The 119,016-nt window shown below is 46.7% G+C and overlaps 2 protein-coding genes across 3 annotated transcripts; one reads left to right on the forward strand and one right to left on the reverse strand.

The window, feature by feature from the left end:
* Positions 1–5,868: 5,868 nt before the first annotated feature.
* Positions 5,869–64,345, reverse strand: Impbeta11 (importin beta11). The gene is made up of 26 exons (XM_077700753.1): positions 64,072–64,345; positions 58,255–58,355; positions 58,062–58,134; positions 56,909–57,112; positions 56,041–56,170; positions 55,162–55,269; positions 51,524–51,597; positions 51,302–51,401; positions 50,118–50,210; positions 49,015–49,170; positions 48,548–48,588; positions 47,893–48,031; positions 45,783–45,888; positions 44,828–44,991; positions 41,462–41,502; positions 40,265–40,330; positions 37,539–37,694; positions 35,599–35,800; positions 24,254–24,333; positions 24,064–24,144; positions 23,380–23,475; positions 17,768–17,881; positions 17,517–17,638; positions 16,262–16,354; positions 15,505–15,580; positions 5,869–7,614 (listed from the first exon to the last, which is right to left on the reverse strand). Exons 1-26 carry the CDS (start codon positions 64,204–64,206, stop codon positions 7,363–7,365), a joined length of 3,003 nt encoding a protein of 1,000 aa, XP_077556879.1. The 5' UTR covers positions 64,207–64,345; the 3' UTR covers positions 5,869–7,362.
* Positions 64,346–64,347: 2 nt separating this feature from the next.
* Positions 64,348–91,375, forward strand: LOC144170766 (proton-coupled zinc antiporter SLC30A5-like). 2 transcript variants are annotated; one of them, XM_077700755.1, is made up of 17 exons: positions 64,348–64,488; positions 64,658–64,754; positions 64,831–64,910; positions 64,986–65,108; positions 67,220–67,286; positions 68,822–68,992; positions 71,471–71,558; positions 72,696–72,772; positions 72,896–73,069; positions 75,291–75,573; positions 77,968–78,179; positions 79,209–79,366; positions 79,892–80,021; positions 81,067–81,232; positions 86,325–86,560; positions 87,988–88,116; positions 91,078–91,375. In XM_077700755.1, exons 3-17 carry the CDS (start codon positions 64,861–64,863, stop codon positions 91,261–91,263), a joined length of 2,250 nt encoding a protein of 749 aa, XP_077556881.1. In that variant the 5' UTR covers positions 64,348–64,488; positions 64,658–64,754; positions 64,831–64,860; the 3' UTR covers positions 91,264–91,375. The 2 variants fall into 2 exon arrangements, with proteins under 2 accessions (XP_077556881.1, XP_077556880.1); XM_077700754.1 differs by lacking the exon at positions 64,658–64,754 and having other exon boundaries at positions 64,355–64,488.
* The last annotated feature ends 27,641 nt before the right edge of the window (positions 91,376–119,016 follow it).

A 119,016-nucleotide genomic window follows, 5' to 3' on the forward strand; every position in this document is an offset into this window, starting at 1 on the left:
GCGGATGCAGCAGTGACAAGCTTTCCAAGCTGGGCTATTCTACAATAGTGCTGTTCAAAAACATATTGTGGTCTTGGCAGGTCGGCGAATTACCGGGAATGAGGGTCTTGTTTTCATTTACCTGAATGCTTGTTTTGTAGGCATCTCAAGCAGTTAAACGAATGATAATCGGTTCGCGCTTCATGAGCAGCGCTTTTTAAAATTTTTTCTCGACTGTTGTTTGTGTTTGCTTTCATGTTTGTGTTCGTATTCTTGCCACTGTTAAGCGAGGTTTCTCGTATATTTGATGTGCATAATAAAAAAGCTACACAGAGAGACCCGGTGTGTTGTGTTGCTCCATTGTTTTTGGCAAGTCAAGTATGTATAATTGCTTCGCAAAGTTCATGCAGTTTGCTTATTGTGCCTCGCGGTCCCATTTCTGTTTTATACATGCCATTGTACAGGAAATTATTTAACGAGTGCGCATTAAATAAATAATGCGCACCCGTTTAATAATTTCCTGTATACTGGCATGTATAAAGCAGAAATCGGGCCGCGAGGCAACTCGTAAAATAGGCATTGGTCATAAGGACTGGCCACAAAGCCAAAAATGTGCATGAAAATAGCGTGGGGTCCACCCACTGGCATTATCATGGCAAGGTACTTTGCCAAGCGTTGTCCAATATTGGCCTTCCAGGGCTTGGCCAATTGTTGGCTTGTCACCTTTCCCAAACACCAGCCAATATTGGCGGCCGAGGTATTGCCAAGCTCGGCCACATTGGCCACTGATGTTTTGCCATGCTTGGGCTTGGCAATTTCTGCTGCTTGGGGGGCCCTTGATGGGGAAACCCCCTGCTACCGCTAAGCCTTGCGCGATGCTTTTATCTGGCCATGCCGACACTTTGAGGCCTGTACGTGGGCGGTAAACAATCTTGTATTCGTCCTCCGGTAGCTTCGGTAAGACGTATTTTCTCGGACGTTGAGCGGGGTACTTGCCAGGGTTAATCGGCGAGGGATGGGACGTGTGGGCGGCCCGGGCGCCTGTAGATTCTTCTGAGGCTTGAGAATGGGTGGTTGAAGTACCAATCGAATGCTGGTGAGTGGAAGCGATGTTGGCGGCGTGCTGTTGATTCTCCTTTGCATTTCTTCGTTCTCTGAGCACTTGCACCCAGGGGCCAGGACTGTTTATCGTGCGCCTGCTGTTTTCAACGAAGTCCATGGTGGCGATGTGTTGATACTCACTGCTGGAAGTCGGGTTCTCCGGTAGCATGGGCCCGTCTTGGGTGGTGCGCATGCGATTTCAGTAGTAGGGCGAGGCCAGAGGTCCATGCCCGGGGAAGAGGTGCGCCGCGAGCCCGAGGAGGTCGGCGCTTGTGGCACGTGGCGCTCGTCGCTCATGGCAGCCGTTCCAAATTTGCTTGGTTAGGCTTCGCGAGAGCGCTCAGCGTGGCCGGTGTTCAGTCGAGCGATAGCGGTTCAAAAGTCCACTCACCGGCGAGTAGTTGGGTATGTCTCGAATCGGCTCGTCCCAAGGATTACGAGGGAAGTATACTTGTGAAGATCCTCTGGGGTTCTAGCCGCAGTTTCTGACGAAAACGCGGGAGCCCATGCATGCCCGATTGCTCAAGAGATGAAATGCAGATCAATGAGTGCTCCTTCGAATGACGCTACACCAGAGGTTTATCCAGAATTTCTATTTTGGAGGAGTGTTAGGGGGGGGGGGGGGGGGGAGGGGGGCTAAATCCCTGCGCCACACGGAGCCTCTAGAACACCACAGCTCATCCTAGGTGAACATACTGAAAGCAGGGGTGAGACAGCTGAACCAGATCTGGGAGCAGTTTTTGGAGCAGCGAAATCTCGATTTTGGAGCAGAAGAACCTTGATTTGGAGCAGAAGAATGACATTTATTTGTCACCTTAGGAGCACGAAAAATCAAATTTTTGGCAAAAGCAGCAGGGGGGGGGGGGGGGGGGAGTGCACTTTTCAATCGGTTTAAACGTACATAACACTGAAAAAGCCTTTCAATAAAGTTTTTCTACCATAGTATCACAAGGTGCAAACTGCACTACATTTTTACCAACCATTTTTAAATTCTTAGGCTCTATGCATATATAGCGCGGAGCGCCTTTGAGACCATCGAATTGGAAAACTAAGCAATTTAAAGGCATCTTTATTATCACGTGAATGCCTAAATTATTACTTTTGTAATCACAGACTGGGCTTAAATTTACGCACAATTGTAGAGCCGCGGCAAAAGTTGCGCAAAGCGAGGTGAGAGTCTAAGAGAGTTCTACAAGTTTCATATGTGCGGATTATGCGGCGATGGTCTGTGAACCGCAGATCTACGTATCGGCAGCAGCTTTGAAACATGGCGGCCGGCGCCACAGTACCGGCACAGCCGTTCCAATGCCTTCGCATTCACTACATCGTGCGGAGTGCTTACGGGTAGTAGAATTTTTGTTGAATTTAACCCCCGGCAGATTGAAATTAAAATACATAGTTTACCAAGCAAGTGGTGCGCGTTGCGTCAGTGCTCTGACAGGTGGTGGGAGATTACGTCTATCGGTGCGTCGCGTCATCCTAGTACTGGTAAGGCGAAGGTTGCGCATGTCGCGTCCTAAGCAAGTCGAGGAGGACACAGCGCGATTTGGCGAGCGAGGCGACAAGCGAACTCAGTGGGTGCAGTCTATAGTGTACTACACCTAGTATGGGGGGCAGCTATGGAGGCGGCCAGCGCATTGTACATTAGACAGTTTTAGAGCTTTCACGGATGACAAGTGCGCATGCGCAGAATGCAAACGGTCGCCATGCTGTGGCCTTTACATTGCTCCTGTACGTGGAGGTGACCAACATGGCGGCGCCCTGCCCTCCCGCTTCGCAGCGATAACAGCTTCGTGATAATTCCCAAGTGCGATATCGTGTTCTAAGCTGTTGATTTCGCCTTCAATTTGCCCATTCTTACCCTTACACGAAGTTTCAATCTGAAAACAGCTTTTCAGCTGTTACGCCGGACGAAGTGGCGTTTGTCGTCGTCATAGCAACGGGCTCGAAAGATCACGAGTGGCTACAGCAGCTTGTGGGTCTGTTAGTAGATGGCGCTAGGAATAACGCGCGGAAAAGTATGGAAGAGATGGGTACGTAGGGGGAGTAATCAAACGGATGAGAATTTAACCCAGCGGGGGTAGGCAAAAAGGGGGGAGGGGGCAATGGGAGTGTAAAACAAGGGTGAAGAGGAGGTGGGGGGAGGCACATCTATTAGGTTAGCTAAGAGTTGGGCAAGTAAGTGAAATAAAACAGGCAAGTCGGTTGCTCACAACCGACGCCCATTCAAAGGGAGAGCCACTAATCATCATCATCATCGGCTACGGGTGGAAAGTACGTGAAGTCAGGCGCCCTACACACGGAGTCACGTACGTATAACGTATAAGTGTTTCAAACTACATGCACGTATACTTTTCACGTTTGCATGCGTGAAATTTGTACGCACGTAAAACTAAACTAAGTCCTAAATCATCATAAGTCACTGTCCTGTTGCCCCCACACCACAAGGATACAGCACCCATTGACCCACGCTTGTCCCGTTGGTAGCAAAAATTGCTCCTCCATGTGGTTACCCCTTGAGAGACGGGCTTTCAGCGAGCATACCCAGTAGGCGAATTTCCCGTTCCTGAGAATAAAGAGCAATAGTAATCACAGTTGAATAAAACGACGTGTGCCTTTATGAAACCACAAACATATGGTTCAAGCGAGGTAAAGTGTTGCAAAGTACAAACACTTCACACATGCAAGTTGCTACGTACACTTTTTAGGGGTGGAGCACTTTAGGGGCTTGGCTTGTTATCTCGTAGCTCGTACGGGTCACGGTATATAGCCGGCGTAGTCACGGTGTCAGGCACCCAGAGGCTTCGAAAACAAAACCACTGCCCCTGGTCAGGATCGAACCTGGGTCCCTTGCATTACGAAGCCGATGTCTATATCATATGCAAAGTGTTGGGGGTGATCTTTGCGCTGCGTCGTTGCCACGGAGGCTGCCGTTGTTAGGCCGCAAATAAGCACACAATAATATAAAACATCATGAATTAACACAATAATTACCCAAAATCAATCAGAACCCAATCCAGTCTCTTTATAGGCCTTGTTGACTACTTTCTGTATCAATGCCAGACTGATACTGAAACTAGTCAAGAGGGCACCACAGCCACTCTGCCAAATCGCTGCTCCGTAATTCTGCAGCTTTCACCTTGAGTGGAACTGCTTTAATGTTTTTGAACATGTAAATAAATTTTCATTTTGACTGTTACCACTTTTTTTATTGTCACATTTGTTCACCCTCTTTTTTTTATCAGAGTCCACATTCTCCCCTTCTCCTAGCCAAGAAATGAAATTTTTTTGTACAGCACCACACAGGTGATCTAAATTATTCACTACGGTGTTCCTCGGAAGTGCTTTGGCGTGAAAAATCCTTTGATTCTACTACATTTTCCAAGTTTGTCAGCGATAAATATGGCATTTCACGTGGCCCGAATGAATTGAGCGCTCCTTTGAAGAATCAGATGCCAACACAATGTCAGGATTTGTTTAGGCAGACTCAGGTGGGTTCCTTCTGCTTTGATGCATTTCTTCAGAACTCCTACCCATGTAAAGTATACCCCAAGCAACGAACTGAAACTGGCAACGACAGCAAAAACAAATTGTAATTCAGAACCAAACTTTTTGCCACATTAGTGCCACCATCACCGCTACCGTTTTCCTAAAATTACTCCTGCCAGGTACCCGTAAGTGGTGGTTTTTCAGCATTTCGCAATTTTGGCAAAACTATTCAATATTTGGTAGGCTGAGAACTCCGTTTGAATTTAAGCAGTCCAGTGCCCTCACTCGAGTGCAATCTGGTATGGCTGAAGCAAGCAATGCATTGATCAGCTGAATGAACGTTTCACATTTTCTAAATGCGCTGCGCGCCCTACCAAGGGAAAAAAAAAAGGCTGCCAGCAATCATTCATGCTTTTTGAATCAGTCCTTCCAACCCCATGGGGAAGCACAGTTAAGAAGCAATAGAAAGTCAGTTACACCAACTCTATGGAACACCCACTGCTCGATGAGATGTTTGGATGCACGCAGCTTCAACTTGCAAAGGAGCTCCAGAAGCCTACACAATTCCTTTCGCAAAGTAGCATGCATGTCTCATGAAAAGTAGCATAACAGCTTAAAAAATAGATAAGCGTAGACGAACACAATAGCAACTAAGACCACAACAGGCCCAACAAAAAGTGCCGGCATCGAAGCAGAGCAGTTTAACACGGCCGACACTCTCAGGTCACCAGAAGTGCATGAATGAAGCTACTAGCAGGTTTCTCTGCTTCCCCACGTGTAAAGGTGGCAGTGACACATAAATACAGCCCCAAGGACAGCGGGGATTCAAAATAAGGCGCAGGAAAAAGGTGGGAAAAGCTTTGCCGCCCCATTGTGAGCATTCTGCCATTTGTGCAAAAGCTATATTTGACTCGCATATGCTTGAGCACACAACTTCACGTTTGCGATTGTTTATTGACCTTGTTTAGAGAGTGATTCAGAATACGTACCTTTGTCACTGATGGACAATTTTTTAAGACTGCTGAAACACCTTGTTGGGGCAAAATGGGGAGATGAGCTAGTTGGTGAACATCCATGAGTGAAACTTAAGCGCAAACTGATACAGGGACGGGAAAGCGCCGGTGTTGTTTCCCTTTCTCGTCCCTGTGTCAAATTGCGCTTCAGTTTCACTCATGGACCCCGTTGAGACATTTTGTATGAAATACCGCAGCTTTGTTCACAGATTCCACTTGTTTGGACAGCTTTATCTAGAGGCACTAACCCATATTTGTGTGAAATGTGCTAAAAGGAGACAGAGAATCTTGGTGCGGGTAACATTTATTAACAGGCTCTGCTTTTATATAACAAAAACAAGCTTTTCTTTTACTGACAGTGCAAACAAAAGTGCAAATAAAAAGTGTCTGACTTTCACTCGTACTGAAACCCCGTGAATGATTTGGCAAACAAACTACAGCGAGGTACAATTCCCTGCATGGAAAAAGCAAGTGGAACACCAATCGAAAATATCTTCTAGCTGGAAGAATTTTGAAAGAGCAACAAAAAGCATTGTGCATCGGCATCACGCACCATTAATTGGCTTGCCTCAAGCTCTTTGCACAAATGTTGCTGCCAAATTTGCTAACGACACACTTACAGAGAAAAAAAAGAAATGCGGCACGAGATGTTTTATTTTTGTGGCCATGTGCTATCTTTAGCTTTACATTGACACGTTTGTTTCATTAGCACGTAATGCAAAACAAGACTGCTGTTTTTTCTAGACAGTACAAAAACGTTAATAAAATGTTAAAATGAGCCGCTCAATGGCACCTACCTGGGACAATTAGTTCCTCATTAAATGAAATTACGAATCAGGAGCATTGTGCCCCCTTTTTAGGTGAACTTCCCTAAAATAACATTAGTACAATGAACTAATTTCTTAAAATACTCCAGAACAATACTGTAAAATCCATACCACACAAATCTGCTATTTTGTTCTCAAAGTAAAAAAAAAAAAAAAAAAAAAGCAGTGTTCAGCAATCACTTTCAAAAGCCCAAAGCCTTAGAAGTTGTAGTGTTCTCTTTTTATATATATATATGATCTGTGACGGTACCCAGAGCAATAAGGCCATGTCAAAAGAAAAAAAAAAAAAGGAAAAGAAAAGAAAACGGAGAAAGAAAGAGAAAAAGAAACAAAGAGAAAGCTGTCCAGACGCTTGGAAACAAAAGTGGCCCAAACATCGCTAAGTTCTAGAGGTAGCTGCTTTCCAAGCTGCATCACCATACATAGCGATTTTCCAGCCATCAGTGTTAAGTAATCTTGCATCAGCCACTTATTAAAGGTCACTCACTGAACGTGCGAAACCTAAGTTACTTGCTATAGGCTGCATTTCCAAGCTTTTGCGACGAAGCCCCCCACATAAGCATTCACGGGTAATTTAAAAGGAAGAACAGTGCCTTCTATATAGAAACCTTCAAGTAGAGAACTGAAACACACACATCAGCCTATTCAAAGCCAATCCTTATAATGTCCAAATATCAGTGGCACTCCAATGTCTCGCACAAATTGAGCACATCAGTTACGTAGCACTACCCAGCACACTTTCACAACGCAGGATAAGAAAACGAACAGAATCACTCAAGGGGTGGCCCTTCCATGTGCGCTAGAACACCAAACATACACCAAGCAAAACACGGCCCCGGTTGGTCAGTCCAGTGCAACGCTGACACAAGCGTTCTTGCTCTTCCTCTCTTCAACATTACAGGGGAAGAAAAAAAAACCAAAAAATTGGCGGCTGGGACAGAGGCGGGCGTTCATCAGGTTGGGTTGGCGTTGCTGGGGGTGTGCAGAGTGGGCCTCCCAGGGTCCGCCAAAAATTGTCCGCCTCCGTTGAGTTGTTGGCTGTTGCCGCCGTCGAGGTACGTCTTGAGCTGCTGCATGGTCTCAACGTCCACCTGCCCCATGAGCTCCTCAAAGCTGTGCTCGCCGAGTGACTCACGCAGGCTGCGCATCTGTGAGCACAGGTAGTCTCGTAGGCCCACTGTGTGCACGGGGTCCTGCCTTGACAGCTGTGGGAAGAGAACTGGTCAAGCATGGACACTCCGCCATCTGAACCCAGCCCTCCCTCTGTTAGTGTATGTATATATGTCAGTGTGTCGAATCGAAAAAAATACCGGTTCGGTTCTGGTTCTGGCAAAATCATTTAGTTCCGGTTCAGTTCCGGTTCGACGAAATAACATACCAAACCAATTCGCGAACCGGTTTGATGAGTTGAATTATCACTGAAATTAGAAAAAAAAATACATTTAGTAGTTTAAAACGACAGTCAAATGAAAATACAAACAAAAATTCAAAATGCCGCTGTTCCCCAAGGGCAGTGGCGCAACTGCAAAGCAAACTTTAAACAATTACGAGATATTAGAAAAACAGATGAAGTGGCGACGATTTACCACCTACTTTCTCGCCCAGACTTTACGTTCTCCTAGCGACTATTCATAAAACCACCGCCAACAGATATGACGGAGGGATATATTTTCTGCCCTTTCTTTTTCTGTTGAAATCGCAATCATCGCTATGGAATCGTCCATCACGCTAACCTTGAAGCCTTACATTTAGGCCTGCGTACTGGCACGTTCAAATACCAGCGCTTAATACCAATGGCGCACGTTTTTGATATTTGCAACAAAACAGAAAAATCCTACAACAGGCACATAAATACTACCAATGAATTAGATTATTTGGTCACCCTTAATAATTTTTTAGCTGTCACCTTATCGAACGTGTCAGCCACACTTTTGTTAAAAATAAGCTTTAGTTAACGCTGTCACTACGTTATTGCTCTTACCACAGCAATTCCTTCTGCAATAGCTATGCCCAGGGTTCGTACAGGCTTCAAAAGCAAAAATTCAAGGGTTTTCGAGGACTTCCAAGGACCACAAAACACATTTTCAAGGCCCCCGTCTAATGTTTTATCTGGGATTATTTATAACTTTTCCAACACAATGCAAAAGTTTTTTATTGCACAATATCTAAGCACATTAGTGCACATTTAGATAGGTGCTAACGGGTTCGTAAATGCTCCCCCAGCTTCATTTTTTTTATTTCATGGCTGGTATTTAGAGGTTTTTCTTTTTTCTTGGTGTTTTGCTGAGACTGATTGATTTCAAAACTTAGTTAATGCTGCGTGCATCTCCTGCTTTGTCAGCAAGAGTATCAGCTGAAATTAAATCGAGCAAGTGTTGCTTCAAGGCAAGATGAACTATGTACACGTCCACCATTTTCACGTAAAAGCAAACGTCGATGGAGCGTATGAGGAACAGCAAACATGCAATGAGCAAGCGTCCATAGACTAGATGGAAGATGCAAGATAGAGAACAGAAGCTGGCTTTCACTGGATTGTATCGTGATATAGATTGGATTGACAAGTGCCTGCTCCTAATGTTGCTTCGTAATAATGAAAATCTACCAAACTTGTAATTTCATGCAATACACTGAAACTTGATTGTTACAATGTTTTTTTTACATTTGTTAACACCTAAAACCCACGACAAACACTTTAAATTCTTGTCAAAAGACAGGGCCATTGATTCTCTCAGGAAAAATCGTTGCATCATCCGCAACTTATTTCGGTTTTTAAACTTTTGACTGGGAATGCCATGTACACACAAAATACATTTAAATATGCACACACAAATAACCATATTTCCATTTATCCCTTCATATCCTTACCATATGAGGACAAGCACACTAGGAGCACCAGCGGTGGTTGCATCATCCTCAACTTATTTCGGTTTTTAAACTTTTGACTGGGAATGCCATGTACACACAAAATACATTTAAATATGCACACACAAATAACCATATTATACTTTTTAAAGAGAAGGGCGTGGCCTACGAGCATTCGTTTTCTAATGTTAGAGAGAGAGAGAGAGAATAGTCTTTAAAGGAGCCATGAAGACATAATACAAGTTTGTTTTATTCGAAAGATTTCGCGTTTTATTGTGCCCACAGTGCTTGTCCGGCAGCAAATGCTGCCGCATTCACTGAGAATTTTTTCAAGGACCATTTAAAAATTCCAGGACTTTCCAGGCCTTGAAATTGACACTTTTAAATTCAAGGGTTTTCAAGGACCTGTGCGAACCCTGTATACCGGATGTGTGCATTACAATCAGTATGTCATCGTACCACCTGACCCCCGGCCATCGTTCCGTGTGCTACATTGTGGAATCTTATAACGGATTATGCTATTACAAAATGAAAGGGAAATTTGACGCGGCGAGCATGAGGTGGGACTTTTTTGGGTAGACGCTCTTTAATTCGTCCACAGCAGTACTCCCCTCCGGAACGAGCAGCAGTAGAAGTAATCTAGCGAGTTGGGCAGTCAGTGTAAGTTCACCTTCGAAATAAAGCAGATCTGAAAGGGAGAAAACTGCAGAACAAGCAGAAAAGATGATCGCTGGGCGAATGGGGCAGTTTGAGGGACCGGCCCTCCTTTCTGCACGCGTCATCTGCTTTGTTACTATTTCTTCTTCCAAGACAAGGTCTAGGGCTGCAGTTTCTTGCCAAGAGATTAAGTGCGCACCTTAATTACAGTTTTCCCTGACATATCTGTTGTTATTTGCATCTGTAAAAAACGGAACTTATCCACTGTACTGTCCTCGAAAACTGACCACGGAACTCACTTCCTTTGCATTGATGACACATTTGGTTGTGAAACGCAGGGCAAAGAAAAGTATAGAGCAATATCCACATTTTGGTGCTTTTTCTTACTTATATTTGGTTTTACTTACTTTTTGCGTAATATTTTAAAACGTGATTCGCCTTTTCTTTTTTGTTGTTTTCCGTGTAGACACATTAAAAAAAAATCTGGCGCATTTGATGTCCCGCGCTATATCTCTGCTCCGAGGCGCAGCCTATGTTACAGGCCGGCAGACTTATTTTAACAAGCTGGTGATATTAAACGTGGATCAAAATCTCGATACACGGACATTCTCGATTTCCATTTACTTCAGAAAAACGGTCATGGGGAAGGGAGATCGAGGCCACTTGTGGTCAGCAGCAAACGGCTTAGCCACTGGGCAGCTCCTGCGGTCACACTTGTCAAGTATTAACAATTTGCAGGTGTCGGTCTTTTTAAACAAATTATGAAATGCAAAAAAGTTTGCACACATCGGGTGTGGGCTTTCGCTGTTGCACAATGAAGCACTCCTGCAGCCTCATTGCTCCAATGAAGTCAGCTAGGGAAGGGCAAAGTCGTTTTATATCCCCTGCAAGCTGCCGAGAATGACATTTTGTTTGGTCAGCTTCCACAACGCTCGTGCTTCCAGCAGCACTAGATGACTGCTACATTAGTGCTCATTCATTTCCCCTGTTCAATAATGTTCAATTATCTGGAGGGGAAAGTGCGCGAGCGAGTATGAAGTTGATGGTACGTGAAAGAAAAAAAGGCCTGAATTGCATTGACTGTGCAATATCAACAACGGACTGTTGAACCGTTTCGGCATGAACCGGTAACCGTTATTTCTTTTTTCGGTTCAGTTCCGGTTCGGGTTCAGCGTGCTCAAAAAATAACGATTCGGGTTCAGTTCTGGCAAAAATACTGGTACAGTTCCAGCTTTCGGTGTGGTTTGGTTCCGGTTCGACACCCTATATATATATATATATATATATATATATATATATATATATATATATATATATATATATATATATATATATATATATATATGGTTCGAATTCAGTTCCGGCAAAAATACCGGTTCAGTTCCGGTTTTTGGTTCGGTTCTGTTCTGGTTCGACACCCTGATATATACCTATACGTATCAAGGTTGCAGTCGTCATTAGTGCTATTCGGCTTTTTCCAAAATATATTATAGGGCCGAATGACGTGTGTTTGTTACGTTTCTTTGATACATTGATAAATAAGCGAAAAAAAAAAAAAAAAAAAAAATATATATATATATATATATATATATATATATATATATATACACACACACATATACATATATATATCCCCAGACAATTGAACACCATCATGCTCTATGTAGCAACAGGGGAAATGAATGAGCACCAATGTAGCAACGGTCTGTTGCTGCTGGAAGCACGAGCGTAGTGCAAGCTGACCAAACGAAATGTCATTTTCGGCAGCTCGCAGGGGATATAAAACGACTTTGCCCTTCAATAGATGTGACTTTATTGGAGCAATCAGGCTGCAGGAGTGCTCCACTGCGCAACAGTAAAAGCCGACACCCAATGTGTGCAAACTTTTTGCATTTCGTAATTTGTTTAAAATGTCCGTCACCTGCAAATTGTTAATACTTGACAAGTGTGACCGCAGGAGCTGCACACTGGCTAAGCCATTTGCGACGTGCAAACTTTTTGCATTTCGTAATTTGTTTAAAAGGTCCGTCACCTGCAAATTCTTAATACTTGACAAGTGTGACCGCAGGAGCTACACACTGGCTAAGCCGTTTGCTACCGATGCAGTTTTGTCTCTTTCAGATCTGCTTTTTTTCGAAGGGGCACTTACACTGACTGCCCAACTCGCTACATTACTTCTACTGCTACTCGTTCCGGAGGGGAGTACTGCTGTGGACAAATTAAAAAGCGTCAACCCAAAAAAGTCCTATCTCATGCTCCACGCGTCATATTTCCCTTTCATTTTGTAACAGCATAATCTGTTATAAGATTCCGCAATGTAGCACACGAAAGGATGGCCGGGGGTCAGGTTACGGTACGATGACATACTGATTGTAATGCATATATCCGGTATAGCTATCGCAAAAAGAATTGCAGTGGTCAGAGCAATAATGCAGTGACTGAGCATTAACTAAAGCTTACTTTTAACAAAAGTGTGGCCAACACATTCGATAAGGTGACAGGTAACAAATTATTCAGGGTGACCAAATAATCAAATTCATTGGTAGAATTCATGTGCCGGTTGTAGGATTTTTCTGTTTTGTTACAAATATAAAAAATGTGCGCCATTGGTATTAAGCGCTGGTATTTCAACGCGCCAGTACGCAGGCCTAAATTTAAAGGAGCCATGAAGAGAAAATGCAAGTTGGTTTTATTCGAAAGATTTCGTGTTTTATAGGGCCCCCAGCGCTTGTCCGGATACAAACGGTGCTTTATTCACTGAGAAATTAAACAATTTAGGTTAAAATTTTGATTTTCCCGCTCAATCGTGCGTTTTCGTGGTCCCAAGTGACATCACGGGAACCGACCGCTCTGCAGCCTAGAGTGCCTTCATTCACGCATCCGCCGTACAGGGTAGAGACACGTAACGCTGGCGCCGCCATGTTCGGTTGCTCGCTCGCCGCCGAAGCAAGTCATTGTGTCAAAACCGCGCTAAAATTATCGCCGCAACGCGGTTTACTGAAGAAGTTTGAATCATATTGTCTGTTTCGCGTTGCTAGGTCTCGTGGGAAACGAAAAGAATAACGCGCTGAGCCCGTTGGCCCAATTGCGGCGGCACGGGACCGTTCGAAGGTTGTCTCCACCCTGTAGCGGTGTTGGTTTGTTCCCGCGTTTCTTTACGTTCCGTAACCTAGATGGCGCCACCATACCGTGGCAAGCGTTTGGTTTGTTTTTGCCCGCATTTAAACCTGGCTTGTTTTTTTTCTGGGAGAAAATATTCGTTCCCTGAAACAGTGCTCGCTCGACAAATGGGGTCACGTAAGACACCGTTGCTTGCGTCAATCGGCCAGTGTCGTCTGAGACAACCCCAAGCCCCATAGTGCTGTGCAGCTAAACCAAAGCATGCTGTGCGCAGTACGAACAGCAGAACGCATCAGTACTTCTGTGTTTACATGTGCTTTCGTAACTTCCACTGTTTGTCCCATCATTCCTATTGCTTTGTAAAGAATGTGCCCTAAATTTAAGCGCAAATCGCTCGTTCGTCTAGTTTGTCTGCTTCTGCCAGCCTCCGCCAATCGCAGAGCTTAGCCCATGTGACATCACAGGTTCTGTTGCGGGAAATGAGCTGGTGGGTCGCATGACCATTCCCGTTTTTCCTAATTATGTAGCTTATTTGAGCGAAGTTTACGTTAAAAGTGGTGTCAGTATGATTCTAACGAGACAATCTTTTGAATGAACCAAACTTGTGTTTTCTCTTCATGGCTCCTTTAAGGCTTCAAGGTTAGCGTGATGGGCGATTCCATAGCGATGATTGCGATTTCAACAAAAAAAGAAAGGGCAGAAAATATATCCAACCGTCATATCTGTTGGCGGTGGTTTTATGAATAGTCGCTACAACATGAAGTCTGGGCGAGAAAGTAGGTGGTAAATCGTCGCCACTTCATCTGGTTTTTCTAATACCTCGTAATTGTTTAATTTAAAGTTTGCTTTGTAATTGCACCACTGCCCTTGGGGAAAAGCAGCATTTTTAATTTTCATTTGTATTTTGATTTGACTGTCGTTTTAAACTACTAAATGTATTTTTTTTCTAATTTCAGTGATAATTCAACTCATCGAACCGGTTTGCGAACCGGTATTTTTTTCGGTTCGACACACTGATATATATATAAGTAAACATCGAACAAGGTAGAAACCACAATTGTTGCCAACGTTTCAGCGAAGACTTGCCTTCATCAGGACCCTGACGAAGGCAAGTCTCTTTGCTGAAACGTTGGCAACAATCGTGGTTTCTACCTTGTTCGAAGTTTTCTTTTCTTGTGTTCTCTACTATCTTCCAAGTTTTATTGCTCCCTCTCTCTCTCTCTCTCTCTCTCTCTCTCTCTCTCTCTCTCTCTATATATATATATATATATATATATATATATATATATATATATATATATATATATATATATATATATATATAGCGAATCAGAATAGGAAATGAGGGGCTCGTTGAAAATAACACAGAAATAAGAGTTGGCAGTCAAGAAAACCGCAGAAAGCAAAGGGGAGGATGGGGTAGCTCATTGAAACAGATAAAGAATTTGGAAAGAAATATAGTGGAGAAAAAATTCCCGCCAGGTGGGATCCGAACCCACGACCTCCAAAATACTGGTCTGGTGCGAGATATATATATATATATATATAAGGGAGCGAGAGAGTGGGGAAAACATTTACTACCAGAATATGGTGGCTTAAAGATGAGGTTGGCATCTCAAATGATGCAAGAGGTGTACCGTAAAAAACAAAAAAATACCACAGCTAACCCAAATGCTACAAAAAAGCTCTCCTTTAAAGCACCACGAAGACAAAAGGTTCATTAAAGGGACTACTTTGTCCCAATAACAATCATACCAATATTATCGCAAACTTCAAAAAAATAATGGATTAAAGAAAACATGAAGAAGTGGCGTCCCCTTAGCCACTTTCTGGCAACTTTTCCATGACGTCACAGAATCTCTTTTGCGTGATTGGTGGCCGCCGAACTAATGCATCGCTAATACACATACCTGGAAGATTGCAGTAGGGCCTCTAGTTCTGCTTAATCACATCACTTGAATGCTAACGTGCAGCTGACACACTGAAAATGATGTTTTTATGACGTCACTCCTGCCCATAACCCGTCACTGTAGCATGAAATTCGAAAGCTTTCCAATACTTCCATTTTCATGGTTAAAAAACGTCTTTCATGGCTGCAATGGACAACCGAGGAAACAAAATTAAACAAAGTTGTATTTTGTCTTAATGGAACCATCAAGCGGTGTGGCCTGGTTGGGCTTGTACTGGTTAGGCGATGGAAATTGCTTTGATAGTGTAGAGCAGCTGAATTAACCTTCATACACATAATTTTAACAAGAAAGGGATTGAGAGACCATAACTTCTGCTGTCCTTGGCTCAGGGCACTACAAGCTAGAATGGCAAAACATGGCAGCTGGACACACGCACAGTGCTGTGTGTGTGTGTGTCCCCGCTCGCTCTGCCCCATTACCCTGAGCCGTTCCTGCTCTGCGAACATGCACCAAGCAGTCCACTTCAACAACGTGACCAAGGGTTACCTCAATTTTGCGGCGGTCATGTTCACTCTCTTCCTCACTGGGGGGTACTGGTTCGTTGTCCACCATAACAAGGGAGCTGTGCAGAGATAAACAAATGACATGAACAACAAGTCAACACATTCACAGCAAACCATTGTAACCTGCTCATTGGCCACAGTTTAAATGAAGACAATGCAAGCCCTCACCAAAGCTACCTACCGTAAAGTTCCAAAATAATGCCCACCCAAAGTACAGTGATACCAAGTGAGAAACACGGGGTGGGCGAACTTTCGGGCCAGGTGCGAAAAATAACAAAAAATATGTGGCCGCACCGCCAACCAAAACTGCGGATATAGTATTAAGAAAAAATACGAGATGGACAAACTTTCGCGTGAAGTGCGGAAAGGACAAGTTAATGACCCCATCAACACATGAATAGATGATTCACGTTTATTTTGTTCACTAATTGGCGCTAAAGCCATTGATTTGAGGGGGTGGGCTGGGCTATCTTTGGAGTCTTTTAGCAAATAGAATATTTCAACCCTAAGGGTGGGGTGGACAATGTTTCAAGGGAGGGCATTCCCTCAGAACTTTATGGTACACCCAACGCTTACACTAAACTATGATTATCTGGCATGTGTGCACTCTCCTCCCTACTGTATCGGGGTTCCATTGTAACATCGGGGTTCCACTATAATAAGATTTTTCATCCGATCTGTGCTTCCCCTCAGTACAATTGCAACTCCCCTGAAAGAAAGACAAACACGTGAACACTCACTCTACTTGGGCACCCAAGTTGTCACACTTGGTGACATCATTCAGGACCTCGACAATGGCCAGCAGTATTCCGCAGATGCGCTCATACACAGCACTGGGGAGAGAGATGGGGAAAAATAGGGGGCAAAAAAGAAGTGTAGGGCATGGGCAACAAACAGACTGAGGCAATACTGCATGCCCTCACTTTTTCCTAGAGCTAACCTGTAATAACGGAAGCAATAATTTTGGCAACAAGTGACACAAGAAATAGTATGCTGCCATAAATTTATTCCAGCTTGCTGTAGTATAGAACTGCCTCAAAACAAACATCTGCATTGAGATTATCTTTTAAAAACATACCACGCAATGGCACTGTTTCCACTAATTATGTCAAATGGGTTAACACAAAGCTTTTGCTACCAGACAAGCATACGAAGGCTACACCGATTGCGTCATCAAGCTGTGTCGGCAGTGTAATACGAGGACAGTTTTTTGCATTTTAGACGAGATACACAACTCTGAAGTTTTGCACTTGCACAGAAGAACGCTCCACTAAAGCCATCAACTCATACATTAAGAATTCACGAAACTTTGCGACCATGAAATGAAGCCTTTCCTTAGTTCATAAAAAATTGTGACTACCACCCCATTCGAATGCCCCTCATGGGCCACACATTCCTCCTGGAGTCCGGTGCGATGTGGGAAGAAAAACGCTCCCACTCTATGCAAAGTAAAATAATTTTTCCACTGCATCCTTTTTTTGTCTTGTTACATTGCTTTTCCCTTGAAGCTGCTAGCTGCAAAAGGAGGCTAAGTATGCGGCGAGCACACAGGATTACATGTTGTCAATACAACTAAGTACCACTGCTGCAGTGGAAAGTTGGGAGAACAGGCTCGAGGAAAGTGACGGCATAAAAGAATACACACAGAACCAGAAGGGAACAAAGACACAATGGATAAATATGCGGTAGCAAAGATCAATGGCAATAGCGCATCCCATTATACACCCTACACTCGTGCATAGCTGTTCACAGCTGCTGGCGCTAGCTGCCATCATATGATTTGTTTTTAATGCACTGTTTCTACAGCAAGCCTCTCAAGACAGCACTAATCGGTCATAAAATCAATGATGTCATGTAAATGACGCGCAGGTTCACTCAACTTCGAAAACTTCTGTCCCTAAATCTGGAAAGCAGAGGCCGTTCACGAATTATCTGATCTTTTGAATATTCCCACAACTAACTAAAAGCGGAAAGGAAGAAGCCGCATGCCCTCACGTAGAGTTGGACGTCAGTATGGATGTGAGTGTAAGGGCCAGAAGCTTCTCTCTCTCGACTGGGTTTACGAGTGGCATCTTCTCAATCCACTTGTCCAGCAAGTTCCCGAAGACATCTTCAGCCTGTGCATACAGCGTGGGGGGGGAGCAAGTGTAGGAGGGTAGGGGGGAGGGGCAAGCAATCAGAAGCTAGGCCACAAAGTGCGCACGACTGAGAAACAAACGTGAGCGGTGGCGTCACTAACGACTCACATCGCATCCTTTGCCCTGTGCTTCTTCCTGGAGGAGCTTGGTAAAGCAGGACTTGCAGTGCAGGATGACACGAGAAATGATGGACAGGCACACGGAGGTCAGCATGGAAGCTTTCTGGGGGAGAGAGAAAAACCAAGGCACCCAAGACCACCAGTAACTCTTAAAAACAGCAAAGCAGAGAAATGAAGCTTGAAGAATGTGGGAAAAATTTCCACGCACACATAATCACCGAAAAGGGTAACCTTGCCCTCATCGTCAATCGAGCACAATATGCCCTAGTTATAACTTTTTGTAACGACTGGACATTGGGGAATTTCAAGTCGCCCATGCGACAAAACCCACTACTGAAAGGAGATATAAAAGCACTTTCAGAGTAAGTCTTTCCCTTACTCTATTTTACCACTGGAAAGTGTTGCATTGCCCTCATCTTCAAGTGAATGCAACATGCTGTGGTTTACCTCTCTCATACAAACCCTCTCATCCAGAAACAAACGGAGAATGGATGTGAATTAAAGAAGTAAAATTCTTCAAGCACCGTATGCTCCTAATACCGTACCAGTACAGACAAAAGATGAGCAAATACTTACGTAGTAGAACACAAACAGCTGGAAGAATAGAATCAAGAAAGAGAAACAGTGCATCCTGCATTGCGTGTCCAAAGCACAAGTGACAATAAGGTGGACCAAGTGTACGCTATTGCTCTGGGCTTAGTGCGTTGCATTCCCAAACATGACTGAGTAGTCGCTTTGTGAGCATTTCTTGCTGAGATTCTGTCTGGGTCAGAGATCGGCAATATACAAGGAACCAGACTTTGCTATGTGAAAGGCTTTGACAATCTCATGAGTTTGCTGCCGAGTATGTTTGAACAGGACCATGTTTTTTTTTTTTTAAAGAGGAGTGCTCCCGTAGGCAATGCAGTGTGCTGACAGGTGGGAGTGTTTAAAAGCAGTTGAGCTGTTTCTATGCTTTTTTTTTATGGACCGTCAGAAGGTGAACAGATACGCTTGCAAAAAGTATGAATTCTGTGAACGACACCAGCTGAACATGCAATACTTCATTCTAAATTAAACTAGGCATCCATTTTTTTTTTCTTCTCTTTGGTGCTACTTTAATTATTCACTTTGTCTAACCAACTGGACTAACTGCCTTCCCTAGTGCTTGAAGATGGTTTGCAGGACTTAAAGCCCGAGCTCTGCGATCTAGTTTTGATAAATTCCTCAGTTGATCAAACCCCTTCCATTTCTGCAAATATATACCGTATTTACTCGTGTAATGATCGCACTTAAAAAAAAAAAAAAATCGATGGAAATTTAGGGGTGTGTTCATTACACGGGGTAAATTTTTCGCGCAACATGTCTGAGCACAGAAAATGCAAGCAAGTTCTGGGTCAAAATTTTTATGATAGGTCTCATGAACATAAAAAAAAAGATTCACAAAAACATAATAAAAACTCCGGACACCGCCGCCAGTCGCTTTGCAAAGTGACACAAAATGCAATGTTGTCACGAATTATGGAACGTGCCGGAACGAGTTTGCTGCGAGGTGACAACAGTTCGACCAACAAATGGCTGCTACTGTAAGTACGGGGCATCAAGACAGACATGCCTGCCGATGCAGCAACCTGAGTGCGTTTTTTTTTCCTTGTCTTGTGAGTACATTATGCGCATTTAGTGACAGTTTCTTTGTCATCAATATTGAAGGCATGCTTGCCAATATCGCTAATATCGGCACAACTGCCACAATATTAGTCATATCCTGTTTGAAAGGGAAGGAGAGAGGTATGCACGACCATCATCAGCTAGACTTGGCACAGATACGACATATTGGTGCGGCTAGTTCAGGGTGTGTTCATTGCGCGGGAAATTTTAAAAATCGAACTTTGACGGCAAACTGCAGGGGTGTGATCATTATGCGAGTAAATACGGTGTATTCCAGCCTCACAGTACACTGTTCGATGGAGTCGATGCGTCCGCTATCCATAAAGATATTGGGTAAACATTGGAAGGTTTAAAAGGCAAACTTTAATTAAGTATAAATGAAATACAAAAAAAAAAAAAACATTAAAAAATAAAGTTCCTTCCTCTGCTTAGCTCCGTAAGAAAAATGCGCTGCCTCAGGTGCTGGCAATGTTAGACTGGTGGTCCTGGCGTCTCCACTGCCTGCAGGTGCAGCCCGGCTCTGTGTAATGTCACTCAACACCTCTCGCCCGGGCTGCAGGGCAGCAGGAAAAATCGGCCGAATTCGTTTTCTGGTCAGAGAGGGAGGAAGAACCGCACACACAGCACGAGCACGAACACAGAACACACTTGTTTCTCCCTCCGAAGGGCACCGGATTGCTCGGAGTTCAGAATTTATGGCACCTCGTTGCGCACCCGTGAATATACGCAGAACAATATATATACAGTCAAGTCTACTTATAAAGATATCATTTATAACAATATATCGGATATAACTATGAAAAACTATGGCACTGTCCACTTTTGTATGCTTTCTATGGCAAAATAACCTTTAAATACAATGTTCCAGCGCCACAATATCGGATATAACGATTGAATCCAGTTCCAGTGGGCGCCCGAAATGCGAGCTGCTGCCGCGCCAACAACGTGCGCCGCAAGCCGTGATGCGCCTCACATTCCTTCCACCCGTCAGAAAACGAGTCGACTGCGCCACTTACGAGGAAGTGAGAGGAGGAGGGGAGCATTTGTCCTTCCAAACCCCCCTCCCGGCGCCGCCGCTTTGGCATCGCCCCCGCGCCCACTTGCGAGATCACGGCGCCGGGCATTTGCTTGTTAGCTTGTTGTGTCACGTGCGCACTGCTTTGAATTTAACTGGGTGCCTCTTCTATGAGCGGCTATATTTTGGCCTCTTCAAACTGCCTTCGTTCTTCTGCAGAAGGGACGTCAGGGCCGACGTTTTGGAAACATTCGAGTGCCTCAGGCGATCGTTGCGTGGATACGCGCTGTGGACCGCAGGGACAGTGACGACTCTCAAGACGCGGTTGTGCAGCCTGCTCGGGTAGCGTCTTCGCAGGACGCCTAACGCACAATACAATCCCTCGGAAACTTTGTTTCCGCTAAGGACCTTTTGCTCGGCTAGGTGAAGCACCTATTCGCCGCGAGCTCGACATGTAGGTGGCGACAGCGTCGCGCTGCTAGTGTGGATGCTCCGCTGAGCGGCCCGTAAGAATGCACACTGTGGGCGCGCTTCGTGCCTTTTTCCCGCCGTATGTGCGCACGAAAGGTGCAAACAAGAGTGGTATGCTGTAGTTCGGTTCCTCAACGTTCAGTCTATAGCATGGAAGCGGCAGTAAGTTTTCATTACTACGCCAAAAAAAGCGACGACTCATCGGGAATATCAGAATGGCCGTAATTGTGACAATGAACTTGTACGCTGTGGCTCGTAGCAAGCTCGATCTTTCCAGACTATAGCTTTGGGCCTTCAATAGAAACAAATCAGGAAGAAACAAATAATAATAAATAAATAGAAACAAATCAGGAAGCCTCGATCTCTGAAATTCAGTTTACAACGGCAATCTTAATCGCTTTCACTGGTAGCATGACGCATTCTTGCATTTGTGGGATGCCCTGAAATGGTAACACTACTTAACTGCCCCGAAATTCTTTCTAAGAGCCTACGATATTTTTTGTGTGTTCAAAAGGCAACATGAAATTACTGAATTTTGATCAGCGCAGAGATATAAATGTAACCGCTCTAACGGGTCTTTTAAATGAAATTTTAGTGACTCTGAAGGAAGGTTTGATGAATAACGGTTTCGGATCACTTATTTAAGGCTTTCGTCGCAAGTGAACTTGCGAATTGAATTGTCAACGCACGCAGTACAAGCAACATCTCATGTTTAGCTAGGTTTTCGCAAAGTGACAAGCAGGTTTACAGTGTGCAAACCAAGCTTTTGGGACCTCACAGTGAGCACAAATTTTCTGTCACGGCTGCCCTGTTGACCATTTGCGTTCCTTTTAAAATCTAACAGGTGCCTGCAACCTAGTGAGATGTTTTTGCATTCTTGCGTAAGCTCGCTTACGAACCCTAAAATGGAAATAAATGAAGTTGTGCTGTTGCAGATGTAGTAAAACATTTCCTTTTTATTTCTTGTTGCGAATCAGCGCAACAGGTTCCCGGTAACTACCTTAATTTGTAAACTGAATATCGCCTTTGTCTTGGCATTTAATTCTTGAGGATTGGTTAAAAAATGAAATTCTGTGCATTTCGTTTTTTTTTTTTCGGGAAGGAAGGGGGACGGGGGGGGGGGGGGGGTCCCGTCAACGTTGCAAGAGCAGCGAGAAGAGAACGCATGTAACGCGAAAAGCCAAACTATGATTATCAGTATTACTTACAATGGAAACTACGCTAGGCGTCGTGTTCTGTAGCGGTGAAAAAGCAGTATGTCTTTTCAAAACTGATTAACCTCTCTTTGGTCCGGGATTGTCCAGGAATTGTGGATCGCCTTTTTCAAAATTGTATTGAAAGCAAGCATTGTGGAAAAAAAAAAAAAAAACAGCGAGTCATGGCACACACCCCTCACACATGTGGGCAACAACGTGCATTATATAACGTGTTTTCTGTTTTTGTTTTTGTTTCTTTCTATAAGGACACAGCGCAATTTTACAAGGATGTGGGATTTGCACGTGTATGCACAGGTTTTGTCGCTTCTTACCCGTTTCGCGTACTAAACTTTTATCCTTTAAATAATCTCCACGCCACCTTCAAAACACCCTTCGACGTTCCCGAAACGGCAGACGACTGCACTCAACAATAAGAAAAGTGCTATGTGTGGAAGCAATGTTTATAACACGTTTCACACTCAAGCGGGGACCAGGGCGAAGATGTTTCGTGGAATTAAACCAGCGCATTAACCCGCAACGGCCGCTGATTATTGCGTTTCTAGATGAAATGTGCAAGCAGAGGTAGCTATGTCATTGCTTACTGCCAAACGAGCACACATATTGGTTGTTTTGTCGGGTGCAGCAGGCGTCTTGCGCTGCACGCAACGTGAAAAAGCAGACGACGCGAGAGCGCCATCCACACTAGGAGCGGTTCGTCCCGCCGCCGCCAGGGGCCGACTGTGTTCGCGCTCGGGGCGAATAGATGCTTTTGAAAGAGATGTGCGCTGACTTCGTGTGCAGCAAACAAAGCTGACCGACTATGGGGCTCTTTGATTTACAGTGTTGGACTCACTGCGGATAGACCGTGGGTAGTCGAGGATACCCCAAAGCCATAAGATTACACGGAAAAATCGAATGCTGGACTGCTTCTTGGAGAGTCTGCGGCAAGTCCGAGACTGTAAAAAAAGAGCCCCTATGGCTTCTCTTCGGCAAATAAGTAGTAGTACGACCTTGCTTGCAGGCGAATAAAATGTTTTGAGCTCTGTTTCGTCTTTTTTTTTTTTCGCAGACCGCTTAATGGAATTTCCTTGCCACTTGGATATTGTTATAAGTGGACTAGACTGTATATAATAATGAAAACCACTTGAGCAAAGCTCAAGAGACAACACTTTACCTGCGTCTGCTATTAACGCAGCACAGAGCAAAGGCATGCGTAGAAGGCACTGCCTAGAAAACGAGCCTAGAAGACATGCCTAGGGACACCCAGCTCACCTCCCCTTCTAGGCACTCATCCAAGGCATAGACGAGAAGCGGGTAGAACAGTTGCGGGCCCTCCTGGGGGAACACCCTAATCACCAGTTCCACCATCTGAACAGGGGAGAGACGCACACGAGATTCCACTGCTAGGAGGAACCAACCTCAATTTACAAAATAATGAAACAAAATTTATCGCGAAATTTGAATGGCTATTCAAATAATGAGACAAACCTTTTACACTTTCAAGGTACACAAAAACTTTAGGTTGCTATTTCCGTTACTCGTATTTTTGCAGGATCCCCAACTACAGGATGCTGTCATAATAAAATGCATTTATTTTCTGTTCCCATGCCTCTTCCTTATCATTATTAGTACTGTGCGCATGGGTTTTCTTCAAAGTCATCAACAAATTGGCTTTCATCTAAACACTACAACTTCGGTGGTTACCCCCGTTTATTTTTATCAGCTTTAAAACCTGCCATGGCTTCGCTGGAGCTGTTCCCCACTTATTTTATTTTTACACAAAAGATCCAATTTATTGTTTCCTTTATGCACATTTTGTGGAAGCCCCAACTACAAGATAACAACAAAGCACAATGCTTCATTTCTAGGCTTTCTTCCCGACAGATTAATGCTGCCAAACCAGCCAGGCCATTCTATTTCCCACCCACTGTGTCAAAAACTCGCAGAAGAGCTCACCCGCATAACGAACAGCATGCCTTCACGGTTCAGATCATTTACAAGGTCCGTGGTTGACTTCAGCAGCCTGTCGCCATACATCTAAAAATGAAGGGCCAAAGTCAAATACAGGGGTCAAAAGAAAAAGGCAAGATGGCCGAAAAACAAGCGCTAACCCAATGCAAGAGGAATTCAAGAAACAAACACTTACCTGTAGGAACTCCTTTGGAAACAGCAGTATGTAGGCCTGCACCACTTGCAGGCACATCTTCATGTTTTCAGAACCCAGCTCTGGCAAGAGACAGCACTTTCACCATCACTATCAGCCTGCTTGAGGGAGGCCCACTTAATTAACCAGCTACTCTACAAAGCCTCGACTACATAATGGAAGCCTGTTTTAAACAAGCTGGTCTTTACTGAGGCAGCAAGTCACTGTCTCCATGATTGAAAGAGTCATATATTGGGGCCACTGTTATCTGCTACAGCAGACATCACATGCTGGAATGGCACTGCCTTGTGAAGGGTTGAGTTCCTCTAATGTAGAGATATCTCAGGAATAAAGTTGGCTTTGAGTATTGACTGAGTGGATGAACACTTAGTCAAACCCGACTATATCGAACTCATTTACATCGAATTATCCTTCGCGTCGAACTATTTCTGGACGCGGTATATATTTACAAGAAGAATATATAGCAAAAATTAACAATCAGAATGACGCTGCTCAATTACAGTTGGACTTATATGAAACTGAACGTTTCAAAATGCAACTGCACGCGTTTCAGCCAGAAATGATCAAATACAGTAACCACTTATTTTTTAAAGTCGGAAAGCATTGCCTTTCCAGATGATGTTAAGTACCTGGGCCTCACATTCTCATCAAACCTGACCTGGACCAAACACACTGAAACCGTAGAAATGAAGGCTGGCCGTGTACTTAATTTTATTAAAAGAAATTTCAAAAATGCACCACAGGACGTAAAGGACACTACGTACATAACTAATGTGTGCCCCATAGTACGAGAAGCTATTATTCAAAACCGTGCTGCCCGCTTTGTAACTGCTTCGTTCGGCAAGAGTACCAGTGTTTCCGCAACAAAAAAAGCACTGTCTTGGGACTGCTTACAAACTCGCCACACAGTATGTCGCCCACTATTTCTCAACCAGATACTAGCTAACGAAGAAACAGGTATTAACCGCCAGACTTATTTAAAACCTCCTGCTTACGTATCAAAAAGGAGAGACAATAGCAAGAAGATTAGAAAAATTCATTGCGTGCCGCACCTTACTTTTTAAATCATCTTTTTTTTCGTGCACAATTGGCAATTGGAATAAGCCTCTGGAAAACGTTTGCGCATCTGGTGCTAGATCTGACACCGCTCTAAAGCGTTATCTGCGTGGCGACATTGAAAACAGTGTTTCTTGAATTGGCGTGATCTTGTTCCGGTCAATTATTTGTTTTGTTTTTTTATTCATTATTTCTGCTGCGTGTTGCTGCCCATTGCAATATTTGATGACCAGTCTGACTAGTTTTATAGAATGTCCATTTTTTTATTTCGTCTTTCGTCTTGTTTTCCTTTTTTCTCTTTTCTTTTCTTTTCTTTGCCTTCGGCTCCATCGATGTTTGGTGTTGTACAATGCTCTTTGCCGCAAGCTTTAAAAAAATGTTCCTTTGGATTTTTATTTTTGTATATATATATTTTTTTGGTACGAGATTCATGATTTCGTTTCTGGGCTGAACACTTTTTATGTATCTCCTACAACAGTGCCCGCTGGGAGAATGTAGTAAGCTGAATAAATAAATAAATATAAATATATGACTTTCTCAGGACCGTGAAAAAGCGCCGTGAAATGTGGGTGTTGTTAAATTTGAACAACAGCAACTATGCCTACAAATAGTTTCGTGTGACAGATTTACAAGAAGCTTCAATCTACACTATAAACTACTAATGCTTTGTAGGGATCGGAAACCCAAATCACCAAATAAGTAAAATGCGAAAGGCATAATGCAGCGTAGGTGCCAGTCACGTTGCATTAAACAAGCCTTGTACAATAGTGGAATCTCGATGATACGATTCTGGGTGATACAAAATTCAGGATGATACGAATTTCTGAGAAGACCCGGCTAAATTGCATTCTTTGCAATGGGCAAAATTTCGGCTGTCACGAATGGACCTGCGCGGCCTAGCGGACGATACAAACGAACCGGTGAGGTGCCCGACTGCCGAGCGAGCAAGTGACGGCGACGTACGGGCTCTCTCTCCCCGCTTTGTCCCTCTTTCTCCGGGAATGGCCAGGATGTTATTAGTGCGCGCGGGGCGCCAAGTCTACCCCGGCCGTGCCGCCGGGGAGAAGAACGCCCTAATGGCCTTGGGGAGGCCATCAAGGCAGTCAGGCAGCGACTTGATGTTACTCAGTTGCTGGCGTCTCATTGGCCTTGGGTGGGGGACTACGCCTTCGGAATGTGCCACCCCTTGACGTTGCCCCCATCTGCTCACGGTGGGCGCTCGGTTGCTAAGATGCGTGCGAGGTTTTTACTGTAAATGGGCTTCTCCCAACCTCATCAACCAGGCTGTCAGCTATCTCACGCTCAAGAAAAGCCCTTTCCTTCAAGGAGAAGCTGGAGATATTAAATAAACTCGACAGCGAACCAAAAAGGAAGGCAGCGACTTGGCAAAAGAGCTCGGCCAGCCGCCATCGACGTTGTGCGCCGCTGTTGGGCAATGGGGCAATTATTTTGCAAAACTCGCAGCACTTTGGCGTGAACGTCAAGCAAATTAAAGGAGCCATGAAGACAGAATACAAGTTTGTTTCATTCGAAAGATTTCGCGTTTTATAGTGCCCACAGCGCTTGTCCGGAAGCAAATGCTGCCGTGTGAGAAATTGATCAATTTAGGTTAAAATATTGATTCTCGCGCCAAATCGTGGGTTTTCGTAATGTCAGCATTGACGTCAGAATCGCGTGTATTCAAGCGAACTTCCACTGCGTCATTCGGGTTAGCGGCCTTGCTGTCTGTCAGCCCTTCCAGATGGCACTGCTATAGTCATCCACGAACCGTTGCCCGCCATTGCTTTGTTTTTGAGTGTACTTGCATCTGGCTTGTTTTCATTACTCTAAAAAGTGATCGTCTCGTGAAGCTAGGGATATCCTCGACAAACAGGGTCACGTAAGACAACGCTGCTTACGCCAATCGGCGTAAACAACTTCAAACAACTTCAAAGTGGCGGAGTGCTGTGCAGCTAAAACAAGCATAGTGCGCCCAGTACCAACAGCAGTGCGCATCGGTACTTCTATGCTTATGTGCGTTTTCGTAACTTTCATTGTTTACCGCACCGTTATTACTGCTGAAAAATGAATATGCATTACACTTAAGCGCAAATAGGTCGTTCAAAAAGCCTAGAAGCCGTGCCTGATTTGCGTTTGCTTTTCCCGTCCTCAGCCAATCGCACAGCTGGGCTCATATGGCATCGTAGGTTCTGTTGCGGGAAATGAGCTAATGGGTTGCATGGTCACTCAGTTTTTTCCTAGTTATGTAGCTTATTTCAGCAAAGTGTGCGTTAACAGTGGTGTCAGTATGATTCTATCGAGGCAATCTCTCGAATGAACCGAACTTGTGTTTTGTCCTCATGGCTTCTTTAAGACAGCCCGGTATGTCAAGCTCTCGTAGACATCCTCCTGACGTGTTTCAAGGATGTAACTGTGGCTGGAGTGAACACTGACGGAAAAGTGCTCCGAAAGAAAGCTGACGATGTCGCCCTTTCGCTTCGAATTGAAAACTTTCAGGCCTATAGCGGGTGGGTTCACCACTTCAAGCAGCGGCACGGTCTTGTATACAAAACCGTGTGCGGCAAAGGAAAGAAGGTGGATGATCAAGTGGTGAGCGGCTGGATGGTTGACACTCTGCCGGCGCATTTATCGGAGTACAAAGCACAGGACCCATTTAATTAACGTGGATGAGGCGGGGCTTTTTTTAAATTTGCAACCCAACAAAAGCTTGTGCTTAACTCTTTCACGACGGCGCCATAGGCGATCGGAAGCCGGCGTCCGATGATTTTAAATCTCCCGCAAAATCTGAAACCCGCGCTCCACAGACAACTATCGCCATCTGGTGTGTTCATTGGCAACGTCTCTTTCAATTTCGGTTTCGTTTGTTTATGTGTCTCGGGTGGTGGCGGCGTAGCAAGGGTAATTTGAACCGAAGGGGGAGGGGAGGAGGAGGAAAAATGGCGTTCGGTTCGCGCCGCGCTCCGCACAGTCGGACTGCTGTAGCAAGCACTTCGGCTGCTCCTGCTGTCGATTTTTCTGATTCCAGCAGCAGTGAGGGATCAAGCAATGATGTGGGATCTTCAGATTTCAGTTAGGAAGACGAAGCTCCGGTTCAGGTGCCTCGAACTTCAACAAGCGCTGGCAGGTAATTTCGTTGTGACTCCGCGCTGTATTTATAAACAAAACGTGCTTCTTATCTGACGACTGCGGTTTTGATTTTGTGTTTAGGGTCTCGAGAACGTACGGGCGGGATATTTTGCCAAATGCACCGCGCCGTATCGCGCTATCACCTTCAAGATAACCTTGCGCTCGTGTCAGATTAGCGCTGCAGGGTTCAGGTGCGATGCTTGTCGAGAGCGCTCGATTTTTTTTTCTGGTTTTTTACCACCGAACTGATAAGGATTTTGTGCGAGGTCACAAAAGAGTATACCGTTATTACCTGATTCTAACGCGCACCCAATTTTCCTGACAAAAAACCGAAAAAACTTGCACCTCCGATTGTAACGCGCATGGAACTGTGTGAGCAAGAAAAACAAATGCGATAGAAACGGGTGATTTATTTCCCGAAGTAATCTCACTCATCTCACTCCTCGTCGCTCTCCGCTGACCACAAGATCTCGTCCTCGGTGCCGTCAAGCACGTTCGCGATGCCACACTTCTGAATGAACGTTCAACCATGGTCGATGGGATCGTGGCCCACGCCTCACACGCCCATCCCGCGAGCTTCTCCAGAGGCGCACGCTTCAGCCGACCGCTCGTTTTGAACACGTGAGAGCCGCTGCTGCCATTGCTGTTATCAAGCGCGCAAGTGGAACGATCTGACTATTTGTATGAACTCCGATGGAAAAGCCTAGGCGCCTATGCTTCCTGCGTGCGAAAAATTGTTGCTAAAAGCTTCAGCGCCATCTTGACATGGCGATGGTGATGGGTGGGAAAAAATTTTCGCTGTTTCGGTTTGGGTTTCGTATCCGATTCTAACGCGCATGTGATTTTTCGACCTATTTTTCCGGAAAAAAAGTGCGCGTTAGAATCAGGTAAGTACGGTACTTGGATGCACATTTTACATAGACTCACTCACCCTTGAGTGCGCTCGCGGCGTGGCACAGCCGTCAGTTGCGCTAGGTTGACGGGTCCTCAAAAATCCAAAACTTGGTGTAGACTGTTGATTTATATATTGAATCATAGCCAAGGAACGTAGGAACAATTTGTATATCTTAAAATACCTGAAATAATTTTTAGTCTCGGTAAAAGTGCCGATTTGTGTTTTTAGTATACTTTTCTTGGGGGCTTTTTTCTGATTACTTGACAAATAAACTGTAAGTAATTGTACTTTTAACAAAACTGATGCTTTGTGTTTGGAAGAGCAATCTATAAGCTACAATTTCATGCATAGCAAGATTACGTGTGTCCAGTAGCTCAAGAGAAAAAAAACGTTTTGTGGAAGCACTTAAAATCGGCCGTTTTTCCGCCGTAACGAAAGAGTTAAGAGGCGAAGCTTGTCAAGGTGGACAAAACAGTAAGCAAAGAGTAACCATGCTCTTCTGCTGTAATGCCAACGGGTCGGAGAAGCTGAAGCTAACGGTCATCGGGAGGTCACAAAAGCCAAGGTGCTTTAAAAACGCAGGCAGTTTACCTGGCCTGTACAAGGCGAAGAAGAAAGCATAGATGAGTGCCGAATTGTTCAGGGAATTCCTCATGCAGTTGGATCGCAAGATGGCGAGTAATAATAAAAGGGTTTTGCTTTTCATTGACCAGTGCTCACCCAAAAGAGGTAGTTGTATCCAACACCACCCACTTGCAACCACTTGAAGCCGGAATTATCAAAAACATAAAGCCTAACTTCAAAGGCATGCTGGTGTGACGGTTGCCGGCGAAAATGAGTCGCAGGAACGAAGACCTCCAGACCAGTCTGCTGGCACTTCCTTGACATGTCGTGGGTTTGAGTTACTGCGGACACAATCTCCAACTGCTTCCATAAGTGTCAGTCTTTCAGTGCCGCTATGACAGCGTCTCCACAGTTTGAAGAGCCACTGGCTATTAAAGAGTGGGACTAGCTCGGCATGGAATGCTCAACCCAACAAAAGCTTGTGCTTAAAAGAGGCGAAGCTTGTCAAGGTGGACAAAACAGTAAGCAAAGAGTAACCATGCTCTTCTGCTGTAATGCCAACGGGTCGGAGAAGCTGAAGCTAACGGTCATCGGGAGGTCACAAAAGCCAAGGTGCTTTAAAAACGCAGGCAGTTTACCTGGCCTGTACAAGGCGAAGAAGAAAGCATAGATGAGTGCCGAATTGTTCAGGGAATTCCTCATGCAGTTGGATCGCAAGATGGCGAGTAATAATAAAAGGGTTTTGCTTTTCATTGACCAGTGCTCACCCAAAAGAGGTAGTTGTATCCAACACCACCCACTTGCAACCACTTGAAGCCGGAATTATCAAAAACATAAAGCCTCACTTCAAAGGCATGCTGGTGTGACGGTTGCCGGCGAAAATGAGTCGCAGGAACGAAGACCTCCAGACCAGTCTGCTGGCACTTCCTTGACATGTCGTGGGTTTGAGTTACTGCGGACACAATCTCCAACTGCTTCCATAAGTGTCAGTCTTTCAGTGCCGCTATGACAGCGTCTCCACAGTTTGAAGAGCCACTGGCTATTAAAGAGTGGGACTAGCTCGGCGTGGAATGCTCGGCGCACGATTTCATCACCGTCGACAACGATCTCGCCACTTGCAGTGTCCGGACGATTGAGGACATTGTCGACGAAATAAAGGAGCCAAAGCAGCAGTCGCACAGTGATGGCAAGGACTGCGGCGGAAGTGAACTAGCACCGTCAACAAGCGAAACCCTGCATGCCCTTGACATATTGCGGCGTGCAGTGAGCTTGGGCACAGTGAGTGAGGAGATGAATGCCAAGTTTTACGAGCTCCAGGAAGGACTGCACGGCGACATGAAGGTTAAAAACAAGCAGAAAAACACCCTGGATTTCTTCACGCAAAAGTAAGAAAAGAAATAAATGAAAACTTTCTTTTTGGTGCTCAATTTTTTCATCTACCGTATTTACTGGCGTAATGAACGCACTCGCATAATGAACGCACCCCCAACTTTAGTCGCCAAAATTTGGATTTTTTTTTCTCCCGCGTAATAAACGCACCGCCAACTTCGATCCCCTGCAGTCCCGTCAACAAGCTTTCCCACTTCACTCGCTTCGGCTGATGATGATAGTGCATGTAACTGAGAGCCATCTGTCGGAAGGAAAATGAACGCTCCCCACCGCGGTGTCAGTGGGACAGCCAATCAAAGCGACGATGTTCTAGCCCTACTTTTTTCTGTTATCCGTTTGCTCGTTTCTCTGCTTGTTTCTCTGCTTGTTTCTATCCCTTGTGTTGCGTTCTACCGTGGGCGATGGGCCGAAACGTCAGTTACACGGCCGGGTTTAAGTTAAAGGCGGTGGAGTACGCCCTGAAGCACGGTAATCGTGCTGCCGGTAGGCACTTCGGAATTGAGGAAGTCTGCGTGCATTACTGGCGTAAGCAAGAGGACAAGCTGCGCACTACGAATCGGGATCGTCGTGCCTTCAGGGGACCGAAGACCGGAAAGTTTCCTGATGTGGAAGAGGAAGTGCTACAATACGTCCGGGACCTGAGAAAGGAAGGCTGTGTCGTTTCTCACGAAATGATCCGTACGCAAGCGCGAGCCACAGCCAGGAAGCACGGCATCGCGTCCACCGCTTTCAAAGCGAGCAATGGGTGGACAACCCGCTTCATGCGGCGCAACGGACTGTGTTTGAGGAGGCGCACCTCGCTCTGCCAGCGACTGCCTCCTTGCTACGAACAGAAAGTTGTGGACTTTCACGGGTTCGTGATACGTCTGCGGCGGGACCGACGTTCATTCTGTCACAAATCGGGAACGCCGACCAGACTCCCATCAACTTTGACATGCCCATGAGCAGGACGGTGAATGAAAAAGGAGCAGGCAGCGTGCTCGTCAAGACGACAGGCACTGAGAAACAGCGTTTTATCGTAATGCTGGCCATCACGGCAGACGGAAGGAAGTTGCCTCCGTATGTTATCTTTAAAAGAAAAACTCTGCCGAAGGCCAACCTTCCAGCCGGCATACACGTACGAGCCCAAGAGAAGGGCTGGATGTCGACCGACCTAATGGCTGATTGGGTCCGCACAGTCTGGGGACGGCGACCTGGCGCCCTGCTTCTCCCGTCTCTCCTCGTGCTCGACAGTTTTCGCGGCCACCTGTGCGAAAACGTACGCCGGGAACTGGAGGAGCTGCGCACCGAGATCGCCGTCATTCCGGGTGGCCTCACTTCGGTGCTGCAGCCCCTTGATGTCTGCGTCAACAAGCCCTTTAAGGACGGTGTGCGGCGCTTGTACACTGACTGGATGGCCGGGGGAGGGCACGCTTTGACGCCGACCGGCAAGGTTAAGAGGCCATCCGTCAAGCTTGTGTGCTCGTGGATTTTGGAGGCTTGGCGCTCGCTGCCAGCCGACTTGATCTTCAAGAGCTTCAAGAAGACCGGCATCGCAAACGCACTGGACGGCAGCGAGGACGATCAGTTGTGGGAGCAAGACGCGGAAGCGGCCAGCGAGCTGGACGACGGGTCCAGCGACTCAGACGAAGAGTGAGCGTCCAGAAACGATGAGTGACGTGCAATAAAACGGTGTCTGTGTGCAAATTGTGTACGCGTATATTTCCTGCAAAAGGTAGGTTGTCTAACACATTTTTTTTAGGATACTGCCTTTTTTGATCATCCCGAAAAATGTTTCTGAAAATATACCCCGCATAATAAACGCACCCCCTCTTTGCTTAAGTTTTGCCTAAAAAAAAGTGCGTTCATTACGCGAGTAAATACGGTATGTTGGTTCATACGAATTTCGGATGATACGAATATTTTTCATGGTCCTGCAACATTCGTATCATCGAGATTCCAATGTACAGCAGTCCATCACCGCGATTCCCGCCTGCCAGTGCAAATAATGGCCCACACGATCACAACAAGCACGTGTGGAAGCCTTAACCTGGCAGCACAACCTCGTTAGCGATTCACTGCTGAGAGGGACAAATCAGCATCTGCAGACTGCCCCGGTGTCTGCTGCACAACACGAGGAGATGCCAGCGAGGATTGGGGGAAAGGGATTATGCAGAGGAGCTGGCGGCTGCTGGAGGGGGCAAAACAAAAGGTGAGACGAAGAAGAAAGCTATGCTGGAGAGAACCCATTGAGCAGGCCCAAGGTCCACACAATGGCTTGCAGCACTTTCATATCGTCTCCCAGTTGGTTGCATGCTTCGCGTGGGTCGTCAGATAACGTGGGTCAGGCATGAAATCATGTCGGATAACCAAGGTTTTAAATGCATTGTTTCTAAGGGAGCTTCACCGGGACTCGACTAGTCCGTTGTAAAACGTGGATTGTCGTAAAATCCACGGACATATAACCAATGTTTCACTGTATGTATATACAAAGACAAATGCCACAGAAGTGCCCCCCCCCCCCCTCTTCCCCTCTCTCTTTCCAGTGGCTCTCCCTCACAGCGGAAGAGAAATTCTGCAATTCAGCCCGGCCACTCAAGGGCAGCAGCCCTTGCCTCTTTCCCTTCACTGCGCCACCACGCCGTGTACGGTGAGCTATTGACACCCCCCATGAAAAAAATGATCATGGCCCGCCCGCTGCGCTTGTTCAGACTGCCAATAACTGGCGGGTTACCATGCTTTTCTCGTTCGTAGTGTTTGTGTTGTTCGCACTTTAATGGCTAGTAATGGCTAGTGCTGGTGTCACTAAATAAAGGCTTTATTTAGTGGCTCTATCTAGGGCGAAGGCACAGAATTTGCCTTTTGCCTTGAAGCTGGCAATCATAAATCGAGTCAAATTCAGTGAGAAGTCGGACGTCCCCGCACCGCACGAGATTCCCAATAGCACCCCGAGCATGTTCTTGAAAAATAAGGCGGAAATCGTTCGTGTCAGCAGGCAGATTGAGATTGACCTGCTAAAAGTAGGCTCTGGCGGATGTTACGACAGAAACTACCCAAAACTGCTTCAGGTATACCTGCTTGCGTGTGCAGGAGATGACTGAAAATTCTGAGGAGTGCAACGAAGCCATCGCTGATGTTGCCGAAGTGTGCAGCGAACTGTTGGAGTTTCTAGATGCCATTACTGGATCAATGGTTGGCGAGTTTGTGAGTATGAATGATGATGTTGCACCCACGGGAGAGTTTGAATGACCACATTGCTGACACCGCACCGAGCGCAAGTGAAGGCGGACGCAACGAAAAGCAACGCCAGTCCTTTGCCCACATCCTTCGAGGTGATTGGTGCACTCGCACTAGTCCAGCCCTTTTTCGCAAATGTAACAGGTTACGGCCTCAGCTGCTCTGACTCTTACACAATGTGGAGAAGTAGGTGCTGTCACAGGCAGTGAATTTGTTCAAACAGAAGAGTATACACAGCTCTTTTGCAAGGAAGTAAGGCAGTTTTATCAATAAAGTGTTTTTATACATGGTATGTGCTTTTATGACATCGAATTCCTTAGCCTGCTTTCATCAAATAATGCCCCATATCAAACTGATAGGTGCTTTTTTGCGAGTTCGATGTAATCGTGTTTCACTGCATTAGGCAAAAAATTCCTCCCATTGCACACTGTGGCATTGAGCATTAAATCAAGCGTCAAGCTCAGCAACAAATGTATTTGCTGCCGCAGGTGTTCTCTTTTACCACTACTATGCGCAGTCGTCTAGTATCTCCACCTTTCCAGCCTGTTATGGCACGACTGTGCACACGGTCATCCAGAGACATAACCCCAGAGCCAGAGCTTATGCCATGTGCCCAGTCAAGAAGTCGCATAACAAGAAAAAGCAAAGCAGTAGAACTAGAATTCCTCTCTCATTTTTTGTTTGTGCCTCTCCGCCAACAGTACTCCCTTCTCCTTCCTTGCACAGGTTTCTCTGTTAAAGAAATATGCAAATTCTGCTTAGAAATGCAGCTTCATCACAATACACATGATGCATGTGCCGCCACCTGTAATTGCAATCTTCTTCCTGCTCTACACTGCTGGCTTACTGTCAAAAACAAACATAAAGTGAAGTTTTGCTGTTAGTCTGGAATGTGCCACGCTAACTTCCTCCCGAGCACCCTTGCTGTCTGTGTGGCCACCCCGAAAGGGATAAGACAACTGGCCTCTGGCAAAAGTGAATGGCAAGCGACCCTCGGCGAGTGATAACCCCGGAGGACGTGCCGTGCCATACAGCAGCATGGTTCTGCGTGAAAGGAGAAGAGGCAGGCGGCCCCCCGTACCGAAGAGCGGGAAGAGGTACTGGGCGAGCTGGAGCAGCTGGACGGAGGTGGCGTGGGTGTTGGCCAGCAGGGCCCACCAGAGGTCCAGGCAGTCCTCCAGCAGGTACACGTGCGGGGACTGGCGCACATCCACCCCGTACGCCACCACGGGCAGCAGGAATGGGTGCAGCCGCTCAGACTGGGCACCCAGGCCGTTCACCACCTGCAGGCCGCAACATTGCCACGGAGCAGCAAAGAAGATGGCTCAGAACCATGCAATGCTCACAGTAGTTGATAAAAGTTTTGCCATGGTTGAACGCGGTGGAACCGAGTTTGTCAAGCAATAGCTCGCTTTTCGCACCAACAGTGCGCAATGAACGATGATTTCTACACCCCCATGTTGTTATTCGGCTGGACCGCCTACTGTCAGTTCTCCGCATTACATGTCAGTTGTGCTCCCGAAAAAAAAGCCCTATGTGCCTCATTAATAAAAAAATTCGACGTTGTACACATCTAATGTCTGAAAAAAATATATACAGTTGAACCCCTTTATAAGAGACATGTACCGGGGAGCAGTTTCTGTCTTTTATATGAGATGTCTCTTATAAGCAGGGTACCATGTTTTCCCTTACTAATCAGACCCTAGTTCAATGTGGGCACCGTATGACTAAAATAAGCTCAAAAGAACGCTACAGCATGTTTCAAAAGATTTATTCTAATTAATGTTTGGCCCCAGAATTTATGAAACTTCGTTTGCTTCATGACTGTATTTACACTGTTTTTTACAACCGATTCTACAAGCTGTCTTTCCGTTCACTGTTTGTGGAAGATGAATTGTAGATGTTGAGTTCACAAGCCTGATGAATAGCCGGAGCACACAGCTTCTTGCGCTGTGTGCTCAGGCTATTCATTACGCTTGCAGGACTCAACATCTGCAGTGCTTCTTGACTGGGAGCCACGCGAGTGGGAGAGCCCGCATGTGCGATCGCGCTCCATCTAATGGATGGCACTAAGCCTCAACCACTTCTGTCAGTTGCATTTCCATTGGCAGGGCTTCTCATTGTCATTTCATAGCTGACTGAACCACTTTGTGTTTGCTGAAGTTATAATAAATAGTGACTGCAGGTGTCTGTCATCCACCTGTGTTTCCACAATGGAAGCAACTGTAATTAGTGACTGGTGGCACTGCATCTGAAGTTAAAATGTCTGTTACAAGCGAGATTATTAAGGATGACTTGTCTCTTATAACCAACTGTCTTCTACATCCGATGTCTGTTATAAAAGAGGTCCATTTAATGGGAAAGATAGGGCAGCCAACCATGTGGGTGAATAGTGTCTCTTATACCCATTTGTCTCTTACATCAGTGTCTCTTATAACGAGGTTCAACTGTATGTACCATAAAGTTTTGAAAGAACGCCCACCCAAAGTACAAAGATATCATGTGAAAAATACAGGATGGGTGAACTTTCAGGTTAGGAGGAAAAAACTTATAAAAAGTAGCCATACCGCCAACCAAAACTGCGGATATCAAGAAAAATTCGAGATAGGGGAACTACCAGGCAATCTGCAGTTAGGACAAATAGGTGACCGCATCAACGTATAAATAGAGGATTTGCATTCATTTTGTCAGGGAATGCCTAATTGTTCGTAGGCAACTATTTTTCAGTGAATCCAAACACGTCTATCTGTTTACCAAACTTCTTACAAGGCACTCACACAAGTAAATTACCAAAAGGTAAAGCCAAAGACCAAAAGCCAACAACACCATAGCCACCATGTGCAAACTAGATCAACAGGTTAGGGCACCACTCATGGTCAAGCATACCTGCTGTAGACAGACATTACCGGCATTATGGAATCTGTAGAAAAGCCGAGAATTCAATAGCGAATCGTGCTCTGGCATTTGACAGAGTCGGGCAAAGCTACATGCACCCTGGCAAAGTGACAGCGAAGCACCTACCTGTACAAGCGTGGTGACGATGGCACAGCGCAGCATGTGGTGTTCGCCGCACGTCTCCCACAGCAGGGGCAGGTAGCGCACCAGGTCACCCGCATACGGCATGATCTGGCTTCCCACTCGCTCAATGATGAACGAGGTCACATGGAGGATGCTGATCTGCACAGGGCATCGAGGGGAGGGGGGAAGGCCGCAGCTAAGGTGAACCGCCAGACAGACCTGGACTTGCTAAAAATGCATCTCACTTTGCCCAGCCAAGCCGCAAAAGTTGTTAACGAGCTGTAATATGTTACTGGTACTCCGCTGCTCTTCTGTTGGCAACAAACTGTACAGGCTGGCACACACAAAATTCAGCTATTGCAGACTTGCAGAAGACTTTCACCTCCTTCCACGTGCATTGACAAGGCTTTAGCGCAGCACGATATAGTATTTCAAGGCATAGGACAACCCCAAGCCTACACCCAAGCTCACATTGAACTTGCTTCACTTTAGCTCACCCGATTGTTTTCATTCGTTATAAAGTGCGAAAATCATCTCCACAGTATTCGAGTGCATGGCAAGATGCTGCACGGCAACCCCCCCTCCCCCATTTTTTTTACAAGAATATTGGACACTCAGTGGCTAAACCTTTGCTGATGTATAACTAAACTTAGAAAGACCAAACCTTAGTAATGTAGAAATGGCATTCCTGCGTTGCTGGCATTTGTTTAAAGGAAATAAATACAGGGAGCCTAGCAAATTATTATTTTAAAATTCCCTGACTTTTCCATGTTGTCCCTGACATTTTCAGGTGAAATTCGTTGACTGCTGCAGAGTTGGCAACATATGTAAGACCATTAGTGTAGAACACAAAGCACTGCTTTATTTACAGAGTGCAAGTGTAAATTATTCCCCACAATTTAGAGCTGCGGACTAGAGTGTCAATTATTGCACAAGGTCAATGCAAACATAAATCTGCTCTTGCTGTTTAAGAGTGTCAGCCACTGCACAAGGGTTCTTGAAGCAGATATCTTTTACTTCTTAAGGTCGTCTCTTGCTTCTTGCAGGAGACCGGCTTCCGTTAGCAATTCACTAAGCAGTCTTCACTTCTGTTCTTCTAGCTCTTTGACAAGAGCAGTCACTCTTTCTTTGTTCCTATCAACATGACTCCAGCTGTCTTTCTGTGAGGCCGAGAGATGCCGCCACTGCTGCTGACCGAAGAAATATGTGAATCGCTGCCGCTTTTAAACAATAAACTATTTTGGCCTTTGTCACAGCGCTTTTCAGAAGAAAGCCGCCCATCAAAGTCTTCGCACATGTGGTGGGTGCAGGCTCCTCGGGTGCACCTGTGTGGTCGCCGCTACACTGGGTGGAAACAATCGTTGCTGCCGTAAAAAAAAGACAACATTCAAGTTTGTAAGCACTTTACCGAGACTCCAGAGCAGCAAGATGCTTTTTGCTGAACGTGTGACTGGAAAATGCCATGTTTCCCATGGTGCCCAAAGAAAATGTTTCGCAGCATATTATGCACTGAGAACTGTGAGGATCTTTCTGCACAGGCTTAATTCAGCTTGCATATTCCAAAATGTTCGGGTTCGTCCAGTCCGGACTAAAGGAGCACCTTCTTGCTGCTGCCATCGTCACTGGAGAGACTTCACTTGTGGAAACACGATGCAAACACAACGCTGAAGGAAGTGTAATCGTTCCAGAAACACGAATGAGGACAAAAGCAACAAAAGCGTATACCCAGTCACCGCCTCCTGCATTTCTTCAATGCCAAATGCACAAGCCCCGAGCGGCCAACCAAGCCCTTCACTTCTACTCCGACCACTCTCTCCCAATTGCTAGCTTTCCCAGCACTTTAGTCACGTGACCAGTTAATCTAGGGGCAATGTGTGGTGGAAAGCGGCAACATTTGAAAAACGTACTCCGCCACGATGCTCCTGGCCAGAGCCCTGCTATTTCAGCAATCTCAAACATTGGTTTCCTTAGCAACCGCGCACAGGCCGCTCTTGAATTTAGTTACGATCGGGTGATCCTGGTTAAGTTCAGGGCCCCACCTTACTACATGTGACTGAAAGAGGCGCCCCGCTCGCTCCGATTGTGAAGCAGGCGATGCATTTGACATTAAAAAAATACAAGAGGCATGGTCCCTAGAAAGATTTGCAATCTTTCTAGGGACCTAGCATACCCACCATACAACGATGCAGCATACCCAGCGCGCACTACTCAAGGTTGCCAGGCTTCCGGAGAAAGAAGGCCAACCTTGTCAACCCTGGCGCTGCTAGCTGCCCCACTGGCTTGGATTGCCTTTACATCGATTCGAGTAGGCAAAGTGCACCTTCCACTTTCGGCAGAAATTATTCATTTTTCACTCTATGACGTTGTCGGGACATTTCCCCTGACCGGGTTATCTTTTAGACAGTATTCCCTCACGATTCCCTGATTTACCCTGGTAGATAATATTACCTGACAATTCCCAATTTTCCTGGTTTTCACGGTTGCTAGACACCCTGGGATAGTGGATGAACCATCCTCGTCCTCGTGCATAGCAGGTTTAAAATAGTGCAAACTACTGGCACATATGACAGAACGGAATTCATGGGTAGTATATAATGATCCCCATTTACGCTTTTTCTCGACCCCAAAACTGCTCCAATTATCTTTAATTAGTGACAATACAAAGAACTACATACCAGTATTAGCAAAGGACTTAAAAAAAAGACAGTTTTGTTTTATGGAGGCTTTACCTTTGTATCGCACTCGGTGACTTGTTGCAGCAGCTTGTAGAGGAGTGAAACATAGGACTCCAGGTACTGCAAGAGCAATGAGAGCACAGACTGCTTTGAGGCACATTAGGAAGCAGAGCCACATGGTGATGACGTTTCTCCTCTTAATAAGCACTGGCACAAGCCACTGAATGCCCTCATTCCCAACTTTTTAAACAACTGCATTTGGAATTTGCTCACAAAAAGCCATAGAAACGCTTTAGGGCCAAATGAAAAGGTTGAACAACAACAAAACGAAGAAGGTTGAACAAAACAAAGGTTGAGCAACAGTGAGAACTATAACAGGGTTACTGTATCCATTGAGGCGACAAAGCACCCATAAAAACAAAACTCAATCACCTGCTTAAACCTTTCACTGCCGAGTTTTTTTTTTAGACTGCGTTACACCCCCTGCCAGGTTTTTTTTATTTGCATGTTAATTTCATGATGATTTTGCGCTAAATCCCTACGACCCTCAGCATGACATGGAAACATCTTTGTTCCTGATGATTCCTGAAGAGGATGGGTCAAAAGCATGCTCTTGAGGCTTGAATCCTTTTTTCTTCCAGCAGAAATTCTGTTCGTCACGTTTTCCCCTCTTTCCGGGTTAAAAGGATGCAGGGGCTTTTCCTCGCTGTCTTTGCTTGACAAACCATTTAGTTGAGCTGCTTCACCATTGTCACTTTTGTCAGAGTCGGAATTCACTAAAAGTTTCTGATTTCTTTGTCCGTCAAAGAGGGGACACTGTTGCCTGCCAGAGCTGCTGAGACGAAGACAAAGTGACACGAATAAAGGAACATGTGCTCCATCTGTTGTCTAAAATTTCACCTACAATATCTATGCGTTTGTGTGAACTCTCCAGAGATGGTGGGCCACACCCGCTATAGTTTTTTTTGCCCGAGTTGTTTCGGAATCGGTAGGGAGCGAGTTAAAACAGTAACATGAGTATCCTCAGGAGTAGCAGGGGGTGTGCGTGCGTGGCCCGAGTTATTTCAAGAGTGGCAGTGAAAGGGTTAAGCATTTATTTACTGAACAAGCTCTTTGCAATGTCCTGAGCACTGCATCATGATATAATAGTATGTCGGCAAAAAAAGAAAAAAATGAAAACTGCATTGCAGAAAAAAAAAAAAAAAAACAATCTTTTATTATCTGAATAGTAGCAGGAAACTGAACACTCACGGGAAGGAACTGCTCTGTGTTGAACTCGAATTCATCCACAGGTAAACAAAGGGTCAAGGAACAAGATATCACCCAAAGGCCCCAACTATTTTTTACTGACTGAGTTTCACCTAGCTGAGTCGCCTGTGTGCAATGCAAGACAAACCTAGCAAGCAAGGCTATTCATCCTGAAAATTACATACAGTTAAACCTCGATGTAACGAAGTCGGTAAAATTCGTAATTTACTTCGTTACATTGAAATTTCGCTACATTGAAATTCGCGGTTATAATGAAGTGTTCATCCCGTGAAGCGTTTCCTGAAAAAGAAAACGTGGCGCGCATACACGGCCGGCGCACTGTTTCTGTTTCTATCGGTGCTTAATCGTCTACGCGGGCATCAGCGTGATCCGCATGGAGCGTTTTCTTCCCGAAAAAACGCGCCCCGGAAGCCACAGGCGCGCTGACGCAGCCGCGGAGACCACCCGCGCGATGCGGGTAGCTCCAGCGACCGATTCTAACCGCTCGCTGAAACGCAACTCGAGGGGCAAACGTGAGGGGTATGCGAGAAAAAAAGCGGATAACGTGGGCGAAATTTTCAGTGTAAAACGTCATACGCGCCGCCTACGAGAGCGCCCATCAAATATCCTTCGCGGCGGCCTTATCGTCTAGCCAGCCGGCATCCCCGAGCGCTTCGAAGCTCCCGCCATAGGGTGCGCGCCTCCCCATTGGCGAAACTGGTCAGGCTCCTCCCACTGCTGCGCGCAGCGTGGCGCAGCGCGAGTCACTTCCCGCTGCCGGCACGCAATCGCGAACGCCGGTGTGAAAAAAAAAAAAAAAAAAAAAAAAACGCGCGTGCAAGGCTCATAAAGATTCACAAATGCTTGCTGGGACGACGAAACCCAACAAGCATGAGCGAACTCGAACGAAGTGCAAAGCGGCGGCTTGCGGCGGCGGCGGCGGCAACGCCGGTGGCTTAGGCTTACCACCGCGGAGGATATTTGATGGGCGCTTTCGTAAGCGGCGCGTGTCACGTTTTACAATGAAAATTTCGCCCACGTTATCCGCTTTTTTTCTCGCGCGCCCCTCTCATATGCCCCTCGAGTTGCGTTTCAGCGAGAGGTTAGAAGCGGTCGCTGGAGCTACCCGCATCGCGCAGGTGGTCTCCGCGGCTGCGCCAGCGCGCCTGTGGCTTGCGGGGCGCGTTTTGCGTTTTTGCAGGGAGAAAACGCTGCGTGCGGTTCGCGCTGATGCCGATTAAGCCGTAGACGATTAAGCTCCGACAGAAACAGTGCGCCAGCCGTGTATGCACGCCACGCAGTTTGTAGGCAAGGGACTTAATCAAAGACTCCGTGGCTGGCTGCATCCGCGGCATTGGGCGACCCGTGCCGCCGTTCGCGTTTTATTGGGACCCCATTTCGGCGCTTGCGTCTCCCAAAATCTACTTCTACAACTTAAATATCGTGCCTCGTTCTCCATGAAACTTCGTTACATTGAAATTCCGGCAAACGGGACTTCGTTACACAGAGGGTGAAAATACATGGTGTGCATACACTTGAAGTTACAAAAAATTCCGTGTTTCGTTACATCGAGGGTTTCGTTACATTGAAGTTCGTTACATCGAGGTTTAACTGTATACAGTCTACGCTCGTTACAGCGGATCCAGCAACAACGGACTTTCGGTTACAACAGACCATTTCTGTTGGTTTGTCTGGTCTCCATGCATTTTAAATGGAGTCCACTTCACTCATAACGGACCCGGCTAGAGCAGACTATCGGCTACAACAGACTAAATTTTAGGCGAAAATTGTTTCGACCTAATGTTTATAGCGGACTTCCGCGATGCCGGCACCCGATGTGCTTTTTCTTTGTTTATTTTTGCAAGAAAACTTATGTCTGGCAACATTGCTGGCAGCCGCGTAGTTGGCGCTGTTAAACATGGGGAAAAACAGGCCGACATCGCCAGAAGTACAGGCCTGTCTAAGCAGAAAGTCCGCTCCACTGTCAAGAACAAGGCCACTGTCTATAAACGCGACTCCGGTGAGATTGAAAAAAGGTCTATCGAATACTCGAAGTGGTGCACTTGGAGGCGTGTCTGCCCTCGTCAGTTTATGTAATAAAAAATTCGTGTTCAGTAAAATTCGGCTTTTATTATTCCCACGCATGCATCATTCTCATTCCGTTCGGTGAAAAAGGTAAGAAATGCCTCAAGTAGGGGGGTTGTTCCCCATCCATTGTGTGCAATCTGCCGGTAACCGTGCGCAGTCCAACTGGTCTGACTTTCAATTTTACAGCTGATTGTCATGAGATTATTTCATTACAGCTGTTTCAATGACCAGACTAAAATCACTATAAATGTGGAAGCTGCCTTGAGGGAACGTCAGCCAGCGATCCGATTTGTTTGACGAACGGTTTCGGGAAAACCTGCCTCGTCGTGAGGGGACTTAAAAAGAGCCTAGCTAATGCTGATGGCCACGACTGATGTTTTATAGCTGGTTAATAATTGCGCCTAGTTATATTCTAGCTTTATTTGCTCAGCTTATCATGTGTCTTCACACGCTTGACCGCATGCGCTAGGCCTCTTCCAAGTGCCGGGGCTAAGCTTTGGAAACGGTGTTTACGCGATTCTTTGCCGTCGCGTGAACACTGTGCAGAGGTGCTGCAGGCGTGCAGAAAGAACAAAGTGTATGCACTATGCATATGCAATATCGGTCAAAGTACCCACTTTAAGGCTCAAACCCCCCCCCTCCTCCCAAAGGATACTGCATACTTCGGCTATAGCGGACGTTTTTTTCCGGATTCAGAGGGTACGTTGTAACGGGCGTAGACTGTATAACTAAACCAGAAAGATGTGCCTGGCTAATGACACCGCTTTGTGCAGATTGTACATTGTGAAATGATTCCGGGCGCTACCCACATGAGCATCCTTGCATTCCCACGAACACTGCAGGCCTACATCATGCATAAGTGTTGAAAAAAACCACATTAGTACTAATACACCATAACAAACCCATCCTGGGGTGCAAACCAATTAGCAGTGGTGATCTCCACTAGCACTAAATGTTAGCAGAAATTGTGCAAAAACAAGAATAAAACAAAACCTCCATGTTTATCTACCCAATGATGCCTAAACACATCAACCTGAGAATTACCTTCTTTTTAATTTGAAGAACATTATTTGACTGTCAAAAAAAATATCTTCTGTTGTTATTTTAGGAACACAGGTTGAGTCTCAAATAACCATAAAAACATCACCTGTGCAAAATAATCATTCTTTTTTCTGACATGCCTCGGAAGAGCTTTGTTTATGGTCCCCCCCCACCAAGTGTACAAAAAATACTGCTGCAGCACGGTGCCTTCAACGTTGGCCGCTGAATCGCAAAGGATATCAGCCTTGACTGCTCCAGCTGCCGTGAGGCGAACAACCAGGTCTTCGGAGGGGTCGAGGGAGTCGATGAGTGTCTTGTACAGGACAGGCCTCAGCTCGGCTGACAGCTTCACACCCACCCACTGGCCAATGAGCCAGGCCACGCGGCGGCGCACAATGCGGTACCTGCGAGTGAATGCACACCCAGCGATGCCGTCACGTGCCATTGAACCCTTCTTCAGAGATGCACCGAAGCGGTGTGTCATCCTGTCGGTAGCCCCGCTTCATTTTGAGCATGCTGCAAAGGAAAGCCCAGGCGACTGCCGCCACCCCCCCTTCCACCCTGTACAGCCCTCAGTCGCACCATCGCTGCCATGCCCAATGGTATGCACTCGTGAAAACTGCCAACGGGATCGAAATGAAGTGAGGTGCCTACACAACCTTTTTCTCACTGAAGTGTGGAAGACAGTTTCATTTGAGCATAACATAACTTGCATGCAACATGCACAGGCGTGCAGGCCTGCATGTACAGTTCAATCCTGTTTTAACAAAAACACCGAAATCCATGAATGATTTTAATAAAGCAGGGACTTTGTAAAATTAAGAAAGCATTAGGCCTATGGGCAAGTGCAGAGGGAATCCAAATTTTTTCGTTAAATCGGGAGATTGGGAAAGTCACGTTTTTTAAAGGTGAGGTTCAACTGTATTCCAACAGCCACTCCCTGCATCGTTACTGGGGGAAATGTGCCCTTGTCAGTTCCTCCAGAGATAAACTACACTGCAATTTTTTTAATAGTTCTTAAAAATTTTAACTCTGTGCAGTGTTGAAGTTGAAAAAAATCAGCTCTAATTTTAGACACCCACAGGGGCCTTTTATTCACACCAGTAGAGCAAAATATCAAGAACAGCTTTTCTATTCTACTATCAAAGTCAGACGGCAGCTCTACAAATGACAAGCGAGCAATGATGCCCATTACCTTGGCTCGGAGACCTTCAGCTCAGGTATGAGGACATGGAGAAACCAGTTGTCAAAGTCCAACTCATCATGCAAGTCAAAAGCAGCAAGGCCGACAGCTGTGTACACTGCAAGAACAGAAAATAGGAGCAAATATGAAGACGCATTTGCATAGAAGCCAAGCAATATCTTAAAGGGACAGACAACCGATTTTTGTCGCGTATATGTTCTCTAGCTCATATGAAAGCCAGCGTTTTATATAGCCCGATAACCACAAGCAGTTTCTAAACAAACTGGCGGAAATAATTTTAATTTGGCAGCAAACTTCCTGAAATCGGAAGGGTGGCGGTTCGTAGTGTCGAAACTTGACACTACAATATGTGTCCCTGTCACGTGACCTGCAAACCTAGCAGCTACTGTAGCTGCTGAAACGTTTATTTATGTACTGAAAACCTTTTAACACAAGTATTATACAACGTTAAATTGCATATGTATTTCTAAACATTATTCTGAAATTTTTAAAGAAACGCCGCCTGCCGTCGCTGGGTGCTTCTCAGCAGGCCTCTCAGTGTGGCTAACTGAGCCTCCGTGCCCGGAATCAACGGCAGCGTTCAGTAAACAGACCCAGCGAAGGAGCTTTGATGATTCTGCCTGAGTAAGGGGCGTTTGTTCTGCCAAAATATTTGATTTCAAATTCCAAATATGCCAACGACAGCTTAAAAAAAAAAAAAAAAAAAAAAAGAAACGTCGCGCCCGGGGAAAATCGAACTTCCCTCCTCCACAACGTGAAGCCAGATTCTACCTGTCGTCTATCCCAACAGATGGTGCATTCGTGCAAAATAGACCGTTGTATTAAAAAAACACATAAAGGAACAGGAAAGCCTGCGATTCAAACTTTTTTAGCTGGGAACAAGTTTTTAAATATCGTTTTTTATTTCGCATACAGACAAAAGTATGTTGCCGAGCTACTCCATATCATGGTTGCCAGCATTAGTTTTGGGAGGGACACATACGACTCGTAGATCAAAAAATTCGATATAAAAAGTTCTAGGGCGTTATCAGCAAAACCGTTTCTCGTCAAGGTGCTTTAAGTGATGCCCTTTCATTTGGGATAGAAAATATATACTCGACAAAAATCGGTTGTCTGTCCCTTTAAGACATTTTCTATCTGTGCATTTGTAGGTTCTGAGGCTCTACGCAGGATCCATTACCTCCCTCCATCTATCACTTGAACCCTCACCCCTTTCATGAGTCCTTTGCACCACATGTTCATCTTTCTTCATTGTTTTCTTACCCTCCCAGTCTTCCTCCCTCCTACAAAAGTTGAAAGAATAAAGAACCATTGAGTTTCGATTCATTGCACATGCAATGAGGCTGCACATTATCTTTGTACAAGCAAGCCTTACGTGCTCCATGAAATGAAAATTCTGGCATTGTGGGCATCGAATGGCCCCGAAATTCCACGTGCACAATTTCAGGTATGTGCGTGCGCGGAAATTCAATGTGCTTTCGAACAAAAGGGTGCCAAGAGGAGGAATAAAGCATATACACAAAACTGGCACGAGCCCTTGGTGGCTCCACAAGAATGCAAGACTTGTGGCCCTACAGAGGGCCGTGTAATGGCATCAATGTGTCCAGTGTTTGCCAGAAATGCCAGTGGATGACGTGACTCGTGGCTCCATAGTGTGCCAGGTGAACCCGTCAGTTTTCCTGGTGTCTGTCGGAGCTGTTGGAGTGACATACACCGTGTATCGGGACAGAAGGTGCTTCAACGTAGAGGGTACTGCCAGTTTCACCACTGGTTAACCACGGTCGACCACACAAGTAAGGTGACAAGGCCCAAGTGGCAAAAGTGCATGATACCAGCAGAAGAAATAATGGTTACACATTCTAGCCACGTAAGCTGACTTCCGCGCTCCGAGGAATTTGTTCCTTCTCTTGCTGGTTGCTTTAAACACCAGTTCTCATATAACTCCCATGCATTATGAAATATCACCAATGTTTCAATCTAGCGACGACAGCACGACTGAGAACTGGCGCTTTCAGGGACCCCATCTGGCCATTTTTTGTTCTCTTCTACCCAACGTCTCAAGTACTTCTGCTGAAACTGACGGGGAGCAGCGGAGTCTCACCTGCGTCCCTGTTGAGCATCGCCTGGAAGCTGATGGAGCCATCAGCCGGCTGGATGCCCTGCACCATCTCAAGGAGCAAGGGGGCCAGCGTCTCCCGGAACTCGTGGAAGATGGTCAGGAACACCACCTCGCTGCATTGCTGGGACGGGACAGGCGAAGGGGGGTGAAAGAGATGGGCAAACGGCGATGGATGAGCTGGGGCACTGGCCAAAGTACAACAAGAGCTCGCCAGTTGCAAGTGAGAGCAACACGCACCTCAGCCAAGACAAAAAACTGTGGAAGTGCTAGGGGGCATTACATGCACACCTCAAGTCAAGAGCTCAGAAACAGGAAGCAGGTGAGACTGACTGGTTAACTTTCCACACGATGAAGCAGCTAGTACTATGCTGTGATGCACCTGACAGAAAATAAAAATTATTAATAAAACAGTAAGTTGTCTTTTTTTTCTCCATCCGTCCTTTCACGAGCTACAATTGTGAGAAACTATTGCGCACACTTTTCGAAAATAACGGTACGAGTGAATGTATTTGAACAATGAATGGTACACCTGAACACCATACATTATAAGACATCCAGTATGTACTAGAAGGCACAAGAATGAAGGCATAGTTTACTGCAAGGTACACATAGCAAAGTCTTAAAGACATGGACTCACCCGCAGGCAAAACTTCCAGGCTTCTCCACCTCCATCTGATGCTGTGGGTAAATATAAAAGAGGGGTTGTAGGAAAAACCAGGGGACGTCATTGCCATTCTTTCAGGCCACACCAAGCCATTCTAGTAAAGGTTACAAACACAAATTGTACAAACACAGCAGCATACAACCTCACCTTTCATGCACTGGCCAACAAGTGCAAAGCTCTTCACACTATACCGGCACCCAACCCCATCACAAATGTTATAACTGAAAAATGAAGTCTGCTCCTGCAATTACATCCTGTCCAATAGCAACGATAACCTTCGGGTGATTATTTTATACATACACTTGAGATTAATAAGAGGAAATTAATCAGTTAATCATTAGGCAGAAATTAATAATTAACATTTGGAAGAAATTAGATTAGCTGTGCTGCCCTTAAGAAGCTTGAGTGAAGTGACCCCCAATTCTCGTTGGCCTCCTCACCGAATCCCTCTGGGTCGTTGTCCCAGGTGGCCAGCTCCTCTTCGGTGAGCAGAAAGTAGTGCAGCACCAGACGCCGGCACATCTCCGTCACCGTGGAGAACGTGAAGAACTCCGCCTTCACTCGCGCTGCCTCCAGAGTGGCCGGGTCCTGGACGTCTGCAAGGTCGGGGCTCAGCTTTGAAGAGCCCCTCTGGGCAACCACTGACAGCGTAAGCTCCCTCGAAAACTGCATGCGGTGACAAGCAATCTTGGCACTGCCCCTTCCCTGTTTCAAGAGCTCACCCTGGCATCATACATATTGCCACAACTGCAGTGCCAGCCACTCTCCCGTATTTTCTTATGATGAAGCACTTAGGTGATTTTGTTTTTAACCTACCTACGTGCACCTTACTGACTGCACAGAATGCCATAACCTGCCGTTAATTCTATGCAGTTGGGGGCCAGTATGTGTTGAAAAATGGAGGGCTGACACCCCCCCCCCCCCCAACGTCAGCGCTACAGATAATCAACGCTGTAAATAAACAAAAAGCAATACATAATTATCTACTATCCACTTTTCGAAACACTGTGAAACAGAAAGTTGGTTTAATAAATCTTGCTTTCTTTTTATTATTAGCACAGGTAATCCTTTTTATTACCCCCAAAAATATCGTAATGTATAAGTTACCATATTGTTGTGGCTGCTTTTAGTAAACATAAGAAGGTTGGACATCATTCATAACTTTAATTACCATAGCATTTCTCTGCCCCAACAAAAGGTGCTTCAGAGGAAAGTGACCTGCCGCGGCGGCTCAGTGGCTAAGGCATTGCGCTGCTGAGCCCAAAGACGAGGGCTCAAGCCCAGCCCATGTGGGTGCTTTTCAGATGGAGGCGACAAGCAAAACGCCTGTGTGTCGAGATTTCGACACGTGTTCAAAACTAATTTGCAGGCCTCCACTACGGCGCACCTCATAGCCCAGGTGCAGCTACTGCGCATTAAACCACCCAAATTAATCCATCAATTCAGCGGCAATTACACTATGACAGCATGCCAGGCGTGTGGAGTCTGTACTCATGACGCATCCCAAAGGCAGCTCGTCGAAGTTAACAGAATGAGTACGCACCATCAGGAATCTTGGAAGGCGAGTACTCGGCACACGCAATGAGGGCCTTGATCAGGTTGAGGGACTGCACAATGAACCTCTCGAAGAGAAGTCCTGGGACAAGATTGGAGGCAACGCCTTGTTATAGCACCATAGCAGCGGAAAAGCATCCTCATTTGACTGAGAAGGCAAGCACAATTCGGGGGGACAAAGTTACAAATGTGAGTGCGTTGCAAGATTCACGACACACTTCTTGATAGTACATGTAACCTAAAAAGAATATATATACATACATCATGAAGCGCGACTGCTGAAGTAGGAAGGAGGTTATTCTGTGTCAAATATCTCAGGAGTGGGGCGCAACCATCTTTGGTCATCACGAGAAAAATAAGTGTTTGATCACATTGAGAACGGCACTTTTGCTAGAGCAAAAGCATTTGGTTGAAAAAATTTGCTTATTCCTGAGGGCTTCAGTTAATATCACGGGCAAGTGCAAAACCAGGTAACAGAACATCTATCTCAGTACCTTTGACACAGAAAAAATGAAACGCAGTGCTGCAATGGAGCCATTCATGAGCAGAGGGGAAACAAAAAGGCCAACAGGTACGCTTTTGTTCTTTTTCATTGTAAACAGTAAAAGCAGTACCAGTGGTACAAATAATCTTGTAATAGACTGCATTCAGAGAACTGGCAATTACCTCTGCTCCTCTAGCAGTTCACGGCTCGTGCCAGGTAACCCAGCCTCGTCATCGCTTTAGGCAATCCCGTAACGTCAATTTTTAGTAAAAAATGACTCATAAAAATCAATGCCCACGACCAATAGGTACATTGATGAACAGCACATAACTGCATAGTGAACCACAAGCAAAAAACTTAAATTTTAACCTTAAAACTGACCCTTAGTGACTGCTGCTTTACAAATGACCGAGAACATATTACAGTGCACTTGTCCCACTGTCATTAAAAAAAAAATGGGACTCTAGTAGAATGAGGCTCAGGCATGTTCATCATCACAAATCCTGATAATGCAAACACAGGTGTCAAGGAAAAGTGAGATTTACATGGTGCGTATTAAATGCATTGCATCTCAGCAAGAGTTTCTCCCTTAGCACTGGCAACAACACAGAAGGGAAGCAGACACTAGATATGCTATTCTTAACAAATAATTTCCAGCACAATGCATTAAACGCCACAGGCATACATACCCTCTCCAGCCTCAGTGAAGCAGAGGGACACTGCGCACTCCAAAGATGGCTTGATAAACGGGACGTAGGAGAAAGGATGCAGCTCCAAGACATCGTGAAGCTGCGTAAACAAACAAACAAACAATTCAAGAAAACAGCGGAATTGAGAGGAAGGAGCCTCTTCCATCGGTCTCATTGAATAGCAAGAAACTACTGTCAAAACGCACGACCTGCAAAACTCACCACTTTTGTGAACAGCACGACGTACTTCTCACAGATTTGACGAAGGTTGGGGTTGATGCACTTCAGCGTTTTACCTGCAGTGAAAGAACACAATTCAGTAAAACACGAAGCAGTGCCGGCTGAAGAAGCTTGTCCATCAGTGGCTCAGCAGTGAAGCAAGTAATGCAGCAAGCAGGCGAGCAAGCCAGCAAGCAGGCAACCCAATCCTGCTTGTTTCCTGCCTCAAGCTTCTGTGGCCTTAATTAATGAGCAATGCTGCTGGCTTGAAAGCACACACAATGTTGCCTGACAAAAAAATGTTTGGAGAGCACATCACGGCATGCAAGGATGTAACACAATCTTGCCACCTGTTGAGTGGTACAGGAGCATGCAGGGTTCCACCACATGAGAGGGGGTGGATTCTCATCAAACAGCCTCCTCACCCCACTTCCCACAATCTGGCCTCCATAAAAATGACTTGATGCACTTTTCATATACACAACAATAGCTCAGCGAATGCTTTGCCAGCTGAAACTGTAAAGGCGGGTGCTGTAAGCAGCCTAAGTTAAACTATTTATTTTTCTATTTAAAAAAAAAAAGAGGAGGCCATGGCCTCCTTTATCTATGCACTTATTTAAAGGGGTCGTCAAGGATCCTCTGCTGTAACGCTATAGAGCCCATTGAATTGAGCACAGAACAGTTTAAAGGAGCCATGAAGAGAAAACACAAGTTTGGTTCATTTGAAAGATTGCCTCGTTAGAACCATAACGACACCACTTATAACGCAAACTTCGCTCAAATAAGCTACATAATTAGGAAAAAAGGAAATGACCATGCGACCCACCAGCTCTTTTTCCGCAACAGAACCTATGATGTCACTCGAGAATGCTCTGCGATTGGCGGAGGCCGGCAAAAGCAAACGCATGTTAGGCAGGGCTTACAGTTTGCATAGCGAGCTAAATGCCCGTGAAACATACTGCACCTTCTTTTTATGACAAAGAACGGTGGAGTAAACGGTTGAAGTTCCGAACGAACACGCAAGCGTGTATACCAATGCGTACGAAACTACCGCCAGCCGAACTCGACATCTCGCCGTCGCCCCCGTCGCGCAGACGAATTTTCGGGTTCAAGGCTCTTCGGGGCCAACGAACCGTCCCAGCACGCACAGCCGCGACCTTGCTTGGTATCGTAATCCCTTCACAGGAGGTTGGCCGTCATATCGCCAACCAGCAAAGGTAAAAATAGAAACAAGGGGAGTAAGGAACACAGAGCAGCAACGAGATAATGCCACTCGTCGCACAGGTTTCGGTATGGAGGTCGTGTTGGCTTGCTGCTGTCGTTACGAGCTCGTTTACAGTTTACAACCACTGAAAACTTCAGTTTGTTAGAGCACTTTACAATGAAATTTCGTTGCTGTGTTTTGAAATGCCCGTGTAGTATGGGCAAATCGTCGAGGGAGTGCGACATCCCCGCCGGTGAGATCTCCTTTCATGTGCTGCCCAAAGACGAACCTCAGCGAAGCAAGTGGCTACGTTTTGTGAACTTTGCAAACGGAGGAGAAAGAGAGCTAAAGGAAGTATGAGTGTGCTCGCTTCATTTCCGAGGAAGTGATTACGGCAGGGACCCGGACATGCTGGCGCTCGTCGCCGACTTCGTCAAATCGCCTTTCAAAGCGCTCTGACCTTGGGGAAAAAAATTGCCGTACACACCGCGCATTGACGCTCGAATCTTTCTGGTCGGAGCAGAGAGCTCGAGCGAACGGCTTTCCATACACGACACCGGCCAACTGGCATAAGCGATACTGCTACTGAAATTGAAAATACGGCACATACGTACCAGTCTGTATTCGTCCGTCGCGACGGGGCTGACGAGGCAGCGGTGCCGACGGCTGGGCGTTCGTCTGTTGTGGCTATCGCAGAATGGTCGCTTTCCCGTCCACCGCGTATCCCACAACTCTTGCCGCTCGTGCACTTAGAAGCACTGAGCGTTCAAGTGGTGTGAGGTTGTTAAATGCAAGCCCGAGCTCCTCGGCGAGAGTTTTGTTCTCCGGATCAGGCGATTCCATGACTAGGGCTGCGGGTGCACTAGGTTTTACTAGTATTTTTAAAATGGCCGCCGTCTCGGTCGACTCCCGCATGTGGGTGCTATATGGAGTCGACATACTAAGTATCTGTTTCATGGACCGGCTCGTATGATGCCATTGTTCACGTGACTAAATGTGCAATTTTAGCGGGAGATTTAAAATTTTTGCTTAAATTGCCTTATTTCTCAGTGAATAAAGCCTTATTTGCTTCCGGGAAAGCGCTTGGGGTACTATGAAACACCTAATCTTTCGAATAAAACAAACTTTTGTTTTCTCTTCATGGCTCCTTTAAGACAGCATTTTTGGCCACCTTGCGCATTTTATCTCGGGACCTAGGAAAGCTGGAGTTAAAATTTTCTCTGAAGAATACAGCTCAATATAAAAGGCAAGTAACGTTGCCAGCAGATGTTTGGTTCTAACTCTGAAAGGTTTTTTTTTTTTTTTTTCTCAACTGTCATATTACAGAACCTGAATTTGCATTGTCTGGGAATTGCATTGTCTGGGAAGTCAGTTATTAGTGGTGTGATATGAAATATCTTTTCAGCGTTGCATTCCTTATACTAAGTAGTGTCTATTCACATGCTAATACTATTTCCTGATCAGCAGTTCATTTTTTTTTTCTAGTGTTGGCAAACAATAAAAAGGCACTTTTAAGCCAGCATGAGATTTAACTTAACTACTATAAAAGTAATTGAACATTTGAAATCAAGACAAAAAGCTGGGCAACATCTTGAAGTTTCAAGAGATTCTATAAAAAATACAATTGTCCAGCTTTGCACTAGTGGCGTGAAGACTGGGCAAACAGTGAAGCTGGCGGCCACCTAGCTTATTCTTGGTTCGGCTAAGTTTATGCGTGGTTACGCTTGAAGACACAACCAAGCTTTTTGTGTGGTTATGCTTTGAGACTTGGTAAAGTTTTCTGTGTGGTGTCGTCACTAGCCCCCCAAAGAGCAACGATTAAAGCATGCACAATGTACGCGTGCCCACTGGTTTTGCAGTGAAGCTCCAAGGCGAAGAGGGACGGGCGTTTGCTAAGAATTTTTTTAACTTGTTTGGTGGCCATTGTTTGGCTTGTGTGGTCTGGCATCTGGGACACTAATTAAGAAGTTGATTGACGTTATCGCTTCCTGGACTTTTGGCCTTTTTTTTTTTCATTTTGGCATTAATTCTCTTTGCACTATCAAAACTGTACCACTGGTCACAACAAACAACAGAGCGAGTCACCCCACGACACATTTCCAAAGTTGTGCTTGCAACAGTTGTATCGCGCCTACGACAGGTGATGACACGAGTCCCGCCCGAGTGCGGCGAGGCAAAGCTACGTTGAAGTGAGTGGTGCCGGCACGCGTGATGACGTCATCACTTGGCGAGGTTTTCTCGCGCACGTTCGCCAGCCCAGCCACCACCTTAAACTGCATCACTGTTAAAAAAGAAATGTACTTTTGGCCGCGCCCCTTAGTGGGTCACTTTTTCAGAAGGTGGGCCAACTCCTTCAATTTGATGCCCTTGCACCACTGGCGCGTATCCATTTTCATCGAGGGCACGCAAGTGAAGCATAGAGACCAAGGGAACTCACGGCACTGGAGCATGGGCTTCATCCACTGGAACACAAGGGTGAGGAACATTGTGGCCTCTGGGACGCGCCCGGGCTCCTTGAAACCATGCACAACCAGCTTCCGAAGAACTGCAGAGATCCAACCACCCACCACGATAGCCCGATCCATCAGGCATGGGAAATCGGAAAGCACTGGGCCAATCAAGCTGCTGACAGAGTGCACCCGGGCAAGCCCTTCGTCTCTAGACGATAAACCAATCCCTCAACACAAAAAGAATGTCCAGTAGAAGCCCCAGTCCAAAACGTTCAGCAGAAGAAAAAGAACATCACAGTAGAAGCCCAAGTACTGTAGTACAAGTAAATGCCTCACAACAAAGTGTTAGCCAACTACATTCCATTGCAACAAGGTCATATGGAATGCTGCCACAGAATGCACACTTAACAGCCTGGGAACATTCACAGTAAAGTGCTAACTTTGCATCTTTGTAGACATACTATTTTTTTTTGTGAATGAGTCATATGCATTATGTTCAGTAAATATGATCCAAGTACAATAGAATTCTGTTGCTACGTTACCGGTTGCTGAGTATGTCCAGCAGATACATTTGAAAGTTCACCCCAACCATAACATGTTTAGTTCAATGTAAGTTTGGATAATTATATCCCTCACATCATGCCTTTTTATATTGTACGCCCCTAAAAAACAAATCAACAAGAATCTTATCCGTATTTTCTGCTGCCTCAATGGTGAATAAAATGCGTCTAACAAAATTCCCACTACCGGCAATTAAAGGAAAAGGAAAACATATTAAATATACCTGCCAGTATTGAACAGAGCATCCTATTTTGACATTACGTGCCAGGTATAATCAGGGGAACAGAGCACCAAATGCTGCTCACCCTTGAGGCACAGGTACGACTTCTCCAGGGAGATGCCCACGTTGTTCTCGCCGTTTGCCATCTGGCTGAGGAATGCTTCCGTCTGGGTCGTCCACAGCTGCAGGATGAACCCAAAGATGTTGCTCGCAAGCTGAAAAGAGAAAACCAAAACATCACTTCAAGAAACGATTTCCAAAATACCGCCTGATTTTGTTGAGCGAGATGTGAATAACGTAGCCAAGCCCAAGGCTTGATGGCTTCAGGGGCACTGAAAATTGGCCTTGTTACTGAGAGTGAGCACACCCTTAGCTGCTCAGAGTCACAGCCATGTGCAAAGTATTGCAATCTTTTACGCTGCCAAAATGAAAAATAAAAATGCATTTGTAGCAACTGAAAACAGGCACCACAAAACAGATCACAAGCCTTACATAGCTTTCATTGCTTTAAGAACAAAAACAGACACAGTTACTGGGGTAGCATGGCACAGTACAAAATCCGGTCGTTTGCAATGAGTTACCCTTTAAGCTGGGTACGTCTGAAAAGTGCCAATGCAGTCTTTAAAGAAATGTTGGGGGAGACAAATGGCTGGCTTAAATTTCAGAGTGTTGCAGTACCCCTGTCTTAATTACTATAGGACAGGGCAGCAAAAGGCGAGAGGTACAAAAAGCTGCGTTACAGCAGAGCATGTTGCCACCAACTATACACTGCTCGAACAGGCCGCCTCATTTGGGAGCATTCTTTACCACAGGGATCAAATTATGTCATATTCTATAGCCTGTACTCTTTATCATGCTAGTTATGACCGCAGAAGGACCTAAACCTCGGGTTGCACTGATCTTGGCGCCCATTTCGGATGTCTTGGATTACGCAAACTGTGTGCGTGACCGACCTCCTGGAAGACCCTGCGGTCGCCAGCCAGGCGCTTGGACGCCAGAGACTTGGTCACGTGGTGCAGCACCAGCAGACTCCTCTGCTGGGGGAGGTCCTCGGGGTTCCGGACGACCTGCAGCAGAGTGGGCACCAACTCGGGCCACTCTGTCGGGCAGTCGAAGCGCGCCACCTTGGACACCAGCACGGCAAGCTGCAGGGCAAGCTGCAAGGGGAACGGGCGCTCGCTAGAGCGCGCTACGAGAGAGAGGGTGTGCTGTCCACGGCTAGTGGGGCAAAAGGGGGTCCCTTTTGCTATGAAACTTTCTGCTGAGGAACTCCTACAGTCAGCAGCACCCCTGCTGGCCATGCTCATCAGCTGGTTTCACAAGTTTTATTTGTTGACATAAATAGTTTTATTTCTCAATTTTCTTGGCACAACGTTTTATGGTACACTCTAAATAACTAGAGTACAGAGTCCAGTACATAAAAAAATTGTATGAGTTTTCTAGGGAACTGCTGCGTTCTATGCAACTTTTTTATCGCAAAAAGGCCCCACATTCTCCGTTGGTTGCCCCCCCCCCCCCCCCTTCTCAGCAAGACAGACCTCTATCTTCTAGTACACTGTACTCTTGTTGTGAAAAATCTGGTCGCTGAGGCTACATTCCACCTCACAAGAAGGATGCAAGAGCCTGAAAGCTTCAAAATGGCAATGCCATTTTTGTTCTGCACCTACAGCATCCGAAAATACACGAGTGGCAGAAAGAAAACACTTTCAGAATAGATCTCCACTCACCTTCTGTCTTGATAACAATGCAAGACAATCTAGTTGTCCAGATTGCAAAAGATTTAAAATTATTGGCAAGTATCTTCAGAAGTTTTTAGTAATAACCACAAATAGCACCAAACTTTAAGTAGGCAAATTTGATACGTTTCTATATAGCATTTGTAATTTTTAGCAAAATATTTTTGGATCTTATTTCTGGCCACTTCCGGACTTAAAAATGTTTTGGAACATTTCATGGTTTATTTATTTGTAAATATTGCAGCAATCATTGTGCCTAAACAATGCCTCACTTGCTCACATGAAGAGTTAATAATTGAACACATCATAATTTGCAATAAACAACCCCTTTTGCCGGGTTACACTTGTCATCAGAAATGCAAAAACTTGCCTGGTTGACTGGCTCATAGAAGTTTGATATCATCTTCTGCCTGAGAATCTTCTTCTCATCTTCAGATATTGCACTGCAAGTATCAAAAAAAGGGGTGGTGAATGTTCACTTCATGTGTTGTGCCTGGGCAATACTTCCACTGCACATATTTAGGCAATCTATGGCTTAAAAAAGGGCACACTTTTATACTCACTTTGTCGCCGTTTTCCTCCAGTACCTTTCGATGCCATTCTTTATGTACAACACTGCCAGCCACCGCACATTGACTTCTAAACTGTGGTCTGAAAAGATTGACTGAGAGAGGCAGGAAAAAAAAGGAATCGAATGGGTAAGTCAAAACAAGCAGGAAAAACATGAAGGAAGGAACGCATAGACCACAATTGAGGCGAAATTGCCAACCTTTATCGTTTCACATCTGTATTAAAGTAAGTTTGATTCAGGAAGACCTGCATGATGCAATGGTCAAAGCGAATGCTGTCTCTACAGGTAACCTGGCTTCAGCCAAGTACTTTGCATAGAATCCCCCATATTTAGCCAAGGTAGTACCTGGGCTAAAAAGGCAATGTGCAGTTTCTACAGTGTAGGAGGCCATGGGACAGTGACATCTTTTTCTAATCCACTTCAAGAAAGATAAAAATGCGATTCTGATGGTGCCTGGAAACTGGATATTTAACAAGCACTGTTCAAGTTCATTCTCCCCCTCTCTCTCTCTCTTGCATAGATTGCATGAATGCCAAATTAATTTAAGTGAGAAGGGCAGATCGGTGAAAGGAAAACTATGAAGCAGCGCACAACAGGCAAAATAAGACGGCACAGGCTTGTGCACGCCACGTTTGTGCAGTTAAATTATGTGATAAAACTCGCAGCAAGATTAGTTTTACCACTCTTGTAGCAGTTGTGGAAGAAAAGGGCAGTTTTGGGACAGACATTTTACTATATAATGCAAGCTATTTAGAATTTTTTTTCGTGTTGATTCCGACATAAAGGTCAGAAGAAACCTGGCTGCTTATATAAAAAGAAAAAAGCAAATTGAGGCACACTGCGACGACACCATTACAGAAAATGGCAATTGTATTTACTGCCAAACGACCTCTGATTGACTTGCCTATGTAAGAATAGTATCAAAATCCTTGAATAAACAAATATATTACGTTTTGAGAAGCCATATGCACACCTTGAAGTTACACCTTTAGTCTTATTTCGTGTATCTTGAAAGGTTCCAGGCTTTGGTGAAGTTCTTCCCTCCAACATTTTCATGGGATAAAAATTATTTCCTTTGTTTATTAGTAAGCAGTGCTCACATAGAAGGTCAATGAAGTTTCTGTTACGAGCCACACATCAGCGGATGACTTTGAAACCGCTTGTCATTATGTTTTCACAATAAAACTTTGAGGCTACGGTAATTATATGGCGGCAGACCATTATGATATGCTCATGTACGGATGCAGACGACAGATTCCAATAAGAAATAGGTGCACACATCCTCAAGCCTTCACTTTTGCTTTGTAGTCACCGTGTCCACTGAACGCGCTTAGTTGTCAAATCCAGCCTCACTCGCGACTGCCCACAATGCAAACACAGCATTTTGAAGGTTCGACAAGCATTCGTCCCTGAAAGCTTCTCTGTGCATAAGCCCAAACTTGAGTGAACTATACTCGGTGACAACTTAAGAACGGCACCGGAAGTTGCCGCTGTGCCTTATCACCGTGGCCGGATGTTTCTCCACACGGCGCAAGTAGGGCATTACTGGAAATATTTTGAACATGGCGTGAGCCGTTTCCGTGATTTTTTGGACTTAATATGCTTATAGACAACTCCAGTGATGAAAAACAAACTGCGTGAGACTAGGCAGACGATATCACGCATTCATAGCGTGATATGAAAACGCACCCTTTCAAAACGCACACGCACTGACGTCACGGGTCCGGCACTTTGGCGGAGTGATACACTACATGAGGTGGTGCTGTTCTTGAGTTGTAACCGAGTATAGAATATAGAGTGGTTCAAACGCCCCACAGGCCCATGTATTAAAAGTGAGGCAAAAGAAGGGGTCGAACCGTTTAGGGGTGCTGCGAGTGTTACCCCCCCCATGGTGGTGCAGCGGATACAGTACTTGGCTCCTACGTGAAAAACCTGGGTTCAGATCTCCCTCCGAGACAGTCCTTTTCCTTTTTTAATTGGTTAAACATTTAAAGTTGTAACGTAGCCAGTGCCTTTTATTTTACTGCGGAAAAAAGATAACATAAGCTAACCCCATTTGCAAATCAAGAACTGGCCTTTCTGTTTTCTTCCCATCGATACAAAATACACTAAACAGAACCTTTTTGCGTGCACCATAATTGAAATGGCCATGTAACGAGTGTTGTGTAGCAAAACTTAATGCCCTTTTTAAAGGTGTAACAAAGCTGAATTCATGCACGTCGCTTAGAAATGAAGGTCGTGGTATAAATTTAAATAAAACAGAATTTAACCTGCTAACAGAAAACAGAATTTAACTAAAAACCGTTTCAGTGAAACGATATCTACCGTAGTTTCTATATCATATGTGCCTGATTAAGCTGCGGCTCTATACTCACCAAAACGGCACGTGTAAACTTTAAATTTTACAAATGCGACCGGACACAGCACAATAAAATTACAAACATTTAGTTTCTAACCAGGACCACTGACCTCGACATAGAAAAATTTTCGATTCGTGCAAGCTTGCTGAAAAATTACTCGACGTAACGGCACTGAGCCATACAACGTACACGCTGATCCGGACACTCAAGAACGGCATTTCCTTTTATCTAGAGTTACAATGACAATTGAGCTTGCCTCTTGCCTTATCAGATGTCAGTCGGCCAGTTGCAAAGGCGGTAAATGAAAGCAGAACACACAGATGGCCACGGGCACGGCTTGCGCAGCAGTGCAGACGAAGCAGACGATCATCACCGACTACAGCTGGGGTAATCTTTGTTATTCATCCAGCGAATTCTGGTGCAATTAGCTATTAATATTAAATAATTTGGCCACACAAACAACAATTGCACATTTTGGTTTCTTTTTTTGTTATTGGTGAGAACATGTGTCATATACGTTAGCGAAGAAGCATACTCCCTCGCAGATGACGAGTTCATGGCTGCATCGCGCTGAAGCACAATACATGCAAACGTTGCGACATGACAAGCCCTGTTCCATTTAATTTCATCACATAATTTTCTTCAAAAATATTCCACACAGAGCGTTTTTCAAAGCAATGGTGAACAATTATCACAATTGTTTTGTTCATTTTTTTAGTTGCACCTTTTCTCGGGTTAGATGTAACTGCAAAAGTGTGCGATATTGCTTGGATCTCTGTCAATTGAAGTTTTTTATTCGTGGTGATGAAACTTTATTGGCATGCCTTCGTATATGACTGGACTTTTGCTCATGCTGCATGTCCTCCTTACAGTTTTTTTTTTTCGCCTTATAGCAGTAACTGAGAACGAATGCGTAGCCTACGGCTGCGCCGATAGTTCCCAGAAATATATGTGTCCAGTTATGTACGTGTTTGCTGTAGGCAGGGAAGCTGCAGAAGTAATTCCAGCCAGTTCATGGCCGATGTGTTAGTATGAGTCCTTGTTTCTCTTCGTGCTATAGCTATTTTTGAAGTGCGTTATGGGTTGGCTGTTTTAAATGCCCCCCCCCCCCCCCCCCCCCCCCCCCCCCTTTCCTTTACCAACAACCACACAACATGACGAACACAATAATTTTCTGCACAGCCACAGTATATGGTGAAGTTTAGGCAATTTTGTATGCCTAATAAGGTGCACTAAAACCTGGATGTAGCGAACCTCTATGTAATGAATTCCTGAATTTAACGAAATTTTTCCATTCCCCATTGCCACTCCTATTGAAGCCCGTGTGTTCGCGAGCTCTATGTAACGAAACGTCGTGGCAGTTAACCCTGATGCAACGAAGTCGGTGAGCTGATAAGTCATTGTTTTTTGCACTTTTACTCAAAAATCGACCGGTAAAAGGAACTAAATTGATGAATACTAGCACTACCGTAAGGAGCCAGCAGCGATGAAAACGTCTGGAATCGCTTTAACACAAAATTCGTCACGATGACGATGAACAGGGGGCTAGCACCAACCTGTGGCTAACTTAGCGGTGACTTCTGGTTTTGCTTGTGTAGCATGACCCCCCCCCCCCCCCCCCCCGATCTAGTAACAGTAACTACCCTTCAGATGAGTTTCCACGTCTGAGTGCGATTTCGGTTCCAGACTTAAGTTTTGAGGTGCTAGGCTGTCCTGCCAGCGTGTAGTCGCACGTCTCTACTTCTATCTGTGGTATCGGTTCTTCAGTGATGAGTGCTGCTGCTAGAAAACGAAAAGTTGTGTCTTTTCAAGAAAAGCGCACGATTTTACGTGCCGTGTCCGCTGGCGAGGAAGAAGACTGTTGTCGCCTGGTATAGTATCCCAGCTGGCACCCTCTCAACAATGAGGGCGGTAAAGAGCGTCACGTTTGCAAAAAGGCACTCTATCAGCGTAAGTGTGGTTGTTGTAGCGCATTAAGGCGCCGGAAAGCGTCAAAGGGCAAAAGTGATACTTAAGTTACGTTTTTAATATGGGGTAGGTGACTTTGCATCTTTGGAGCCCCGTGTAGTAGTGCCTAAGCTAGAGCAAAAGCAGGAGGTGCAAGTCACCCAGTTTTTCACTGAAAAATAAATTAATGAAGGGTAAGTTCATCTTTACGGATGTCTAGCATTTTGGCTTCATTTCTGCTTCAATCCCACGAGCCTTAAATCGAAACCTGCATGTAACGAAAAATTGCAGACTTTTGTCAATTTCGTTACATCCAGGTTTACCTGTATTATGTAAAAAAATGGCTCAGCCAGGATTTGAGCCCGGGTCCTCTGTGTAAAAGCCCAGTACTGTACCCACTGCGCTACGATGGAGGGGTAACATTTGAAGCGCCCCAAACAGTTTGACCCCTTTTTTTGGCTCACATTTTGGGGCGCATTTGAACCACTCTATACTTTTAGTTCACTCTACCCGAACTGTTTGCTGCTTGTAAATCAAAAATATTCAGCAGCAGTGCTTGGATCATGCGTTGCAGGTTTTACAAAAAATGAGGCTTTTGCAGCCACATGCCCAAAACATGCATGGTGGCACAGCTAGAAGCAAATGGTGCAGTACCTACACAGTTTGAGAAATTTTCAGTAGATTAAATGCAGCTTTTTTTTTTCGGCAACTTGTGATAGTAAGATGCAGTTTTCAGCACTATGTTTTCTAAATAAGACTTCGATCCCCATATCTTCCCTTTGCAGAACCGAGTGTTTTGGCGCCTAACCCAGAAAAGGCATTAATCATCTGAGTCATCTTTTCGTGGGTAACGAACTTGCCTGCAAAGAGCTTCGAAACTACGCCGTGCTCTTTTAAAATAGAATATTGTGGGAGTCTTTCATTCCGACAAATGTTTGAGCACCCGTTACATTTAGCAACGAAAAGACAAGAAATCACGTGGTATATTTTCCCGTTTGCCTCGCACGTAGCCGTAAGTTAACGCTGAAACACTTATGCTACGCTGTGGAACTCAACCTCCAACTGATGAGGCCCACAATTTTTGGTATAACATAGCAGAACTGAAAATCAGTGCCGGCTCTGAAATTACGCAGACAACCCTCTTGCAACATGATCACGCATGCAGCAGGCAACCTTCCGTGTCCCATATACGAAATGCCACAAAATTTGTGGAACTACGAGAGTTCAACACGCAGTCATCCTTAAAATGACAGCACGTGCCGCCTGTTGACCGCGCTACACCCCCGAAAGCAATCGCGCCGCGCTGTGGGAAGGCCGGCGCCTGCACTGGGCTGCATCAGTTGCCGAGGAGCGTGCTTCCCGTTAATGTAAACACGATGGCTACACCGTGCGATTCGCTGAATTGTCAGATCGGTTTCTCTATACCGTCTGCGCCTTTTTTGGCGGATATTTTACGCGGTTTCTGCCGAAGAGGGTCTGCAAAATTCACTCGAGCAGCTTACCAACAAAGCCGAGTAAAACCATTTCTCGGTTTCCCAACACTTCAGCTGCTGCTCAGCAGGCTTTAGCTGCTCGGCGTTCTGGCTGGCCGCTTTTCGAAGTGTTTCCAAAACAACCGCACAGTTCTCCTGATTCATAGTGTCACTTTCACGAGGTCTCTCTTCCAGCCACTATTTACAATCCCGCACTCACGTCACTCGTGTAGGCCGCCATTACAGCCCATGAAAACGAGATGCGGAAATAGCGGAGAAAAGCCGATTTCCGGCATTTCCGGTTCCGTCTAGCAGCAATGGCGACGGCCACGGCATCGAATCCCTCGTATTTGTGAAACGACGTTTGAGCATGTGTTTAGCGTCCCTAATTTCGATGCACGCTCGCACTTAAAGCGCTGGCCGAATGTACTCGAGAACCAAACCCAGGCAAGTTTGATTGTACGTTCTCGGGTGCTTTTTATCTCTAACTGACGAAGCTGCCGTCACGAAAACGATATCCATCTGTCGAGTGCCTTTCGATTAGCCGGCTGGAGTCATTTTTGAGCAGCTGTCCCAAAGCCAGTGAAATGCAACCTCTTTGCACTTTCGTTTTCAGTGTGGGGCGAACATAACTGGTTAACGTTTATGCCGATCATCTATTGGCCGGGACTCTGCGGAGCGGTCTGAGTGACGAGTGGGCATGACGGACGAACGTAAACGTTGCAGAGCACTTCGCATGACTCCAAAATGTGCGATGTAATGGGGGCTGCTACACCCTCTTGTGTACAGGTGCCATGCGCCGGGCTCTATAGATTAACCATGGACAGGCTACCGACTCACTACGGCCGTCAGGGAGAACCGCGATCGAGGTAAGCCGATCTGGTTTTGTCGTGCTCAGTCACAACCTCAGGAGTTGTTTCGTGATCACGGCTGCCTCTGTGCAGGTTCAAGGGATACGTGGCGAGCCTCGTCGTCTCCAAATGCATCCTGGCATATGCGTACTTTCTCTCTTACAATGTCCTAAATTATATTCACGTTGTACAGTACCTCTTCATCGCACGATTTATGTAAGTATGGTGCACTGTTGTTCTTTAATTAAATTAAGGGCCGTACGCAGTGCCAGAGTTTAAGTGGAACTCATGTGTGTTATAGTTTGTATTTATCAAAAAAATTAGTGATGCACATTCAGAGGCCTTTCACTACGTCCCAGTAAAAAAAAAATTGCACGATATAGACAGCAAACCATTGGTAGCGGCACCCTAACGTTGGGAAGGGAAAGGGAAGAGAGAGAGATTAGTTTAAGGCCAATCTGAAACTACAAAATGTAGCAGCCCACAATCGCACCTGAAAGTTCTTTGTTCTAGCACCTGTAGCATTAGCATTTTCACTTTGCAGCACAAGCCCCTTTAACGGGTTCCAGAAAAGAATCTGCCACATCAGTACAGGAATCGCAAAATGTTTTATGATGCCTCACCTCATCTTGTTGCTCATCAATTTTATTCAATTTCAAAGCTTCATATTATCATGTGTTACGCACTCAGTTTGTTCCACCCATTTACGCACATTTTATCACAAGAGAAATACACTCGAAAGTTTCATTCCCCTCGTACCCTCGTCGATTTGGTGAAGCCAGATGGGACAGCATTCAACAGATTGAAAATGTGTCTAAATCTGTGTGGGCTGACCATGAGCGGAGAAGGCCTAACTACATTTACCGGGAAATAGGTGAAGAACAGAATTTTGAAAACAGAGAAATTCGAAGCCCTTTAGTCTAACGACAAAGATGGTTGAAACACGAAGCTTTACTCTGGTGCAAACCGAGTCGAATCAAAGACCTGTCTCGTGATTCGTTCGTTGTCTTTGATGATGATGATTCCCTTGAAGTGTTTCGCACGTACCCAATAGGGAGAGATTGGCCAGGGATAAAGTATTGACTGTGCAGCTGTGCTTGGTGTGCCTTTATGGAAACTGATTGTGTAACCTGGCTATCCTGCAGTGCATTTTTGGCATAACGATTTGGATTTTGGACTTTGACTTTTGACTTTGAAGTCATTGGCTTTTGACCAGAGAAAGCTTCGAGTTTCAACCATTTTTCACTTCGCCTGCGATCATCATCAGAGAAAGTTATCTTTCCTGCAGTGCATTTTGGCGTGACATTGAACGCCATCAGTGAGGCAAAGAAACCTATGCTTTAAAATAGCACCGCACTACACCACAAACTAGTGTGATGTCACTGCGGTAGTTTGGAGGGGGCCACGACTTCCGCATGGCATTTTGGCTTTATCCTAGCTTCCCACATAATCTAAGCTCCACAGCTCCAGTGAATAGTGAGCTAAAGGGTTCAACTACCCACTGCAGCCACGAACAAGATTTTGGCAAATTCACATCAGCTTCCTTTGACATCTTTGGCTGGGCCGTCTCGGTGATGGTTCAAGTGCCCATGATCACAGCCGACTTTGTTGAACCCTTGCTGTCATGTAAAAATATCTCTCATTGGCAGAATGAAACCACTCAGATGAAATAGTTGACGAATAATGTTGCTATCAGCGACAGCAATCAATGCAAAGTTGGGTCGAAAACTAAAATAGAAAAATGAAACGAAGGCTGAGGGAGGGGCCGCTCCTGGTGTGCATTTCCATAGGCACTATCCACTTATGCCTAACACTGTGGCTGCACTGTTACGCTTGTCTCTATTTTTGCGCGTGCACGTAGTAGTCAGCAAGGTTGCTCTTATCACATCATGCACGTGCATCACAGAGTGTGTGGAAACAAGCAGGTTCGTGATTTAGAGGCTTTTTTGGAATGCAGAAGATTCGAACTACATGCGATTGTTCAGTGTGCCAAATTTCGATTCCCCTCCCTTTATAGTAACATAGCAGTAATCTCAGTCGACAGAACATTTGCCATGTAATATATAAAGCTTTTGTCTACTGTTTCATGCCCTGAATGCTCGCGTAGTGCATCTCCAACCTGAGATTAACATCCAGTGAAGCAGGAAGAGAGCTAATAATAGGAGAAATACCTGTTGCGGTTGACTCGTTCTTCCAGTGTGACAACATAAAGTGGACTCTAGCTGCTTTTTTTTTATTTTCTTTACACCATGGATGCTTTCTGATTTTCTGAATTGCAGTGCAGGGAGCAGCCATATCAAGTTTTTATTCATTCCCATCTTTTGCAGTTCTTCTGCAGCCCTTGTGGTCATACAGAAGCCCTTCTCCAGTGGATCGAAACTCAGTTTTTCGCAAGTAAGCTCTGGCTGTTTACGGTCAGCCTGTAGAGTTTACATTTTGGTGTTACCTTACTGACCAGGCATACATTTTCTTTAAACGGACAGACAACTGATTTTTGTGGAGTGCATGTCCTTCCGCTCATATGAAAGCTGGCGTTTTAAATACTAGGGTAACTGCAAGGGATTTCTAAATGAACAGGCGGAAATAATTTTGATTTTTGCACTAAAATTTCTAAAGTCTGGAAGGTGGCAACATGAAGTGTCTAAAAATGACCGTACCTCACGTGTCCCAACAGTTCCATCAATCTAAACACGATTCAAAAACCCCCTGAAGGAATAGGAGAGGTTGCATATTATTGTTGTTTTAGCCACGGGGACAAGTTTTTGAACACCTCTTTTAATCTCGCATGCAGTTAAAATTATGTTCCAGCGACTGTCGTGGTTGCCAGCGTTGCTTTTGGCGGGACACGTATGGCTGATAGATCTAGAAATTGCAATTTGAGAAGTTATAGTGTGCTATCAGCAAAATTGTTTCGGGTTAAGGTGTTTTAAGTGATGCCCTTTCATTTCAAATAAAGAAAATATACTCGACAAATAACGGTTGTCTGTCCCTTCAACCTCCGACTTTTCATGAAATAAACAGAACAAGATCGCTTTTTCTTTTTTTTTTTTACATTATGGCAGATTTCGAGTTGTTTATGCTTTGTTAAAGCTCCTCGATAATTCGCATCTAATGGGCTCCGTATTTTGTGCCCTGTAAAACTGTGTTTTGATTCATCTTTGTGTGTTGTGTAGGTATTTATGTTTGCCAGGCTTGGTTTTACCGAAGGCCGGAAAAATACTTTATTTGTAGCACTTTAATACCGCATTGTAAACATTAAAGAATAGTATTCAGTGAAAAAAAAAACTCCATCCTGAGCGTTGGAAGATCTTATGCACTGCTTTGCATGCTCAAGCAGGATGCAAGCTGTCAGCAAATAAAGCCATTCCTGTCAGACGCTGACTAGCAGCAGCCAGCTAAACTGATTGCTGACAATGCGTCTCTATGTATGCAGCACAAAAGAAAACTAAGCAAACAAGAATAGTTCATGACAGTAGCCTGTGCAAGTTGGTTATTCGTGGTGACATAAAACAGCGGTACGGGCAAAGACGAGAAAGGAGCAGACAACACACGGAGTTTGGTGAACCCGCTTTAACCAAATATTACGTATACTGTGTGGCCCTCTGCACCAGTAGCTCCAATGAAGAGGGCATTGTTTTGTGGGGTGGAAATGGAAACCGTCTGGCAAATGAGGTTGCGCGTGCTCTGTTCTCATCACTCTGGGGGGGTGCTTTTTTCATTCAACGGAGGGCACAAATCAATACACTGAGCATTGCGTTCATCTTTGTTCCCTGCTGTACGTTGTGATTTTGGCATTCCTTGCAGTCCAATTTAGCTTGAAAGAAAGATAAAATTTCCGACAGTGGGTTTGTCCCAGTCACCTGTGGCTTTTTTGGTCGTACGAGTTGCGTTTCTGTTTTGTTTGTTCGTGCTCCCCTCCTGATCTGCAGTGGCTACGTGTGGTCCGCCATGCTGTGATCAATTCCTCGCTCACCCTTTTGGAGCTCTTCGGTCTCACCCTGTGTGGCCCATTGCGCACAGTACTGCTGACACAGCACAAAGACCTTTGCGTCGTAATCGGGATCAAGGCTCTCTTCACAAGTGCCGGCGGACCCTCCAAGGTGAGGGGAATTACGTTCACCCTGCAAAAGGTTTTGCTATACACTCTGGTTAACAGATCTGGGGTCAGTCCCATAGTGAGAACCAAACTGTTACCAATGTACCCAATGCACCCAGCGTATCTTTATACGTGTTGGTGCCTAGGTCTGGGGCTTGAGGGTTGGTGGTTTGTTTTTCATTGTAGGCGTCAACAGGGGTGCAGTGACACACCTATGTAAGCTGAGGGGCACATAACAAGTGTGGGTTGCTTCAATAGCAACACATTTATTTCTCATGAAAAAACAGTGTTTTGAAAAGAGGGTAGTATGTGTGTGTCTGCTAGAGCTGTGACAAGAAAAAGTAAAAAGAAAAGTAGGCAAGTTTTCCAGATCCAAATAGCAAATGCCAGATGTACTTAAAAGAGTACTGACACGAAATTTTCGTGTTACGTTTTTTTCACTGCTATGCGTGCCTACCAGCCCACTAATCATAGAATGACAGATTAGACGGTCGAGCGCAGCATAAACATTCATTTACGGCGTCGTTTATTCGTGTCAGTTTCGGTTTCGACAAAACGAACGCCGAGCGGCCACCATCACAGGAGGTATCACGTGACGTCACCATTCTTGCCGTATCGCTGCTGCTCTGGAAGCGCGCGCGAGCGAGTGCATGTGCGCGCCCAGACCGGCCGAGGTCTTCGCCGTCCCCACAGGCCCGGGCAGCATGACGTCAGTCGCAAAATCGTGGCGTGTACACACGCCCGAGAAGCACGCGCCAACCACAGCCAGCGCGTCGGCTTCGTCACGGGAGCCCCGACGTCGGCAGTTTGGGGCAAGTAGCAGATGATGTCATGTCGGTCCACTCTGGGCTTTCTCGTGCGGGCGAAGATTAAAATGGATTTTAGATATGTTTTGCTGAACGGTTGCTGTTGAAACTTGCTGGGAGATATCTCCTAATAAAAAGGAAACGTTTTACATAGTTATCTCAGCTTTGAAATTTCGTGTCAGTACTCCTTTAACACAAAAGGAAGAGTTTGATATACTGTTGGTTGTGGGATCAGCGAAGTTACTCTTAGCAGAAAATGCTCTCAAAATGTGGTTGCCTATAGCAGCTGTAGCTAGCCGCAGTACCAAATTTCACGCCTGAACTACTGCAGCGTTGAAGTGAATACTTGAGATTTTTTGGTTGTCAGGGGTATTATTATTGCATTTTGGCTGTTGTTTTTTGTATACATATAAATAAACGCTGAGATCACAATGCCACGGTTGATTACCTCTGCTGTTATGTAATCGCGTTTGTAGCACTACATTTATCTCCATAGGCGCCTTGATTTCTACCTATTCCTTAGTAGCTAAGAAGGGTGTTTCATTTTAACCTTATTCATACACTTCTGGGAAGTGTGAATTCGTCCTTTGTAATATTTGCTGAATATCTTAATCGAAACATTTAAATTTTGAATATAACAACTTTTATGGTACTACATTTAAGGACATAGTAAAGATATGGCATCATTTTATTTGTGGCTGAATTATCCAACACTTCTGTTACTATAATATACCTAAGTAGTGAACATATATGTGTATATACTGCAACTAATAATAGATGCATTTCAGATCATGGCTTATTAATAATGCTTATTTTTATGTCTTTTGGAGCAAGGAGGCTTGTAGAAATGAAACCAAAGCTCATTCAGTTGCATTGAGCCTATACCTGTTTGCTGAAATCTGCATTTCAGTCCAACAAATTCAATGAGAAAGTCACTCTTCATGTTGGACAACGATGTTGGCACAGCTGCTGCTGTTATGCACAAAGTCTGTCGTTCTTACCCTTTGTCTATCCATGTCTGCACTCATCCTTTGCCACTCATCCCAATAGCTTAATCTGCTTGGCAAAAACTTTTTGAGTTGATTTTTCGGGGGGGAAAACATCTGAAGGTGCCTATGCATGCAGGTATTGGTGTACCTCAAGCCTCATAAAGCGAATGTTTATTCTGCTCTGTAAGGCCAAATTTTAATTTTATGATGTGCTCACCGCTTTTATATTCACACACTCCTTGCATTGCAAGGTTAGTGGACCCTGCATGGTGAACTTGCCCAAATCCTGTCCCTCTGTACACCAGTTGGTCACCACAGAATTTTTGCTAACAGCACAGCTGTTTACAGCTAGTTCCGTTATCGAGCGTTACCAGAAAATTCAGCCCAGCTGAGCGCACTTGGGCGTGTGCCTCTTGAGGAGCACCCGGCATCAGCCAGCTCGACCTTTGAGAACACTCAGCCCAGCATTCGTCACATGAACTCTTGTGTGCTGTTCTCCTCACCAGTTCACGTGCATTCGCGCCGGAAATGGGGAGCGCAAGTGCTTAGTTAGCGCTACAGACGCCAAGTTCACAAAGCTGACACTCTGCCACCCCTTTTGTTGCCTGCATCTGTGCTCAGTATGCTGACAAGCTGCAAATCTCATGAAGCTCTTTTTGTGGCATTGTTTCTCTATTTCTATTACAGTTCAGGGGAGCGGTGTGTTTTATACTGGCCGTGCTATCACTGCTGTTCCTCGACTTCGATGACAACCAAGCCTTGCCTACAGAGCACCGTATCCTTTTCCTCATCTTGAGCCTCTTCATCACTTCTTCCACGACCAAAAAAAAAAAAAGAAGGTGTTATCACCAGGTGGGGAAGCAGCATGAACTGGCAGCCAGTGTGACAGGACTTTCAAGTGTACTTTGGGCTCGATTGATGATATCACTATGTTGTATTCCAGCAGCAATCACAGCGATGTTCAGAACGTTGCTCAGCACATTGGCACAGCCTAGCAGTCTGCAGCCAAGTTAGCAAATCCATCTGTCCCTGGAGACATGCAAACAGAGACGGATGCTCCACATCTACAGGCAGAAACACTGGCAGGAAAAATAAATTGGGTATAGCTTGCAAATGGTCACTTTCTTCATATTGTATACCACAAATTCTCCTTTTTATGTGGTGTGGCCAAACCATGCCACAGAGCCCGTGAACAAGTTAAAAATGGTCATCCTGTGAAATTGCTCAGGTTCACACAACGATTTAATTTTTCTGCAGTAAAGGGGTTGTCACCTACTTCATGCATGCGTTGGTTTTGTGGCTGTCTGAGTTTTTAAGGGTGCCTAGTGCAGGCAGGCATTGTTGTGGGAATCCGTGTGTTGAAACATATGGTTGCATGCCGCAGTTGTGCTCCGGCCCAGGCATCCTCTTTGCCCTCTTCGTCTGGAATGATTCCGGGGCATCCTCTTGGGCAAGCTGTTCTGCTTTCGTTTTCCCGGACCGGGGTGGTTTGCGTCACTCATCTAATGTCTGCTTTGGGGGGAAGCTGACTTCTCTTGAAAAATCTTCAATACACCCACAGCAAGCCAACTTGTCCAGTTAACGTCCGCATTAGCTGCCAGTATCAAGCTCGCTTAGCAAAAATTGCACTGTCGAGTGCAGCATCAGGTACCACAATTTTTTGTCTAGCAACATGCCTCTTGTAGGTCAAGTCCTTTGCTTTTTTTTTATGTTGTTGTAGTTGCCCAGTTCTTTTCTAGCGGTGTAAGAGGAATAAGTGTTCTGTGGTGTCCACGTCATCTCTATGGGTGTTCAAGAAGACATGGCAGTTGTATGATAGTGTTGTTAAATGTTAAGGTGTGCATTTGTGACCAGTGCAGTGCGAACAGATTGCAGAGAAAAAGAGGATTGTACGTCCTTGACTGGAACGCAGCTGAGGGCTACCAGCACCATGGCGTGAGCCACGTCTTTTACTACCTAGTTTCACTTCTTGGGCTTCCAGATCACAAGGTGAGACTGTTCTTCCCCTGCTTTGCCTTGTCATGAATCTGGACATCAGTGTAGGCTGCACGCTGTCAGGATGAAAAGTCGTTGCTACGATTTCAGTGCCAACTTCTCCTCTTCTTCCTGCAGGGTGGTGTGCTGCTACTTGTCACGACCCTGTGCATGCAGACGGGTTTTAGGACGCTTTCTCGGAAGCTAGCCGCCGACATTCATGGTGCCAAGCGGCTCAACGCCCTGTCGAGCATCGTGTCGACGGTTCTTTTAGCGCCCCTTCTTTTATTTGTGCGAGTGCCCGCCACAATGGTGAGTTTCTCTCGTTCTGTTTCCTAGCACCACTTTCTCTCAGTGCGATAAGTGCCTCTGTGTTTAATTGATAACCCAATTGACTTTTGCTTCTTCTGCTACTGCTGGTTTTTTTCTTGTCTCTACCTTTTTAAAGGGGCCACAGACACAAAATACAACTTTGTTAAATTTGGAAGAATTAGCCTTTGGGAAGTCAGTGACAGTCAACCCATGAAAGTATGACAAAAAAAATGGGAGAAATGTTTGAAAACTTCCAAATTTCGCGCCAAAGTGATGTGTTAATGGTAGGGATGGGCGAATATTCGGTATTGTCGAATATTCGATCGAATAGCTCTCTATTCGTTATTCGCTTCGATCCGAATGCAGGTATTCGATATTTTCGAATTATTCGATGCTCCCGAATAGGCAGCTAAAAGCCAAGCTTTTCGGTCAAGCTTTCCGAGAGTTACCCCAGGCTTGGCTCAAGACCCACCAACGCGGACATTTCTATTATCAGTGCCGGCACTGCCGAGTTGCTGCCTTGCCTAGAGGTTCGACGAAGCTCTCGGCCGCCAGCACACTTTAGGTTAAAAAAAAAGGCGGCACTGAAACGACACCGCTCCGAACATAGTGGCACCAAGCCAGCAGACTTGTACAGGCCGCCATTTTGAATAGGCTCGCTCAGTGCGGCAGTACGCCTATGGGTACGCCGCACTAAGCGAGCCTATTCAAAATGGCGGCCAGCCACTTGCGCTTTGCTTGGCTACGGCCGAGGATACTAGTGGCTACAATACTTCTTTTTTTTAGCGGAGCTCCTAGGCGGCGCTTAAACTTGTGAATGAGTAGAGTTCCTGTATATAGCTCCCGCAGGGAGCTAAGAGTCGCGCGACCCTTTTCCACGCGCCGCCGTGATTGCGACACTCCGGTTATCCATGCCGCGCAGAGAAGCTCCCACTACGGCTGCGCCGCAGCCGCCGACGCGGGCGGCACCACGCCCCGCCCAGGAACAGCAGCAGCAGAAGCGTGAGGCGCCGCCAACCGAAGCGCCCCCACCGCGCGTCGGCCGCCGTCGGAAGCGTGGCGGCGAGGCTCCTTCACCCGCGACGGGCGGCTTTCCCGCAGCAATCCGGATAACAAAGATGGCGGTCGGTCGCGCAACTCTTAGCTCCCTGCGGGAGCTATATACAGGAGCTCTATGAATGAGCAGCCGGCGGAAACTGCTGCACCTAGAGCATGTGGCGCAACAGGCATTTCTTCATGAAAACTTGTGAATACAGCAAAGGAAAGCTGTGTGTAAGATTTTGCAATAAATGTTCAACTGGTAATAGTTTTGCACAATGCTGTGCCTACGTGAGTTCTAATTATTAGAAAAAATTGTGTACATTAGTCAGGTCACAAGTTGCTCATTTGTCTTTGTGATTTGCAATGTGTACTATTCGAACTATTCGATTCGTAATTATTCGACCAAATCACTATTCGCTTCGAATTCGCTTCGAACCTCAAAATCTATATTCGCCCATCCCTAGTTAATGGCAGAAGTGGCATAATATGGGCCAGCGCTAAAAATGCAGTTTTCAGTGTGATAACTGCGTGTTTGTGTCCAAGGGATACTGATACGATCAAATGGAACTAGAGGCCCCCCTAGAATTGGCCAGTCATGTTTCTTACCGGTGGCTTAAATCGGTGGCTGCCTATCACACGTACAAGTTCCTGCGACGTCATAGAAAAGTTGCCGTGTAGCGGCTTGGGGGTTTTCACTGCTTCATACGTTTCCCTTAACATCTCTGTTATTCCCTTGAAGTTTGTGATAAAATGGTGTCATTGATATCAGGACAATCATTGATGTCATTGTTATCAGGACAAGTTTGGGTTAATAAACCAAACATGTATTTCGTCTTCATGGCCCCTTTCACATGTTGTTCGTTATTAGGCGCCGTGCTGTTTTGTCTCCACATTTCAGCTTCCATAAGGCTTGAGATTTGGCCCTGGTATTAGAATCGGTAGCATTTCTGTCTCTAAAGGATGACCATTCTGTCAGTGTGGCGTGGGCAATCTTATTCTCTTTCTGCATTTTGACTGGGTAACGAATTAGTTTTTTTTGTGTGTTTGTTTATTTGGGTTTTTTTGCCTTTTGTCTTTTTATTTTGTCTGTAGTCATTTACTTTTCGCAAGATGCGAATAACGAAAATCAAACGAACAAACGAATCAGTCAGCCCTCAGCCCCTGACGTCCTCCTCCACAGGGGGAAGAGGCCTCCCAGGCGCCCTTCTTCCTGCTGCCGCTCTTCTTTTCCGCGGTGGCCGTGTTTGTGCTGGACTACTATGTGGAGGCCGCGTGCACCCTGCGTATCCACTCCTCCACCACGGCTCGGCTTGGCTCGCTGACCGTCTTCGCGGCCTCCTTGCTGCTGGCCTGCTCTTGGAACATGAACGGCTCCATGGGCGGTCCTTGGGCAAGCCTGGCCTCCTCTGGGCAGCATTCGCTCTCGGGGGGCCTTATCTTTGCCTGGGTCATGTTTGCCTTCGGTGAGTGGCCTCTTCCCAAACTATTTCCAGTGCTGACTGTTTCTGGGGGTTCACACTGTGCGTTGCATCAGTTTGTGGGGCTAGAAATACTGAGAGCTCTCGGAAAAGAGTTGAACGCCGTCTCGTTACTAGAGGTGTGCAAATAATGAAATTTCAGCTCGGGCCTGCATTGAATCAAGTTGCCGATGCTATTACCATAAAATATGAATATAGAATGGATTGTTGAATAGCAGAATTTTTACATACAAAGAAGCTCAGTAAAAAAAAATACCATTATTGCATTTTCCACCGGGCCAAATGTACCAGAAGAACAGTTTTAGTTCATTTTAAACTGTGGAATTCATTTGCGCCTGCAACAGTAAAAGAAAAAGTGCCCAACAAGAGGATGAAAAAAGAGACACAAAGCCGTGTCTTCCTTCTGTCTTTTCGCATCCTTGTCTTGTTGCGCTCTTTTTTTCATTCATAGTAACAGCACAAACAACACGAGACGAAAAGAGGGCACAAACATAGTGCCCTATCGTTCATTCTAGCTTTTTTTATTGTAAGTATGAACCAACTCTTCTAGCAATGCATTTTATTGAACATATGTACATGTGTAAAGGTGCCACTTTTTTTTTTTTTTTCTGCTGACAAAGTTGGATGGAATTTGGCAGATTTCGCCAAAGTTGGCAGATTTTGGCAAAGTTGGCAGATTTTGTCTTGGCCTAATTTGTGCTGAACGTGCAGTAGGTGCTACCAAATGAATTCGGTTATGACTCGTATCTTTGTAAAATGACATGCCTAGTTAATCAATGATACACGTTTAAAATAGCTCCGTAGCAGACAATGTTGCACCGTCCAGATATTCAGCCAGAAAACCGGTCATGCTCCACTCCCAACGCTCCCCCCTGTACAACTGCGAATGCTCAGATTGTGTGCATGCTGCCATCTTGCTGTAATGGCAGCTCTTTACTCAATTTGGGTTTAAAGATTGCCTATTTTTGCCAGTCTATTGCAGCATGCTCTGTAAACCTTTCAGGCTCCATATTTTGTGCCTGCTGCTGTTGATTCACTGAATTTGTCTTTCAACAGTCGGTATACTATCACTGTGGCTGTTAGGTTTATTCAGCTTGTGCCAATGATAGATGGCATTGTAATATCTGTGAACAAACCTCGCTTTATTGCAGTATCATTTAGTATCGATTGCTGCCCAACTAAAAGATAAAATGCACACTTATTGCTTTTGCTTCCCCTTTTTAAAGACACCTGCTCATGCATAATGCAAGCTTTCAAAAAAAAAGGAAGAAAATGGAGAGGTGGGGAAGAAAAATTTGGAAAAGGCCGAATTTTTTAAAGCGCAAAAAGTTGTCGCAAAGGCTCTAAAGAAAACTTCTTGGCACCATCTTAAAGCAGACAAAACGACTAAAGCTTAAACAACTGTTGCATGCTGTAGAATACATTGAAGAGTTACTAGACACCTTAAACAGCAGCCATGTTGTTAAAGTTTGATTGTTCTCTCACTGTATGTCTGTACATGGCACCTTAAGGTGGAAAATATTGTCTCCAAGAGGAGTGTATGTGAAGCTCCACCGAATGGTCACTCTGTCCTAACAGTCACTACGCTGGCATAAGGCCAAAAAGCGTAGAAGGCTTTTGGTTGGTTGTGTTCCTGCACAATTTTCGAATGGAACTCGCTTAAGCTACTAGTAGTGTACGCATCCTTCTGGAAGGGATATTTTCTTATGATATGATGTATTTCTTGCTCTAAGAAGGAATTTTCTCATATGTGCATACGCTGTCACCGTGCATCATCTTCTACATCAACATGACCTGCTGTTACACTGAGGTAGGAAAGGAAGAAGGGGCACCAGTGCAATTCAGCGGCTTATGACATACACCAACTGATGTGCAAATTTGACGAGATTAGACTGACACCACAATGTTTCCTATTCCTCCAGTATGTCTGGCTCCCCAGTCTGCACCTCATAGTAACGGACTGAGGAGGGGTGTTTGTACTGTCAGCGTCAAATGAAACGCGAACACGACGATATGAACCGGAACACACAAATAGCGCGATTTCTTTCCCTGCAAGCCAAAATGACGCGTGGCTTAGTTACAAAAACAAAGTTGGGAAATGTGGATTTCCATCATACCAATAGCAAGCCATTATACGAACTCTGCGAACAGTATTTTTCGATTTTGCACATTCTGGTTCACATTTTCGTGTTCGCGTTTCATTTGACGCCGATAGCACATGTGTGTCTGGTTTTGTAAACCCTCATCTCGTCCCATTCTGTGCTCATACCAACCCTTTTGAAGGAGGAATCAACACCAAATCTTCTGTCGCCTAGGCTTTGTGCCCCCTCGGGTGTTCATGTGGCAAAATGGCCGACAGCTGTGCCCTCTCCCCGACAGCCACGCTGATCCTCAGCGCGCCCGACCTGAAAGGCACCAAGGGCACCCTGGTGGGCTACTCCTCGGGCGGGGACCCCCTGTACCACTTCAACGGCGACGCCTTCCACGTGGGGCCGGGCTACTCCGTGCTGTCGGTGCTCCGGTCGGGCCTCACGCAGATCATGAAGGAGTCGGACTCAAGGCGTATCTTCTACTTCCTCTGCATCAACCTGGTGAGCACCCCCGCATTTGGCCCGCTGCTGGGTAAACAGGGGGGGCACGGGGAGCAGAGGGCCTCGTCTGGGTACCTCTGAAAAAGGTGGTGTGCAATCTGCAAAGAGGTGGCTGTACTATATGAGATGGACTGTTTATGATAACGTATGTTGAGGGAGCCACGAAGGGAGCCACGGACGGATAAGCACTTACCTGTGTGCATCTCTGCTTGACCCTCTCTGTGTGGTGCAAAGTTTCATGATGCTTCACTATAAGTTTTACTGCACTACCTACAACCAAAACACGCACAAACCAAGCCACATGTACACCCTGCTTTTCAGGTATTCTTTATTTATTATCACTCAAACGGGTGCCACCTAAGAACACAGGCATGGTATTTATTTCAAGTGTCTTTTTCAAATAAGGTGCTGATGCAGTTTTCTCAGAGTAGGGTACGTGGCTTTGGCTTTGTTTTTAGGGGAGCGCATCTGCCATGCCTTGGTGCTTGAAAGAAGAGATGCCCTGCCAACATTGGGCTGGGGCCAGGCAGAAGCATAGTTGATGCTGCGGATACAGCATGGTCACAAACGACACCTTTGTTACCCCTTTTTTTTTCCTAATGCTGCCTTTCTTGTTAGTAGCGATGCGAAAGGTGGTTGCACAGTGTTGAGGTAGAGACAACTAGCATTGTAATGGCCCACTATGTCGAGAAATGTGAAAATGGAAAAGGCAGTTATGGTCATCACGTCATTTCAAACGGAATGCGCAAACAAGAAGACCTCTTCTTTTTTCTTTTCTTTTTCCCTGCTTACGGCCAAGTTATGGCAAAGAGAGGAGTGCACACTGCATCAAATGACTGGTCCCCCCCCCCCCCTTTTTGTTCTTGACAACTCTGAAACATGCCCAGCAACGTGTGTGTTTGTGTTTGGGGCGTCCAGGACACTGAATCAGCAAATTGAACCTGGCGCCTGCCTTGCATTTCCATGTGACGTTGGGCTGTCGGCCGGCTTCCTAACGCATTCCCCTGGCCTGTTCCGTTCTCGCCCCAGATGTTCACGGGTGTGGAGCTCCTGTATGGCATGTGGACCAACTCCCTAGGGCTCATCTCGGACGGGTTCCACATGCTGTTCGACTGCTCTGCCCTCGTGATGGGTCTTGCGGCTGCCTTGCTGGCAAGGCGGGGCGCCACGCGAACCTTCCGCTTTGGGTGAGTCTGCTCCCCTTAGCATTGCATTCAGAAAGAAAGGCGGCACAGATTTAGAGACAAAACATGCACAAATTACTGGATGTGAGTTGCTGGAGGTATACTGTGTACGTCCAGAAATGTGGTGAAGGTTGTATCAGTGATACATTGGTGGCAGTTCTCGCCTCGGAGTTTGAATTCTTGTTAAAGATGGCTTCGGTTTCTTTGTTTTTCTTTTGGGGATTTTTTTTTTAGCTGTACATGTTACGAAACTTGCTGCACACGTTCAGCTCTTGGTTTGTATTTGAAGATATGGCTCCGAAATAAAATCAGTTGAAATAGCATAAAATTCTGTTAAATTTGAAATGGCTCGAAATATTGTTCTCATTAAAAACTTTGTTCGCAACCTTAGTAGCACTGCCAAGCTTTGAATGCCAGACATCCTTCCCTGCTGCACATTTTCCATGTCATGCACGCTAATAAAGAACAACCGTGAAGGTTTCCCCAATGTCATGTCACGGGCTTGTTGCTCTTGTTGTACAATTTCAGGTACGGCCGCATGGAAGTTCTGTCGGGATTCATGAACGGCCTGTTTCTGGTAGTCATATCCTTCATGGTCTTCAGCGAGGCAGTCACGAGGCTCTTTGATCCTCCGCAAGTCAAGACGGAGCGCCTGCTGGTGTGTTTGCAGTTTGCACTGATGCCTATCATTTGAACGTAGTTTGTAATCTTTGTGCTAATAACGGGCTCTATAATTCTCTCTAGCCACATAGGTTTAAACTGATGGGAGCATGTTCTTTAATCTTAGATGAAAACAAATGAAATACTCCAACCAAGGGCTTTATTCAAAGCAATGTCTTGAATAAGCAATTTTTGATTACAGTGTTTGGTTGGAGTAGTATTACATTTGTTTGCCTCTCTGTTTTCACCCAGCCAGAGTTCTTCTGTCAAAGATGTTTACATTCAGTTATCTCCCAACAACTCAGAGTAAACGTCTGTGCTCTGTAATTGTTGTAGACCTGAGTCATAAAATTGCTAGTTTGTGAAGAGCGGAATTTTTGGTTTTGGAGGAAGTTCGCTTCAGCACAGGAGCAGCCTGCTGCCAAAGCAATTTCCTGATGCTTTGCGCAACTCCAGGCTACTTTACGTAAATCTACCACAAACTGTTGGTGTCAGTCCAGCCCGCATTACTGGCATATTTGTAGAACAGCATCACAGCTTTGGGTAACAATAAAGGGACCTTGAAGGTAAGGGGAAACTTAGCTTTACTAGAGAGATTGGTTCGCACACATTTTGGTACAATTTTGTTGGACAGGAAATGTTTCTGGAATCTGTAACGAATCGGTGCTCAAACAGGTGGATTTCAAATTACCCACTTACTGCACCACATACATGATGGCAAAAGCCCCTTGATGCACTTGGGGTAGCGGTCAAAAACAATCAGCCAGTACATTGACTCGGCAGGCATGTGTGGAATTCTTAAACGCTGATTTTTCGAACTGCCAAGTACTTCGGACATTTTAAAAACAGAGTTGTGTAGTAAAAAAATGGGCACTCTTCTGTGTGCAATTTTTCAGACTGCTTGATTGCTATAACAGACTCACCATCCCCCTCAAGTTCAAACAATATTTCGTTCACCAGGCTACAGTGTTACTGCACTCATCATGACGTACGAGCTTAAATGTCAATCAAACTTTTCTTTCATACTGCCTTTTTTTTTCCAGACTGTCTCTATTGCCGGCCTTCTTGTGAACCTCATAGGAATTGTGGCCTTCCGTCACACTCATACGCACAGCCACAGCGCTGGCCACGGCCATAGCCACAGCCATGGCCATAATCATGCTCACAGTCACGGACACAGTCATGCAGGCACCAACGCTAATTTACAGGGTGAGTAGCAACGTCTGAAGGGTGACAACACTGTTCCGAGAGCAACTTTAATGTAGCCAGGTTAATATGTGCCTACTGCTTGCAAACACACACCATTTCTTCTTACAGCCCTTCCTTCCTTGCTTTCTTTCTTTCTCTCCTTTTCTTTCTTTTGAGCACCCTGAAGAACTTACTAATGGCACTGTGAAGTTACCTCACCAAGTGTCCTGTGATTTTGTCTCAGAGCTGTTGATGTGTACACACATGTAAGGGGCTATGCTGGAGCAAAGTCCGTGCCTGTGTAAAAGCCGCATCTCCCAACCCAGAGGCCAAAGACTTAGGGAAAAAAAAAAAAAGGGAGAAATACAGTGGAATCTCGGTCATACGAATCTCAAGGGTCGGCAAAAATATTCGTATCACCCGAAAATTCGTATCATCAGAAAACGAGAAAAAATGGAAATGTGCCGCGCATGCGGCAGGCGGCGGCAACATGGCGTCGGCTCTTGCCGTGAAGAGGTGCAGGTAGCTTCAGCGACCGCTTCGAACCTTTCGTTAAAACGCAGCTCAAGATGTAAACTAAATTGCTCATGCGGTAAAAAGGAGCTGACAGTGTTGGAGAAAACTGCACTATAAAATATCATCCGCGCCAAATATCCGCCGCAGAGGTGGCCCAGCCAGCTGCTGCGCGCGCTTTCAAACTGCCGCCGTGAAGAGCGCGCCTCCCTATTGGCGCAAGTCGGCAGGCTCCTCCCACTGCCGCGCATCATTTTCCGAGCGAGGTAGAATCTGACACAGGGGCGAAATCGTCGACACGGGCGTCAAAAGAACAAAATCCTCCCTGTTCTGTGAAAGAACGCGCGCTCATCGCCGACGTGACGCACGCACACGAACGCAAGCGTGAACCGCATGCAATTCGTGCGCGTCGGCGTTGCGCGTGCGTTTTTCACGCCTGCGTCAGATTCTACCTCGCTCGGAAAATGATGCGCGACGCGCGCGGCAGTGGGAGTAGCCTGCCGACTTGCTCCATTGGGGAGGCGCGCTGTTCACGGCGGCAGTTTGAAAGCGCCCCGGACAGCCCGCTGGCCCCGCCGGAGATGCTTAGGCTTACCACGGTGGCGGATATTTAATCGGCGCTTTCCCTAACCGCGCGGACGATGCTTTGTAGTTTCGTTTTCGCCCACATTATCAGCTCCTTTACTGTACAAGCGACTTCATTTGTTTCTTAAGTGGCATCTTAACCCCTTAAGGGCTCATTAAACAAATATATTATGCACCAATATGGCCAAATTTTTTAATGATGTGATATGCTTCAGAAACGTGTTCAAAACACAAAAATATTTGCGAAAATTGTTTATAGTCGATAATCATGTTTAATTGGTCATTCTTTACCCCATATAATACCCTATATTTGGGGCATTTCTGGTGTATTCACAAATTAATTTCTGCAACTCCAGAAAGCACGGGTCGGGTTTGAATTGCCTTGCAGAAAACAAACAATTTCTTGATAGTTCACTTGAAGCTAGTTGAGGCTACCATCCGTGTGGTAGCGTTCAAAGCACGGCACTGCGCAGAGAGCCTTCTCGCACCACCTGCACCAGGTCCTGGTTTCCTTGCGGATGTTCTTGCCATTTACATCTCGCTTCATGTAGCAGACTACGCAGCGGCGTGTCGGTTCTTGCTTCTTCTCTGTTGGTGGTATGTGCGATGGAAAGTGGCGCTCACCAAACCGTTTTGCGTTCAGGGGGCGCCCTGGCCGTCCTTTCTTCTTGGTGCCGGTGTTGGGAGAGTACTTCGTGATGATCTCATCAATAAGCCTTAGCCTATACTCCAGATGAGATGCTCGGCCTCCTCCTTTCTGGTACAGAACGAATGAATTGTAGGTCGCCTCATCCAAGAGGTGTTGGAAGATCTTCTTGTAGGAGATCTTTTTTCGTTTCCGTGGCACTGAGTAGCTCGCCAGCATCTGATCTGCTCTGTCAACTCCTCCCATTGTATGGTTATAATCAAGTATAACTTCTGGCTTCAGGGTTTCTTTGCCCATTTTGTCAATGAATCGCGCCATTTCAGCACTATGTACTGTAGATAGAACCGTCACCAGTTTTTTGTCCATCCACTGAACAGCCAAGCACTTGCCCCTTTGAAAGGCAACCATCTCGCCTTTCTTGAGCTTTGCCTTGGCGAAACCAGGCGGAAGGTCTTTGCGAGTGGCTCGCGTCGTGCCATAGATGTCAGTTGATCTCTTCAAAAGAAAGTCAACCAGTTCTGGTGAGGTGTAGAAGTTGTCAGTTGTGACGCAGTAGCCTTTGTCTAGCAGGGGCTCCAGAAGCTTCAAAACAACTTTCGTCGCCATTCCGAAGGTTGCTGCTTCTTCTGACGAGATCTCAATGTTCGTTTCTTTCCCTGTATAAATTACAGAGTTCCATATATACCCACTTGAAGATTCGCACAGCAAAAATGACTTTATGCCAAACCTCGCTCTCTTCAGGGGCATATACTGTTTCCAGCTGAGCCGGCCTTTGAAGAGCAGCAAGCTCTCGTCGACACTGACGTCCCGCTCCGGCACATACAATGTCCGGTATTTTTCAAGAAGTGCCTGATAAACCGGCCAGATTTTCCTCAGATGAGGTTGAGGGTGTCCTTCACAATTTTCGATTGTCGTGTTGTCGACAAAGTGCAACATTCTCATTATTAGTTCGAAGCGGTTTCTGGACATTATCTCGCCAAAGACCGGAGTCTCAACCAGCCGATTCCTAGACCAGTACATCCTTTCATTTGGTTTTTGCACAATGCCTTGCAGCAACAGGAGGCTCAGAGAAACGCGAAGTTCTTCTCGCGTAAGTGCATACCATTTTCGGAAGCGAGAATGTTGTCCCAGCTTGCTAGAATTCAGAAGCTGAGAAGCGTACCGGTTTGTCTCCACGACGATAACATCAAGCAGCTCATCATCAAAGTAAGCTTCAAAGAGCTCAAGTGGATGAGGGGGAGAGCTTACTGTGATCTTCAGTCCCGTGAAACCCCTGAAATCAAACCGTGGAGGTCTGGCTGGGATGTTGTCGAGGTCTATGCGAAACCATTCACGGGAGCTAGCCATTGTATCATCGCTACTGTCTTCTCCTTCAGAGTCACTGTCCGTAAAAACGTCATCACTGTCTTCTTCACTTGAAGAATAAAACACTACGGTGGCATCCTTATCACTCTCGCTTTCATCGTCTGAAGAAGGAAGATTCTCCGCATCAGAACGCCGCACGGATGAGGCCATGTTTGTAAAACGCGCGGGAAACAAGCGCACACATTCCGCCATCTAGTGTGCAAACTATAATTTAATACCACCGCCAATGACGGAACTTGTGGTGCTTAAACATAGATGGCAGCACAGGTTCCGTAAATCCCCGTTTGACGACCCGGGCTCGTCAAAAGCCTGTAGGAGCATTGCGGAAAACTCATGACGACCACAACTCGTCATAAGCAAAATAGTGGCAACTGCTCTTGACGAGCGCAGGTCGTCATAAGCCCTTAAGGGGTTAAAGAGCGATCAGTAGCGGTCGGTCGAGCTACCCGCACCACTTCGCGGCCGGTGACGCCGCCATGTTGCCGCCGCGCGCAGCATGCGGATGGTATTCGCGGCGGCGTAAGCGCGGCGGCGTCAGTGCGCCTGCGGTGTGTTTTCATGAGCAGAAAACGCTCCATACGATTCACGCTTCAACATAATCGACGCGCAAGTGGCGCAGGCAACACGGCAAGGCGACAACAGGATAGGTATAGCGCGGGGCATAGGCGGAAGCGAGGAATGCGGAGAAGGCAAAATGGCGAGGGTATTCGCCGTCAGAAATGCGGGAACGCTTGTTTGCCACGGTTTATTCAAGAAGTATAATACAAAAAAAAGGAAGCTAGAGGCACCCCGAGCTGCAGCCACCGGAAACGAAAGGTACAGAGAGAAGCGATTGCAGCGGGAGATAAAAGAAGAGAGGGAGGAAGAACAGGCGTTGAGAGGGCGAAACGTTCGGCCGCACCAACACTCCCACCTCCCGTCCACGCCGCAGTTTTCTGCTCGCGCGTTCGTATCACCCGCACCGGAGTGATAAATGCGTACGGATCATCCGAATTTTTTTACATTGCAAACAATGCATTTTGGCCGGGGAATTTCGAAAATTCGTATCAACCGAATTTGTATCACCGAGATTCCACTGTACAACCAAGAGTTGTGTATCACAGAATGGTAGCCATGTTCTCACACATAATGGAGGCGTGCTTCTGCACAGTATGTATGACCCTAGCTGCCCTTACACTTCCTGCTGATTTGAAGCCAGGGCGGGCGCGCAGGTGTGCTTGTTGCCTTCAGAAATTTTAGCTCCTCTTGTGGGTGCACCAGCCCTTCTGCAAATCAGGAAGGAATGGGAATCGGTTGAGGTACTCCATCATGCTAGCTAATATCATTATGCTCAGGAGCATGATTGCCCTTGGGGCATTTGTTAATTAAGCTTAAATGTTTGGCCCCTGATCTGGAGAGGACAGGCTATCTCGATTGATGGGAGAGACAGGAGTAGGTGTTGTCCGAAATGATTGTGCCTGTACATATTTATTCGTGGTCATCAGTTGGTCAACACTTTAGCGTCATTGCGGAAACAACAGTTGTGCATTGAGTAAAATATTGGACGAGTTGAATGTGCTTGTAGTTCGCCATGCCGTCCACTGCGCCACTTGACAGACTTGGAGGATGCCTAGCAGCTTGAGCCACGCCATTTTTAGAGTGAATGGAATGGGGACAGCTTCACACTTAATTACTGTGAACACTCTCACTGTACACTGTTGCTTCGTGGCTTCCCAGTGCCAGCCAATTCTGAGTGCAGTGCTTACCTGTGATAGGCGCATTAAGTAGAGAATGCGCAACTCTCTCTTAACCTGTGAGACAACTTCAGCAAGTGAAAGAATACCCAGTGTGACTGCAACGTATCGAGTTGGATTCGCAGACTTGGGCTTCCCTTTGCAGTCACAGATGCCCTGGGGGTGTTTTCACCAGTCGCAATCATCCTTGCTGCATGGCCTGATGCAAATTATGTCGATCCACGCCTGAAATGCCTTGCGCCTGAGCAGTGCGCTCTGTGCACACGTGCAGGGGTGTTCCTGCACATCTTGGCCGACACGCTGGGCAGCGTGGGCGTCATCGTGTCGTCCGTGCTCATTGGCCAGTTCGGGCTGCTGGTGGCGGACCCCGTGTGCTCGGTGTTCATCGCGGTGCTCATCTTTGTGAGCGTGCTGCCCCTGCTCAAGCACTCCTCCATGATCCTCGTGCTGAGGACGCCCGACTCGGTGGGAGGGGCGGACCAGAAGCTGTCCTCGACCCTGGGCAAGGTGCGCACGTGTCAGCCACCCGTCCAACGAATGGAAAGAGATCTTAAGTTTGGGGCGTGCACCAAAAGGGCAAGGGTTGTGCTTGATGCGACAGTTCATTTGTGGCCATGCCATCAATTAGGCCGTAGGTATTATTAAGCAGCCAGTGACTTTAGCAGTAGCCTACGCATCTTCAGATGTTTTGGTGTGTGTGGGACTTGTATTTACGGACATCTTCAGGGCAGTCAGTACTGGGGATCCAATGCAGGCCTTGTTGGTTCTGAAGCACAACACTAGCCACTTGTCCTCTGCTGATAAGGAAATGAAATTGCATAGTTTTATCAGGTGTTGTGAAGTCCACAAGATTAAAAATAATTTATCCTATTTTTGTTCTACTCTTCTGCTGTTCCTTGGTAAAACCAAGTGTTTATCGCGTAAAGAAAAAGAGGGGCCATTTATGAAGAGCAAACTGAAATTTGTAGCACCACTGGAGCATGAACCAGAAGAGAGTGTAAATTGTTTGCACCATTTAGTGTGTTGCTTTTTGTTGTTGTCATTTTACAGAGAGGACTTCCTTCCTTTTAACGTAATAAATACCACACTCTGCGTAGATACATGTAGTGTTCAGGGTTGTCGGCTGTCATATATGCACGTGGTTATCCCTCTCAGAAATTCACAAAGTCAACCTCTGCAAGAAAAGGGGGGACCCCTTTCTTGCAGTAAGGGGGGGGGGGGGGGAGGTGTTTTTGCTCTGGCTTTTCCTTGGCATGCCAAATTGAAACGTGCATGTTATTTTCTTTGCTTACCTATACATGAGAGCCAAGTTGTGCAAGCTCTGAAAATAATTTCTCACTTTCTTGAAGCATAGTGTCCAGAGCCTATTACAACGTCTATAGCGGAAGCTTCCTCTCCCAGAAGCCGCGGAGCCGTACCAGCTCTGCGGCTCGCACAGTGCTACTGTGCACGTGGGCGGAAAATAGTACCTACACACACAACACTCTTCCCAGAGTTTGTGAAGGGCCAGCAGTAGCGGCGCTTGTTGAGTCTGAGACGGGGGAGAGGAGATCTTGGCAGTGGCGTCCACTTCGTCGGGACAAGTCGCTACATGAAGATCCGTTGGCAGCTGCCGACTTGAGCCACCGACAGCGTGGCGCCCACATGCTGACCGTTCTCCGGCAAGCTGTAACCCGTCCAAGGCAGCTTTTTTATACTAACAGCAGCGGAGAACTCCGCAACTTGCAGCATGCACGTAAAAAGTAGCAGCGCGCTAAATCGTAACGCCGTGCATGACAGTCTGACAAAATTTCAAGAGGGGCTGTAGCCCCATAAGCAGCCCCCCACCTCCTCTCCTTACACCCCTGTTTAGAGAGCATTAAGTGAAATAGGCAGTAATATTGAAATAAACCTGCTTCTGATTAGTGTTGGGGCCTATGCCCTCTTTCCCACAGGTTTTAAAAATTGAAGGCGTCATATCATACCGGAACGAGCACTTCTGGCACCACACCAGCGACGTGCTCGCTGGATCTCTGCACGTACAAATATCTAAGGACGCCAACTCGCAGAAAGTGCTCAGTCAGGTAACTGCTCACTTTTATTTTTGTCTATTTTAGCAAGTAACTGCCTTTTGTAGTACTTTCAAGTTATTGCTGGTAGCAAACAGTTGAACAAAATTTTTTTATATTTGTATATGCTGCATGTGAGATGTAGCTATTATATTGACATTTTTTTTTTTTATGGTCTCCTTTGAATTCATATGTACAGGTCAGCTGCATGCCCTGCATTTCTAACTTCGCCACTTCCCTCCTATGAGTCTGTTTCAAAGTTCACATACCACATCAATTCTGGCTTGCTGTATCTGTTTGAGTGTATTACTTCTGTCCAGTAGTGCAGCCTAAGACACAGCACATTGCAAAATTACGTTTCTGAATCGGTGAACAGCCGATATAGCCAATGTAGAAATTCTCTGTCAGTTAAGAAAGATGAGTATAAATTTGCAGCTAGAAATTTCTCCTATCAGTGCTGTGATTCCTTTAGGGAGTTCTTGTACGCACGGGCTGCGTGTTCCCAACAGGTAAAATAATTTTTTGCTTTGCTGTGCTGTGCATTTTGCCACCATATGTGGCACTGGATGCAAGATATATCTAAAAAATGACTTTTCGGCAGGACCGACCCAATTGCATTCCTATAGATAGTATTCACTGGAAAGTTTAGCGGACGTTTTCTTCGCTCAGCAATGCTGAAAACCACCATGACCGTGCCCGCTGTGCCTGCGCCCGCATCTCGCAGAAAAGAAAAAAACACCAGCATGCATTGTCTTCCGCGTTTCAACCTGATTCTTGGCGGTGGCGTCAACAGGTCTATCACTCACAGATAATCGCACTCACATTATGTGGCAGCGCTCTACTAGCCCTCGAGCACTTCGCATCCCTTGAGAACGAAACCGTGCCTGCTAACGAAAGCGACATGGCGCGCAGGAGGCCGACGCAGCAGTTTCCTGCAACCACAGATGTCGCCACAAGTGCCCTCGAATGTGTGGTTGAGTAAGAAAAACCGAATAATGGTTTTGAAGAAATGTTTCACGTATACGCTGATTTAGATATGATGGTAGCGTAGCAGCTAGTGCATGCGAGGCCATCTCTCGGGCGGTGCCGTGCCCGCACTGCCCACCTGGCACAAGCACTGGCGAATCACAAGGGTCCTTTGAACAAATCGCTTTTAAGTTTGGCTTCCACGCGGCAAAACTTTCGGCAACAATATTTGTTGTTTTCCTTGCATGGGTGACAGGCCTTGAGTGGCAATCAGCTTTTACTTACATACGCATGCGACTTGGTCCGTCATGACACAGTTGCGTGCATACTGTAGACTGAAGTTTTTACCACTCTACCTAGTTGTGCGACGATTTCAACAATGTCTGGTGATAAGTAGAGCGTAGGGTGCTGCACGTAACAGTGTTTGGCATCGAGGTATTACTTCACATTTGGTGAGGTATAGTTTGGAGCGTCAAACAGCTTGCTGTTGTCATGTGCTGTGCTTAACTCTTTCGTTAAGGCGGAAAGACGGCCGATTTTGAGTGCTTTCACAAAGCTATTTTTTTCTCTTGAGCTAGTGGACACATTTAGCATTGCTATGCATGTAATTGTAGCTTATAGATTGCTCTTACAAACACGTACCAGCAGTTTTGTGAAAGGTACAATTACTTACAGTTTATTAGTCAAATATTTAGAAAAAAACGCACAAAAACGTATATAGGCGATTGTAATGAGCCTAAAAATTATTCTAGGAATTCTAAGATATACAAATTGTTCCTACATTTCCTGGCTATGATTCAATATATATATCAACGCTGTACATCAAGTTTTGTATTTTTGTGGGCCCGTCAAACTAGTGGGACTGACGGCTGTGCCACTCCTCGAAGCCACTCGAGTGTAAGTCGGTCATACATCCAAGCACACATTTTTGTCTTCTGACACAAAATCTTTTTCACTTGAGTGGTAAAAAACTAGAAAAAAAAAATCCAGCGCTCTTGAGAAGTGTCGCGCATCGCTCCGTAGCGGTAATCTGACACGAGTGCCAGGCTATCATGAAGGTAATAACGCGATATGACGCGGCGCATTTGGCAAAATATCCGTACCGTACATTGTCCAGACCCTAAACATCAATGTAAAGCCGCAGTCGTCAGATAGGAAGCCTGTTTTGTTTATAAATACAGCGGGATGCCGTTTTCACACAACTCGCCACTACCGCGGGTTCAAATTTCACTCTTGGCGCAGTCTCTGCACCCGAAATATCAACAAAACATAATAAAATTGAAAAATCAGTTGTCAATAAATACGCCAGATGGTGTTAGTTGTCCGACAGGCGCCGTTTTTAGCTTTCGCGGGACGTTTGAAATCATCGGAACTCCGTGTCCGATGGACACCATTTTCACACAACAAGCCACTATCGCGGGTTCAAATTTCACTCTTGGTGCGATCTCTGCATGCGAAATATCAACAAAACATAATAAAATCGAGAAATGAGTTGTCAATAAATACGCCAGATGGCGTGAGTTCTCCACCAGGCGCCATTTTTAGCTTTCGCGGGACGTTTGAAATCATCGGACACCGGTATCCAATGGCCTATGGCGCCATAGTGAGAGAGTTAATAGTGTGCCAGCTCGGACAAGTACTGCCATCTCATGGAGCCCGACGTAACCAGTACAGTATCGCCTTAGCAACACAGACGCTTGGGCAAAAGCACGGCGGTGCACGTGCATAGTTGCCCGCATGCGTGCCATGCCAGTTACTACAACCTGTGGGACTTACTAATTCATGACCGACAGGGTTAAAATAATTCTCAATAAGCTCGTGGGTCATAAATTAGTAAGTCCCACAGGAGTGTGGTCAGGTGAGTGCCCCTTAAGTTACTCATTTTTAGACATTAACTTCTCGTAGCTTATTTACTGTTCTGGATAATTTTTTCACCCTATTCCTGATATCCAAAAGTGTGTAGCGCCTCGTTTGTGATGGTTGCTCTGTAAAACTCACTCCTGTGCACAGGTAACTTCGTTGTTCAAGGAACTTGGCCTGCAGCACTTCACGGTGCAAGTGGAAAAGGAGGAGTTCTTCCAACACATGTCTGGCCTGCGTGCGAGCACGAACTACTATAACAATGTGCTGCTGCGGTCGGCAGCACATCAGTCCGCTAACGGTGCCTTGTCTTTGTGCATTGTGAAGGCAGTGTAGTAGTGATTGCGATGAGAACATTGTTTTGTCGCACAGTTCTACGGGACCCTACGAATTTGTACAGTGCAATTTGTGTATAGGTTATCTCAAATAAAGCTATGTTGTAATAAAACTGTTTCTTTTTTTTATTGTTCTAATAGGAAGACTTGTTATTTTTTCTCTCTCTCTCAAGCTTTCAAGAACAGCAGTTCTTTGCACAGTAATCTGTGTACATTTATCTAAAGAAAGAAGAAGTGTATTGTCACACTGAAAGTGTTTTTAATAAATTAAATGTATGCTTGGTGACTAATGATCTCGTGTATAAGATAAGTATGATAGCCTTAGCACACGTTTGTGGTGCGGTCACTATTTGTGCATTTTTTATATTGCCACCGGCCAAGGAGCCAATGTCTTCGTACTTGTTACCTGATGAAAGTCTTGTTATAACTATGAGCTCCAAACACACTAATGCAACATATTAGGAAACGACCTCTGTTTCGTTATAAACCGTTGAGTGGTGATGAAGCAACTGTAATTGACTATACTAGTAGTATGCATCTGTGCTAGTGTGTGTTCATCCTCCTTCCATGTTTTTCACCATTTATATGCCATGAACATAGCCTCCTGAGCCCTCATGAATGCACTCTACTCATGGACTGGACCCAACTTCCCGCATTTGCTCTGGCCACTTTAACATTAGTGCAAGTTCCGGAGGCAGTTCCAGAGGGCGAGGCTGGAACAAAGGATGGCTGGGCACGAGGATCATCACTGCAGCATAGATGAAGGCCAATGAGCTCTGTAGCATCGTCTTTGTTACACCTGCAGGTGAAGCATTTTCCGAGGAGCTGGGCCAGGAGCAGCATTAACTTCTGTGACTAGACATTCTATATTCTATTATGGTGGCCAAAAGAGAAAAGCAGCAAGAAAAATACAGGAGCAGTGTGCAAGTGGTGTAGGACAATATGGTCCCAGGCAATACGGCGCCGGACAATGTGGTCCCTAACTGTGAAGGGGTGGGCGGCGTGAGCTTTAGTTTCAGAGCCTCGAAGAAAAGAAGTCGTATGCGTACACGCAAGCGAGTATATTTAAACCACAAAAGGACAGGCACAGGCATAACGCAAACTTCAGACGAAGCATTAGTATGGAAGGGAGAGTCACGGAACACTGAGGCTGAATGAACTAAATGATAGAAATCCAAACGTCCTATGTTGATCTTTATGAGCTGCCGGTGACCGTCGGCAAATTCTGCACCACCTCGCAGTCTATTGCGCATAGCCTTTCTCGTCGAGCTCTCACCAGTGGGAGTGGTAAGAACACGGGACCAGGTTGCTAGGAGCAGCGCTGACAGCGTGGCACTGGGAAACCCGAACCAAGGCCTGCGCAGCCACAGAGAGAGAGAGAGAAACAACTTTATTTTTTTCCCTAGAAATCCAGAAGGGGAAGGAGTAGGATTTCCCTGCCCTTCTTTTCAGTCATTGGCCAGGAGTCCTTGACCCCTGGCGGCTTCTTCAGCTTCTTGGATCAGTAGTTGTTGTAGTAGCTTTTCGGAGCTGAGCAGTGCCGTCTCCCATTGATCCTCATTAATGATGTTTATTCTTTGCGTCTCTTTCTGTTTTGCTGTGCATGCCCATATTATGTGTTTGAGGTCTGCCCTTTGGCGGCATGTCTTGCAAAGATCGCTGACTGTCCTGGGGTAGTAGTAGCTATACAGAAGTGGGTTAGGGAACGTTCCTGTCTGCATTTGTCACCAAGCAACGGCGTGGGATCTATTCAGATGGCCGTGTGCCTCTGGGTACTTTTTCCTGCTGCATCTATAGTGGTACAAGATTTCTGTATACATTGTGAGTGGGTCTCTGTCATTCACAGTTTCATCTGGCAGTGTGTCTGCAGGAGGTTGGGGGGGCTCAGTAGACTACATCTCGAGCAGCCTCAAGTGCGACTTCATTGCCAGGCATTCCGGAGTGCGCTGGAGTCCATATTAATGCGGTTTTGGTTTTGGGGTCTCGTTTTATGTCTTTAATAACACTGTATGCTGTTGTCGAGATGTAGCCTCGTGAGAAGTTTAGGATTGCTGTCTTCGAATCACTAATTATTCTTTTTGCCTTTCCGGTGGCCATGGCGAGGGCTATTGCCGCCTCCTCTCCGATCTGCGGGTATTTGGTCATAACCGTGCAGGCTGTCACAGTAGATCCCGTATTGTCCATGGCTACACATATCATAGATTTTCTTTTAGGTCCTTGTTGTAAGGCCGTATCTGTGTATAGGGTACCTTCTAGTTTACCATATTTCTTGTGGAGAGTATTCGCTCTCTCCTGTCTTCTTTCTTGGTTGTAATTTGGGTGCATGTTCCTTGGGATGCTGGCTATGATGAACGTTTCTCTGATTCTTGTGTCCATTTCTTGTTTGGGTCCCTCCTGCTGTGTTCCGGTTCTGATGTTTAGTTTGTATAGGATGTATCTGCCTGTTTTGCTCCTTGAGAGTCTCTCGTGCTGTGCTAGTTGTTGTGCTTCGATTATCTCATTCAACGTGTTGTGTAGTCCAAGGGCCTCCAGCTTCTCATTTGAGGTGCTGATCGGTATTCCTGTGGCCCTTTTGTACGCTCTTTTAATCAGGTCATTTAGCTTGGTCTTTTCTTCTGTTTTCAATTTCAGGAAGGAAGTCGTGTACGCAATCCTTGATATTATGTATGCTTGTATGAGTCTAATTATATTGCCTTCTTTGAGGCCGTGGTGTCGATTGGTTACCCTGGATATGAGCCTCATGGTCTGGTTTACATTTCTCTCCAGGACGTTGACCGCTTCGGTGTTTGAGCCGTTTTCTTGTATTCTGAGGCCTAATATTTGGATAGCGTTCACCGTTGGAATGGGTCTGTTCTGTAGGGAGAGCGTGATCATCTCATGTTCCCTTGGCGTTTCTTTGGTCGATTTTCGGTACTTCTTAACCAGTAGTTCCGATTTCTTGGGGGATCATTCCAGGTCTCTCGAAGATAAGAACTCCACAACCTTGTTTATGGCTTCGTGTAATGTTCTCTGTATATTCCCATTGCTGCCTCCTGCCACCCATAATCTGAGGTCATCTGCATATATGGTGTGGTTGAGGTTCTCAATTTTATTAAATTCCTCAGGGAGGCCTATCATCACCATGTCGAAAAAAAAAGGTGATAACACCAATCCTTGCGGTGTTCCTTTAATAATCATGTTGAATTCCTTCGATTCGATTTCACCAATCTTTATCTTGGCAGTTCCGTTCTTGAGAAAATTTTCTACGTAGTTGAAGGCCTTTTCTCCGAGTTTGAGTTTATCGATGGAATTTAGTATCACATTGTGGCTGACCCTGTTGAATGCCTTGGTGATGTCTAGTCCTCAAAGGGCTCTCGTGACCAAGATAGATGTTCCTTCTCCGTCTATGATTGCTTGTTTTTATTGTAGGAGTATGTCCTGCGTCGAGAGGTTTGCTCTAAAGCCAATCATTGTGTCTGGGTAAAGGCCGTTTGACTCCATGTGTTTGTTGAGCCTGTTTAGGATTATGTGCTCGAGGAGCTTTCCGAGGCATGATGTGAGCGAGATTGGCGCAAGGTTGTTAGGATGTAACTTTTTTCCAGGTTTGGGAATCATTACTACGTTGGCTGTCTTCCATGTTTCAGGGAGTTGGCCCTTGTTCCAAACTTGATTAAAGAATTTGGTGAGTGCTTCTATGAAGGCGTCATCCATGTTTCTTATGATCTTATTCGTGATGCTGTCCGGGCCCGGCGCCGATTTGGGCTTGAGTTCCTGGATGGCCGCCCTGACCTCACTCTCCGAAATCGGTCTGTCGAGTGTGGGGTTCGGCGCGCCTTGGTATTTTCCGTCGTGACTCTTGAGTTGATGTGTTCCTCCAAAATATTTCTTTCGGATTTCTTTGATTAGGTCCTCTTCTGTGCCTTCGTACAGGTGAATAATCTTCTTTAGGTTTTCTCCTTGCGCCGTTTTGCTGCCTTCTGGATTAATTAGGTGCCTGAAGATGTTCCAGGTTTTTGCTAAGCTTATCTGCGAGTCCATTTTGTTGCACATGTCGTGCCAGTTTTGTCTCGACAGTTTGTTTGCATGTTCTTCTATTTGCTTGTTTATCATTGCTATTTTCTTTCTGAGGGTTCTGTTGTGTTTTTGGGAGCCCAGTTTTTTGTGTAGGCTGTTCTTTGCCTCCCACATGTGTAAGAGTCGGGAGCCTGCTTGCTGCAGGTCGGCTTCTTGTGGTATTGTTTTCGTGGCTGTCCTAGCGTCCTCTTGTAGTTGTGTGATCCATTCATTGATATCCTTTATTTCAGCGCAGTGTTCTCCTTCTGCCTCTTTTCTCGCATATCTAATCTCTCTGAACTTATCTCATTCCGTTATGCGGATTTCTTTGCCTTTTTGCTTTTGAGGAGGTCCTGTTTCCAATGTACTTTGTACTATGTAGTGGTCGCTTCTGAGATTTTCGTGTAGGTTAGCCCAGCCGAATTTCTCTCTCAAGTTTTTGGTGAACATTAGGTCGGGTGTCGTCGTTGTTGGAAAATTTGAGTCGGTTTGGAGAGTGAGGCCGAGGTTTTGGGTGTCCATCCATAAGATACGGCCTCTTTTGGTCTCTCTGTCGTATCCCCATTCCACGTGGCGAGCATTGAAATCGCCTACTATTATCAAAGGATATTTGTCCGCAATCTTCGCGACCCTCTTCAGTAGTTTAGTGAACCCATTCTTTTCTTTTGGGCTACTGCAGAGGTTAAGTGTGAAGAGGCTGCGGTGTTTTCCCTTTCTTTCAGGTATAACTTCGATGAATGCGTGTTCTATAGTTTCTATTCCGGTGTCGTGTTGGAGGGTTGGAATATTTCTTTTAACCAGCGTCGTGACCATTTCCTTCCCGTGCTTCTTGATCCCGTTACGTAGTCCGAAAGCTTTGTAAAAGGTCATCTTCGCTATCCCTCCGGTTTTCTGTAGGCATATTATGTCTAGTCTATTTTCCCACTTCTTTGTTGTTCAGGAAGAGCTCCACGTTGCCTCTTTTGTTTTTGTACCCCCTGCAGTTCCATTGCCAGATGATGTACTTGTTGTTTTTACCAGCCATGGCGTTAGTTCTCTTTCTGGTTTCTCATGGATTTTATCATTGACAGTCTAGCGTACGGTTTCGTAGTCTTTACGGGGCCTATTAGACCTCCCATACCTTGGATTCTAGCATTTTCTAGTGCACTTAGCCGTATGTGGAGATTGTTAACGTGTTTAGCTATTGACGCATCGAGTCTATCGTAGAGCTGTGCGCATTGCGCTTCTATTTTGCTATCTAGTTCTTCGCTGCATTGTTTGAACTTCTTGGCCAAGTATATTTCGGTGTCGTGCAGTGACTGTGGCTGACTGTTTGTCATTTCGTCTTCGTGCGGTATGGCCCTTCTTTTTGCTGGGGGAGATTTATTATCCATGCCACTTGGGGCTGCTGTTGCTTTGTCATTTTAGGATACATCCATTTTCGTTTCTTCGTTACTGTGCGAGTCTTTTGCCTTCAGTTTGGCTTAAATTTACTGTTTTCTTCAAGTACAATTTGTAGCATCTTTCTGATTTTGGCTATCTTTGACTGGCTATTTTCTTTGGCTGTGGGGTGTAGTTTTGTGCCTGTGCGCACCCCTGGGAGACGGCGGTTGCCCAGCTCACCGTTTTGGTCGAGTACGTCTCCTGTTGGCCGTCCCTCGACGCCGCGTTGGTCCCGTTCCTTGATTGGGACTTAGACCTGGACCTGGACCTGGACCTAGACCTCGCCTTGGAGTCACCCCTCTGTCTCGAAGCTGACCTGGAGTTCCTCATGTGGGAGGGAGTGGAGTCTCTGCTCGTCCTACCCTTCTTCTGGTACTGATTCTTTTTATAGCAGTAAGAATGGTGGGGTAAACAGTGCAAGTTACGAAAATACTCGTAAACATAAAAGTACCGATGCATACTGCTACTGGTACTCCCTGCACAGGAGTGGGGCACTTTGGGGTTGTCTCAGACGACACGTACTGGCCGATTCGCTAAGCAACGGTGTTTTACGTGACTTACATTTGTCGAGCGAACACCATGTTTCAAAAAACTTTTATATTCTACCTTAACAAAAACGAGCCTGGTGCAAATGCGTTCAAAAAATAAAGCAAACGCAGAAAACAATGAGGCCGCAGTATGGTGCCGCCATCTAGGAGGACTGGCAGTAAACAAGGCTCCGCAGAAGACCTGTTCTTGTGACGTCATCGCAGACGTCACGAAAGCACACGATTCTGCGGGAGAATCAAAATTTTAACTCAAATTGATTAATTTATCAGTGAATAAAGCATCGTTTGCTTCCGGACAAGCGCTGGGGGCACTATAAAACACGAGGCCCCTTTAAACAGCTCTGCTGCCAATATAAAATAACCAGAAGAAAACGTGCTATCAGTTGCCAACTAACGTGGGCGAACTGATAAAACCGCGATAATCTGCACCAAAATACCATGCACGCCTTAAGCTGTCTTGGGACCATTTCGTCTGGGTTTCCACTCCGGGTTTCCACTTGGCCGGGCAGTATTGCCCGTGAGCATCGCGTCCGCCTTCGACCAAATTATCGTTGAGACCCTCGAGCAACCGGCCAAGCACCGTCACTCGGCGGCGCTCATCGTCATCACCAGCCTCTTCCTGGGAGCCGTGCTGCAGCTGTTGTGCATCGTGTACTTCCTGAAGGCGTTCCAAGGACAAATCGCGCACCAGTCGGTGACGCAGTACGATGACCGCCTCTGCGTGGTCGGGAACCGCGGTAGGCCTCTGACCGACGTTCTCTTCAACAAGCACCCAGTCGAGAAGTTGAGATCTGACGAGGTCCGACGCGACTTCCGCAGCTCCTCGTACAGTGCTCCGAATCGCTTCGAGCCGGAGCACACGAAAAAACGGAAACGGGACTATTTGGGGCGTACTCCGCGCACCGTTAAGGGGCAACTACATGCATCTACGGCAGTGAGCGACGCTACAAACGTAACTCAAGGGTACCGCAAATAAGTATTGTAAACGACACAGAGAAGCGAAACAGCGCGAGCGGTTCTCGCACGTGCCGGCACCTTACTGCGCAGTCCACAACGCGTTGTTTTTGGCGGTCCCATCTCCCCGCGAGGGGGACTCGAGTAAATGCGTCGCATAGGGGGTGGGTGTATTGCGTTAACGTTTAGTGTTTGGGGAGTTGGTGGTAGTGAATGCGTTGTATCAGCAGCTTCTTGACGTAGTTTGAATGAGTCAAGGATATGAGGCGCGTTCGTAGCCTCCCATTCTGTGTCGGCTTTGTGGCGCAGTGGGTGGAGCACCATGTACATTCCGTTCCGCCCGCAGGGTCGAGGGATCGAAACCAGGCGCCGGATAGTATTTTTTTATATAGTGTAGGGGGAGGGGTGCGGACAACAACGGTGCGGACTACGACGGACGTCAACGCGGGTGACATCGTGAGTTACTGAAATGCTCTGCATTTAAAAGAGAGCAGACGGAGAAATACGGCGTTCTCGCACGACAGACCGCAGGGCTTCGACGCCATGGATCCGGAGTACGCGCGAGAGAGCGGCCGGCGGAAGGCAGAGTACGGCGCCCCAGTTTGCGGACAAAATGGCAGAGGAATACGCGCGGGAAAGCGCACGCAGGAAGGACACGCAGAGCCCCGCTCCCCTAAAGGTGGCACGCGCAGGAGAGACAGGACTACGGCAGTGAAGAGATGAACTACGAACAGCCCGAGTGTCCGCAAGCGCTGACAAACTTGCACCTGAACCGGGAACGGCCCTCCAGCAGGAACAGGAACGTTTCGTGGGGTTGCAGGAACCAAGCACGGGAAGGTAGCTCGCTTACTTCCGCCTCCGCTGGAGAGGATTACGGGCCACCGACCAAGTCGCGGCCCTTGATGTTATCCCTCAACCCCGACAAGAAAGCCAAGAAAGCCACGCGACGGCAGTGCTTCGGTTGCGGAACTTAGGGAAGACCCAGAGAGAGCATGCCGAGCAGCGAAGTGGAAGAAAACTATTTTGGCGAGCAGAATGCCTCGGAGTTTCTCTAGACAATCAAGAGCACGAAGGTGGGCCGAGGGCCACGCGGAAAGGCCGAGTCCACGCAGCAAGAGACCCCGACGTAGCAGTTCGGCAGTCGCGCTACGATACCGGGCAGCACCAGGCTGGAGCCCTGCTCGGGCACGGTTACAAAGGGGCAGCTGAACTTCTCAACAAAACGTGCCCTGAAAAGCGGCGTCGGGAGGGCGAATAGAAGCCGCCGACCTCGCCGCTAGTTATTTGCTCGCTTAGAGCCGTGTGGCGTCGCTGATACGGTTTGCTGATTGGATGGCCGGGGAAAAACACTAGCTTGACAGCGCGAGTTGGAACCTATGCAGCTCACTACTATATTCGTGTTACATGTGATGTGATTTTAGTTTGGTATTCGCGTGCGCGTACCCAGGACTCAGGTTTTAAATTTTTGCTCGTATTTTCACGTTGTCATATCGCGCCGCCGTCACACGAAAGGTTGATCGCGCGTTTAGACTAATATCTTTGATGTTTGAACGTAAAAAGAAAACAGTTTTACATTAAAGAGAAAAAGAATTTTACTTACGGAACTACAGCAGTATTTACGAAGCAACAAATACTAAGACCTCAGTATTGCCTCTGTTACGAATCGGCCCGCTGTAGTGCTTTGTGCCGCTCTCCTCGGCTGTGTGGCGAAGCCTCCACTACGTGCGCCTTGCGAGCAGGCCTCCCTGTCGGTGACTCACGCTTGCAGCCGGCGGATCCAAACACGACGCTACATGTCTGGAAAAGTCGGATCGCTGGCGCCTCGCTACCGGCGTGATTCAAACTTCGGTGGCGGCCGACGCAGCACGCAGAGACTTGTTCGAAGGACGCGGAAGCAGCCGTTGCGGAGACCTCCTCTCTCCCCTCTCTTGGACTCAGCGTGCGCCGCTACTACCGGCCACTCATGAACTCTGGAAAGAGTACTGTTGTGCGTGTCTGTACCGTTCGTGTCGTGTGCACAATCTCGAGGGAACGCTTGTTTGACCGTTAGAGCTTTGGGTATAAAGAAGACCCCCCTAAGCGCTGTAGTTCATTCCTGTTAGAGCAGTGAATCAATGCTGTCACTCTGCTCGAGTCCATTACTAGTACTGTAACCTGGCCCGACGGGGCATTGTTCTTGTCTGGCTTCGGCTCATCTCTCGCCATGCAGTAAACAAGTTAAGTTTGCCTTCGGCTTCTGGTCTTCTTCAAGGCAGCAACCTTGGCTGCCCGCTCTCTTCACCACGTGCACGCTACCACACGCATGACGGAGGTGATGGAGCTCGGCTCGGGTACGCCTTCCCGTATGCAACACCTCATCTGTGCTACATGCGAAGCGCGCAGAGAGAGAGAGAGAGTAAAGACCTTATTGAAATCGGGCCACAGCAGGTGAGCCGCAGTGGCTTGCGCACTGTGACACACCTTGCACGTGCCGTCCTCGTACTGTTCGGGGCACACGTGTTTCATGATGACCGGGGTCAGTAGCGAACCCGTCTGCATCTGTCTGAACACCACCGCCTGTTCCCGAGTCATACTCGGGTCGGGCGGCGCCATTCTCCTCCTGCTTAGCCTGTAGTGCTTCGTTATTTCGTTATCCTCGGTATTCAATGGCGTGGAATGCATGCAGGCAACCAAGCGTGCGCCGCCATGTCTGTGACCAAGCGTCTGTTGCTAGGCGACGTTGTGTGCACGGCCCGCAGATCAGGCACCCCTCTTCTCCTCCACGCAACCGCGTAGTGCTGGTAGTGCGCCGTCACTCGTTCGTTACGTCGGGCTCCGCTGGAAGGCGGCACTTGTCCGTGCTAAGCACGACTGTGAAACACGTGTGTTTCACGTTACGAACTCTTCGCCGAACACAAAGTATTGCGTCGAGTTCACTGTGAGTGCGATTAATAACATCTCTGTTGGCGCCACAGTTTAGGATCGGATTGGAACGGAGCAGCTGACGCACGCCGGTGTCTTTTTTTTTTATTCGGCGTGCGGCCGCTGTGCCGTGTCCGTGGCGCATCGGCCATGTCCGTTTCCAGTGTTGCCAAGCGAAGAAATTGACCGCTAAACTTTTCAACGAATACCGTCTATATGTATTCAGCCTATCCTTGGTCTCCCCCCACCATTTCGCACACGTGTTCGCTGCGGCCGCGCGGCCTGTTGACTCTCGCGCGGTCGAGTTCGCCGTCTCGTTGTGGTTTTCGTAACGTTCCGAGACTTTGTTCCCGGCGTGGGCCGGGAACCACTTCACTGTGACTTGTCTGCCTTTGAGGTCCAGCGCGGCGAGCACCAGCACTGCTCCACAACATACTCTGTTCTTGGCACAGTTTCTCACTGCACCGCGCGCATTGTAAAGCAGCGTCCTCAAACAAGCTGATTGAAAGCAACTGCTCCGCCTGTCACCCGCCTGAAGAGACAGCTCATCACCTTGATAATGGCATGCATGGAAGGAGCAGCAACAGCAAGATTCGCGGGGCGCGTGTGCAGATAAGGCACAAACTCGGTCGCGATTTCTTCTTTCTTTCTTTTGTTTATCTCATTCAGGCTAACTCAGAGGCAGCCTGTTTGAGGGCATTGCTTCACGATGCGCGCGGAGGCGCCGTCACGTGGTATTTTTCATATTTCGCGGGTTTTCTTTATCAGTCAGAATAAATGAGTACGCAATTAGTTCGTCGCTGAAAATACCGCAGTTAGATGCCCCTCGTGGGTACCTACAAGCGCCTCATTGACACTTCAGTGATTAGGACAGTACGTCTCTAGTTGGATAATTAATTACAATTAATTAGTTAAACATTAAAGGTGCACTGACACAAAATTTTGAAGGCGAGATAACTTAGGAGATAGATTGGTGGGAACACATATACATCATCTGCAAAATATCAGCGGCGAATACAGCCTAGAACATATTTAAAATCAATTTTAAAGTGTGCGAAACGCAACCGAGCAGCCAGCAGAGGACCACGCGCAATCGACATCCCGAGAATATTGTGTAAATAAACAACATCCAACACGTCACGAGTTTGTGTTTGCCGCTTCCGCACTGCCGGCTCGCCGCTCCAATCGGAGGGCCGGAGGGCGGTCCAACGAACGACCCGATCGTTGGCGGCGGAGGCGCCGTGATTTCGTCAGCTCATGGGGCAGCTGGCCGCGACCAAAGTTCTACAGCGATTCCAGGCACTCTGTTTCTATTACTGTTTATTACCATTGGATGCGAAAACGCGCCGGAGGCACGAAAAGCCCACTGAGCTAGCCGCACGATCGCTGTGCAGGCGGCGGCCACGGCCGCGAAGTCAGCGAAGTGGCCCAGGCCGGCGAAGGTAGCTCGAGTGATAGCTTGTTACCGCTGCACGAAATTGTCCCTAAGTCCCGACCATGGTGGCTTACATGAGAAAGGAGTTAATGATGCGATGGCGGGTTGCATTAAAAAAAATTCACAGCATATCCACGGGGTGAATGATGATGAGTGGGCGAAGCTCCTGAGGGGAAATCATCGGTAAAACCGTGACTCTTCAGTGAAAGTTCGCCCACTACATCTGTGTCCGAACGTAACGTCTAGAAAGTCTCGCTTAAACCGCGCGTCGGCACCTTGGGGCTGAGCTCGCCTGATGCGTTTTGCAGACGCCTCACGAGCTCTCACTGCATCGGGGTCTGCCTGCCGATACGCGCGCTTTCACGCCGCTTCCCGTTCTCTGACGTTTTGGAGATCCTCTTCGCGCCGCAGCCGTGCCGCTTCGCGTACGGCAGGGTCCTCGCGCCGTTGCCGTGACGCTTGGGCCTCTCGTTCTCGAACGCTAGGATCTTGGCGGCGTCGTCGCGCAGCCAGACGACACGCTTCGGCTAGAGTCACTAAATAAGATTTGACACTAGCTTCGGCCTCCCGCTCTCGTACGGCAGGATCTTGGCGGCGGCGTCGCGCAGCTTCACGGAGCGCTTCTCGCCTCTCAGACGGCTTCTCAGACGGCTGTCGCCTTCGCGCCATCCTTCGGCTGTCGCTGCGGCGTAGCTTTCTTACTGTGGGTATGGTTGAAAGACGGCTGTCGCCTTCGCGCCATCCTTCGGCTGTCGCTGCGGCGTAGCTTTCTTACTGTGGGTATGGTTGAAAGACGGCTGTCGCCTTCGCACCATCCTTCGGCTGTCGCTGCGGCGTAGCTTTCTTACTGTGGGTATGGTTGAAAGACGGCTGTCGCCTTCGCGCCATCCTTCGGCTGTCGCTGCGGCGTAGCTTTCTTACTGTGCTTTTCGCCTCCATCACAAAAGGGGCCGCCGCGGCCGGGAATCGAACCCGCGACCTCGTGCTCAGCAGCGCAACGCCGTAGCCACTGAGCCACCGCGGCGGGTGCCTATGCAATTTTGCTGCGGTTCTATTTCTTGGGTTCTTCTGTTCACAGTTTTTATAAAATCCTCATCATGAAGCAGTTTATATTTGATTTCCACAAATCCGAATTGAAGGAGTTATTTTGCTTTTTGCAATGGTGGGAAAATGGCGGGAAAAGGATACAGGCTTTACCATATAGTCTTCACATTTGTCAATAAGACCAAATGGGACATATATTCGGTCCAATCTGTCATGGCTCGTACCTTGAAAATGCGTGTACGTTACTTGCCTTCCTCCCTCCATGCACTCTCCCGCGTCCACTAATTTGGCTGTGTTAATTAGTTGGGACAACGTGGCTGTACTGGCGTTACTATGCTGTTTTGTACTGACCTGATCACGTGCTTCTAAGACAATTAAAATTCCTCAGGACTATTAGCCGCCGTTCTGTAGTGAAATACGAGCTGATGTCTACAAAAAATTTATCCTACGCTGGGCCTCATTCAGCGCATATAGGCTGATGATTCGCCACTCCGCGTTTCCCAACAAGTAGTCTGTCTGTCTTTGTCTGTGACTCGATTCAGCCACCCAGCCAAAGTAAAACGGAAACTGCGCAATAATCTTATATACCCCAAATCTAAACGTCTGAGTCCGTCGTTAACGTTTGTATTCGTCAACATTGCTGAACAAGAACAAGACATTACGCAAATATAAGAGAGAAAATCAATGTGTGTGTGATATTTGCAGTGTTCCTTTATTTAAAAAATCGCGGATGCTGGTTTTTGCGATAGCAAATAAAGTGCTGCATCAACTGCAGAAAACCGTCGCCTGCTGTTGCCCGCGCTACCTGACGGCATTTAAAAAATTCAAACGGCAACAGGAACGAAAGGTTCCACTGGATAGGTTCCAAGTTCCGCTTGGAACGCTCGTGGAGTAGGGCAACGTGATTCTGTAAACGTTGTAGTAGGGTACCTCGATTCACGGGCGTCACCGCCATACGGCAGCGCTGGCATCGAGGCATCCGACTTGGAGCAGTGGAACGCAGTAAATTTAAATTTACTTGAGCACAACTCTAGAGTGTTATCTTGGAAGGAACGAGGCGGGAGAGGAACAGCATGAGAGGTGAGCGGGAAAGACAATGATTTACTTGCCAGGGGCGCCAGTCGACTATCGTCTTTCGTCGACATTTGCAACTCTTTCGTCGACATTTGCCAATTTTTCACTCTGAAATAAATCCATAGAGCTTGAATTCACCTACACTAAAGTCTAGCATTTTGACTTCGTTTCTGCTTCATTCCCGCGAGCTTTACCTCAAAACCTGCACGTAACGAAAAATTGCGAACTTTTGTCGATTTCGTTACATCCAGATTTAACTGTATAGCACAAAACTTCCACTTCCAATTTTCCTTGCTCATGCTCATCCTATATAGCACTCTTTTTATCCTGCTCTCTAAACACTGAGCTCTTGTCTTTGCACTGGCGCAGTATACATTGAAATCAGGAGTGAGGAAAACATAAACACGGGAAAATTGTGGACTTTGCGGCCGGTCAACTTCCAAAACGGCAGCGAAAAAAAAAAATAATTTTTTACTCACCATCACTGAAATCATGCAAGTATAAATAACAATGATAAATGATAGTATCAGCTCACAACATCTTACAAGTTATTATACTCTTATTGGTGACTGCGCTGCTGAGAATACACGTGTTCGGCAGTCCGGTTCGCATATTTTTATAGTGGTAAAATTTCTAAATGCCACTTCTGTGGGATTCCGGTGCACGTTAAATGGATCTGTAGCGCGGTTCGAGTCACTGTTCACGTCGTGCAGTCGATGTGTCCACGCCGATGGTCGTACTTTGTAATAATTAATCAGGGAGAGCATTTAATGTACACACCACGTTTAATGGAAAGATGCTAAGCTAACCGCACATGTACAGTTTTGACTTAAAAACATGGGAACTCCCACGGTGCGGCGATCGGCCGAAGGATGGCTATGCTTGCGCGCAAGAATCGGCCGAAGCCGTGTAGGTATCTTGATCGTCGATCGCTTTAACGGAAATCACCGCGCTTACAGAGTTCCCAGCGCAGTGAAGCGTTCTGTTAGGGACTGTCACTCGCAACTCTAACGGCGATGAAATATCTGCTTCGACGCCAAGCCTAAAGTTCCCAACATCCGATTACGTGCATCCGAAGCCGGCTGCGAGCGGTTGGCGAAGGCCCTCCTGTCGCGCACGCGCGTCTTGCGTTTGGGTTCCTCTAACTTCTTGGGGGCCCCCAACACTCGGTTCTCCTATTCTAAATATCCCCATTACCAGAAATCATTAACGACGTGTTTCGCCTCGTACGCAGCCTCGCCTTCTGGGAGCAGTCGTGAGTTTCGAAATTGATGCTTGAGAAATGCCGGCTTATTGTAAACATACAAAACACGCTGCAATTATAAATTACCACGCCGAGCACCTAATGAAAACTAAATATAGCCTTGTCCGAACCCGCTCGAATGCGTTAAAAACTCGCGTTCATACCGTTCATACATTGCGGACAAGTCGCGAAAAGTAAACATCAGCCGTGTAGAGTACAGGCTACGGCAGTGATCGTTAATCAAATCCGGGCATGATTATAAAAACATCGTAGGGGAAATAGGCACTGATTAAGCCAAACTGCAGACCATAACAATACTTTTAAGCATGTGCGGCGGCGAAGCCATCTGATCACCGTTCTCGCGTAGTCATCCATTTACCAGGCAATACGAGCAGTTCGCGCGGTGAAATCATAAGTGAGCGACGCGTTTCCGTCGCTGTAACAAGGTGTTTACTTGCACACACATGTCCCGTCACAAGTATTTCATAATGAATTTACAGCGTACTTTTCTCGGCATCAGTTGCATCATCCTTGGCCATAGCTGGCTCCGTATGTGAGAGCTGTGGGTCGCGATGGTAGCAACTACCTAAACGCGGCGGTGTCGCCGGGAACAAGCGAGTCGCTGATTGCTTGCCCGAATAATTTGGTTTACAAACAACTTTTTTGGTAATTTGCATCAAATCCACAAGGAGGGGGCGAGACGGTGGCCACAAAAACACGCTTCCGCATACGCACGGGAAATGTGGTGTAGCAGACGACAACACGATTCGGCGTCCTATGAGTGACGTCACTCGTAGGTGGCGTTACGGTATGTCCTCGAGGCCAATAGGTCAATTCAATTTTCCCGCGTTCCTCTGCTCGCGTGCCATCTACGAACAATAAATTGCTCGAGTTATACTCGAACAATACGTTACTGTGGTACTTCTTAGAACGCCGCCACGAGGCGCGAGCCACAGGCGCAAAAGCTTTTTGGATTTGGGTCAAAATGTTGGTTTCAACGCGTATTTTAACAGCACGGTTGTTTAAACCGAGCGTTATCCGTCCGTCTCACCAAAAAACCTCGCGGAGCGATGACGTCACCTGGCGTTGCCTAGCAACCCCTGGTGCAGCTGTGCATAGCTTCGCGCTCGCTTCGCTAGCCTAGGCATGGCTCCGCCGAGCCTCACTGGCGCACGCCAAGCCGTGGCGTCACTGCGCAACACATGGTATAAAGGCTGGTGTACAGCGGCGTCGTCCAGGCTTGCGCGTGGGCTTGCGCATCGTGAGGAACTCGCAAAAATACCAAGCGCACGTGAGCGTGCGCCTCGTGAGGAGCGCCCGGCGTCGGCCAGCTCGACCTTCAGAAACACTCTTCACAGCGTTTGTGGCGTGATTTCTGTCGTGCTGTTCTCCTTGCCAGTTCACGTGTGCTAGGCAGGCCCCGGAGGACCCCGATGGGGGACCGTAAAGGGACGGCCCAGCCGTCCCCTCGAGGATGTTTTAGGCCCGATCAACGAGCGCTAGCGTCTCGACGGCAGTGTTAGTTCTGCAGGCTTAATAAAAGTTTATTCAATCAATCAATCCCGTGTGTTCGCGCCTCAAGTGGGGATCACAGACACCGAGTTCGCGAAGGCGGTTGCCGCCGGATCTAGCGCGTGCTAACGTGGTCCGTTTTGGGGGAGATGCGAAAGCGTGCGGACTTTTTAAAACGATCCGGGCCTGCCAGTCATGGAGAACTTTCAGCGGCAAGTTCGCAAATCCATGTGAGGTGCAACAGCCGGGTCTCCGATGGAGGGAGAGGGGTGCTGTTTTTTCCAGCCTTGCACCACTAGTGCAAGCTGCACCAATTTTTTAACAGCCGAGCGGTTTAGGCCGACACAATTTCGTCCGGCGGATACAGAAAACCCCGAACACGTACCATGCGGCGACCCCCCCCCCCCCCCCCCGCCCCCCCCGCGTCCTCGGCGCGAGGCACAGGGCACGACCTTCGCGCAGTGGCTTTAGCAGAAAAAGAAAAAGAAGAAGATATTGAGCGCACGTGAGTGCGCTTTTTTCCACGGGCTCGGCGAGGCATGGGCGCCCTATCCGCGAAACGAATGCGCACCCGCCCTGTCGGATCCCTGCACCCGCCGCCGTATAGCGTTAGCGTACGCTACCCGCTATGACAAAAATCTCTATTGCCGCACTGCGCCCAATAGTATTATCACATTACGCGCAGCCGCATGTTTTTGTTTTTTTATGCGTGAATTTATGACAAAAACGAGAAATAAACGTATTTCAGTAAGCAGAAGGTCGTACTTCTCTAGGATGCACTACGCCGCCGCTCCCTTTTCTTCGCCATCGGCCAGAAGTTGCGCCCTTTACGGCTCTCCTATTGTCTAGTCGCTCAGGCCACTTCCTGGCAAGCGAAGCGATGAGAAATTTCCTCCGCGCCGTAAAGTATAGTTCGGTGCTCGTCGCATCGCGTCGCTCCCCGTTTCGCTTGCAAAATCGCTCGATGTGGTTAAGGCGATACAGTAGCCCACACGTTGAAACCAGTTTGACATAGCCGATTCTCTTCTGCAACATACGTATATTCTAACTCCTTTTGTACGTAGCTATGTATGTCGCTGTACGGTTATATAATGGCATCCCTGATACTGCACATAGATTGTGCTGAAGACTGTTGGCGTCTGTATATACACCCGCAGGCATTGTACATGAATATTCTGTGTACTGCGCTTGTAGAGTAAGGTTTTGTGTGTATTGGCAAATAAACTTATTCTAAAAGACATACATGCATGCTTCTTTTAAGAAGAAGAAACTGCGCGTAAAGGGCAAGACTATGTGAAGAGAGGCGTGACAGGCGCGCTCTCACAGTCCAGTCCTTTACGCGCAGTTCTTTCTTCTTAAAAATGCGACACCAAGTATCCCAACAACATGTACTGATACATACATACAGGCAGACATCACGCGTGGCAATGGCCATAGGGGGAAGCGACATGACGAACCTCTGGAAAGCTTGGTTAGAGCTAGAACAAACAAACTAGGGGATCGCGAGCCGAGAATTCTGACACAGCGCTTCGACCCTGAAGCGCAGGGAAGAAGGTCGACGCTTTCTTGTATGAGCAGTATAAACAGCTTTTGGATATGCTCTGGTTGTACTGAACGGCCAACGAAACTCTTTACCGGCTGGCACGCCACACCGTGAAGTTTCGATCACCAAGAACGTCGTCTGAGGTCACAAAAAGGCTCTCCCCGATGGGTGATTTTCACACGGCTTCCCGCTGTTGCTTAATACAATCTGGGCAAATTTTTAATGATGCAACCGAAAACAAAAAAAGTCAGCTGCACGCGCTTGAAAAAATCTAAAACTTGTGCCCCCGGCATTGAGTAGAGGCATGAAGCAAGATGGCAGCTCCGTGCGTTAGATTATATCGCTGTATGGCCGTGAAATACGCTGTTTGTTCTCTCGGTTGTACCCAGTTCCTGTCAAGTAGCATTGCGGGTAAGAGGCAGGCCCACTGGAACCTATACGCTGCTGGCACGTTGCGGGGACCTCCTCGCCCCCTCACTCCTATGCGCCTTCTTCGGGTTCTTTATGCTGTGTCGCGAAGCCTATTACACGGCACACTTCCACCTGCTTCTCTCAAAATGGAAGCTTCACGTTACGGTGGCTTCCGCCTGAATTTTCTGCACGCTACAGCCTACGCCCACATACTATATGCAAAAGTCCCATAACTTGTGCAAAGTAGTCTTCCCCTGACAGGTATTTCACGACCAGTTATTATTTATTATTTTTTTTTGGGGGGGGGGGGGGGGGTAGGAAACTGGTTTTGCTGCCTTCACCTGTGCCAGGCTCACCCTCCAGTCACACTTATCGATCGATACCGTACGCCCTCCATTGGGAAGCGTTAATTAGCCTGCGGATTCTTCGGTCATAGCTTTCCTCCCCAGCAATCTGCCCCTTGTTCATCGCAGAAAACCGACAGGTGAGTGACACCAACGTAGGTGACAGCAAACTAACCGGAAGCCCTTAGGGCCTCTTTGTTAGCCAACTTTTATTTCTTTTTGCGAGAGATTGCCCTACGGCTCGTTAGGTGCCTGATATAGGAACGGCGCTGCACTTGCTTCGCGCAGAAAAGCGAGAAGAGACCGGTGAACCGTAGCTACCCTTTCCATTCTTCCCCTGCTTATCGACCTACACATTTCAAACATAAATCGAAATCGCATCCCACTTGACGCGCCACTGAAGTCGTCCGCGCTCGCATCTTATGGAATTTCAAAATTTTTTCAGGATTCTAGCGGCTTCCTAGTTAACAATAGATGACTGCTATGACTCTCACGAGAAGACGAAGGAGAGGACATTAGAACATGACCGCCTTGCAAATATTGTGAATTCATAGCTGATCATCTACTATGGTTCATGTCCCCTCTTCGCGTACGGCCGTGCATCAATATCTATAAATTTTCAATGCAACCTTTCTACAGTTGCGTCAAAATATCACTCTTATCTATTACACAGCTCGGTTTCGTGACCCATTCGTACCGTTACCTCTTTCTCTGAAAGAGCTAACGGTACGCTTTCAACGCGTTGTTTAAAAAAGAAAAAAAGAAAAGAGAAAGGTCATCCCTGAGGAAACGAATAGAGGAAAGGCTGGAAGTTGGATCGGAGGTACAAAGTAGAGCTGAGAACTTGCTTTGGGCGTGTCACATGCTTTCCGGTTGCGGAATCTGCTCGGACGCCTTTCCTTTGTGCGGTTGTGGTGTCTATTGCGCGGCAGTCTTCTAGCTTCCGATCTGCAGCGTTGCGTAAGGCCCGACACGAGCACATGCTCGTGGTGATAGCAGAAGCGCTTGGTTTATTTTTTTTCGCCTGTTGTCTGCACCATTATTTCTAGATGTCCCTGAGCAAACGCTGCTTGCACCACCAGCCAAGACTCATTCGCGCCGAGCAACTCGGACTGCTGTAGCGCGCAAAGGGTTTGGACCACTTTCTTACTCCGCAGTTTGTACAGAGCAGGCAGCTCGAGAAGTGGGTCTCGTCGTGCGGTAGTTGGCTTGCGGTGACAAATCGTCGCGGCGTTGTTTGGGTCCGGCCCGATGCGCCCCGCCTGTTTCTGGCCGGCGGCACTGCGAGCCCGGGTTGCTCCTGGCGTGCGTGTGTGTACGGAAACAATCGCCGCCGGGCCGTGCTCGGAGAGCCCAATGAAGGTGGGCGCCCACGCCCAATATACGACGGCACCGCGTTCCAGGACAATCAGTTGCGCCCGTCGACAGCGGGGCTCCGAATAAGGCACGCCACCGACGTGCTAAGTAAACGCTCCAGCCCCCGCCTGCTGCCGGGGAGGGAGAGAACCAGGGGAACTGGGCAGCAGCGAGCGAAGGCCTCGCGTGGGGCTGTGGGAACCGCCTGCTGTTGGCTGCCTTTTGTTGCGCGCCCACTCAGCGAAGGCACGCCGGGAAATTATCAGCCGACGCCATACGTCGCGGGGAGAGGCAGCAGGCTCGAAGCGCGCGTCTCGGGAGAAGGGGATGGCGTAGCGATCGTGCGGGCAGGCTCGGTTGCGCCTGGCGCGGCCCACCACCGACACACGACGTTCCGATCATTTATCAAGTCACCACGGTGGCTATTCATAAAGAAAATCCCGGCACGCGATGCCAGTGTGACTTTTTACATTCTGCGACGTCACAAGCCCGCTGATCCTTCCTTTTTCCTCCGTTTTACCCCACTTCACTTGTATGTCTTTCAGTGCTAATGTGACGCCGGAAGTTACGGGGGCTTACCCAAGGGGTGTTTCGAGGGTCTACGAAGCGCGTCGACCTTCGCCGGCGATCAGGATATTGTTATTCCAGAGGGTCCCTCGCGTACACTTCTACGGCTCACTGTGGATTGACAGGCGCGTGCGTACAGACTAAGGCTATGCGGCGCCTGCATGCATGGCTGGGTTCCAGTTGGGTAGATCGCTGGGTGGAGAAGTATGCTGCATAAGGCAGTGTGTAGAAGTTTCGTGCGCGGGCGAAATCGAACGTGCCGAATAATGCATGATCAAAAACCTTGAAATAGGGTGAATGACTCGCTCCAAGCGAAAATCTGTGCTTATGTACGTATGCGCATCAGGATGTGTGGTCACTATCATAATCATGCCCTTCCTTACAGTAACCGAGGGATGAGCGTGAGTGGGATGCCTATAACGCTGCTCGTAGAAGATGGCTGCGGATGAGGGGAACGACACGCCATCGTCTTTCCCGATGACCGGAATCCGGCCTCCAGTCGGCAGTGATGTCTTAGAACCATTTTACCAGCGAAAAAAGGACAGGGACCCAGAAAAAAGTAGACGGAACAATCCCTAGCGATTGTCCCGTCTACTTCTCTCTAGCTAGCTATTGTCCCGTCTACTTCTTTCTCGGTCCCTGTCCTTTTTTTTCTCTGGTGAAATGGTTCTAAATCAACACCAACTAGCCCAACTTTCAGCCTTAAAGGAGCCATGAAGAGAAAATACAACTTCGTTTAATTTGAAACACCTAGGTTTCAGTATCTCACTCAGCTCCGTCACAGCCACAAAAGATGTTTTTTAACGGAAAAAAAGCAAGAAGTATTTAAAAACTTTCAGATTTTGTGCCACAGTGACGTGTTATGAGCAAGAATGACGTCATACGGGCCAACAATAAAACATAATTTTCAGTGCGTTAACTGCACGTTAGCATTCAAGTGATGCGGTCAAATGGAACTAGAGGCCCCATTACAGACGTCCAGTCACGTTTTGTCGCGACAGGTGAGTTAGGCGGCCGCCAATCGCACAAACAAGGTTCCGTGACGTCATAGAAAAGTTACGGGAAATTGGCTAGGGGGTCGCGACTGCTTCACACGTTTTCTTTAATATCTCCGTTATTTGTTCTAAGATTGCGATTATATTGGTATCATTGTTATCGGAACTAAGCAGTCTTTCTAATAAACCCAACTTGTATTTTGTCTTCATGGCTCCTTTAACTTAAGGTCCCTGAAAGAATTTTAGGGACCTTACTTTAACTGGCAGTGATGTGCCACCTAGCGGTCATCCCCTTCTCACGTGTTCCAGAAGCACATTGACGGGCAATAAAAGTTCCCTTGGGCATTCAGTACGCTCATAACATGTCATAACTCAGATTTTCACAGTTGTTTTGAAGAACGAACTGACCCCGAGAGAGAGAGAGAGAGAGAGAGAGAGAGAGAGAGAGAGAGAGAGAGAGAGAGAGAGAGAGAGAGAGAGAGAGAGAGAGAGAGAGAGAGAGAGAGAGAGAGAGAGAGAGAGAGAGAGAGAGAGAGAGAGAGAGAGAGAGAGAGAACTTTATCCAGTGGCTCGATAGTTTCTCGGGGGGCCGGAGGCCGAGTCCTGCTTGGACCCGACGGCGGCGCCTGTGGCCGGGCCGTTCATTGCGGTGAATGCTCTGGCGGTTCTTACTGAAGCACCGGAGGACCCGCACCGATCGCCAGAGCTGCGATAGCCGTCTGGATGTCCTTGTTGGGGCTGAGCACTGCGGCCTCCCAGTCTGGTTTGTCGTGAATAAAATTGTTGGTCTGCATAGTGGGGCATTGCTACAACATGTGTTGCCTGTTGGCCCAGACCCCGCAGGAAGAACGGAGTACAAGGTAGGGCGTATACTGCTGTACAGTGCTGGGGAAGGGAGGGTGTTCGTCTGGATTTGCCGTAATACGGTCGCTTAGTATCGAGTGAGTGAAGCGTGCGGGTGTGGATAAATGCGTGGTGTCCTTGTAGTTAGTTGGGATATCTTGAAAACTAACGAGGGGTGCTTAGAGAGGAAGATTGACAGGGTGATCTGACGCCTTTTTGGGGAGCTCGCAGGCCAGCTCATGAGCCACCTCGTTCCCCTCCAGGCCCGAGCGGGCGGGGGTCCAAAGGAGATGTATGCGAGGTAAGTGCAGAGTCTCGGGGATGGTGCGTATAACGCGAGCAGCTGGAGGGCTGCACTTGCCGTTGGTAATGTTTCGCAGGGCGGTCTGAGAGTCAGTGGCGATGATTCCATGCGAGGCACCGCGAGTGATCTGTACAACCGCAAGGGCGATGGCTGCCTCGTCTGCGCCCGGGATGTCGCCATGAGGCAAGGTGCATGCGATTTCCTGGTTATTGCGAAATTTACACATGGAAGCGCAGAGGGCGAGGTCGATTCAGCGTACGGCACTGAGAACAGCCTACGTCGCCATGGCTTAGCTTTTGCCTGGGCTCAACCAGCCTCTCCTCCTTCAAGAAAGGTCGAGGCCTTCGGGAGAAACTGGCCCCGAACATCTATCAGCACTCAGCGTAGCTTGCAAAAAGTTTGCGACCGCGCTTGCTGGGATTTTATGTCCGACAGCAGTTATGAGGGGAAAACGGGAATTACTTTGAAATAGAGGAATGTGATAATTGACCTCCGCACTATGTATTTTTTTAAGAGTTTATAGTTTTGATTTACCCATTTGTACGCCTGTTATAGACCTAGAGCATCCATTTCTTATTGTTTTTTTATTGGTGACACGCAACCACGAGGGGATTGGCCAAGAAGCGGGGTAGTCTTTCAAGGCTAATGCGCGAAGTTCATAACACTAAAATTGAATCTGTAGAAACTGAAGTGAAGGAAATATCGTCCAATTCAGTACTTAGGTCCGAGAAACAAGGAACTGTACGTTCTTCTCTGCGATGAGATGCGGGATGAGAAAAAGCCGACTTTTTGAAGCAGTGTCAGAACGGACGAAACGTAAAGGATACAATGTTAACTGTAACTGTAATATCACTTCAACACAAAAATTTTTCATTGTTGCTGTTCGTAAACATAACACTCCAGTGTTAAATGTCCACCAGAGAGATCAAAAAGGCTGTTTCAAAGCGAAGTAAATCAAAAGAAAATTACTCTGAGACACGATGTAAAATATATGTGCGTCAAGGTTCCTTGCGTCTGAGCTCTAGTGACTTCTAGAGTTCACGTCGCGTGTTCACAGGCGATTGTTTAACTCTTTGATCCAGGCATTCAGCCCAATTTCAGTCGTGAGTGCACGTACATACACCTATCTGCTCAGTCACGCAGGAGAAGTAAAGTCGAAGAAGATAGCACGCGGGACTGCGGGCACGAGCCCAGCACGCAGCATTCGGCCGATCTTTTCTTCTCCCGCGTCGGTGATTCTGGCCTGTACCCCTAACACGCTCTTGTTCTGTGCGTTCAGTGAACCTAGAAGGGATTCATAGAGCGCTGTGCGTTCAAAGTATCCCCCTCAGAAGATGCGGAAGCTATCGGACTCGGAGATTATGCGAGTAAGCATATTTGTCTCTCACAGAGGCGAAACAGCGTACCAAGGCAGCAAGCCGGGCATATTGTCAGCGGCATCGTTTAGAGAAAAGCTACGTAATCAAAAGCAACAATCCCTAACTCAGCGGGGCCTCGCAGTAATGGTGACTTATACGCTGCGTCCGCGTAGACGGCAGGCACCCTATACATGATCGCAGTATCGTGCAACTTGCGATACGCCTGTGTGTCGTAACGCTTCTCCTGCGGTCGAGAGGTATTTCGAAACGCGTGACGAAATGGTTCTCATTCTTCCCCATCCCTGCAAACCTTGGACCGCAGCGTTGCGTTATTCGGGCAGGGAGCGGGTTACCCTACCAGCTAGCTCGCGCAGCTCCGCGATAGCGAAGCGCTGCTTATTTATTTTTCTCGGTGGGCGTGTAGCGGAAAGCTCGCTGACGAGCGTATTGCGACAGGGGACTTTAAGGACGAATGGGAGCACTTTCGCCGCGTGTACAGAGTTCTTGCCTGCAGAACGTAAAAAGTGCGCACCTGTAGTACAGGCTTCGCCCACAATAAGCGTTTTGACAAGAATAGCTCGCTAGAGGCCACGAAAAACAAAAACAAAACAGATGAAGATAAGGCTCACGCTCTGGGACCAGCCTTAGGAAATCCAATTACGGCGGCAGGACTGTGTTACCAAACGGCACGCTAACGACGCCGATCGGACCAAGATCCTTTCAAACTTGCTTCCTTTTTTTTATTCACTTCTCTTTGGACGAGCCGCCCCTTATGAACCTTTCTATGGTCCGCTGGTCGGCCCTCGGTTTAGATAAACATACGAGTTTTCTTTTCCTCTTTTTTTCGCAGCGCTGAGCCATTTCCTTTTATAATCAATCTCCCGTTTCGCATGGAGGAGGTTGTATCGAGTTTTTATTTTTTCCCTCGCGTGTTCTCCTTGCGTAAACACGGTGGGGGAGCTGCGTAGCTTCCGCCGTCCGGCTTAATTGAAGGTGCTCACCGTGACCTCTGAGGTTATTAAAAAAAAAAAACGCATTCTATAATAAAGTCTGTGAACTGAAATCAATGGCACACACAAAAAAAGAAAGATAAACGAGCTGTTTGTAAACTTCGCAGTAATTTGGCTGAGTAATTATGGACGCATCGTTTTAGATAATTACGAGCCAATGCCAAATTTGCTAATCGTAATTCGTGTTTAGTGGTTACGGTGGTGAGCGTGGCCAGCTCCGCATTATTCTTCTTAGTACTTGAAACGCGTTAGCATTTACTCGGCTATGTTTCCGGGTGTTTGGTTTTAAGACGCCGTAGGCCTTAATGCTGCTACCGCAGTCATATGTGGAGTTAAATGTCATTTAAACTGGATGGCTGAACCGAAACCACATTTTCGAGCCATACAACTGTGCCGTCGCGTTATTCGTGTGTATAGCAACGAAAAAAAAACGGGGGTTACTGACCATGGCAAAAATAAACGTTTGGATATTTCGGTATCCATGCGGGTACCCTGTTCCCAATTTTTACTAATATACAATTAATATTTATGTATGTGGGCTAAAGACTAATCAGGGTAGGCTGTTGGCCAAGCGGTGGCGAATTGTACGAGGAAATTGCTATTCTTGCTTCGCACAGTCTTCGCGGATCCAAAATATCCATTAAACCTGCTGATGTGAGAGGTTGTTGCCTGTTAGTCCTTTCCGGGCCGTGCATGTAAAGTGTCATTTATTGCGACGGCACGCGCTTTGAAGTATACTGGTTTCCTCCCCCTCTTCCCTCCTCTCTCTTTCCTCCCCGCTCTGCCCCTTTCTCTCCCCACTCGATCCCACTCCTCCGGACTGGGTTGTGTGCAGGTGAACTTCCAGGTGAGTTCAATAATATCCCCAGGCCTTTTTTTCCCCCGTTCCTTTACCTCGAACCACTAGATACTTGCTGAACTGCGCGGCCAAAGTGCGGCGATGCGCCTCTTTTGCCACCTATCCCGCTCACTGTCCCGGTTGCGCTCTCGTGTGCGCGCCCCGCAGATCCAGGACGGCATGGCGATCATGTCGCCGCTGGTGGGCGAGTACTCGGGCGACGAGCAGGGCCACAAGCTGGCGACGCTGTCGCTCGCCTCGGCCGGCTCCTTCGTGCTGCTGCTGGTGATGTTCCCCATACTGGTCCGCACATCGGGACGGCGCGACGAGGCGCAGTACGGGCTCGTCGACGCCCGCATCGCGGACGCCAACTCGTCCTTCGCCGATGGGCTGCGGCGCTCGCTCGACCAGGAGACGGCGAGTCCTTGCGACGACTTTTACTCGTACGGCATTACGAATGTTGCGCAGTGTGTGAGCGAGTGAGTGAGTGATTAATGGCTCCACAAGCTATCTCTGACAATCATGAAACTCAGAATGACGAGGGATGTTCATAGCTCCAAGCAACCACCGGACGTCCGTCGGCCGTGCAACGTTCGTCCATTCCGGCTCCAGCGGATGTCCGCAAGAGGTCCGTTTCAGAGCCGGTGGACGTACCATGTACGTCTGTGGAACGTCCGGATGTAACACTTCCGTACGTCCATTCGGACGCCCGAAATTGGATTTATTTTGGATGTTCAGTAAAAATGTACACGGTCACAAATGTTTCATTAGGGCAGAAGCATGCGTTCCTACAACAAATACAACACCGCACAACACTAAAGAACTACCGGGCAAACAAGTATATTCGAACACGGTAAACTTGCTTCACATATTTCGGTAGCGGTTTTCAATTCTTATATACCCTTCCCCAAAGAGATTATCATTGTAGTCAGTGAGGGGGTTCAAAAAAGCTAAAAAAAGTGGGCTTAATTTTAGTAATATACAGATGGAACTTGCGATATACAAGTCGGGGTGTTGATGTACAAAATTTTTGCAATTGAAAAGCAGAGTAGCTTTTCTGTTTTTGCTTTTGTATTTAATTTATGCCATTTTTTATGCTTCGTGGCACCTTTGTACGTCCATGGGCGTATGTTCTTCGGACATACGGAAATGTATATCCTTTGTACATATGCTGCTGGATGTCGACTGTACATCCGCAAATGTACATCCAGACATGGACGTCAAGTGGATCTACAGTGGCTGCCCAAACTTTGCATTGGATGTTCGGCTGTTTTCCGGACGAAACTCTACCACGTACTGCCCCCCTCCCCCCCTCTTTCTTAGTAATGGTTTGTTCATCGCCGGTTGACGCGACGTCGGCCGGTGAAGAAATGAAGAAGGCAATAGCTGGTTAAAAATTTCTGCATACTTTTTGCGATGTCACAATATTGTTTTGCAATAGGCGCGCTAAATTGGTTATTTTAATTTGTTTCAGTAGTATGTTTTGTGCCCCGGTGCCTCGTCCGATGCGTTAGCTACGAGTGGACAGGTGGTAGACAAATTGTCATGGCACAGAATCAAGGGCCGAATGGGCAAACTCCCTATGTGGAAGAACTCCCCGTATGAACAACTCTGGCGTATACATACATGATTGGATGGATGCATGTAAATATGCATGCATGCATGCATACATACATACATACATACATACATACATACATACATACATACATACATACATACATACATACATACATACATACATGCATACATGCATACATACATACACACCTACATACATACATACATAAACACACACACATCATCATCATCATCATCATCATCAGCCTGTCCACGCCCACAGCAGGGCAAAGGCCTCTCCCATAGGAAGCACACATGGGAAACACACATGCATCCATACATAAATACACAGACATACATACCTACATACGTATATATATTTACTTACGCGGTTGCTTGCTAGCTTACTTGCCTACTTTCAAATAGTGCAGAGATTTCCCATCGATGCTCGTAGGTGGCC

Source organism: Haemaphysalis longicornis, unplaced genomic scaffold (assembly GCF_048455015.1).
Source record: "Haemaphysalis longicornis isolate Haplotype H1 unplaced genomic scaffold, Haemaphysalis longicornis Haplotype H1 scaffold_2, whole genome shotgun sequence".
In the NCBI taxonomy this organism is placed as follows: Eukaryota; Metazoa; Arthropoda; class Arachnida; order Ixodida; family Ixodidae; genus Haemaphysalis; species Haemaphysalis longicornis.

Excerpts from the sequence above, each read along its gene's own strand:
- Impbeta11 (XM_077700753.1), bottom strand. The coding sequence starts at position 64,206 with ATGAATCAGGAGAACTGTGCGGTTGTTTTGGAAACACTTCGAAAAGCG. Across the intron at positions 58,356-64,071 it reads GGTTTTACTCGGCTTTGTTG|TCAATCTTTTCAGACCACAG; the intron begins GTAAGCTGCTCG and ends TGCCTCTCTCAG. Across the intron at positions 41,503-44,827 it reads AGCTGGAGCAGTCAAGGCTG|CTGTGGATGAATTCGAGTTC; the intron begins ATATCCTTTGCG and ends CCCTTTGTTTAC.
- LOC144170766 (XM_077700755.1), top strand. The coding sequence starts at position 64,861 with ATGGACAGGCTACCGACTCACTACGGCCGTCAGGGAGAACCGCGATCG. Across the intron at positions 78,180-79,208 it reads ACTTCCTCTGCATCAACCTG|ATGTTCACGGGTGTGGAGCT; the intron begins GTGAGCACCCCC and ends TTCTCGCCCCAG. Across the intron at positions 79,367-79,891 it reads ACGCGAACCTTCCGCTTTGG|GTACGGCCGCATGGAAGTTC; the intron begins GTGAGTCTGCTC and ends GTACAATTTCAG.